This window comes from Camarhynchus parvulus, chromosome 7 (assembly GCF_901933205.1).
Source record: "Camarhynchus parvulus chromosome 7, STF_HiC, whole genome shotgun sequence".
In the NCBI taxonomy this organism is placed as follows: Eukaryota; Metazoa; Chordata; class Aves; order Passeriformes; family Thraupidae; genus Camarhynchus; species Camarhynchus parvulus.
This window is the reverse complement of record NC_044577.1, coordinates 1,750,221-1,894,399: the sequence shown is the minus strand read 5'-3', so window position 1 is coordinate 1,894,399 and position 144,179 is coordinate 1,750,221. Positions and strand designations below refer to the sequence as shown.

Below are 144,179 nucleotides of genomic sequence, written 5' to 3'. Positions count from 1 at the left end.
GGAAATCTGCATCAGCAGCAAGTGGCAGGCTGGGGACAGAGAGAAGAAAGCAAGGAGCTGGAATTAAGATGATGGGATCCCCCCCACCTTCACTTGCTTCCATGGGAAAGAGCCCTGTAGGTGTAAAACAGCTAAATGTTACAGGCCGGTAAGAAATAAAAAAATTCATTAAATCGTAAATCTTTTGGAAAGGGGATCTACTGGGGAGATTATATTCACTTCTCATGGACATATTAATTCAACAGTGGCATATCATATTGTTCTCTGCAGGGGAAAAAAGACATATTGTTTTAAAGTCTGATTTTTCGAGCAGTCCTTGAGGAAGGAAAGCAAATATAATCTTGGCAAGGAAAACCGAGCGCACGAGCACCGAGAAAGGGACATTAAACGCAGGGCCCAAGTCCCAGCTGCTGAAAGTCAGCGTGGTTTGACTGCAGTTCTTGGAGCTGAGCCCGTGCATGGGAGCTGAGAGTGAAGGTCACCTCCATTTAGCCACAACTCCTTGAAAATGTTAAGTAAGTGAACACAAAGGGTAATTTTTTACTGTGAGCAGTCACTGTTTGCCCACCAGCAAACAGGTGAGAAGACAAAGACATTGCAGCTGCTTTCATCTGACATTTGGTGGTTGGGAACTGTCTGGTCATCTCCTTCTAGATAAATTCTGGCTCAGCAGAAGTGGAAATTGCCAAGCTTCTCCTGGCTCTCAGTCCAGCCACACACTCAGGACTTCAGAACTCAGTAGCCACCTGCAGAACATGGGCTCTCGAAAGCCCTGCTCCAGCTGCTGCCCAGCCTAGGCTCCCTCCATGCCTGGTCTCCATTCTCCAGGAGGCTCCAGTGGCACGTGCCAGATGCTCCTGCTGCAGATCCAGCCCCGTCTCCTGCCTAAATTGCATCACATGGAGGCAGATAAAGCCCTTCCTCCCTGGAGAGACCTTTCCTGGCAGACACCTTGCACACAGCAAGTGGGGCTGGCTGCAGGCCCCTTTCCACAGGTATGGTCACACTCCACCTTTGGCTTCCCACCTGTCTCCTGGCCACACAAATTTTGTGTTGCTTTGAGAGAGGAGCATCCCTGCTCCCTTTTTTGCTCCCTGCCTGTCTCCTGGAGTGTATTTTTTCTTAGGGGAAACCTGTGGATTGTAGAAAAACACCTCAGGGAACAGCTACAGGAGGGTTTTCAGCAGACACACAACTCAGTGCACAGTAACTGCTCGTGCCCATGGCCTTCCCCTTGCCATCCAAGGGAGTTTTATTCCAGAGGAACAAGGGGAGAGCACAGCTTAAGCTCCCCACACAAGATAGTGGGGACCACAGAGCAGCTCTTGCGCCATAAAACAATCGATGGCTGTTTGACCCCGTCACACTCTCAGCCAGCTCAGGCACAGATAACCCAGCCTGAGCCATCAGAAAAGATGGGATTTGCTTATCACTCAGACTGCACAGGCCACTCTGCCCAGGAGAGCTCACACATACAAGCTCCTGCAGGATTTCTAGCTCTCCACCTTCCCTTTGCCTGGCTCTCACACTGACAGCTTCCCCAGCATTCATCCCAACGAGGTGTGAAATTTGAAGCATCACCAAAGTGCACACAGGGCTGTTCCTAGGTAATTACACGAGCAGATAAAGTAAAAAAGGGCTGATGAAACATTAACCACGAGCAGGCAGAACAACAAAGGCAGTGCACCCGAACCACAAAGACTCTTAATGCAGCATTAAGTCAGCTGGACCTTGGTTGTGTATTTGCCATGTGGATTCAATACCTCCTTGAGATGGAAAACGGGAATAAAGCCCTATTTTTTCCACACCTGGGCCAGGCTCCTAGTTGAAACATGCAGTTCATACCAGCCAAACACTTGGACATTTAATTTCTGTTGCTGAGGTCCTTAGCAATGGCTTTAGGTTCAAGGCACACAGGCAGCAGCTCATAGCCCAAAACCATAGGAAGCCAGAGAGGTTTTAAACTACTCCAATTATCCAATGTGAGCATGAGAAGGAGGCAATGTGGGCTTTAGCTTCTGTCCAGGGCCCCTGGAAACTTAATCCTAGCTGATTACACCATTTCTTTTCTTTTTTTTTTTCCATAGAAGAAATAAACAGTCTTTTGTACCAAACATAAGGCTGCCTTATTTTGAAGGAAGATTTATCACCCAGGCTAAATCCATGAGTTCATTCTGGTTTTGTCCCAAATCTTCAAAGCAGTGTTTTACACATCATGACACAGTATCAGCTGGTTCTGCCCCTGTGCCAGGCAGTCCCCAATAGACATCCCACTTTTCTTTATAAAAAATAATAAAAGAATGCAGACCATCTCATCAGTTGTTTAAAGCCTGCACAGCAAATTCCACACAGGCATGTCAGAGCCATGCAAACACATCCATAAGGACTGGCTTCCCTGCAGACCACAAACACCAGCAGTGTGTTGGGGCTTGGAGTGACCTGGGGGTGGAACAAGATGAGCTTTAAGGTCCCCTCCAATCCAAACCATCCTGGGGTTCCGTGGTGTGACACTGCTCAGTGGAGGGAAGTGACTGATGGGTGACAAAATCTGCTGAAATAAGGATTGCTCAGTGCCTTCCCTGCACCAACAGGGGCTCTGTTGTGCTGAGCTGAAACCTTGAACTCATTACAATGTCACTCTGTCTCTGGATCCCATATCCTGTGGGGGAATCTTCTGGGAATGTATTTTGGTTCAGACTTGGGTCAAGGAGAGTTGACTTGACCTGAAAATAAATCCAGGCGATCTCAAGCTGAAGAGCCATTGACTACTGTTTGCAATACAATAAAGTGAGCAGATCAAACTGGGCTCAAAGCCAGGCTTAACATAAATCCAGGCAAAAGGGGGAACAAGAAGATGCATTCACCACCACGACAAAGGGGACATTTTTTACATTGGCACAGCTCAGAGCAGCGACTGAAAAGCGCTTCCCAGGCAGCATTTCAGTGTCCCATATGGTGTGTGCTGCTTAGCTGTGCTGGTATCTCCAACAGACTGGCAGCCAGATAAGAGTTACACCACTTGGGTGTGTGTGAAAAAAAGAGGTTGTGGGATTTTAAATTTTTTTTTTTCTTCTCACCATTTTTAACGTCACTAGCAGGAGTTCCTCTGCTTGCACACAGGGCAGCTTTTGTGAGAGGTATTTTATATGGATCCCCAAGGAAGGGTCTCAGTGGCCGGGCTCTGAGCTATATTGTGTGCACGTGTGTGTAATAACTCTCTGCAGCTTTTGGTTTACAGTCCAGGTTGTAATAACTCACTGCAGCTCCAGGATGAAATCTTCTCCTGGCTCACTGTACCACTACCTTCACTGATGTTAGCCTTTCTCCTCTTCCAGGAGCTGTCAAAATGTTTGTTGGATAAAGCAAGTTTTGATCCAGCTGATAATTCCCAGATCCCTACCCACATCCTCAGAAAAAGTGGCCATCCCCCCAGCTCTCCTCCTTCCCAGGGCTCAGCTCCACAAGCAGCAGCTTGATCCACCAGCTCTTTGCCCACAACACAAACCCCACTGAGCACATTTTCCAGCTCCTCAACGAGGCTGGTTGTCCAGCAACCCCTCAGGAGGATCCTCTGCCCAGCCAGCAGATCAAGCACAGTAATTTGGCCATTTTCCCAAAGTTCCAACTTTACCAGCAAAGCTGTCCCACAAGGATCTAAGGAATGCATCCTCCAGGACAAGCTGTGGGTGATGACAACATCTAGTGATGCTTGGACATCACCTTTTCCTGTCCCTCAGAGCTCTCCTAGCACAAGCCTTTACACATTTCCAACCTAGAGCAGCTGGTTCATCTCTGGATAAATATTAAATGGAGTTTAGTCCTTCTGCTGGCATTCATTATCCACTGCATTTTACAATGAGGAGCTGGTCAAATCCCTGCAGCTTTCCCAGACAAAACCAGCCAGGGTTTCAGGAGATGCTTTCAGGAGATGAAGGCAGCCTCTGTGGGAAGACATGAGCGCCACATTCCTCATTTGAGTGCAACTATTTATAAACACAGCTCAGGGAAAGCTGCATATTTATTTTTTTTATTGCATTAAAACCCATTTTATTAACCAACCGGTACTTTAATGTGGATGATGCCTTTGTTTATAAAATAAATTATGCTGTTTCCTCGCATCTCCCACTGTGATTGCACGATTCCTGGTCAGATTGTATAATGTTTGATCTAAGAATGTATAAACTCCACTAAACAAAGCTGCAATAGAAAGTTGAATAATAAGTCGAGACTCCAGCCTCTCTCAGGTAAAAAAAAAAAAAAAAAAAGGTGAGTTTGACAAAGTAACATGCTGAGAGAGCCTGGGAATCTTTCTGATGGAATAAAGTATTTTAAGAGGGGCTGAATATTCCAACTCAGCATTTCCCATCTGCACCTTCTAAAAGTGACAGGGACTTCACCCCTGACTCAAGCAAAATCTTCACAAATTGGGATTTCTTTTACAACTGTGTGAAAATTAACACTTTCACTTGCAATTAGCAGCATCACAGCCCTGCTCACACTTTTGCTGCAGAAACAAGCTGCACATGAATATTCACAGGCAGGCAATGCCATCTCGAGGAAACCAGTGCTGGGGAGGGCTTTACCTGTCTCTCCTTCAGACACAGGAAGGGCACAGATCAGTCTCTGCACAGGGGTTCTGCAGGTGGTTGCCACTGCTCATCTTGGAGAGCTCTGGGACAATCATGGAATGGTTGGAAGGGACCTTAAAGCCCATCCCCTTCCACCCCTGCCATGTCAGGGACACCTTCCACTGTCCCAGGCTGCTCCAAGCCCTGTCCAACCTGGCCTTGGACACTTCCAGGGATCCAGAGGCAGCCACAGCTGCTCTGGGCACCCTGTGCCAGGGCCTGCCCACCCTCACAGGGAACAATTCCATCCCAATATCCCATCTAACCCTGCCCTCTGGCAGTGGGAAGCCATTCCTCCTTGTCCAAAATGTCCTTGTAAAATCACTTCTCACCTGAGAAGAATTTGCTCTGCTGAGGCAAGTCTAGGCATTATGCACGTGGAAACTTGAATATTTTTTAATGGACATAGCTTTCCTTCCCAGAAAATACTCATCATCACAGTAGCTGAACTTCTCAACCCCTCTGTGTTTGCAGGACCATCTTAACACTCCTTTATATAAGTCAGTTCCACTTAGAACAGCAAAAACATGAGCAAAACCAACCTGGAGATTTTCCAGCCACCAGGAGAGGTCCCAGCAAGGAGAAGACCTGCCCAGTCCTTATCCATGACCTGCCCCTTCCCTGCTCAGGTGCCAAGTGCACTGCAGCCACAGCATGAGAGTCCTTTGTGCACAGCTCACACCACTAAAACCAGCTGGAAAAGAGGGAGAATTATTGATTTTAATATCATAAGCTTGACATTGAGGGAGTTAAGCAGCTCTTTTCAATGCAGCAGTCTTCAAAGCAAAGCTGTGGCTATTTCAAATCCATCTTTCCTGGCCAGTGCAATAAAGGCTGAAGGAGCACAAGAAATGCAGGAAAGGGAAGGCTCTAAGGAGGAGGAGGAGGTGGGAAAAGCTCCAGTGCTGCCTCATGGATAGTCCCATTTCACTGCTTGTGGCCAAGCAGTGAAAGCCAAAATTATGAACTCAGTTACCAACCAGACCTGGAGCAGAAGCTGTGCCTAGAACTTTAAAAATCCAAGTGAAATGTCATTCCTTGGTGGTGTTCCATCCTTAAGCCAGGGTGAAGTCATCCCCAGGATCTGATGGGTGGTTCCATGACGTCCTGAAGAGCCAGAGGCCACCCTGCTCCACCCTTTCCAGGAAGGATGGGCCCATCCTCTCCTCTTTCTGCAGGACCTTCCCTTTCCAGGGCTTGCTCCAGCACCTTTCAGCTGCACCAAGGCACACAAGATTAAAAAAGTGCTGGTTTTCCACTGTCAAAGAGAAAAAGGAGGTTCCCTGAGGCTGCTTTCCATTCTCTAAACAGCCAAAAAAGTTGTTCTCCACTATAAAAGAAATCTGGAGCTGATCTGAAGCCCATCAGTGGAAATTTGTGGAGTCCTTGCTGTCCTCAAGGAAGCCAGGAGAGCGGAAAGCAGAGAGCCACACTCCTCAGAGCTTAAAATATTTACTTAAAACTGGATGCCAGGAAGGTGAACCAAAATGATGCTTGAAAAGACAGAGTGGCTATTTAAGGGATGGAAAGACAGGTTGTAATTATAGGGTCATGGGATAAATTTAACATGGCTCATCTGAAACATATTGAGAACTGATTAGGCACCCAAAATGAAACAAACACCTCTAAGTCCTTTATTAACTCTTGCTTGGAGTAGCAGAGGAAATTCAGTTTGAAAAGCAAATGCCTTCTCACTTTGCAGAGAATTTTATAGGGATGAATCAGGTACTAAGGTTCTTGCCAGCAGTTGTTTTGCTTGGCTGCCTTAAAAGCAAACAAATAAACAAACCAAAAACCCCCAAACAACTCCTTGATTGAAACTTCAGGCTAGTCCTGGAAAACTCCCAGCCCACCAGTAGAGCTGCTGGGGAGTGTTCCAACAGGCAGGCTTTGGGCAGAAGAAAGGTTTTCTGCCGAGAAAAAAAAAGTTGAGTTTCATGGACATATCGTCATGGAAATATTTTCAGTTTTCCAGCAGGATAAAAATTGAAGGAACAACATCTTAATTTTCAAGGTTAAGTCATCGTTTGGTCTAGATCAGCTGCTGTTCCCCACCCTTTGTGGGTGAAACTTTCTGCTGGAGTTCCCTTAACATGATTCATCCAACCCTCTCCCAGGAGAGACATTGCTTCCTTGGCATCCCTCCTGTATCCTGAGAAACACAGTCCAGCCAGAGGAGAATGGAGGCAGCTGCTCCAGGCTCTTGCACAGAAACAGGAGGACTTAATCATGCTCTTGACACGAAAAAGAAAAGGATACATTTGGTTTTGAACCAAGCTGCAATGACGAGTCAAGCCCAGCGCTGTAATCAGCACACGCCCACCGCTGCCTCCAGGAGCAAGGCAGGGTAATTTATGGGTTATTACAGGCAACCAGGGGACAGCAGGATTGCCACCAGGCCAGCTGCCACCTCTGCCAGTCCCTCTAAATCCTCTGGATCCCCCAACAAGCTATGGATGGCCAGATGGATGAAGGAGAGGGCAAAAGGCACTCCCAAACTGTTCTGCAAGACCTTCACTGCTGTTGAGCAAGAGGCCCACACATGATGATTGCTCTTGCAAAACAGACATTACACACACTTTTGGGGCTTTCCCAGGCTATCAAGACATTTTGGCTCATCCTTCAGGACTTGGCATGAAGTATTTATTAGCACAGACAGGTGTTTGGGTAGCAGGGATGGCCAGCCATGGTAGGGCAAACATCTGGTGCCCACGACCAGTCCCTCCAGAACAGCTCCTCGGGCCCTGGCCATGCTGGGAAGTCAGAGCAAACCAAAGATGGATTTAGGGCAGTCCCTGGCACTCAGCATTGGTCTCACAGTGTGTTTGCACAGAGCAAAAGGTGCTGCTCACTGTGTTTGGGCTGTAACCATCAGTAACTCCTGGGCAATCTCAGGAGTTCAGGGCAGGTCAACACGCCATGAACAATTCCTGTGCTCCAGAGATCAACATTCAGCAGTGACTGGTGTTTACTTCATACCCTGAGTCATACAACCACTGTTAGCTCTGCCTCAGCTAATTTAAGCAGACAGGGGTATGCTGATGCTATCTCAACACCTCAAGGCTTGTTTTGTCAGAGGACCCCCACGCCCTGCCTTACCTTCAAGGATTTGCTGGCATTCAGCCTGAAGGAGCAGTGAGCTAGAAATCGCAACGTGGAGCCAGAAATAACTATTCCTCTCTGTTTACTCACTGAGCTGCAGTCTCTTGGCCTTCCCACTCAAGGAAAACTTATCTTTGTAAGATTTCAACCAGCATTTACATCCCTATAACAAATCCACACAGAACTTGAATGAGCCAGATTAAATGGCTACGAGTGTTTTCGAGGTCATTGAAGTCAACAGAGCAAATTTCCTGTTGGGCTTCTCTCAAATAATGGAAAACAAAGCCATTTATTTACTCTCAAAAAGTATCTGGGATGACATAAGCCTGCTCTCACCAGCAAGAGGCAAGTGGGGCTTGTAATCCCTTGCATACGTTTGGTCATTGAGGTCTTCCCTGAGCTCCAAGTGGAACTTCACACTTTGGGACAGCTGCTTTTGGAATCCTTTAGGACATGATGCTACCAGCTCAACATCCAGCCTACCAAGTACTTAAACAGAAACAACACTGCTGAGAGTGAACAGGATTCAAGAAGCAAAATTACCATGTCTAAAACACCTTTTAGGTGTTTCAAACCCTCCACATGGGTTCAGGAAATTCTGAGGCTCATTCCTACCTTTTTTTTCTCCTTCCTGCAGGTGATGTGAGGGTTTTCATGTGAGCCTGGTACATGTCAATGCCATCTGTAAGGACCCTCATTCCTGGATATTCACCAGTGTTTTGCTGCACAGCTGAAAAATGTGAGAAGGAATAAATTATGAAGCATCTTGAGCAATCATGCACTCCTATGAGGCACTTAAGATTCTTTTAGGAAAAATGTACAACTACATTACAAAGCCCCTTGTTCTTCAAAGTGATGCTGATGCTGCAGAAAATGATAAATCAATACTGCAGAGGGCTTTCAAAACTGCTTGTTCCTTAGGGTTTATGAGGGGGCTCTGATGTCCAAGTTAAACGTAGGGGTTGCATGCCTCCAAACCTATGTTCTTCCCTTCTGTGGGCTTTAGGCTGCCAAATCAAATGCAGAAATAGCTTCAAAAAGGGTTCAGAAGATGTAGGCGCACCCCAAGAAGCTGAGACATTGTGCCTGCTCTTACAGACACAAAGCCATCTGAAGTACTGAGGGGCAGCAAAGCTTTGACACACGGAGAGTCACGAGCTGCTGGTGACACGGAGCTATTGGCAGCTGCCCAGCTCATTATGCCCAGCCATCCTTTGAAGGCTATCGTTCTGTGGAACAGAAATCAATACCCCACACACTGCTACGAGCTGAGCCTGAGGCTGGGACACTGGATCACCGGGAAAGCAAGGAAGGGGATAACACACAGGGAGCCAGCACAGCCTCGCCTGATCCTGAAATATGGAGTGAAGAGGGGCAGCCAGGAACACAAAACCTTCAGGTTCCTGCTGCAGGGAGCCTGGTTTGTGGTCCCTCCACACACAGGCAGGTGCTGCTGATGGGTCCTTGCCATCTCCCTGTGTGGCCAGGCTGATGTCATCAGCCCCGTGTCAGACTGAGGGCTTTTACAAACACTGCCTCCGCTCCAAACCCACCATCACTTGCTACAAAAGCACTCCTTTATCTTCACAACATCGTCCCAAATTGCACAGGAAACACACCTTCCAGAGGCGCATTTTCATATTGGTCACCCCTGGGGATCTGTGTCAGCAATGGATGAAGAAAGGCTCTAAGCACATCCGACAGGATCACTGTTGTCCAAGGCTTTGGATCTCTTTGTTGCCCTATCAAGACACGGCTCCGACCCGCTGGGCTCGTACCCCTCAATGCCAGGGGCTGGCTCCAGCTGCTTTTCATCGCTGTCTAAGAAATTATCACAGGAGACTTCATGCAATTAGGCCTCAAAAATGGGCATGTCAGTCCTCCAGGGGAACTAAGCCTGCTTCATGAAAGCCACTTCAGCCTTTGCTTTCGCTGCACAAGGTGATTTTTTTACCCTGAGGATTTCTATCAAAGCGAGACACTAGTCAAGACACAGCAAGCCACTGTAGTTTTCACCTCTTTGTAGCTTATCAAGGTGAATGTCAGTGGGAAAAAAAATTTAAAAATCTCAGAGGTGACCAGGCACAGAGATGGCCATCTAAAGTTACATACTTTGGTACAAGATAAATAAAAAAAACCCACCCCTCTGTTTTTAGTAAAAGCAAACCTGGTCTGTCTCAGCGCCAGGACTCTGTTCAGAAATCAGCGAGGGGAGCGTAATGAGCTGCACAAAGGCAGCCCTGTCACACCTCGCTGCTCCTCCCTGCAGACTGAAACCTCTCTCAGGATGCTCAGCCTGCCTGAAGGCACCTTCCAGCCCCCATTCCCAGTGTCCTGGTGCCTGGCCTGGCACCAGGGTGTGTTTCAAGGCCATGCTTCTCAGGGTGGCTCCGGCGTCCTGCAGGATTCAAGGCACAGGCTGCAAGCTGCAGGTCCTGCACACAAGGAATACCAGGGGAGGATGGATAGGGATAATATTTGTTCTGAATGTGTGTGCTGCAAGAGCGTGCTTCAAACCCAGCTGTGCAAACAGAGAAAGCAAGGAGAGGTATCTCTGGTGAAGGCCAGCTCTGTGTGGAAGGCTCTGGACAGCACAACTCCTTTTTCCTCCTCCATCCATTCCCAACCCTCCCTGATCTCTGCAGCCTCTCAGCTTCAAGACACACGTGGGGCATCCCCAGAATTAAAAGCCTGCCATGTTATGATTGCTTTAACGAATCCCTGCTGAAGCCAGGCTGCTGCATCTGGCATGTTCAGCCCACCTGGACTGGAGCTCCAAATCAAGGTGATGCTCTCGTCTCAGCAGCCCACGTTGAAATCCCAAGGCTGACAGGATTAAGGAGAGGGGACAGGAGTTGTCACTTCACCACTTCCCTTAGCATCTTCCTCTGAAGAGCTTAAGGCTTCTTACATGGCCAAAACGTCTCCTGCATTTTCTCTGCTCATGAAAAGCAGCAACAAATTGAGACAAGGTGAAGAACTGAAGATTTCAAAAGTTGCAGCTGACATTCCCACTGGAGAGATCCAAGCTATTCCCAGAGAATCCAAGCTATTCCCAAGAGGGAAACAGTTCCATCTTGAGAAAAACCCCTACATCTTGCATTTTGGCTGGGCTGGACTCCTATAACATTTATTTTCACTGGCAATTTTTGCCTATGCAGCACCTGCTCACCCAGACCATCCATCACTCTCCAGCTACCCAGGCATTCCAGAAAATAAATTGGATAAATGTGGTCCAATCCTTCTTTTTTTTTTTTCCTCCTGGAAATGACACTTAATTCCACACTGAAAACAAATAAAAGCTGAATATCTTTCAGTGTGAATGACTGCAGGATTTCACTGCAGATGTTTTAACCAAAATATTTTCTAAACATCTTCACTCAGCAAACAAGGACTGAGCCTGTAACTTCTTATTGTGCTTCACGTTTTTATTGTGTCTCTGAAATGAAGACATCATAAAACAAGTTAGTCTTGATCCCTTTTTTCCTTTAACTCTGTGTTCATGGGAAGCAACAGGATGAACTAAAATACAAATTTACAGATAAAATTCATATTTAGCTTTATGGAGAAATAAAGCTCTTTATTGCTGGACATTTTGACATAGATATTTCCTTACTGTGGCTGATCCAATCTGCAAAATTTCCTTTCATTTTCAGTCTGGATATAAAATGTCAGTGATCCAGGGGATAGAAATATTTGTAAAATGTCAAATTTTTTCCTGGCCCTCACCAACACACAGGAATTGCCAGAAAACAAGCTAGAAGATGAGGAATTGATTCTTGGCTGAACTACAATTAAGTTGTAGCTTTGCCTTCCCTTCCAGAGCTTTATTAGGCAGATTTTATTTGATGAAATCAATTATACGGCACGCTGGAGATAAGTTAGGGAATTAGCTTTGCTTATGCTAATGCCTATCACTCCGGGGTGGTTTTGCCTGGGAAGGAGGTGTGGAATTTAATGTGATTTATTTAGGAACAGGCCTGATGATTCCAGGAGGGGAAGATGGCTGCAGGGAGGAAAGGTGAGGGCAGAGCTCCTCAGGACCATCACCTGTGGCATCTGCCCATTCCCTAACATATTCTTCCCCCAGCACACAGAAGTCCTGTGGACATTTTGAACACTGGAAGGGGCAGGGAGATGTCAACTCCTTCTGGAGCTTTTGGTTGGGGTGGTTTCACCCCTTGCTGGACTAACTCTTGGCTTCCTTATTTCCAGTTCTGTTAATACAATACCAGCACTAGAATAATGCAAAAAGGGCCTGACAGAGCCTGTGCCAGTGGGGAGAAATTGCTTTCCTCTCTTCTAAAAATAGGGCACCCACCTTAAGCCAGCTCCAGGTGCTAAGGGCACAGATTTTCACTGTTGCTATTAACCTATCTCATCTTGAGATCCTTTGGAATTAAGCACCTCTGCAAAGGAGGGAAAGCCTTTCAGTACCCATTTGACACTGGACAAAATCAAAGGCAAGTCCAAAGGCTTCACCTGATTGCAGAAGGGGACAATTATCTGCTAATGATGGTGCCTGGAAGGCTTGATGACACAGAGCTGGACACAAAGCTTAGGAAGCACAACTGGTGTGAGTGCCACCTCTCCTTCCAACTGCACCACTCAGACTGGGAATAAACTGGAGACACTGGTGGTAAGAGGGCCTGACTGGATTTGACACAGAAATCTCTCAAAAATTGCTCAAGTGTCCTCTTGCAAACCAAGATTTCGCAGGCTTCCAGCACTTCTTGATAAAGCAGCACATTTCCAGAAAAGGCAAAACCAAGTGAGCAAAGTCAAACCCAAGGCTTTGTTTGCTTTAGAGCACAGGAACCAGCCCTGAGGAATGAAACCTTATCTGGTGCCTCTAACAGGCTGGATCCCTGTCTTTGCCTTGCTCCCAGGTTTCCTCCACACAGGCTGGCCTCTGAAGAGTCCTCCTGTGGCCACATGAAAGGCTTTTCACACCCCTGCATGGCACCAGCCTTTAATGCAGCCCAAAAATCAAACCCACTGCTAGATCCCTTCCTGCTGGATCAGAGCTCAGGCTGCTCAGCCTTGGGTCCCCAACATGCAGCCTAAATGTACCGTGAAAAAATCTGGAAGCGGAGGCACTTAGGCTTTTAATAAATGGAGATTTACTTAGTTTGAAGCTCAACATCAGATTTCTGCTGTACTTAAAGTAAATACCATCCATTAATGAAGAAAACATGGGATTTTTTTTTAAATAAAAATAAACACACAAGAAATTTAAAAGCTACAGCTTGTAGCTTTCTAAGGATTGCTTTTAATAAATTGTACATGTACCCACTCTCAGGCATGGAAATGCATTTGACTGGGGAAAAAAAATGCCTGTCCCAGAGCTTTTTCTCCAGTTTGATAGAAGTGCTGCCAAGTTCAGGCTGCCCAAAGTGAGACACATCAGGGATGTCCCTACAGCTTGGCACTGTGTGGGTCCCTGCTGGGGGCGCATGGAGCCACACAGACCAAGCACAGAGCAAGGAGCAAGGCTGAGAAGGTGATGGAAATCTTAAAAAAAGGGGAAAACAACAACCAAAGCTTTCTGATGATTTTCCCAGCTGATATCAAATACCAGCACCAGCTGGTTGCTGGTGGATAGAGTCCACACCAAAGTGAGGGGTCTGGTTTCTGTCAGCCACAGCAACAGGGAACGGGCTGAGCCCCACAGAAGGGCTGCAGCAGTTTTTGGGGAAAGCATTCCCAAGGAAAGCAGATTCTCCTTCCCACATGCCAGCCAGGGACACCTGCTTATCACCAGCACTTCTGTGGTGACCAAGGATGGCATGTGAGGGCACACAGTGCCAGGGGCTGGTGACCACAGAGAGGGAGCAGGCACTCCTGTGTCTCCCACAGCAGAAAGTAACACAAATCCCCACGGACTGAACCCATTTACAAGTGTTTTAACCTCATTTCCACCACTGCATTCCCCTTCCCAGGCTTCCCCAGCAAGCACAACAGCAATTCCCTGCTCCCATCTCCGTGACCTTTCTGTTGTCCTGCTCCCCCACCTCTACACATGAACGTCACCTGGAAAATCCAGTCCCAGTCAGCTCTCCCTGACCTCTGCACCACACAAAAATTCCTCCTGCTAACATCAGACATGCTTGAATTAGCAAGGAAATGAAAACAAGCCACAGGAAAGGAGCGGGCTGGGGGAAAGGTGGGGATGGAATGCTAAGCAATCATGTCAAGTCACGGCTGGCCACATCCCGATAGCCGTGTCTGAGGGCTCCTTGTGTCAAAACAGCCCAGGAGCAATCCTGCCCAGCCAATCCTGCAGCTCTTTGGGCTCTTTTTGGGACACAGCTCCTTCAAGGCATTGGCACCCAGTGGCTGCACATCCCAGAGCTGCCCTGCTTTACACCAGGAGAACCCAGAAAGCACCCAAGGCTCAGCCCTGGAAAATCACCACCACTTTAGGAGATGTTTTGCAAAGTTACTGTGCAGCTGGGAGAAAGGAGCTTGGAGAGGAATGAATGAATTTTACTTGGTATTAGAAATTTGCAAAGTTCTGATAAAAGTCATGAAAATTGAAAACAAAACCCACAACAAAAACATACCAGTGTTGTTTCCAAAACAAGCTTGTTTTCCCTATTGCTGGTTCTAACAAAAACACCAGGAAATATTCCAGCAGTGGCACAAGCCACTCCTAACCCACCTCATAAAAATGGCTAAAAGTGAGAAAATAAATTCATTTTATTTTCATCCAATATCTCCTCAGCCTCGTTTTTGCTCGAGCATCCCAGGAAACAGAGTAGAGGTGAAGACAACCCTTTCAAGGTTGACCAAACTGAGGCATTGAAGTTTCTTTAATTTACCCAAGCAGAACCATAATCCCAACATATCTGCATATGAAAAACTGTCTCCCAAATTAATCCAGCCATGACTCTGTGGAGGGTAGGGAGAGACTGTCATTATATTGATGCATCTTTATATTTTATAGTTCAAGGAGGTATAAAACTGTTTCCAACACTCATTTTGCCTTTTTCATTAGCGTATTTTTAATGCTGTGATGTATTTTTCTCGTTGATAATGCTCTTAGAAGCCCATTTCCTCCAAGCATCCCTTTGGAAGAACATGAGCTGCAGGAGCAGCAACCACAGCCAGAAGAGGTGGGATCCTGAACACTCAGGTTGGGCTGCAATAGCCAAAAAAAAAGAGAAAACCAGCAGTGTCTGGCTCTTGGTAGGTTGATTGAGAAATGAGGAGGATTTGCTTCCCAGGACAGACTATTTGCTCCCCACCACATAAACTAGAAATGTCTTTATATAAAGGAACATTTATCAGTTCTTCCTGAGCTCTCCAGATCTGATCACACTGCAGTACTCCGGTCTTCAATGTGATATGGAAAGAAATAAAGTTATATGGACAGAAATTAAGTGACCACCTTCAAAAGAGCTCCACAGGTTATAACCCTGGGAGAAGACAGCCCAGGAACATTAAAGATCAGACTTAAATCCAACGACTCTAATGAAATTGTGTAGCTGCAGATGTGACTCCCTCCTTAACACACTGGACCAAATTCAACTCTGCTCCAACACACCCATGGCTCCCATCTCCAGCCTTAATGAAAGCTTGTCCATGGTTTGAACCCAGCAACAATTAACCTTGACAGGGGGAGATAAGATTCAAGTTTCAAAGCACAGAGGGTTTGCTGGGGTTTTGTGCGCTTTCATGAGGCTCTGATTATTATTTTAATGCAGTTGTTTGTGGTTTAGTTTCCTTTCCTTTTCTTTCTTTTTTTTTTTAACTCCCCTTAATGGTAACATTGAAAAGATAAAAGTTTATGCACTCGTGGCAGGAGCCAAAGGATGGCCCATGTCCAACCTACCTCCACCCCACCGCACTCCTCAGATACGCTTCCAGACAACGGGAATCAGACAAAGAGGTGCTGTGGAGACTTCAGGACTGACTGGCCTCAGACTTTTTGGAAAAGGGAGAAGAACTCATTAGGTTAAAGGGAAAAGCCAAAAGTAGTTGGGAGAGTGCATTTTTTTAGGGGCCTAAAGTAAGAAGCCAACAGATCTCCACGTACTTCCCAGCAGGAAGCCTGCAGTCATCCCCAGCACTGCTGATAGCCCCCCGTGCTTGGCAAGGTTCCACCCAACCATCTGGAGCTCATCCACCAAGGTGCAGCTCTGGGGGAGGAGACAGAGGGCCTGGCAGAGGTGTTCAGGGAGGAGGAGGTCAGGAGGGGGACGAGGGCTTTGGCTCCTGAGCCTCAGTGTGGTTTCTCTGGACAGCAACTGAGGGTCAGCTTTTACCTCTTTGTAGCTTACCAAGCTGAATGTCAGTGGAAAAAAAATATAAAATACAGATTTTAAAAAATGAAAAAAAAAAACAGCTGCAGATGGTGCAGCTGCAACTGGCGTGGAGAATCTGAGGATAGCCAGCAGTCAGTGCTGGCAGCAGCATGGAAACCCTCCCAAGAGCTGGGCCTGCTGCACTTTCATCGGTGCCATCACCGCTCTCACCTGGCATGCCCAGGAGCCACAGCAGCTCCAGCCTCGTGCAGCAATTCCTGCATCCCTTCTGCTCTTCCCAGCTGATGTTTTGATCCTGCTGGTGCCTTCAGCAGAGCTCCATCCCACTGGGAGCCAGGAGCTGGCTCGGTGCCTTTGAAGGCAGCAGTGACGCTCAGCCTCACTGAGGGCTGCTAATGAGAGCCTGTTCTCTGCTGAGGTGGAAGTACAGCTCTGCAGCCTCCACCAGAGCTCTCCAGACAATGCAGCCACGGGAGGTCTTTCAGCAAGAGGAGAGAATCAAAGCTGGGGAGCGACCTGGTCAGAGCAGCTGGGGAAGGAGATGCAGGGGGGAGGTGGGAGAGAGTGGGCACACTGCAAGCGTTGCAGTTTTCATTTTCTTCCCGTGGCCATTGGGCAGCAAAGAGCAGTGGCAGGAGAGGTCAAAGGGGCTCTCACCATGGGCAGACATCACCTGGAAGGGTTTGCCACCTGTAGGGCTAGCAAATGTGCCAGCAGCATAAGAGAGAAGCAAACTAGAGTGCAATATATACTGTTTATGTCTAGTGTCTCCCGACACACCTATGCACACTTGTGTCCCCCCCAGCTCTGCATTCATGCTGCAGGCACTGAAACCACTCATTAAGTTGAATACATGAACTTCCCTTCTCTCACCCTAAGGCTGACCTAGAGCACACCTTGCTGGAGGTGAGGGGAGCAGAGAAAAGGAAAAGAAAGCAGAGGAAAGAGAATAGGACAGGACTTTTGCCATGAGACCACCAGTAGATCACATAACCACCTCCCACTGCAGCAAGGAAAAGACAGCCCAGGCTGAGCTTTTCCTTCCCAACACATACCTCCATGCTAAGGTGAAGCTGCCACATTCTCCCCATGGGAGTCCTTAAAGATGCAGCTCACTCACCTTTTCCCAAAAACAACTCCTCAAGCCCCATGCCAGTGTTCCCAGATATTTTGTTCTTTGCTGGCATGCTGTAAGCACACCCATCTGTCTCCTTAAAACTCCTGCAGCTCTCTGCCCTCGTGCTAGGAGTGACCACTAACTATCTGATGACCACCCCTTGAGCCAGACACCTGGGAAGCACTTTTTCCAAGGGCTGTTAGGAGCCCAGGAATGGCTTTTAAAGCATGTTGCTCTCACTGAAACTAGCCAAAGTTAGGGCACAGCCTTTTTTTAAAGAGCAGTCCCACAAGGCTCTGCCACGAGGATTTCAGTCGCTGGGGAGAGGAGATTGCAAGAGCCAGGGATGCTCCTAGCCAGGCCCTGCAGAAAAGATGCACCTGCAGGCAGAAGTCAGGCTCCTCCCAGAGCCCAAACCAGCACCAAACCCACAGCTGAATCACATGTCTTCTTTCAGATTTTCAGCCCCTAGATCAAAGGACAAAGCCACAAGGGCACAGTCATCTGTCTGACCTGTCCCAGATTTTTTGAACTACCCTAGAAAGCTACTTTAGGCTTTAGGGGAAAAAAATGCTCTTGATAACACAGAAAGCCAAGTTTTAATATTGTGTGCATCATGGTGTGGCTCACAGCAGGGCACCAACTTTGCACAAAACCTAGTTCAGGGGGAAAAGTCTTTCTAGTAGCCCAGGAGCCTCTAAAAAGGGGGAAAAATGGGGCATTACACCTCCAGAAAAACAAGACACACTGACACACTGACTGCTCACAGCTTCCAAGCAATAAACGAGCCATGGGCAGCCTTGATTTTTAACAAGACATCACTAATGGTGTATTCCAAACGCTCCTGGGGCCAAACCACCAATCCAGGACTGCTTAAAAATCCCGCAGCTTGTGAGACCTTGCAGAGCAGCGCTGCGAGGTGCTGCCGAGCACGGGATGGTTCAGCCTTTGCCACATCCTTCCCTGCACGGCTTTCAAGTGCCAGCCAAGCACGGCGTTTTTCCTGCTGCTGGGTGATTTCAGATCCTTGACCTGGCAATGGTATCACATCTGCTAACTATTATCAGAGGGGAGAGAAAGGCTTTCCCCTCCTCACTTCCCTGCTCCAACCCCGCGCAGCACCGTGTTGTGTCTGTGAGAGCTGAAAGCAGCCAAGCTGTAATTCAAACAAATCAGATCTAATCACCCTTATCAGAAGGGTGATAAAATCAGCGAGGCTGAGAGGCTGCAAAAACACGAGGCAAAGAGGTATTTCTTGATGGGCATGGAAAGCCAACACCTCTGAAGAGCTGTTTTCCCTGCAGACACATTGGATCACAGCGGGGCATTGCTGAAGAGAAGTGTCTGTGCCGGTTCCCTGCCATCTTTTGCAGACCTAAAAAATGTTATTTCCCAAACTCTGCTGATGAGGAGGGCCCTGAGACACAGAGGGCTGCACTCCACAGTCCCCCATAGCCCCTAAATTTTGGACAGAGCAGTCACAGTCACTACAGATGAACTGACACCGTGCAAGCCAGACGCTCAAAAGGTGCAGCGATGGTCCCAACAAAACTTGGAGACAGATCCAGGTGCTGTGGAGGTGACCACAAGTCCTACTTTGTTAGCACAGCTCCCCAGCCCAGAGCTGGAATCTGGCACAGGCCCAGAGCTGAAGATGAGGGTTTCCTGAGTGTCAGACCCCCTTCTGGAGGACAGCACAGCCCTGGATGCTCACAGAAGCACAGTGGGGCTCTAAGGGTCAATGTGCACACAGCAACATCCCACAGCTGGTTCTCTTTGCCTGGCCACAATCCCAAACTGACCATCTCAGTGGCCCTGTACCACAACAGGAACAGTCCTTGGCAGCTTTCCTGCCTTGGGCTGCCCAGGCTTTGTGAACTGGCCTATGATGAGATCCTTCTGGTTAAGCTCAGCTCCAGAGGAACCACCTGGAGCCCTTGGCCAGCTCCAGAAGAACCTCTGCCTTGCTCTGACTCACCTTCCCGTGGCTGAGGAGCCTGAGAAGCGTCCAGGAGAAGAGCCTTGTGCAGGATGAGGCATGCAGGGGTGTGCAGACAGACAGGGAACTTCCTGACACACAGCCCTGACCTCGCTCCAGCCAGTGTGATACAAAACAAAGCTCCACTTACCCACTAGCAGGGGATGTCACGCAGTGATGGAAAAATGAGGGCTGGCAGAGACCTCAGGGGGTCACCTAGTCCAGCTCTGTGCCACGTTGGAAGAGTTAGCACTGTATTATCCCCGTCAGGCACACATCTAACCTATTCTGAAAGGCCTCTGGTAACAAAAGCAACATATTCCTGGCTTTTGCTATTTATATCCTGATTTTGAGCACTGCTTGGAGAATGGAGGGCACAGAGGGGAATTGCTGCATAATAGCTGGGAATAGCTGCATAATAGCTGAACACTGCATTACTGAAATCTTGCAGGACCCCGGGGGAAGCTGCTGAATAGATAAGTACATCTCAGTGCAAAATGCAAGGGCAGGGCCACCAGCTAGGTGACAAGTGCACATTGGAGTGCCCCAATCGGCCTGGCCAGGCCACCTGGCAGGGTTGTGACACCTGGCACAGCTGCCCAGGGTGGTGGTGGAGTCTCATTCTCTGGAGACATCCAAACACACCTGGATGTGTTCCTGTGTCACTGCTCCAGGGGGTTGGACTGGAGAATTTCCAGAGGTCCCATCCAACCCCAATTATCCTGACCTTCCTTCAGTGTGCAAGGTGGTCTCAGAGCTGCCTGGGTCCTGCAACCTTTGCCTCCCACAGAAGCTGTCCTGACATCCTTCCCAGGGATTAAAAAGCCAGGCAAATAAAGAAATAAAGTGGTGTTCTCAGCTGCATGGGAGAGGGTGTCTCTGCAAGATGGGGGTCTGGGCATATTGACACAAACACGCAGACTTTTCAAAAGAAGAGTGGAAACGCTTAGCACAAAATCCCATTAGCAAATAACGGGATTTCTGGGAGCACCATCTGTGCACCACATTGAGCACCCGCCCCGGAGCACGGAGACCCAGGCACGTTGCATATGGAAAGCCAGACAAAAGAATACACAATAATACACAAAGGCAGGGAAAACACATATAGCACGGGGAAGAAGCCAGAAGAGACTTTTTCCTCCCCATCCTCACAACACCCAAAATCCCATTCCCTTCACAGCCTTCCCAGCGTGGCTCCTGAGGCACCTCACGTCCCTTTGTGCCCACTGTGAGGCCCCGTGATGCTGCCACAGAAGGGGAGAAAGAGCTTTGACCTGAATGGGAATCAGCTGACAAACCAAAGCTGTTGAGTGTGAGGTGACACAGAGGTTTAGCCTTAGAGATGTTTTTTTTTCCCCCCTCGGGTGTTTTCCAGGGAGGTCTCCAAGATTTCTAAGGCAAGAGATTACCTGGAAAAGGCTCTGTCTCATCCGTGAGCTTCTTCAGCTCCACTGCAGCGGAAAAGTCCAGAAGCAGCCATGCTGGGGTAACTGAAAAAAAAGCAAGAGAGGATTGATGTGAGTGGGTTTTGGAGAGCAAAACAAACCCAACTTTACAAGTTGGCAGCTTGAAGGAGACCTCTTGAATGACACTCGAGCACCCTTTCTCCTCTGCACTTCCAAACGTCTCTGTCCGCTCTCCCAAGGGCTCTTCAACAGCCTCCTCCAAAACAGCTATTACAGCAATTACTGCAATTAATTGATTTGCATATCCCCAAAGCCCCATCATTAGTGCAACACAGCCAAGCGTGTTAGTGTTTAATAATATCAATCAACAATTATTCATAACATCCCGCCCCGGCAGACCTAAATATAGAGACAAGCATTCATGCGAAAACAAAAAGGAGGGGAAAAAAAAACCCCAGCAGCTAAACAAAAGAATTAATTTAGAGCAGAATTAGGATCATAGAAACAAGACAGACAAGAGACAAGGTCAGATGTCTCGCTCCCAGCTGATGTGAGACTCTCCCAACCTGCCTGCTCTCAGTTACTGAGTGAGCTGCAAGTAAATGAAGTGATTTTCTCCTTGTAGTAAACAGCCAGAGAGCTGCAATGAGCATCAACACGGCGCGGTAGAGGCAACAAGAGGTGACTTCCACAGTCTGCTGGCCCTGTTCAGAACAGCACTTCAGCTAAAGCTCAAGAGGCTCCCCATTCAGGACAACACTTCAGCACATGCTGAAATTTAGGTACGTGCTTAAATCCTGCTCCTCCCTGGGCCAGACATGAGTTAAAGGGAAAGGCTGCTCGCCAGTTTTCCAGCCTTTTTTAGCAATGCAAGCTGCATCTCTTAGGGACTGTATGCTCTTTACCAGCCTCTGGATTAGGAGCCACATGGGGATGTGAGGCCAGTGTGAGACCAACACCACCAGGATATCAGAGAGCTGACCCATCTTTACCATCCAGCGTGGTGGATGTGCCCAGATACCCCAGCCACCCTCTGATCCCACATGTGCTGCTTTGCTGCTCACTTCAGGGATGGTTTCCACCATCTTCAGCAGCAGGAGGAGGTTTTTGCAGGAGCCCAGGGTCAGATTACCTTAATGTAATTAACAGATGTGTTGATCAAGCAAGGAGAACAGATATTGCCAAGAAAACTCAGGCACTCAGCTCCTCCGATGGTGTTGGCACCAAAAGCAACGAGTTTTTTATGCTGCTGGAGGAACTGGCAGGACCATGGTGGTACAAAGCCACAGCCTTGCTGCAAGCCCCAGCTTTTCACCCAGCTGGCGGAGTCCTGCTCTGGCAATACCCTATTTATTGAAGGAATTAGGCCAGGAGGGGTTCAGGAGGTGCTTCCTGCTCTTGTGGAGGCAGCCAGAGCTGGGCAGGAATGTCCTTAACCCTCATCACTGACAACATCCCAACCATGCAGCAGCATCAAAGCCATCCTAAGCTTCCTTCATCCTCACCCAGTGCATCCCAAGGTCCCTCAGACAGCTCTGCCAGCCCAATTTCAATGTGGCAAATGGTCCAGCTACCACAGAGGGTGGCAGGAATGATGGACCCGGCCATGAGGAGAAATGTGGCTGCAGGGAAGGAGCAACTCTACCCTTGCTTCCCACCCTTTGGCACTGAGACAAGCTCTCCAGAATGCTTTTCCCTCTGCTTTGGCTCTGTCAATCCCATAGTCAGATCCCAGCACTGTAAATCACATCAGCCTGAGAAGAGGACACACAACTTCCCAGCTCTGGGCCCAGGGCTCCTGCTAAAACTACTGACTGCAGACTAAACAAAGCTTTTTTTTTACCCTGCCCACAGTCTGGACTCCTAAGTGGAGACTCATCCAGCATGAAATGTATTCCCATTCCTTCCCCACCCCTCCCTGCCTCCACCGGTGCTGATGCTGGGGGACACATTGTGCCTCGATGGTAGGAAGGAATAAAATGCAACGTGTCATTGGCAGCACTCTAAATAGAAAAAGAAATAAGATTTTAGAGCCCCTTTGCCTTTTGTTGGCCTTCCAGCTTCCCCCAGTGCCTGTAGCCACACACAACGAGTTGGGAGGTGTGCCCAAAGCAGGAGCAGGAAGCAAAGCAAACTACAATTGCAGTAAACCACTTCAAAAAGGCTTCGGTTTCGCTCAGAATTGCTTGAATGGAAACTCGACGCCTCATCCTTCATCTTTCACACGTTTGAAAAGAAACATTAGTCTGATTGTCTGGGTTTTTCTTGGGAAAAAATGCATTTCTGGAAGTCAGAGTTTAAAAGCAAAACATAAATAGGAAATATAAATGCTTCCTTAAAGCCATATTCAGGTTGTTTGTGAAAATCCCCAGCAGCTTTCATTGCCTCCCAACAGCGACTGAGAGATTTCAGGGGAAAAGTAAGACATTAGAGGCCACACTGCTATTTTCCAGGAGAATGTGGAAGGGGAAATCCAAAACAACTCAGAGCACCACGCTGAGGACCTTAGAGAGAAGTTTGCCTGGGGCAAACATCTCCTAACTGCTGTAATTACCGTGAAAGGTCATCAAGGACACCTCGCTGTGCATGCTAGAAAATTTCATGTGAGCATTTCGCGTGGTCAGCGCAGAGTTCTGACACTGAGCCACACGAGATGACATCAGCAAACAGGCATTCCCCTCGGAAAGAGCTGAGGACATGGAGCACCTTCCAACTCCTTGCTCCCTTGGTTTGAAACACGACCATTAACAAGTCCGAAGCGACCAAAAAACTGGGATAAAAAGCGAAGGCTGCGCACGCACTGGCAGCAGCGAGGACAAAAGAGCTCAGTCTGCAGACATAATTGGATTTAAGAGCCAAATTTCTCCCAGGAGCTGGCTGCTGGGAGGTTCTCCTGTGTCCCATGATCCAGCAGGAGCTGGTTCCTGCCCACGGTGCCTATGGGGTGGCAGCCAGGTCCCGTCGCACGCCGACATCCACGCGCAGCTTTAGGGGAGCCTTAAGGAAAGGCAGATGCAGAGAGAGGTTTGCAGGGATGTTCATCCTGAGGTCTTCCCTCCCCAGGTCCCCACCAAGGAGGGATAGGCTGCTGAGGAGAGAGGTCCCTCCACAGCCCCATCCCACAGCTGGAGCGGTGTCCCCTCTCCTAGGACACCCCGAGCAAGGAATCCTTCAAACCCTGCCCTCCGCTCTGCACAACATCTGGGACTGGCCACATCTGGCCACCTGGTTTCACCTGTGTCAGGCAGAATGATCATTTTGGGGCTGGACTACTTCCTTCAGAGCCCCACATCTCACTTTCAGAGGTGGGGGAGAAAGCCTTTGACCCCTTGCAGGCCTTTGTGAGGACTTGCTGTTGGCATCTGCCTCTCTTGGCAGGGTGAGTGTACAGTCATTCATGCTGGAAGGGATCCTCACAGCCCCATCTGCTCCAAATCCCTGCTCAAAGCTGCAGGAAACAAATCCAGCACATCCCCTCTGCTCCTGCAGCCAAAGGCACAGGTGGGGGACACGTGAGGAGCAGGGAAGGATGCAAGAGATCTCAACACAAGAAAAATCCTGCTCTGAGCACGATGGAGAACAAATCTCCTGGGCGAGAAGAGGCTGCTGAAACACAAACAGTCCTGCCTGAACACCTCAGCTCTAACCTCTCGCTCCAGACACAAAAAGCCCTCCCCAAAAAAACAGATTTTAGCCCTCAAGCCCCATCCAAAGAAACAGGCAAAGAACTGACCTTTATCTGCAAAAACAAGTATCCTTGGTGCTTTTTTTCCTAAACTTTACCCCCCTCTTCCCAGACCTGGTGGCTCTGCTGTGCATGTCACAAAGCAGAGCTATCCCACCTGCTTCATTTACCCCACATAGCCAAACTAGGAAGAGCTGGAACTGCTGCCTCAGAGGTGTCCCACCACCACACACTCTAATAATAAAGAAAATAAAGAATATTCTGTCAAATAAAGAAAATTCTGCAAAGCCACTGTTTGACTGAGCAAACTCACCTGTTTCATACTTTGTGATACAGGAAAACCCCTTCTCCAACTCAGACCAAGCCTTTCCCTGTGCTCAATCCCAGTGACAACCCTGCAAGTTGTTTCTTCTCTGGCCTTTTTATTTCATTCCATAACACCAAAAGCAGAGCCAGGCCTGGAAATTAAACTGCACCCACTAGTTTCATTCATAAATTTGGCTGCACAACCACCAAGTCGGCTATTGTTGTTGTTTCTCACAGCTTACCACCTCCAAGCCAAGCAGCATTGTTTTTATTGCTATTGTGAGAACAAGAGCAGGGGAAAAAAGTAATCTTATGCTTCCCTTCCCCTCTCAATCAAATATAATAGAGAGAAAAAAAAAAAAACTCGACAGGGCGGATGTTGGATCCTCAAGGATTTTTTTTTTTTTTGGAGCTATCTACAGGAGCTCAGCCTGGTGCTGCAGGTTTCCGAGTCTGAATTTTTATCAATGGGCTGCACTGGGTCCATTTGAAAAGCCAGCAGGTGTTCGAACAATGAAGCAGAGCTGCCTCTACATCTGGGCCACAAAAAGTCATCGCCGTGTTTACAAGAAACAGGATAAGCAAGAAAACATCCTGCCACAGGCACCTAAAAAGCTGCAGCCCCTTGTTATTCTTTTTTTCTTTTTTTTTTTTTTTCTCACACTGGGCTGTTTATTTATAGCACGAGAAGCTGAACCAGGAGGAGGAAAAAAAGAAGTGAGAGGTTTCTCACTCGTTTCCACGCAGGAGTGACGCACGTGCGACGTGGCAGGCGCTGGCTTGTATTGTCCCCTCAGCTCTGGGATCTCATTAACCCCTCAGCTCTGGCTGCAATTAGTTAATGATCAGGGCACAACCTGCTGGGTTTGCTTCACCGATGTGACCAGTTAAGCCTGACTCATTCTGGGACACCCTGGAGGGAAACTGAGTCACCACGTACTGGAAATAACGTCCCAAAAGCCTAAGCTCACAGAGGGGGAGGGACGAGGGAAACTCCTCATCCTCAGCACTTAAGGTTGGATCCTGAGGGCAAACAGAGCAAGAGGCTCTTCCAGAGCTCAGAGAGGACACAGAGGAACTTCTTTCCTTGCACAGTGCACTAAGCACGTCTGCAGAACCAAGGTTTGTCACCAAATTTCAGCTGCTGATGGCTCGTGGTCCCCCACAGAACCACTGCTTCTGCGAGTTCTTTCTCAAGAACTTGTATTTTGCTCTGCTTCCTTTCAACTTTTATTTTTTAAACAAAGCAGGACACATGCAATTTAGTAACAAGATCAAGTTTTTTTAAATCAAATTCATTGAAGATGCACCAAAATGAAACCTCTAAAATGTTTCTCACCATCCTTAAAACAACTCAGGAAGCTCCAAGGCATCTCTGCCCTCCAGACTAACACTCTGCGACTCAAGCCATTCTTATGTCCAGCAAAATTAAGTGTTCCCTCACCTCACGTCCTCCCTTTAATAGTTTCACTTCTGGAAACCTTCAAAACACACCAGTTAGAGCCTCCCCCCTCAGAAACCTGGGGAAATGAGAGCTGAGCTGCTCAGCCTCTCATGGAGTTTGACTTCCTTGCTTTTGAGCTGAGTCAAAGAGGATTAACTCAACAGGTGTTTTACTGAAGAGTGGGAGGGAAAACAAAACAAAACAAAACACAATGAAACAACTGCCTACGTGCACGAGTAGCAGATGAATTCCTCCTCCCTTTCTGGAGAATGAACTGCTAAAGCAGATGGCAAACATCTCCTTCTCCTGCAGCCCTGAGTCACTCTTACTTCTGGCTTTAAACACTTCAAGTCCCAGAGCTCAAATGCTTCCCCTCAGTCAGGTCTGAAAGGGGATCTTGCTGATGCAGACTTGACCTCTGAAGGGTTGAGCTGCTTGCACTGCCCCTGACTCGTGGTCCTCTGCACCCTGGCCATGCTCAGAGACACCAGCCAGACTTCAAAGGACTTTCTGGCAGCCTCTGTGCCCTGTGCACAGAGTAGGACGGCTGAAGCCCAGACTACTACCCTGTAAATTCATGATAACTCCTCACAGTTCTTTTTTCATGAGCAGCAAGACCATCAAACAGCACAGGAATAAACAGAGACCAGCATCTTCCTCCACTTTGGGCCATGGAAAGCAAATTACAAATTGCTCTTCTGATTTCTCACCAACCCAGCTGGTCCCACCAAACCTCCTGTTGGCCACAGCATGGGACATGGGGGCTTGGGTCAGCTAAAATCCCACTGCAGCTGGAGGGAGCAGACAGCAGCTGAGGCTGTGTAGTGTTTGTGGAGAATTTCTTGAAGCTTGCAGAGATTAATGTGCACACAAGGCAGTGTTAACAGCCAAACTTTGTCATTTTTCCATCAAAATCATGAGAAAAGCACATGAAGCACTTCAGATTGCTGATGGTGAGCCTGTAAAGTGAGGAAGTGGTCAGAGGCTCTGTATATCTTAGCAGAACTGAAAGGGGTCTGTCTAGAAGTGTCATTCCACATGCCATACTGAATATATCTTTACAAGAAATGCTACTTATTTCCAATATTTGGGTTGCAGGATGATATAGAAGTGAACTTTGCCCCTATAAGTGACTAAAGCTTGACAGAGGGTTTGTGTGAATTTATTAAAAACTCCTGAGCCGAAGCCAAACATTCAAGCCAACCAATGTCCTAAAATGTCTGCTTACAAATTACTTGGATAATTGCCAGAAGCCCGAGTCTGGTCCCTTTTTCTGTTTCTTTCTCACCCAAAAAACATCTGGTGTGTGTTGCCAGTCTGTATTGACTGCTCTCTTGATGCTGTAGGCATCTTTAGGAACAGCATCCTATATAATTAAATAGCTGAGCGCTGACGAACTGTTGTCAAGACAGAATAAAATCAATCCACTCCCTGTTGTGTCATAATGATACAGAGCTGGCACTGTTTGAACCAGCTTCTTTGGAAAGCTTTAATTTTATCAAACAACACTCTTTCAGGAGAGATGATTTGGGGTTTTGCTTTTTAACAAAGAGAGAAGTGGAGTGCAGCACACGGCACTTAATATCTGGCTGAGATTTAAAACGCATGCTCCTTATGAAGTGTGACATTTTATCCCTGAAGCCACAGGAACATTTCCCACATTTAAGTGATAGAGGGAAAATTCTTCAAATTAGATTTGAACTTTATACCTTCTAATTCTGCTGCAATCCTCCTCCTCCATGTACCACGCTCGGGCCTGATGAACACACTGTTATATCAAAGTCTAACAGACCTGAGTGCTGACAAATCCCCTTCACTTAGCTTGGAAGTAAGCAGCAAACCTCCTGGAGATCCAGGAGTCAGTGTTAACTGGGGAAAAATAGCCTGGAAGAAGCAGCAAACCTGCTGGAGATCCAGAAGTCAGTGTTAACTGGGGAAAAATAGCCTGGAAGAAGTAGGAAACCTCCTGGAGATACAGGAGTCAATGTTAACCAGAAAAAATATCCTGGAAGTAAGCAGGAAACCCCCTGGAGATCCAGGAGTCAATGTTAACTGGAAAAATATCCTGGAAGCAAGCAGCAAACCTCCTGGAGATCCAGGAGTCAATGTTAACTGGGAAAAATAGCCTGAAAGTAGGCAGCAAACCTCCTGGAGATCCAGGAGTCAATGTTAACTGGAAAAATAGCCCAGTCACAAGGCTAAATGAAGTGGTCAGTGCAGCCCAGCTGGCAGAGCCACCCCTCATGGATGTCACCATGAGCTGGAAGCCAGCCCTTGAGGTCACAAGGGTGACCCCAGTCCCCAAGGTTTGCAAAGGGCCACCCAGAGCTCCTTTAAACACTTCCATCCAAGCCTAAAGGAAAACCAAACACCCACCTGCGAGGAAGTCATGGTCAGAGCGAGGGAGCAATCATCCTAAAAAGATGGGCTGGGTGAGCTGGGGGTGTTCACTTGGAGAAGAGAAAGTTCCAGGGAGACCTCAGAGTCCTAAAGAAGCTCCAAGAGATCTAAAGAGGGCCTTTGGACACGGGCCTAGAGCACCAGGGCATGGAGGATTGGTTTTAGACTGAAAAAGGGCAGGATTAGGTGTGATAGTGGGAAAGAATTGTTCCTGTGAGGGTGGGCAGGCCCTGGCACAGGGTGCCCAGAGAAGCTGTGGCTGCCCCTGGATCCCTGGAAGTGTCCAAGGACAGGTTGGACAGGGCTTGGAGCAGCCTGGGACAGTGGAAAGTGTCCCTGCCCATGGCAGGGGGTGGGATGGGATGACCTTTGACCTCCCTTCCAGCCCAAACCATTCTGGGATTCTGTGAAGCCCTGAGCAACAACTGCCCAGGCTTGCCCATCACAAGGTCCTACTTCTCATTTTCCAGACTCACAGGTTTGCTGTGCAACTCAGCTGCACCCAGGTCCCCATTTGGGGACAGCTGTCCTGCTGTAACTGCCATCCTTTAGGATGAGGGGAACCCACAAGGATCATCAGGTCCAACTCCTGGCCCTGGACACCCCAAAAATCCCACCCTGTGCCCAAGAGCCCCTTCAGAGGAAGCTGCAGACCCCGATGAGGTCTGACCTTTGTCTCCTCCAGGCTGAACAAGCCAAGTGCCCTCAACCTGCTCCTTCCCTATCTTCTGTCTCTCCTTTGAACACTCTCTAACAGCTTTAGATCTTATCTAAAGCTGCCCCAGCCCAGAGCAGACAGGACAATGCCCTCCCTGGCCTGGCTGGCACTGCTGGGGTGATCCCCCAGGGCAGGGATGTCCCTCCTGGCTCCAGGCATTGCTGACTCAGATCCAACTGGCCATCCACCAGGACTGCCAGATCCCTGCTGCTCTCTCACTCCCAGTGTGTCCCTGCCTCCAGGGCTGCCCCATTCCAGTGCAGAATCCAGCACTTTAAATTTCACACAGCTGGTGACTGCCCAGCCTCACAGAGCACATCCCACACTGCATCCCAGGCTGTCACACCTGTGTCACACCCTGTGTGACACACACAGCAAACAGAATGCTGGACTCCCAAGTGGCGGCCCAAAGCCTCAGCCCACCACGGATGGAGGAGGAAGCCCTGACCCACAGCTTCTCCCTTTGCACCTCTCTGGGCCAGCAACACTCAGGAAAAACCCCCTCCAAGTTCCACCCTGCTCCTCGAGGGACAGCCCAGACCTCTGGAAGTGCTTTGAAATACAAGTTGCAAAGGCAGAACATTATTCCCATTACGTTGCTTGCTTTCCCTAAGCCCTACTCAATAACAGACAGGTGCACTAAGCTCTTTGCCAGGGACCCACGTTGAGAGGAACAAGACCCTCCAGTTTTATGTTTTACCCCCTTTGTAAGCTCACAGTCACCTCTTAAGCTCGTAATAAAAGATTTTTTTTTTTTCAAAAATGATGGCACCTAGTTTCCAAGGCAGCAGGACTTTTAAGCCTGTGTTTGCAAGAGCCTAAGGAATTAGAGATGCCAAAAGGCACAGGCTCTACAAAACCCATCCCCTGTTCCTGCTGCATAGATCAAATAACACACTTGGAGTTTTTAATGCAACACGAGCTGCACGAGGAAGTGGCCAGTGATGCTGTACAAAAAATGTACAATGAGTGGGATAACAACTACAAATCCCTTTAATCTCTGGTCTTACCTCGACATCTCAGACTGTTTGGAGCCTGCAGGGATTATTGGAGAAGTGTGATTCCAGAATGGAAAGAGTGAGATGCTTCATGGTGTTCCCTGACCATGAGTGGTCTGCTGGACCTCAGCTGCAGTGAGCACAGAATCACAGGATCATTTTGGTTGGAAAACACCTCCAAGACCATCCAAGTCCAACCCATGACCGATCCCCACCTTGTCACCGAGCCCCAAGCATTGAGTGCCATGTCCAGGAGATCCTTGGACACCTCCAGGGATGGGGACCACACCACTGCCTGGGCAGCCCCTTCCAAGGCCTGGGCACCCTTTCCATGGAGAAATTCCTGCTGATGTCCAACCTAAACCTGCCCTGGCACAGCTTGAGCCCATTTCCCTCCATCCTGTCCCTGTTCCCTGGAGCACAGCCCGATCCCCCCAGCTGTCCCCTCTGTCAGGAGCTGTGCAGAGCCACAAGGGCCCCCCTGAGCCTCCTTTGCTCCAGGCTGAGCTGTGGGGACATCACAGCCCAGGCAGACCTGTGTCCTCTCACTTCAAATTACTGAAAAGCTCAAGGACTCAGCTGGAACCCTGTTGGAAACCAGAACATCTCCCACTCCCTGCTTTCTCCATTTATAAATGTCAATTTTCTTAGGCTAAACCAATTACTTAGTCATACACAGCTCCCATTTCAGCTCAAAAACAGGCTCCTTTCCCATGGAAGAAAAAATAAAAATCAACTCTACTCATTTCATAATTAATTTTTCTGCATGACTTTTCCCAGCAACACAACTCATTTTTTTCCCAAGTTCTCTATGAACTGATGAAAATGAAAATCCCCTCAGCCTCCCTGCACGCTCTCATGTACATCACTTCTTTGTAGCTTAATTTCCCATTTTTAAAAGGAAGACATTTGCTTTCCTCCAACTTTTTTTTATGGGGGGAGGGTGGAGAAGGCAGGTGGGAAAGTGAGCAATAAATATTATTTCATCATTAACACAATGACAATCTTGTGCACTGTGACACCGAGGGCAATAAATTCAGATTAATAATTAACATCCACATCATATCAAACCATCTTGGTGCTCTCATTTCAACTGCTTCAGAAATCTTCCTACTTCTTTATTGCAAACACATGTAATAGGTCGATCAGTCCTTCAAACCACACACGCTGATGGAGACAGCACTGCTGGGACTCTGCAGGTAAAACTTTTGGTTGAAAAAAAGCACAGTTTGGCATCAAAAGCGGTGTACAGATGCCAGCGTCAGTGGAAATAAAAATGCAAGGTTCCTATTTGGGTTGCAAAGACTGAAATATTTTATTAAAAAAGGAACAAAATACAAGTTACTTACTGCTTTCGAGACCCTCCTGACCTGCACGTGGATGAGGATCAGGCACTGGAAGGAAGCAGACAAATTTCCCATGTTAATTTCAGCGCGAAGAACCAGTTTGATATTAACATTGAAACTTACAAGCTGATTTTACAGCTTTTTCCAACCTCAGCACAGAGAAAATGCAACAAATTCTCCTAAACCCTCCCCCCACTGATCCCACACACTTAAAGAAATGATGTGGTGGGCATAGTCATCATATGGCTTGAAAAATAATATCCTTAGATGCTTTTATGATGGTCTTCAAGATTCATGTTTTCAAGCTTTTCCTCCAAAACCAGGGAGGGCTAGAAACTTTATTTCAAAAACTTGATAGCCAAGAGTCTCACCTAATTATGTGAGCTGGGGCTTCAATGGGAGAAAAAAAAAGGGGGAGGGAAACAAAGAAAAGGAATGCAGGCATACAGAAATTTGTGTAAAAAAATATGATCACTGGCAAAACTTTACTTATTGTCCCAAACTTCTTGTTTTTTTCCTTCTCATTAGTTTTGTGGATGAGTGCATTTCCCCCCCCAAAATCTGCGCTGTAATCCTGCCCTCTAAACTGGTTTTTTAAGTGTTAAGGGAATGAAAGACCACTAGAAAGTTGCTCCAATAGGGAAAGAAATAAGAAGAAAGAGGAAAAATGTGAATGCAACAGGGACAAGTCCTTGGTGGACAGGGAGGGGGGAAAGTAAAAAAAAAAACTAAGGAGGAAAGAGAAAAAATATAGGAAAGGGGAAGAAAAGGTGGGGGTGTGGAAGTACAGGAAAGGGGTAGGAACATATAGGAAAGGGGAGAAAAGGGGGGAAAGGGAAATATAGGAAAGGGGGGGGAAGGAAAAATACATGAAGCAGGGTGTAAGAAATCGAGGGGAAGGAAAATAAAGGAAAGGGTGAAAAGGGAGGGGAAGGAAGATATAAGAAAGGGAGAAAAAAGGAAAATAATAGGAGGCAAAGAAAGGGGAGTGAAACTAATGGAAGTAATGGGGGGCTGGGAATGAAACTCTCGGGGCAAAAAACAAAACTAAGGGAGTGTGCAGCGTGATACTGATAGCAACAAGGGACGGTTTTAAAGTAAAAAAGGAGAGATTTAGATCAGATTAACAGAAGAAATTCTTGACTTTGACGGTGCTGATACCCTGGCACAGCTGTGGCTGCCCCTGGATCCCTGGAAGTGTTCAAGGCCAGGTTGGTGGAGCTTGGGCAGCCTGGGATAGTGGAAGGTGTTCCTGCCCATGACAGGGGTGGCACTGGATGGTCTTTGAGGTCCTTTCCGACCCAAACCACCCCTTGATTCTGCGGGCAAAAAAAGGTTTAAAAAAGAAGGCGGAAAGCTCAAGGTACCTCCCTTGGCTCGGAGGAGAAGCCGCGGGCAGGGCTCGGCCCCCCCGGCCGTGTCCAAGGCAACGGTGCGGCCGCGGGCGGCTCGGCCGGGCCCGTGCCGCTGTCGGTGCCGGCCCAGCGGCATTCGGGCTCGGTATCCCGGGGCTCCAGGGACGTGTCAGTGCCGGCCCAGCGGGATTCGGGCTCGGTTCCCCTCGCTGAGGGCACCCCGGTGCGGCTCTCGGTGCTCAGCATGTCCCAGGCGTGAGTAGCCCGGGGCTGTAGCGGGGCTGAGGGCGAGAATCGCCTCAGAGGGGCGAGACACAGCCCGGGGAGGCGGGCGGGTGCACGCGCAAAGCGACCGCGTCCTCCCAGGAAAACCACTTAAATGTTCACATTATTCACTCAGACCTTAGTGCAAAAGGGTCCTCTCTCTTTACTGTTCGTGAAAATGCCCTCAGAGGGGTTGGACACAGGCCGGGGGGAGAGGGGTGCACGCACAAAGCGACCGCGTCCTCTCAGGAAAACCAGGCAAATGTTAGCATTATTTACTAAGACCCTTCGTGCAAAACGTTCCTCTCTCTTACAGCTCACTGTTTGCGAAAATCGCCTCAGAGGGGTGAAACGGCACCCGGGGGGAGGCAGGCCGGTGCACCCACAAAGTCACCGCGTTCCTCACAGGAAAACCGGGCAAATGCTAAAATTATTCACTCAGATCCTTTGTGCAAAAGGTTCTTCTCTCTTTATTGTTCGTGAAAATGCCCTCAGAGGAGTGAAACACAGCCTGGGGGGATGCGGGTGCACCCCACAAAGCGACCGCGTCCTCTCAGGAAAACCGGGCAAATACTGAAATTATTCACTCAGACCTTTTGCACAAAAAGTTCCACTCTCTTACAGCTCACTGTTTGCGAGAATCCCCTCAGAGGGGTGAGACACAGCCCAAGGGGAGGCAGGCACACCCCACAAAGCCGCCGCGTCCTAACAGGAAAACCAGGCAAATGTTAACATTATTCACTCGGACCCTTTGTGCAAAAGGTTCCTCTCTCTTACAGCCCACATCGTGCCTTGTTTCCCGCCAGTAATTTTAGCACAAAGCTTTACAAGTTTGTCTGCAATAAACAGACAACGACTGCATTGCATCAAAGTGCCTGCAAAGAGCTGTGCTCATTGCCCCAGAAACATCACTCCAAGCCCAGCAATTATTATTATCATTATTATTATTATTATTATTATTATTATTATTATTATTATTATTATTATTATTATTATTATTATTATTATTACTATTATTATTATTATGGTGGTGCAGTGCTGGGAGCTAAACTGTGAGCATCTTCCATAATATCATCCCTCAGTGTTGTGCTGTTTGCTGCTTCCAGCTCCAGCAGCACAGCCCAGTTTGTGGAGGCTCTTTTTCCCAGTTCCAAGCTGGGTATGGCTTATTTAAGCTCACTGAGTATTAGTGCATTAGGAAAAAAAAAATTAGAAAACCTTGGGGAGGTTTTGCTACCTCCTTCTGCTCCTCTCCTTCACACCCAAACCTGACCATATCCAAACTGCTGTCCCAGCAGGTTGTGAGCAAAGCTTTTCCTGGCATCTTTCCCATGGTCTCCCTCCTCTGATATCAGTAGTACCAACCTCAAAGCCCACTTCTTCTTTTGTCCAGTATCCCATTTCCAAACTCACAGCTTTTTGCCAGGGAAAATGCCCTCAGATTCTAAACCATCCTTCCAAATTCAGAACCAGAGCAGGTCTCCTTGTCACCAACACCTTGGGTTTCATAGAGCTATTAAGGTTGGACAAGACTTGCAAAATCACCAAGTGCAACCTTCAACCAAAACATATCATAAAATGCCACATCTGCTTCCAGGGATGGTGACTCCACTGTTCCCCTGGGCAGCCTGTTCCAATGCTTAACTACTCTTTTCAGTGAAAAACGTTTTCCTAGTAACCAATCTGAACCTTCTTGGCTTAACTTGAGGCCATTTCCTCTTATCCTAGTGCTTGTTGCCTGGGAAAAGAGGCTGAGCCCCAGCTGACCACAGGCAGCTGCAGAGAGCCATAAGGTTTCCCCTGAGATTGTTTTCTCCAGCCTTCTTTTCGCCTCTCCTGCCTCCACACATTGCCAGCCCCAGCCAGATACTTCTCCACTGCTTTCCAGCCAGGCAGCTCCTTGGTTCAGGAGAGGAAGGTGAGAGGAATGAAGGGCAGAGCAGAGAAGGTCTGGGGGCTGTGTCTAAGGACAGACCCATCTCAGCCTCCAGCTGGAGGAAAGTTTGGTTAGATCCCTGGTGGATCCAAGGCAGGGCTTGTATAAATCCTGCCTAACACTCTCATGGAATCAGTTAAGTGAAGTTCACAAGGTAGTGGAGAGTTGTCTGAATTGTGCTCTTTAAAAGAAAAAAAAAAAAAAAGAAAAAAGAGAGAGAGATAAAGGAAGAAAGGAAAAATCCCCACAAAAGCAGTGTTTGACCTCTTCTTCAGAGTTATCTCAGAATCTGTCATTCCTACCCAGTCTCTGAATCATGGCTGCTGTTATGTGAGCCAGATTAACACCAAAGGAGTCAAACTGAGCATAGCTGGAAAAATACTTGTGCTTCAACTGGTTTGGCTCAGTTTAATTTTAACAGAGACAGGGATTTTTAGCATTTCCTATGGCATTGCCAGCCCTGAACAGCAAATCCATATAAACAGGATCATATGCCCATACCACATGACAAAAACACACATCCACTCCTGTTTCTGAGCAAGGTGCTGCTCAGGGACTCCTGTTTGGTGTTGAAGCCCCTTGGCTCAGGTTGCTATAATGACCTTGTAGCTGTGCACAGCACAGGATTTACAGCTGGGCTAATCCAGCCCTTCCCAAACGCGAGCCAGAGTTGGATCTCAAAGGCTACTGTTAACATGGTTGGTTGTAGTGAGTTTATGCTGGCTGTGCACCATAAATCACAGTTGTTTAGGTTGGAAAAGCCCTCTGAGATCATCAAGTCCAAGCCTCAACCCAGCACTACCGAGGCCACCACTAATCCAAGTCCCCAGGTGTCACATCCAAAGGGCTTTTAAATCCATCCAGGGATGGGGACTCCACCATCTTCTTCTTTCCATCAAGAGATTTTTGCTGATATCCAGCCTATCCTGTATCCTCCCACTAGCTGATTCCCAGTGGGGTTGATTAGAAGGTTAGAGAGGGACTTTTCACACAGGTAATGAAGTAATAGGACAAGGAAGAATGGCCTTAAGCAGGAGGGCAGGTAAAGATGGGATATTGAGGAGAAATTCTCCCCTGTGAGGGTGCCCAGAGAAGCTATGGCTACTCTCAGATCCCTGGAAGTGTTCCAGGCCAGGTTGGACAGGGCTTGGAGCACCCTGGGAGAGTAGAAGGTGTCCCTGCTCATGGCAGGGTTTGGGATGGGATGATCTTTAAGCTCTCTTCCAACCCAAACCATTTTGGGATTCTGTTATTTTATAACCCTTCCCTGGTGCAACTCAAGGCCATGTCCAAGGTGTTTTAAATGCCACGTGACAAAAATGACTTACAACAGCCTGCCTTGCCTGAAGGCAGTGAGGCAAAGAGACAGTAATGAAAGGGGGTTATGAGAAAGAACTTTGGTTCTTCAGAAATAGAAATGCTACACAGCTTTCCTTGTTCTGAGGTTCTGAGGCACGTTCACCATCCTCCAGGTGCTGTGATTCTCAGAGGTGTGGGCTAAAGCAGTAAATTTAATTCCCCTGCCTCAGGAAGCTGTGTCAGGGCAGGGAGGATGCTCAGAGAGCAGCAATGCTCTCTTAGGGTCACTAAGTGCAGCAGGCAGCCAAGGGAGAAGTCAGCATGTCCAGGCATGCCTGGGATTTTCTAGGGACAGTCTCAGCCCTCTGGAGGGAACAGAGCCATCAAGTGCAGGGTGATTAAAAAGTGCTGGGGTATCTCACTTCCCAAGCACTCAGCCCCAGCATTTGCATGCAGATGTACCTTCTGTTCCAGACACTGGAGATTCACAGAGATGCTGCTGCATTTATGTTTCCCCGCTGTTTCCTCCTCTTTTATGGATTTGTTTACCCTCTCCTTGACCCCTGGGATCCTGACCAGTGATTTCTTACCTTGCCCCTGACAGCCCTAGCCCAGACACGTTCAAAGCCAAGCCTTGGCACTGCTACCACTCCTGCCAGGTTTTAATCAGCTACAAGACATTTGCCACTGCCACCAAGGAGCTTTAAACAATCAAAGCGCTTTAAAATTTAATCACGTGTCACAAATAGAATTTATATTAATTCACTGGTTAAATATTGATCTAAGACAAGATCCTGAGCATCTCCCTCCCTCTGCTTCCAACAGAAACAACCAAAGCAGAGCTCTCTGTTTTCCATCACATCCCCAAAGCTCGGCTGAAGAAAATTAAGGTTGCAACACCCAAATGTGAAAAAATGTCAGTGCAACTTCCAATCCCCTCTGCTGTCCCCCCTCACGTTCTGTGGCTGCATTACGATGCAGTTTCTGATGCTGTGGTCACATCCTATCCCCTTCCCACGGGGCCCCAGCCTCATTCAGCCATTGGCCCGTTGTTGAATATTTCTTTTTATCCCCTCATTCAGCGTCTGGCCCCAGGCCATATTCTTCAAATTCCAACCAAACGCCACAATTATTAGCTTCCTCCTGGGCATTCCTTGCATGTTCTCTCTCATACATCTCCCAGGCAGTCACAGATTCATCTTTGCCCCTCTTTCCACCCCTGGTGAGCATTAGCACATCATCTTGCTTATGTTAAAGCAGGAAATCAGAGACAGGATCAAATTGATCACAGCTAAGACTCAAAGCTACAACTCCCTCCTGTGCCTCCCTTCATCCTTAATGAGCAGGTAGGGAAAGATCTTGTGTATTACTCCTTCAGTGTCTCCTCTGGGAAAAGGCATTGTCAGTGGAAATATCCCAGCAGCACTTGTGCTGGAAAACAGGGAAAGAAAAGGCTCTAGTTTTCCAAGAAACTGAGTAGGTGGTGTCAGCTTTGAGCATAAAGCCTCCTGCTCCTGGCAGCATCCAGACACAGCCCTTTATGCATGGAATTGTAGGCAGCTGGATGGGTAACTGCCCCTTCCTTTTCTAAGGAAGAGAGGGGTAAAAAGAAGATGGCACAGGATGGTTAAAGCTGAAATAAACTTTGTTGTCAGTAGCAGTAAAGTGTGTTACAGGCAAATACTGCTTGGAAGGAAAAATTCTGCTTGCAAAGGAGAGGAGACTGCTGTTCATGTAACACGGAATAGTTTGGGGTGGGAAGGGACCTTAAAGCTCATCTCCTGCCATGGACAGGGACACCTTCCACTAGACAAGGTTGCTCCAGGTCCCATCCAGCCTGGCCTTGGACTCTTCCAGGGATCCAGGGGCAGCCACAGCTGCTCGGGGAAACCTGTGCCAGGGCCTGCCCACCCTCAGAGGGACAAATTTCTTCCCAATATCCCACCTATCCCTGCCCTCTGGCAGTGGGAAGACATTCCCCTTTTTCCTGGCACTCCAGGCCCTTGTCAATAGTCTCTCTCCATCTTTCTTGCAGGTTCCCTACTGGCAGGCCACAGTTAGGTCACCCCAAAGCTTCTCTTCTGCAGCATTCCCAATTCTCCCAACCTTTCCCCATGGAGCTGCCCCATCCCTCTGCTCATCCTGGTGCCTCCTCTGGACTCTCTCCAGCAGCTCTGCAGGTGGGGTCTCACCTGAGCAGGGCAGAGGGACAGAATTCCCCTTTTCCTGCTGCCCACACTGTGGGGTCAGCCCAGGGCACAGCCCAGGTAGGAGCTGAAGGACAGGAGGGCAGCCTCTGGAGCATTGGACAGCTTTTCCCACACCTTAATTGCTTTGCCATTTAGGAAAAAATTGTTGGTTTTTTTTTTTTTTTTAAAAACCCATGAAAGAAAACAGTTCTTTTTCCTGCCAGCCTTTGAGTTTGGCTGGAGCAGGTGCTTGAGAGCTGCTGAGGTGTGTTGCTGCTGCTGCTCCATGGAGCCGCTTCCTTGCCTTCCCTGCGGTTTCCCATTACATTTCTGCCACACAAATCTTTTATTCCCCCTTCACTTTCTGTCATAGTACCCAGGACTGAAATTGGAGATGACAGAAGCACAGAGCTGTTCACGTTAACAATGCCAGCAGGCTGTGTGTTTTCTGCTCTTGTCACAACCAAAGCCTACTGAGGTTTATCCTTTCTTTTCCCCCAAATGCTTCCAACTCTGTAAAACATCGTGGCTGGAGCAAGCCTGCTTAAAAAGTCATCTGGCAGAGTCACATTCACCACCAGCTGAGAAGTTTGGCATAATTGTGAGACTAATCTTATTTTAGAAGCAAGGCAGGCTTAAACAGGCTCATGAGCCTGAACTGCTCCAGACTGCAGGCTAAAGTCTTTGAAATCGCCAATTAATCCCGACAACATTTCAGGCAATTTGGTTCACAGGATCAGTGCTGAGTTGGAAGGGACCCACCAGGGCCATTGATCCAACTGCTGGGCCTGCAGTTGGATCCCACAGGACGCCCCCAAAACCCCACCCTGTGCCCGAGAGCATTGTCTAAACACTTCTTGAGCTCAGACACATTTTGTTGTAAGGCCACACTGGTCTCTGATTCTGCCTGCGCCTCTCCAACACAAAAAATGTTTGCCTATAACAGGGCAAAAGAGAAAAGGGGGGGCTACTCCTATAGTGTAATCACCCCCCAACACCTGTGAGGGAACAGGTAACTGCTGACCTGGATCAGCCAGCATCATCCTAAGCCTGGTGATTTTTAGAAAGAGAGAGGGAAAAAAAAGCAGCAGTATTAAAAACCCTTTTTCCTCTCAGGGCCTCACTTTCCCCTCCCAACCTTTGTCTCTTGTTTCTTTATTTTCCAGAGGCTGCAGGGCAGGGTTTCCCTCCCCCGTGTTTGCCCAGGGCTCAGCACAATGCCTGACCTGTCAGGCTCCCAGTGTGGCCAGGGGACCCTGAGCAGTGGCCCCTGCGTGCACTTCCTTGTCACCAGCCCTGCATCTCTGTCACAGCTGCCTGTGTGTCCTGTGCCAGGCTCCTCGAGCCCTGCTCCGCATCCCTGGAGCTGTCACAAACCCTGGGGCACTTTCTCCAGCACAGCCCAGCCTCGTGGCTGAGAAAGAAATACAAGGTGGGTTTGCAGTGGCAGCAGAGGTTCCTTCAGCAGCGTTTTAACACACACAATTTAGAGTTCCTTTAATCACACAGGAGTTCCCAAACGAGGTGAGGAAAGCTGGAGTCAGAGTCAAATGTTTTCCCTCCCACCTCCTTCCATCCATCAGGATAAGCCAGGGAGACCCAGGCACACTGCACTATTTCAGCTTTAGCATGGGAAAGCAGGAGATATTGCTGAGGGCAGCCCAGAAAAACCAGGCACCAAAGAAGCCAGGGTTCATTCAGCCCATGCACAAATCCAGAGACAAGCTGTGCCATGTCCTGGAATAACAGGGGTGGTGTTCCCTTTGGCAGTGAGTGAAACACAGAGACGCTCTGGGGGGAAGAAGAAAAGCCACACAAAGGTGACCCCACTGATGCCAGATTCTTGCCCGGGCTCAGGAGTGGCCTGAGGGACAGCTTGCATGCTCAGCACAAACCCTTCCAAGAAGAGCATGCTTCAACCTTAAAACCAGTCCAAAACCAGTGAGCAGGCTCACCTCAGCTGGACTCCAAACCAACAGGCTTTTCCAAGTGTTAGGAGAGATGGGTCAAGCAAACATGCAGACTTAGAGGGCCCTACAATACTAAAACAGGGCATGTAGAATTTGGCAGGATTTAAAACATCTCTTTGTAACTCCAGCAGGAGAAAAACCCTATGTTGTTAAGCTTCACTGTAAATAAGGAGAGCAGGCTTTATTTTGAGCAATAAAAGTGAGATTTGAACTGGCAATCAGGCTACGGGCAAAAGAAATTCTTAAGCCCATGTTTTAGTCTGTGTTTCTACTTTGTGGGAGGGAAGAGAAAGGACATCAGTGAGGAGTTAAAGCTGTGACCTTCCCTCCAAGCTGTGAGCTGCCAGAAATCACTCTGGGGACTCTGGAGTTCAGTCACTTGATGTGCTTCTTCCTCATCCCATTACAGCATTGCTTATTTCCCCTATAACAACCCTATTTGGGAGTTGCTATGACAATTTGTAGCATTACTTACAGTGCTGGATACACAGGGAGATCAAGAGACGGCTTTCTTTCCCAGGATTTTATTTTCTTAAGCCTTCAATAAGAAAGCTAGGCTCATTACCTGCACTAATAGGTGAGTTAGAGGCTCTAATCCAACCTAAATCTGATGGAATATCCTTGGGCACAGACACAGCTCAGAACAGAACTGAGCCTACAAGGTGGACCAGTCACAGTAAATAAAAATCCAGTGCATTCAAGGCTACATTGTCCTGCCCCTGCAGCGTGTGGAAGCAATTTTGAGGGAGTTCACAATTTAATGCAAAGGGACACTGAGCAAATAGGCAAAAATTCCAGTAGGGACTTAGGGAACACACAGTGTCTGATTCACAGGCAAGGAGAGGCAGTGCTCTCCTTTGCTTTTAAAGGCATAACCTTGAAGTTACTCCTCCTGACTACCCCGAGCACGTTTGTCTCTAAAGCTGAAGGGCTCCTCTGCTTCACAGCAGCTCGGCCAAGTCCCCCAAAAGGAGCTCTAAACACCAGGCACAGCTCATCCTTCAGACTAGTCCAGAAGGGCTTTCATTTGGACCTGGAATAACCATTTTAATCCCATTTTGGGGATGTGTCTTCTAGTTTTTAATCAAGGTCAAGCAGTGCAACACTCAAATCAGATTTCTGCTTGGCCTGTCCACTATATGATGTACCCATCCCGTGCCTAAGAAACTTGGGGGTCAGGTCCCCAGGGTGTCAGTGACCCTGAACACAGCAGGTACATAGGGTTATCAGCTGCAGATTTATCACTTTCACATCCACCTTTTCCTTCAGCACTTCATTTTCCAGCGGACCCATCCTTTCTTTTGCTCTCATGTTGCAAAAGCCACAATCACCCCATAATATCTATAGTCTTAACATCTGACCCCCAGCAACCGTGCCTGCAATCATCCCTGTGCTTATCTGATAAACTAATGCTTTATGGAAGCAATTATGTCCTATCTGCAGTGCCTCATGGTCACGTCCTCCAGCCCCCTCCTCTCCTCCCTCCACCAGCCATCCCCAATATAAAAAGAAACTGGATATGAGCTGGCTCAGCAGGAGGAACCACTTGACATTCCTCACTCGGAGAAGGCAGATTATTGTAAATCGGTCATTTCTCCGTGCACAGAGTAACCTGCACGGGAAAGGCTCCAGCCCCAGCATCCCCAGGGCTCATCAATCAGCGGGATGGCTGTGGGGACACCCCACAGGGCTGGGCTTCCTCCGATGCTGACAGGCTTTGCCCTATCCGTGAGAAATCGCACAAAGTATGCAGGACACCGCGCCGTTTCCTCCCGCGCTGGAAAACCCGCGTGCCTCACATCCTTCCGTGCCCTGGCTCCAGCTCTGCTGGCCTTGCTTGGCCCCATGTCCTCCCTTCTGCCGGGTTTGTTCTGGTTATCTCCTGCACCTGGGTTAATTGCTGCAATTGACTGATACGGGTGGTGCAGTGGGATGTAAATGAAGTAGGAAAAAAAGGGAAGGGGAAAGAGCTGGGTGGGCTGCACAAGCATTAGGAAAAGCAAGGCCAGCTGCATCCTGCAGAAAGCCAGGTCAGCTGAAGTGTATAATACGCCCTTTAAAACGTTAATGGTGCAAATTCAATAGCAGGGTTTGGGTTGTTGGTGTTTTTGCAGACTGCAGCAGGGAGTCCCACAGCCCTGTCACCACCCAGGGCACCCCAAGCTCTGGAGTTTGTCCTGTCCCACCCCACACGTCCCTCTTGCAGCACAAGCCTTGGGTCACTCTGACCTCCAGGACTGGGAATGATAAGATCAGCTCACAGAGCTCCAGCATTTATTGTCATGCACAAACAATGCTAACATCTGTCCAGCTTTCTGGTCGGGATAAATAAACCAACACTCCCCCAGTGCAAGGTCTGCTCTCAAAGCTCATCTAAGAAAGGCAGGGCCTTTTGCTGTTCTCATCCCTCTTTGAGAAGCTCTAGGAACAGCAACTTGGTTCAGCAAGGATGGGTCTAGATTGCACCATTGAAGCCTTCATTCCTAGGATTAAGGAGCAAAGTCAGCTGTCCCTGTTTCCATAGCCACTGTTTTCCCCTCAGCAGGACAGTGTGAATGAACTGGTTTTCTCCCAACACAACCAAGTCTCAGTGCAGAAGGAATTTCCTTGTTCTGTTCCTAGAGAGGCATTTTCGAAGATGTAGGATTTTTTAACACTTATCACTGCCAAGAGTCTCCATCTGGCAAAGGAGAACAGGATCTAAAAGTGTCTTCACTACCACAGGTGTTATTAACAGCTTTCCATGACAAACCTGCTGTTTGAGCCCTTCTCTGACTAAAAACCTCATGGCTCGTTTCTTGTTCCTTTGGGCTCATCCCCTGGACGTTCTGATCTGCTTTTCCCAGGAAAAGCCACTGACAGCCAGTGCATGCTCCCCTCAGAACTCCACCTATTCCTACAAAACCTACCAAGTGAGCAGCATTACTCCTCTTGGACATGGAGATGGCCTGAGGTGACAGCTTCCATGCCATATAATCCCACAGCCACCAGACCAGACATTTAGCAATTCCCTGGAGTGCAACAGTTGCTGCCATAGAAATAAATCAAATTATTTTCCTTACTTCACATTTGAATTAGGGCCCCCAGTTCCACTCCAGCATTGGCACCAACCCCACCCTTACCCTACAGTTAACTCCAAGCAACCACTTCAGAAAGGCAGAACAGCTTTAGAAACACGAATTGGTCCTCATCCCAAAAGTACAGAGCCTCAAATGGTCCTTCCCCTATTAAAAGGCATTGGAGGGAGACACCTTTTCAATTAAACCATCTTCTCAATTAGCACAGCTGAATAGAACTCCTGGCACTGTTGGGGGTTGTAACTTCAAGTACTTGAAGGATGCTTCAAGCCTTTTAGAATGAAGCTGGAAAGCTTTAAACTATTAAGCTTGTTTTAATAAAACAAACCCAGAAACTTCTGCTAATGGTTTTCAAAATACTTTGTAGTTAAAAACTGTCACAGGCACATTTTCTGAAAAATCCTTTGCTAGGATTTTTTCTCCTGAGAAGCTGAGAAGCCTCAGAGGAGAAGAAAAACAACAATTATCTGCTGCTGTGGAATGCAACAGGTGCATCTTTGATTGGTCCATGTGAGTTGTTTCTACTTGATGACCAATCACAGGTCCAGCTGTGTTGGGACTCTGGTCAGTCACAAGATTTTATCATCATTCCATTCCTTTCTTTTCTAGCCTTCTGATGAAATCCTTTCTTCTGTTCTTTTAGTATAGTTTTAATATCTCATTTTATTTTAATATAATAAATCAGAAAATAATAAATCAGCTTTTTGAAACATGGAGTCAGATTCTCATCTCTTCCTGAGATGAGAAACAGGGGGGAACCCTGTGAACACCATCACAAAAAACCTCCTTATAAATGTAATGGCTGACACTTCCAGGTTTGCTTTGAGAGAAATCCACACCCTCTGAGCCCTGGCTCTGTGTGCTCACTCCTGCTTTCATGTCAGGCTGACAGGAAATTCTCCTCTTCCCAACCAGCACTTGCTGCCAGATATGGACAGACACCCAGAGAGAGCTGGACGCCATGCTCCAGAGAGAGAGAGAGGAGTTCCTGCAGCCCCAGGAGGACCCTGAGCAGGTGATGAAGATGCTGGCCACTGCCTACGTGCAATACCTGGCGATCCTGAGGAAGCTGGACGAGGCCCACGCCCCCCTGATCCACCAGCAGAAGCGGGCGGCGGTGCGGCACGCGCTGGACGGCGTCATGGGCCGCATCCTGGAGATCAAGGGAGAGATGGTGGCCCTGGAGAAATCCGAGTGCCACTCCATGGCTGCCATCCTGATGGAGCTGCAGCGTGTCCCGGTAGGGCTGCCTCCACGGGGAGCTGGTTCATGGGAAAGATGGGTTCTCTTTGGAGGCCTTTTATTTGTAATCCTAGATTTATTTGCTGCCTCTCTGGGCTCACCAGGAAACTTCCAAGTTTTTCACACCCCACGCAAGTGATCTTCCATGCAGAGGGCAGGGGAAGGGTGACACATAGTCTGAGGGTGATCACAAATGATTTCAGGGTTCTGGGACATTTAGAAAGGGATTCTGGGGCACACTCCTGACATTTCCAGTCAAAAGCAGCAATATTGAAAGAAGCAGATGGCTCCCCAGCTGGTGTCACCACCATAATTTTCAGGGTTTTGACAGTGCAATGGCTTGTGCAGTGCCAGGAGTGCTGGCATCAGATGGCACCCACCTTTCTCAGAGGGAGGGGAGTCTTTGCCTGGGAGCATGGAGGTGGGAGCAGAAGACTCTTTGTGGTCCCTTTTAATTTGACCCATTCTATGATTCCATATTACAGCATGAATTTGTATTCATAGAATCCCAGAATGGTTTGGGATGGAAAGGACCTCAAAGCCCATCCAGTGCCACCCCCTGCCATGGGCAGAGACACCTTCCACTATCCCAGGTTGCTCCAAGCCCCATCCAGCCTGGCCTTGGACACTTCCAGGGATCCAGGGGCAGCCACAGCTGCTCTGAGCACCCTGTGCCAGGGCTTGCCCACCCTCCCAGGGAGGAATTCTTTCCAATATCCCATCTAAACCTACTCTCTGTCAGTAATAACTTCACAGCTTTGCTGTCAAGTGTCAGGAGCTTGACTCTGCCAGATTTTAATGTGGGGTGAGATAGAAAATGGGCCCCTGATAAGTAAAGTGGAGTCCACTGCAGCCTGCCCTTCGTGGCACTGAAATCAGCACCGTGAATATGACAATGAGGCCAAGTGCGGAAGCTGTGCTTTAAAAGCCGCAGGAAAAATGAGCTGGCAAAGAGGGTTACTTTTCTCGCAGACAGCTCCATCTATTGTCACATTCAGGTACCGCTGCTTTGCTAAAACCAGCTGAAATCCCTGCTTTTTGTGCTTTGAAATGCCTGCTTTTTGTAGGATGGCAGCTCCGAGATAAATCTCCCGGTATCATTATAGCATCACTCTGAGATCTGCATCGTGTTTCTGTTTGCACATCTGCAAATTTAGGGGAGGATTTGCCAGGAATTTCCAGCAGCCCTTTCCCTTCAGCATTAAGCGCTGTTTTAAGCTATTTTAAACACATCTCCAGGGAAAACAATCCTTCAAATCATATTTTGAAATCCTTAGCACTGCTGTTTTCATGACTCAGCAGTAAATCCATCTGCGGCAAAAAGTTGGCAAGTCTGAGGAGTCATGGCTGACATCTCCTCAAAAACAAGCATAAATTCAAATTCCTGCACCACACCTTAATTTTAAGAGGGCATAACATACCTACCTACCACAAAAGAAATCAATCACTGAGGAGATTTCAGGGTTTTTTCAAAGAGAACATTTTCCATACTAGATAAGAATATAGATTTATGAGGTGTTCTTTTTAATAAAATATTAAAATATTCTTGGTAACAGAACAAAATGACTGTTTCTCAAAGGATCTGCCCAGAAAGGATATCTCCTGTCATTCCTTTCCCTGTTATCTGTGCTAAAATCCTGCAGGATTGAAGGCAGAGGACACAACATTTTATATTTTCTGTGATGATATTGCCTGTTTTGTACTGTGTCACTGCAAGGCCAAGCTTTCCCATTTCCCCAGTTCTGTACCTTGTGTTTTTGTGCAGTTGCCTTCCAGCATCCAGTCACTCCATTTCCTGGGGTAATTGTGAAGGTATTTGGATCCATAAATCCCACATGGAGCTGGGAGTGGCTTAAAAAGCCACAAATTTGACTTGAGGTTAAACATCCCAAGCCTGACTTTTCAGTGCTGCTCTCCAAAAAGAGATTATGAAGAGAAGCAGGCTCCCCACCCCTTCCAGCCCTGGCACTGGGGCTTTGGTCTCCTTTTTCCAGTCAGTAAAAGTCACAATCCAGAATCACTTGGAATTAAAAGCCAGGTGAGACATCAGAGATGCTCCTACACTGACTCTGCTCCCTGGCAGCCTAAAAATCCTCTCACCCTCCAGGAGGGTGTCCAGACAAAACCTTGATTCCTTATACCTCCAGATTTTAATCCACACGGAGTGATTTGCACTCAGAGTACAGCATATAATCATTTCCATCAACTGCCAAGGGTTCTTGGAAGGTGCAAACAGGGAGCTTAGCAAGACAAATATTTAGAAACTTTTATCAGATCAGACCTCTGCACTGATAAAATCATCAGGGATCAGCACAGCCCAACTTGGAAGTTTTCTTGTGGTGTCATGGTAGGGATGTCCCTCAGTGTGCAGCTGAGGGAGTGGGGTATGAAATTGGGAGAAATGTAAATGAGTTACATCTTAATTACAGAAATTAGTAAAGACAGGCACTTCTGGTCATGTCTGATTTTAAGAAGTGTCTGAGATACCACAGTCACAGGCAGACAGTTTGTCTACAGCTCAAAATACCTATTAAAAACTCTAGGATTATGCTTTGGTTCCTTATAGTGGTAAAAAAAAATGGCAAGAGAACAGATCTATTTTTCATGTTGATTAAAACAAGAAGTGGGATGATCACACAACCAAAGGTATTCAGCTCGGTGGAAATCATGTTTAAATTTCTAGCAACCCTGCCAAATATTTTAGCAATTTGATAATATAATTGAGCCATTATAAGAAGAAAGATTTCTGGGCTCACACGGTTCACAAACTGGGTTGATTTATTTGTTTTTGTTGAATTAGGTCTAAAGTAATTGAAACATAACAGCAGCTGTTACAAAGGTCAAATTCCCCAATACTCAGAAAAATATTCACCAACCTCTGTCTTTATTTTATTGCTTTGTAGAGGTGTTCAATTAATCAGTAATGTGATTTAAATACAGTCCTAAAAAGCATCTTGTGACTTTCTTCCTCCAGGAAGACATAGAAATACCCATCCCAAAGTATTTCATTAAAGAAAACCTGGGAATCCTGCAGTACAGGGAGAAGTATCTGCATGAGATTTTGCTGAATGCTGGTTTGCTGGAACAGGTAAATGTACCTCATACCTACATACTGTGTTTGGTTTGTTTAGTTCACAGCCACATGTGTCTGAACATGAGACACTAAGTGAGAAGTGCTTTTACAGCAGTGAGGAAGTAAAAGTGTGTTTACAGATAAGGCACAAGCAGAGAGAAACCTTAGATTGCCCTGCCAAACAACATCCAGTCACATCTCAAGGCTGGGTAAGACTGGAATGATTCTACTCTGCTTTCTGTGTGTGAGAGTGTCAGAAAGAGCAGCACTTTGGCCAAGTCAGTGCTTTATTTGTCTAACTAACCTTCATCTTGTAATTAGTCCTACTGATGCCTCGAGAAGGCTGACCTAGAAGAGAGGCTAGATTGAGTTAAAGAATAAAGTAGGGATTTATTAAAAGGATCTCCTCAATGGATCCACCTTGGGCAGCACAAGAGCCCAGCCTGGGCTGCACCCAAGATCAACCCAAAATGGTCACAAAATGGACAGCTGGTCACAGGGTCTATAAATTTTGTAAGTTCTGCTCTATTTGCATATTGGACTTAATTGTCCCGTTACAGCTTTAGGTTATGAAGTCCCATTCTTCTTGTTTTCCTCTTCAGTCCATGTTGTTTGTGCTCTTGGGCCTGAGATTTGGATCATTTGTCCTTGGTCCCCAGCTAGAGCAGGAATTGTTTTGTCTCCTTGCTCTGTGAGGAGAGCTCACCATCCCCTAATATGAAGCTCAGAAGTACACACTAAAGCAGTACAGAATCTGAAAAATATAACAGCTCAATCCTGAGGCATCACTACTGAAACCAAGCTGTCCTGGCCCAGGATTCCTCCCTGGAGCAGGCAGAACTCAGAGTTCAGGTCAGCACGACTGCTGGCATTCGCTTGTTTATAACCTCTGGACAATGAGTGCAGTTTCTCCCGTGCAGCTACAGAGCTGCAGCTGCTGGGAGGAGCAGAAAACTGAGTTTTGGCAGAGCAAAAGTCATTACAGACAAATACATGAGCACTGCAGTGAAGGCTGCTCTGGGTTTGATATACTTTTGACCTTTTGGGAGTGGCATGTTGACCCCTGAAGTAAACAACTGTGCCTACATGCCTGGATAACTTGGATTCATGGATGGTGTAGCCATAAGAGACAGTGCTGATGGCCCACTTAGTCACACTGCTGCCCTGAATTGTCCAGCAGTGATTGTGCCTGTTGATCCCACAAAATAACAGAGGGAAAGTCCCCAGGGATGGAAGCAGCCCCAGGCAGACTGCAGAGACAGAGCACAGGCTTCCCTGCTGGAGAGAGGCTTTGCTGGGCAGCTGCAGAGCTCCCCTGTTTGAGTTCTCTGCTCTCCTGCTGTTGCTCTGGGGAGATCCTGTTTCAGCACAGTTTATCCTGGAGCCTTTCTGCTTCCCAGAGTTCTGCTCATGCCCCTTTCCAGCGTGGCGTCCATTAGGGATGAGGTTGTCTAGTGAGCAGCCAGCTCAGGCAGAGCACCAGGCTCTGGCAGGGTCCAGGGAGCCAGGGGATTCAATAAACAGCAATCAAATCACCTCAGCCAGTGCAAATCCAGTGTCCTGTGCTGCACTTCCAGCTCACTCACCACTGGGATTGCTGCAGGGCTGTCAGCACTTCTGCACCTCATCCTCTCAGGAAATCCTGGCTGCTGTGTAACCAACTGGAGCTCTCCATGTCCGTGGCACTGCTGTTAGGAGCACTCCAACATAAATCAAAACCAGCAGAGTTCATCTCAGGAATCTGCTCTGCACATGGTTTATGGGATTCTGCTCAGGAAATCTATTCTGTGTAATTGTGTCCCAGAAAGCCCTGCTGAAAGTAAGTGCCACGCAATATAAATATAAATAATTAAATATCAGCTGCCTCCAGTTGGGAGATGAACATCAAGAAACACTAATTCAGCCTTTCCACGGGGAGTATGAGGGTTGTCAGGAGTGAGAAGGGGGAGTCCCTTCTGTTCTGATCCATTTTTCCCCTCTGACTCAGAACAGCCCCTCCTTCCACTATCATTGAAAGAACTGTGATCCCAGCAGCACCTCCAGAAACCCTCCCTTCAGAAAAGGAAAGGAAAACATTCCACAGCCTAAGAAATTCTCCTTTTAGAAGGACAAAGCTCCATGGTTGTCTTTCTGCTCAAATGGATCAGGTTCAGCAGGACTGCACGAACCACTGTGGCTTCCACATCACACATCAACAGGAGTCTCTGCTCTTTGTTTCCTAAGATGTCATTTTCTAACTGAGGCAGGCAATTTACAAAACATAACTTTGCTTTGCTGATTCCTTTTTTTTTTTGGCTGTGCTGTTGAAGGAAGCTGTCAGAGCCATGACACTCGAGGAGGGCATTCGAGTGATCCAGGTGGCAGAACGGGCTCGCCAGGGCCGCGCTCGAGCAGCCTTCATGAGGAGAATTTACCTTGAAGAGAAAAGGCAAAGTAAAAAACAGGAGCAAACGATGGCTAAAAGTCCAGATGATGCTGCCACTTGCATTCAAAAGGTGAGTTTCTTGTGTAGCAGCAATTCTGGCAAAGCCAAATGACAGTGTTTTGGTCAGGAGAGTAGCTGTAGGCAGAAACACAGCTGACACGATGAGAAGCTTTCTGAAATGATCCTTTTTAGGGTGTCCAGCAAGGTGAAATACATCATTTAAACCACTTAAAAAATGAGACAGGACCCCCAGATGTAAGATCAGTGGAACCAGTCCTGCACTGGCAATGCAGGATGGCTTTGTAACTTACACGTTGTTTTTCCATTCTGATTTTTATGACCTCAGTTGCTCTTTCTGGCCTCCCCTTGGAATTCAGTGCATCTCTGAATTCATGCCTTTTTCTGTGATCTCCAGGGGAAGAGTTCATCCCATATCTGGAAAAAAGGACAGAGGGAGGTCAGTGCTAAATTCCACAAAGAGTTCTTGCACATGAATAATGCAGACAATTCAGCCTGATGAGAGCAGGAGCTCAGCCTAAATCTTATGTCTGAACTTCATGAAGCAGTGACAGTTTTTAGAAGCCACCCAGAGCAGCATGAGGGGATAACAAACCTCAAAATTTGTAAAAAAAAAAAAAAAGAATAGCAGATGGCAACCTGTTAAAAAGCAATAGTTTCAATGGTATATTGTGCCTTTCCTTCCTCTATTTGTTTTTTCCTGTGTCTGCCCCAGACAAGGAAGCTGTACCAAGGCCCATTTGTCTCATCAGAGTTTTGTTTACAATGCAGGTCTGGCGTGGGCACAGGCAGCGCAGGGAAACAGAGAGGCTGAGAGAGGAGGAGATGATATTTCTGGGCATGGTAAGTGGGGCTGTGCCTCCAGAACACAAAATGCCACTCTCTGTTTGTTCTTCAGGCTTTTATCATTCAGCCCAAGAGGAGAAATTAATTTCTATGATTTCTTCTATTTTAAAAAGAGTCTCCAAGGAATACAGAGCTCAGCTGAAATGATAAATGGCACAGGAGTAGCACAATTTGTCTTCTGCTGAATGGGTTTGTGCTGTCCATACATTCTCCAATGTGTGTGGCAGATGTGGAAACTGCCTGTGGAGAATTTGCCCTGGGTTCCAGGGAATTTGACCTAGGCATGATCAGCAAGGAAATTTTATTAATCAGCTTTTCAGTCCTGATTTCAAGACTGGTGAGCTGCCTTATGTCTGGAGTAGAACTCATGAAGGTTGGAAAAGCCCTCTAAAATTATCAAGTCCAAACATTAACCCAGCACTGCCAAGCCCACCCCTAACCATGTCCCCAAGTGCCACATCCACACATTTTTTGAACACTTCCAGGGATGGTGACTCTGCCACTTAACTGGGCAGCCTGTTCTAGTGCTTGACAGCCCTTACAGTGGGCTAAAATAATTAATTTTTCCTAAAATCTAATTAAACTAAAGAAGCAAAATCCTCTTCTCCCACCCCTTTGCAAACCACTGCCTGTGTATGTCAAGAGCAGGGAAGGGAAACCTAAGAACTGGCATGTTAATCCATCAATATTTCTCTAAGTCCATATAAAAATAATCAAAATCTTCCTTGCATCACACTGCAAAGGCACAGGGAAGGGAACAGCTGCCCATGGTCAGTTAAATTGCACAGGGGTGAAAGAAAAAAATCATAGTATCCTTTCCACAAGGAATCTGTTCCTCTCACCACCTTCCTTGCAACAAACACCCCAAAAATAGGATAAATTCTTTGCTCTTGACCTTCTTTTTGCCCCCCTCCAAGTTTTTGGAGGCACTAACAGGTGTCAAGCCTCACCCAAGTCCAGCTGCAGTAGCATTGTTGGATTAAGGGTTTTTTTATTTAGAGATGGAATAACTGAGAGGTGTTTAAAAACCTTTATTTTATTTTTAGTTTTATGTGAAGGCTGAGATAATGCAGATGTTATAATTTATGTTATTATTATTATTAGAAGCTAATTATTTCTTAATTATAATACATTACAAGTGTATTCTTCTATAAAATCTGAAACATTTTCTACAAATCCATTTTTCACATAGCACAGCCCTTGTACCAAGCTCTAGTTAAATTCTAGCAAAGCAGCAGCACATCACAAAAATATTCAGCACTGCTCTGCATTTAAGTTTGTTTATGCTTCCATGTTCTACAGTTCTTAAGTGATTAATTTATAAGCTAATAATTTAATTTTGATTTAAAACATACTTTCTGCTTTTCCCAGGCAGTTTGGGGGATTTTCTTGCCCAGCAATGGAATTGCCCTTAGCTGCTTTATAGGGTTCTGAAAACTGATTGTGCCTGGAGAATACATCTCACATCAGTTAAAAATACCATTAATACCTTACCTTTTGGAAGGAAAATGTACATTTAGCTAAGCTTTGCCATGTTAAATACAGGTAACACCTTAGGGATTACTGCCTTTAGTATCTGCTGGTCTCTAACAGCTAAACAGAACCTTGGGTGCCAATTCTGCCTCTGTTTAAAATTCTCAAAGATTTTAACCAGTGCAGACCTAAATTCTTGGGATGTACTGAAAATGAGTTAGAAAGGGCACCTTTTGCAGAACAAGGGATTGTTTCCTGTCAAATCCCGTGATGTTTCTGTCGAGTCCTTAGGAAGGAAATGTAAATCTGGCATCGGTTATCTGAGGGTTCACAGCCAAGCCCTCATTTCATGGTGGCCAGTGTGGGAGGAACTGGAAACGAGGATGTGAACAGCCTGGTTTATGGGGAGCATAATGTAATCTATATCATCAGAGGGATGAGGGGAATTAAAACCAAACACATCGAGTGCATTCAGTTCCTGACCTCCATTTAGAAACAAGAGAATTGATGTTTGCTCCTCTGCACTCTGACTCATTGCTCTTTATCAAGTTTATAATCAAAGCATGTTGAGAGGGAAAAAAATGATAAGTCTAAATAAAATTGTAAAAATCCTGTTCTTCTTTCCAGGGTTTTTATATTCCCTTTCCATGCTGCATTCCCTTCCCTGGTCTCCAAAGGAAGCAGACATTGGTTCCCACTGATAGATAGGCAGGGTGCTCCAAAGGTCAAGTCCCTTTGATCTATGATCACGTCAGCCCTCTAAAAAATGACCACGGATCTTCATGTGTAAATATGTTGAATTTGCTTTTCTAATGCTGCACGACTTAGATAAATTAGAAGACCCAACCATCCATTACTCCAAGTCCATCCCAAAGGAGACTTGACTTTTGTTGCAATAAATATAAATTCTCTTATAATTAGGGCTTTTTAAAAAAAAAGTCTGTGTTACTTTCAGACAAAGACTGCTTTGCACAAAGAGCTGATCCATCTGAAGTTCTGTGTAAAAGATTGCTGGGAAAATTCAGCTGTCATGGCCTAAAAAATAGGAAAATAAGTGTCAAACCCAAGAATTGTCCAGTCTTTTGCTTAATTCAGTGCTATTTTCTTTACTCTCTACTTGCTTCACAAAAAATTTATGTATCTTTTCTGGAATTCGATTCTATTTCATCTTTTGCTTGATGACAGAGAACAAGCCTATGGTAGGGAGATTTTTCTTGGCTCAAAAATAAAGCCTCATTATTATTATTATTATTTATTAAAGCCTAATTGCAGAAACAGCATGATCCCCTCAGCACACGCTCTCCATAGCCCCGATAAATCACACTTTGCAGTCCCAGTTTAATTTGTGAAGAGAAGCAAGCCTCTTAAGAGCACATATATCTTGATAACTGTATCCTGAGCTGCTTCCTGATCTTCCTCACATTCCTGCCACAGGGCTGTTTACTGCCAGCTCCAGCATGACCACCAGAACCACTGCTCCAGGCACGGGGTTGTGTTTAAACCACACTGATGTGGCAAGAAAACACATTGAGCTGTCTGAAAACACAGACGTGCTGTCTGGGCAAACCTGCTCTGTTTTACCCTCCCAGCTCAATTTAACACACCAGCTTTTTAAACTGGCCTGTTCTTCTGGCATTTATAGATTCCCTGTCACTAAAACGCCCCCCTTCAGAGGTTATGATTGTTGAATTTTGCTGCAGAGCTGTGTGACCTGGCTTTTGGCAACTGCTGTGTCTCAGGCTAGTGCAGACTGCTCCTGGATCCCCCCTCAGCACTCTCCTGCAGGAAGTTATACTTTTAATCTCAGAGCACAGGCTACTGGAAAGAGAAAAGGCTGGGTTTAACCTAAAACATTAGGATAAACAGTTTGCCATCAGACTGATTTATGGGAGGGTAGGAGGATGTTGGGGACTGGAGGAGCAGTTGGTTTAAAGCCATTAAATGGGAAGAACACGAAGCCAGCAAGTGCCCAGGTGGCCAAGGGCACTTTTGTGTACCTGCCCTGGGCTGGGCACTGGTCAAGCTGTTATTTTCTTTACTCTCTACTTGCTTCACAAAAAAATTATGTATCTTTTCTGGAATTTGATTCTATTTCATCTTTTGCTTGATGACAGAGAACAAGCTTATGCTGTGTCCAGTTCTACCTTCTTCTTCTCAAAATATTCTGGAAGTCAGGCCAAAAAATTCCAGTCACTGCTTTGGTAAATCCTCTGTTGTGTCTGGAGGAGTTAAAGTTTGCCACATGCTTTATTTTGTCAGGATGTTCCAACATTGACAAGTAAAAGTTGTTATTGGACCTCCTGAGAATTTTGTTGTTTCTGCACCACCCAGAGTAAATCACACTGCCTTCCCTAAACCTGCTGAGCAGGAATTAGAGGAGTCAGAAAAACAGAATACAGAAAGACAAGTCCCTCTCTCCACCTGCAGTGCTCTGTGATACATTTTCCCCCAAGCTTCTTCTCCCTGGCCTGAGCTGACTCAGAGCAGCCCCTCCTTCCATTTTCTCCAGAAGAGCTGCAAGCCCAGCAGCACATCCAGAGACCCATCCCTTCAGAAAAGTAAATAATATTCCATAGCTTAAGGAATTCTCCTTTTAGTGGCACAAAGCCTCATGGTTCTTTCTGCCTTTTTTTCTCAAATGGATGCAGTTCAGCAGGATGCATGAGCTGTGTGGAGCCACTGTGGTTCCCACTGGAGCATCAGGTTTTCCTCACCACACCAGATCCAGCTTCTCCTAAAGGTCCTCATGGAAACACATCTCCCAGGATGTCAGACTTCCAACACATTGCAGGACAAACCAAATCAAACCCCAGTTTAGGGTCTCACAGCTGTGAATTTACACTTACACAGCTCTATCCTGAAATTCCAGCCCTTCCCAAAGAGTTGGAGGTGCAACACCTGCTCCTCTGTGACTCTCTGACATGGTATTTCCAACATCCTTCCTTCCTCTGTATCCAAGGCCTGCCTGGATGGGGCTTGGAGCACCCTGGGCTAGTGGAAAGTGTCCCTGCCCTGGCAGGGCATGAAACAAGATGAGTTTTAAGATCCCTTTCAACCCAAACCAATCCATGATCCTTTTCACATGAAAGGATCTGTGTGGTGTTAAATAAAAAGCTGTTCTCTCCTTTTTACCTCTTTTAAACATACCCAAATTTAGGCATGTTGTCTTGGTTAACGCTTTATTTATATCTGAGAAAACAGTCTGCCAAACATTCCTGCTTCTCTGAATTCCTGATAAATATAATTCATTTCATCCAGTCAGAAAGAAAAAATAAAATCAGCATTTCCCAGAATAGCTTTCTGTGTAAACATTATAGACTATGGCTAAATAAATATTACAGAGGATTTAACAAAGTACAAACTCCATCAAGTGAAATTTAAAATATTTCATCAGCTCTTGAGAGTGGGCAGCTACAGCAGTGGTGCAGATCAGGCCTGGTTTTGCCAAGTTTAAGATTAAAATGAGTTTTGCTTGCTTGGGTGTCAGCACAAAGTCCTCTGTTCTCTCACATCTCAGCAGTGATAACTAATCTGTCCTGTTTTCAATAGAAATTTTAAGCCTGCTTATTTTTGAAACAGAAAGACTCTGGGAAGAAAGAATGCTAAATAATTTGGCTTTCATTGGCTGCAGTCATACTAACAATGAAATCACTGCCTTTCAGAGCCCAGAACATGCTTGCCATGTTTAGTCAAGTTTAACAGCTTGCCCAGGTATCATATGAGAAATAAACAAAACCCAAATTGTGTAAACTCATCTGGCCCTGCATGTAAACCTTCAAATTTTCTTTATCCTCCTAAAAGGTGTTGCATGTAAATATATTTCTAAATATGTATGATATGAATCTCTAAACCAGCCATTTTCAGTACTTTTTTAGCAAGGCTTCCTACTACAAATGCTTTGTTTGAATGCATATGACAATTACTTTAATTGGCAAAGCCATTGGAGTGAGTCAGAGAGTAGGGAAGCTTTAATGAATGCAATATATTTTGCTTACTTGTTCCTTTTTTTCTGTGCCTAATTTAGGAATTCAGCCATATAATTGATGTGGCTATCACCATTTGTGTACTGTGGAACCTCTATTAATACAATTTTCATTTGGGGGGTTGGAACTTGATGGGCTTTAAGGTGCTTCCAACCCAAACCATTCCATGATTTTATGATGCACAAGATAAGAGACCTCTTTAAAAATCTATTCTTCCCTCAGCCAGACAAATTATATTGAGGAAATAAAGCAAGGACATAGCTCAATCCTCTAGCAAACTTTTAAATGCAGTTTGGATCACAGTTCAAAATTCAGCAGAATTGTATCATAGAATCACAGAATGATGTGGGTTGGAAGAGACCTTATATATGATCTCATTCCACTCCTTGCCATGGGCAGGGACACCTTCCACCTGAAGAATAAGAGCTGTAAGTAAAGAACAAGATCCAAGCTGCTCTGACAGTAAATTATTTTAGTCTACATGCCCTGTGTAATCCAAATGTATAAAAAAAAGAATTTCCCTTTCACCGCTGGTTAAAATAAGTGACTATTACAACTACTTACTTTAAAAATATTTGGAAATTAAGCTTCTCCCCCAGAGAAGCAAACTGTAAATGTACTGAAAAAATGCTACATAACTGGTCCAAATTTTGAAATCTTACCATTGGGGGCGATGCTGGCTGTGACAGAACGTTTCCTGAAGCCCCATAAAACCACAGAGCATGTGCTTCAGCTCTGCTGTTCCAGGCCTACGACAAGAAGCTGTCCTAAATTAAGTACCCAGTAATAAAAGCTGCAGTAAATCTACCTCTCAGGCATAATAGGGACGTTGGCCTTCCAACGTGGAGGGAAATGAAATGTATTTATTTCACTGCCACCGAGCCTCTTGCCCTCCTAATGGAACAATTGAGGAGCGGTTAGTTCCACAGCAGGGCCTCCTCCTCCTCCTCCTCCTCTGTGAGGAAGAGCAGCCCCAAGCATGCTCAGGCAGCCTGCACACCTCGGAGTGTTTCACAATGGGCAGGAAAGGCTCTGCTGGGGAGCTGACTCAGCACCAAGGCACGGCTTTCCAGCCAGGAAAGGGATCTGAGCAAGCAAAGCCCTGAGGTGGGGAGGGAAAACAGGCACAGTTCTGTGGAACCATGGAGTGCTTTGGTTGAGCCTTAAAGCCCATCCAGTGCCACCCCTGCCATTCCAGGGACACCTTCCACTGTCCCAGGCTGCTCCAAGCCCTGTCCAACCTGGCCTTGGGCACTGCCAGGGATCCAGGGGCAGCCACAGCTGCTCTGGGCACCCTGTGCCAGGGCCTGCCCACTCTCACAGGGAGGAATTCCTTCCCAATATCCCATCGAAACCCACTCTCTGTCAGTTCCACCCTGTCTCCAGATTGGAGGTTCTCCAGTCCCATTATCACCCACAGAGTCCTTCATCCCACTGACTCACCTGGGAGCTGTAGGAAATGTCTGCTCCCTTCTGTTGGTGCATCATCCCCTTCCCTAAAACCTAAATTGTTTTGGGGAATGAGTAAAGAACAGAACAGAAGAATCTTAGCAGCACACTCGTGGCTGATGAGTTGGAATAAAATTCTCTTTTAGACAAATGTCCATTTTGCCTTATTAATTTAAACAAGGATTTTAAAGACAAAGCCCATCAAACATTAGATAAGCCTTTTAAGTTAATGGACCATGTAGTCCTATTTTCCCACAAACTCAGGAATCTTCCTAATATGTCCTATTTTTACAGCAACATCAATTATTAATATGTATACTTTTGCTGACAGAGGACCACACTAAAAATGTGAGTTTCGTTATCCAGTTCTGGGTCATTAACTGTGAAAAGCTTGTAAATATAATGGTTTATTCACATGGGAAGCCTTCATTAAGATGCATTATTCTACAACTGATGTGGCAGCATTGCATTATCAAGTTCACTGTCTCCATCTAATATTTGTAATTTGTTTCTAAATGAGTTGCTGTTTGTAGGGCAAGTTAACAAATTTGAATTTCACATGGCCAGAGAAATTTCTTAAAGATGGGAAAATGCTTCTTCCCCCAAGGAAAAGCTATTTATTAGCATCTTCCTGGAGAATGCCTCCCTTTGATTCAGAAGCAGGAACATTAGAGGCGCTGAGAGAAGGGATGTTAGAAATAAATTGGCTTTTGTCTTCCTTCCATGCACATTAGAGGGCTGTGGAAGCACACTCAGGATAACTTCAGAGCTCCACAAGAGCCATGTGGAGACGTGGAGAGCTCTTCCATGATGCTGCAAGGCACAGGTCACAGGTTGGCCAGCAGGGATTCCAGCATTCCTGCTGGAGCTGTTGGAATTCATCCTCTGTCTTGGCACTCTCCAGCCATTTCACTTCCTATTCCCTCCTGCATTCCCTCTTCAGATGGCCAAAGCTTTTTCAGACCTGTTTTATTCTGAGTTCTGCTGGTTGGCAAGAGAACAGAACCTCCAGCAGGGCTGTTGGAGAAATTCTGTCTCCTTTTCAAGGCCCAAGAGCACCTGGAGATGAACACAAGGCACACAGGTTGTGCAGTTGGCTCCTCATTCATGAAACAGGGTCAGGAATGTGTTTGATGCTGAAACCATAAAATCATGGAATGGTTTGGCTTGGAAGCACCTGAAAGCCCATCCAGTTCCAAACCCCCAAATGAAAACTGTTAACAGAGGTTCCATGGTAAACAGAATTCTGAAGGTGGTGAGGTTTAGGGTGACACATGCTTCTGTGATTAGGTCAAGAACACTGTGGACAAAATAAAGCAAGTTTAACAGAGCAGATTTCTTCAGCTGCAAAGCTGGAAGGTGTCACCTATGCTGTTCATAGTTTATTTTCCTTTTTTTTAAGTGTTTTAATAGTCTAAAACATTTTATATCATCATTTACTCGACAAAAGAAAAGCATTTTCTGTGAAAATTCCTGACAAATGGTAGAGAACTGACAGTTCCATCCTCTGGACATCTTGTTACATCTCTTCAGCAGCTCCCACTGCCCCAGTGTCTATATTTAGATTATATTGCTAAATTCCCTTCCACACTTAATTTTGTCTAGTTCCTCTTCTTATTCCCTCCCAACTTTATCAATTAATTCACCTCCTTTAGCATCCACACTCTTGAGTCAGTTCTTATGTTTTTAACACAGTCCCCATTTCACTTAGCCCACGTACACATAAATTCTTTTGATGTCTCCTCATCCTTGTTTTCCTCAAGTCCATTCATTTTTTGTTGACATGACTGCATTGATTTCAAAGTGACAGAACAGAGAGCCAAGCCAGCTGTCTGTTCACCTGTGCTGTTTTATTTAAAAGCCAAGTGCCCATGGCATGATGTCCTCACTGCCAGCCAGTGCTTTCCTCCTGGTTCTCCTCTGCCAGAACAGGAGCCAGCCTTGGGTTCCTGACCCCTCCTGCTCTTCCCTCATGGATGGGGCACTCTGTGTAAGTGCCACATCAGTCAGCCCTGAGTCCTTCAGGCCTCATTTCTCACAGCCAGCTGTGCTCCTCATGTCCTGTTCCCATCACAGCTGGAGTGTGTTACTGCCAAACAAGAAATCAAGAGGACTGGGGGAAAGAGGAGAATACAGCCTTATCAACTTCTGTTCTCTTTCATGCTTTTTCTTTAAGGAAACATTGAAGGGGAATGGCTGGGGTCTTGTTCTAGAAGTAATTCTCATTTCTTCTGTTTTCTTGTAGTAAAATAAAATAAAATAATAAAATAAAATAAAATAAAATAAAATAAAATAAAATAAAATAAAATAAAATAAAATAAAATAAAATAATTTCTTATAAGCTGTTCTGCAGGTTTGTGTCTGTACTCCAGCCTTGGTGCTGAGCACAGCTGATAAACTCCTGTTAGCAGATGTATTGATAACTGAATGGTGCTCAGACAGGGAACTGGACAAATATTTACCCAGGACTGAGCTGGGTTTTGCCAACCAGAACATTTCCCATGGCCTTGTTGTTATCAGCATCTGAGGCAGCTGGTTCAGAGCTACCTGGGCTGTGTCCACAGCAGCTTCTTGACATCAGATATGGGCTGTAGCAATTCTCTTTTTGAGAGAAGAATTTCCTAGTGCTGATCTCACATTGGCACCTCCGTGTTTGCCACTTCAAACAGCCCTTACCCCGTCTGGCTTTGGGGCTGCTGAAAGGGAGGCTGAATAAATTCACAGTGGGGCGAGCTGGTCACCCAAGGCTCCCTCAAGATGCAGTGGAGAGCAGCTCAGAGGAGCTGCAAAGCTTCTGGGATGGCAGGGAGGAGCTCTGCTGCCTGTGCTGCTGCTCCCCACCTTGCTCTGGTCCCACTGCCCTTGCTGTGGCACTGGCCCTCAGCTGCTCCTTGGCTGGCTGATCCACCTTGTTATGGTGGGAGACGAGTAACTTGAGGAGGTGGGAGGAGAGGAAAAGACAAAGGGGATTATTTTCCACCTTTTAGGGAGCTGAACTGGTTCACTGCAGGCTCAGGTGAGTGCCAGAGCCTGAGCAGAAGGGAGGGATCATGCACCCAGCAGTTAGGTGGTGCAGGATTCCTCCCTTCCCTGCTCACCTGGTGACATTTTCACCTTTCACTGTGCAGGCTGTGCTGGAGAGGAGCCTGTGTCTCTCCATCAGCCTCCCTAAAGCTGCAGGCATCCTCATGCCCATCTGCTGAGAATTTCTCAGGAATCCCCTGAGGATTGCTGTAGGGACACAAACAGAGGAGTTGGTTTTGGATCTCAGTCTGGAAAACAGGCATTGTGAGGGCTCCTCTGGTTTCCAAAGGAGCTCCTGAGAGAGCAGCATCACATCTGGCTGTCCTGGGCTTTGTTTAACATCAGCAAGGCAGGCAATGGTGAAATACAAATAAACACTGTCAATAGTAGCTGTGTTATACTCATAAATAGGTGCTGGTGAGGGGGAAGATTGGAAACACTCAACTTCCCTGAAAACTGGGAATTGAGCAGAGGTAACATCTCAGGGTAAGAGGCAGCGCTTGGGGTCACATATTCAGGGAGGGAACATGTGCAGCCACCTTTCAGAAGCACACTGCTGTTCTTATTTCCTCCTGAATATTTTCTCCCTGGTGGCCTTGACCCGTTCCTGGAGCACAGTGCGAGTCACACATCCCAGATGCAGTAAATTGCTTTCCTGAATGGGGCCTGTGTGCTTGCTTTGGACACTGGGGGATCCCTCTGGGTGCTCAGAAACCAAACTTGCTTGGCACTTATTAGTGATTTTTGGAACCTGGTGGAAGCACAGAAAACCAGGGAATAACAGATCTTAAATATGAGCTGGCCAAAGCTTTGACAGAGCTTTTTGTCTTCACGGGAGGCCTCAGGAACTGGGGCTTGGAGCTCACCAGAAAATACATCGCCAGAGCAAGAGGAATGCATTACTGAATCAGTCTGAGATGTGCCAGTTAAGGACAATTTCTGTATGCTCTAAAGTTGAAAGGCAGAGCAAAATTATATTGGTTTTTTTCATGCAAACCAAGCTTTTGCTCACATATGCTGCCACCTATGTCAGTCACTGACTTTGAAAAGAAATAAAATTATACTACAAAACCAGATTGTCATATTTTCTCCTCTTTTCCCTTCTTAAATTTGCCGTATACCATCAGACAATATCATTAATAATTCCCAAGTACATGAAAAAAACAATTTGTTCCAGAATTAAGAAAACCTAAAACCACAAAGCCAGTTCACAAGTTAATTTTTAAAATAGATTTTTGTCTACACTTACAAGGTAGCAGTAGCTTATAAAACACTGGGAACATCTTAATTTTATCAAAGATTGCAAGCTGAAAAATGCAAAGTTTCAGCCCACCCACACAGATGGGTTTTTTCATGCTTCTGTATTTGAATACCAGAAAGACTTTCATTTTTCTCCCTCACACTACATGTGTAAAATCAATCACAGAGCAGAAATTATTGTAAGACTTGAAACTGGCTGAGAAGCCCTTCTTTCCAAGGTTATCAAATCATGGGAAACTTGGGGAGCTGTGATTTTTGTTATAGTGTTTGGGGGGTGTTTATTCCTTTTTTGTTGTTGTTGTTGTTCCTCAAGGGAAGTTCATTTCCTAAAGGAGTCTGACCAGCTGCAACAAAATACCAGGAAACCACTGACCAAGCAGTGTGCATATAAAAATTTCAGTGCACAAATGAAAAACAATACTGGCTAATTAAAAAGCACCAATGGGAAGTCCAGACATTTGAAAATTCAATTAAAAAATTCCCTGGCACCCTTCTGACATGGATAAAGCTGGCATTTGCAGAACAGCAGCTTTCTCACCTGTCTCATTGAGATCCAGGATCCCACGCTGCAAAGGTTGTTTTTGTACATTGCAATGTTGTTAATTAATGCTGAAATACCAACAATAGCCCATTGTGTGCATCCAGGCACTTTTTATGAGCACAGGGTTGGTTTTTTTTCCTGGCTTCCTGCAAGTAAATTAAGGCTTAAGCTCAGATTCACTGTCAACCTGGCATTCCAGTAAATATTAAGTTTCTTTTCATTCATTCCTTTTATTTTTTCCTCTCATTTCCAGAGCCTGCCTCCTGAGTTGGAGGTAATGATCAGTTTGCAGAAAACAAATGTCCTGGAAGGTGAAGTCCAGGAAAGAGCAAACTTCTCCTTCAGGCATGAGCTGAGGGCAGCAGAGGGGCCCCACATCAAAGAAACCTTCCAGGACGAGATCACCCAGTGCTTCCTCGAGTGCAGGTGAGCAGAAACACTGACCCCTGAACCAGCCCACTTGCCCCAAAGAGCCTGATTTTGAGTTCCTGCAAACTGCAAAACCCATCTTTAAGGCAGTGGTGCCAGTCCCAGGTGAGGAGTTAGCTCTGCGCCCAGCTGCAAAGCCCAAATGCTGAGCTGGAGGGTTCCTGGCTGGGGAGACCAGAGCTCCTGGCAGGGGTCAGAGGTGCTCATTCAGTCACTGGCTGTGGATCAGGTCCACAAATATTCATGTGGGACAGCTTCACCTTGCACATTACCTTGGGCCCAGTCTTTGGAATTACAAGCAGCACACTCTAAACTTGAGGAGCAGTGACTTTTCTCCCTGAGGTTTAAAAGAGAGAACTCACTCTTCCATGAGATGGAAGGACCATTATTTGCCATAGCAAATCACATCACGTCACTGGCACTGCCATCCTGCTGCTGGTATTAGCCATGAATCTGAAGCACTTTTGCTCTTGAGGCCTGACCTTGGAGCCACTCCCCCAAATGGAACTTTACTCTGCTGATCTCAGGGAATCTTCACGTCTCAGTAGAGTTAAGCACATACTTACACTGTTTTAAACCCTCTGCTGACACCTCTGCTTCTCTCAGGAAGTTTACTTCAGCCAAAGAACTTTTGAGACTGGCAATTCTGACACTGGAAACTCTTGTCCTAGGGAATATGGGCTGGTTTTATAATTTTATGGGATTTACCCCATCCAGAGGATCAGTGTGTGAAAGTAAATTGGGAAGCAGCAACCAAAACTTCCAGGATTTGGCAGCAAGGCTTCATTTGCTCTGCATAAAGCTGCTCTGCAAACTGTTTTTGTGTCTTGAGCTGCTCAGGGATGTTACAGGGCTCATATTTGTCTTGTGGACCAGTGTCGTGCCCATTAATCACTGAGTGTTTGCTCGGGGTACTGGACTTGCCTTCAGCATGCAGTTTCCAGTTGGAAACACAAATGCATTCTGACAAAATCCTGCCCTGTTTGTTCCTTGACTCCTTCAGTCAGGTTTGGGCAGCTGTGCTCCGGTGAAGTGTTTGTTAAAAAAGAAAGAATGATCAAAACCAGCACTCTCACAGGTCTGCCACAACCTGTTTCTCTTCTTTCTTGCACTTTTGCCTCTTACAGACTCTCAAGACAGCGGTGTATTTTTACTCTCCTTTGGAAAGAGCTGCTGGTTTTACAAACCTCAGTTATTGCAAAGCACTTTCCCATTCCTTAAATCAGCCCTCTCCCAGGGCCTGCTCTGCACACTCCTTGAGCTGCCATTTCCTGCCATTCCCCACAGCTCCCAGCATGTTCTGAGCTACAGGAAGATCTTATTCCCTTTGCTTAATATTCCTCACCTAATAGTCATTCTCTACCATAGGTCAATTGTGTCCAATTAACTTGGCTGTGGAGCTGGGGGAGAACTCCCTGAAATACTGCAGGAACCAATGGCAATGTTTCTGTAGCAGATTAGCAGGGAACAGGCAATCTCCCAGAGAACCAGCCTGAGCCATAAACCTCTTTAAAGACATTATGAGACACTATTAAAAGTTAAATCTGGTCCACAGAGACCCTTAACAGCAGAGCCAACCAGCAGCCTAAGCCATCCAAAGGATCATTTGAGGGAGCTGAAGCCATGGTTCAGTGGAGGGAGGTGCAGAGGGGTGGCTGAGAGGGCACTTCATCAAAACTCCTGCTGCCTAATTCAGGGGAGCCCTCAGCCTCATGTCTAAGGTGGCACGTAAAGTGCTGAGCTTTCTTTTTGCAGCCCTTACAAGCAGGATGGGACTTGCTTGCTCCATTTATATCTCAGCTTCAGGTGAGACTCAAGGCTAGAGGCACAGCAGCAGCACAGCATATGAACATACCTGATTAAACAAGCTCCAAGGATTCCTTTTTTCTGGTCTGCCTAGTCAGGTTCAGTAGTCTTTCTGAATCTCATCTAGATTTGAAAATTAACAAAGATTAAAGCAGATGTTGGAATTTAAGCACCACATTAACTGTTCTTGGATGGTTTTATGGATAATCCCCTGAGCAGGGGATTATATTAGATGAGACTAAGATACACCCACAGGGTGCTTAGAGATAAGCCTCCAGTCAGGCTTGCTCTGCTGCATTTGATACAGGGTGAGAAAACAGCTCCCTTCCAACCTTGTACAATAACCCACCCATCTGAAACAATATCATATTTTAACAATTAACAGTTTCCTATCAAAATTGTCTGATTAGGCTTAAAACTGCTTTTTGGCTCAAGATGAGCAGTTCTGTGGCCTGCCTGAGAGCAGGGTCATTGCTGGTGGCAGAGGGACAGTGTCACACTTGTTGCAGTCAGTGTTTGATCAGAGAAGCCCAGAGTGGTTTGGGCTGGAAGAGACCTTAAAGCTCATCTCATTCCCCCCCCTGCCATGGGCAGGGACAGTTTCCACTAGGCCAGGCTGCTCCAAGCTCCATCACACTCCCTGTTATTCTCTCCTCTCAAATGAACTCTCTGTCATGACCCCTAAAAATCATTAGTGTACAGTTCAGCCAAGACCAGACAGCTCTCATTGATAAAAGCCCTTCTGGTGATTTAGCAGATGAAATTCTGCCCCTGGTGAAGGCAGTGGGAGAGCTGCCATCAGCTGCAGCACAGGCTGGCCATGGCCCAGTGCTGGAGCTCATTTGACTCTGGCTGAGTGAGGCAGTGATTTACAGAGCTGAGAGGAACCAGAGCGAGCTGCCTGAGCCCTGCTCTTCACAGCAGGCCTCTGTCTAAGTGACCACAATCACTTTCCCCTCAAACACATTTGCTGGCATCCAAAGGGGGTTAAAAACAACAAAAAAAATCAGCATATCTCTCCACAAGGGGAGTGTGTGTATCCTGCAGAGCCAGGCTTTCCTGCCAGAGAACTGGGAGCTGTGTCCTGCTCAGCAGAGGGCCAGGCCTGAAGTGTCAAGGTTTGCATTAATTATTACCTGCCAGGATATATTTTGGCTCTCCCCAAAGCCAGTCTGACAGATCAACAGCTAATTGTAGCTTATAAATTATTCTTCAACTAGGCTTTTTGACAGAGTTTACCATTTTTATAGTCTATTAAATAAATAGATAAAGGGGAACAAAGATTCTTTTGAATAAATGTTGCTGTGTGGAGTAGAAAATAAAGCCAAACTTCCACATTTTATCTTTGACTCTGAAAGGACTGTGATAGAAAATACAATTAGCAGGTATTGTCTTTCAGCACGGTTACTCTTAGATTACAAAAGGAATGAGCACATATTAAATTTCTCAACTTTTAAGAGCTGCTGTAAATATTTATCGCTTTCATTGCACAAGGGAACAGCTTCAGTCATTTCAAGTCCCAAAGCAGCTTCTTAGGAAGACAGGTTATAAAAAAGCCAAGGAAAGCAAAACCCAAAGGAATAGACTAAATGAAATTGTTCTGGTTGCTTATATCAATCCTACTGCAGAGAAGATAAAATAATTTTGATATAACATTGCGTTTTTCAGCCTTACCATTTGTCCTTCAATTTACCTGGGTTGACTTCTGTGGAGCTGCTCTTTTTTGGTTTGCAAATTATTCACATAAAGCCTTCCAGATTTCCATGTGGAAACCTGAGTGTCCAGCCACTCTAGAAAAGAAAGATAATTGTTTATGAAAGCTTTGTGAAGAAGGCATCATGCAGTTTACCTACAGACCTGCCCTTCTTTTATTTTTTTTCCAAGAGCAGGAGTACAAATGATGCAAAATTAGCAGTTGCTATGATTCTATAGATCTGAGTCTGGATGGTATTCACTTGAGTCCCACACATTCCATCCATGCAATTAATAACAGAGTTTCATATTAAGATACAGCAGAGCTGGGGTTTTAGCTTCCATTTCCTTTCCTGTTCCACACCAAACCCATTTTTCTGTAATTTCACATTTAGGGTTTTGTGCTGAATATGCAGAGCCAGTCATCTTCTCAACTCTTTACCCAGTGAATAAACCAGTTCTCAAATAACAAGTCTTGTTAAAGTCATCCCTAAAATGAATTTCAAAAAGGGATGGGCAGAAAAGGAGAGAGAGATCCCTTTATTATCCAGAGAAATACAGCAGTATCTTTGTCTAAGACAAGTCTTTTCTGACAGAAATCAATACAAAGGATGAGAAATCAAGATGAGGTTTTTATTACCAGAGATGGCCTCCAGAATCACAGGGGAGAGCCTCATGCACGGGCTCTGCTGTGCTGTGCCTCATGCCCTCGAGCTGTAACAAATTACTCCATGAATTTCTGGCAGGATTTATCCACCACTGCTCAGAGCTCTGGGGAGCATTTCATCAGTGCCATCACTGACCTAATAACAGGGGATCTAAGTAATAGCAACTTTTATGGAGGCTGTGTGTTATTCCCACAGATTTGGGGATTGGTTTTCGGGAGGGAGGAGGCAGTGAGGGGTAAATGTGCTTTCATAATAGGTTTACACTTTACTGATTAGCTTTGAATGATCTTCTTGCTCTGCCTGCTGACTCGAGTACTGTCAGAAAAGGAATTGGCCAAGCTTCATGGTGAGTGAATGAGACTCCTCCTGAAGCAGGGGGGGTTCCTGTGCTTTATTTATTCATTTTGAACATTCCTGACAGCCAGCCCAGGCTTTGATGCAGAGGGAAGAGAAAGAAATAGGAAGTGATGGTGTTTTGTTTCCCTTTTTTCCCCAGCCTGTTTTGTGGAGCTGAGTTTACTGCCAATACTCCTGTTCCTGGGGCTCCCTGGGCAGCAGGGGGTGGGGAAGGGGGAGGCAGAAGGGAGCTGAATGGAGAGAGAGGTTTTTGCACTGAAACCCCACAGAATAGGGAAAGTGTACATTTGTTTTGATGCCTTGTCAAGGCTGACCTAGAACAGAGACCAGACAGATCTAAAGAATAAAGCAGGGATTTATTAGGAGGCCTCAATGGATCCACCCTGGGCAGCACAAGAGCCCAGCCAGGGCTACACTCCAGATGAACCAAAATGGTCACAAAATGCATGACTGGTCATGAGGTCTCTAAATTTTGTAAGTTCTGCTATATTTGCATATTGGAGTTAATTGTCCACTTAAAGCTTTAGGTTATGAAGTCCCATCCTTCTTATTTTTCCTCTCTTCAGTCCACATTGTTTGTGCTCTTGGGCCTGAAATTTGGATCATTTGTCCTTGGTCCCCAGCTAGAGAAGGAATTGTTTTGTCTCCCTGCTCTGTGAGGAGAGCTTGCTGTCCCCTAATATGAAGCTCAGAAGTACACACTAAAGCAGTACAGAATGTGAAAAATATAAAAACTAAACCTGAGGCATCAGTGTCAGGCGCTGCCCATATGGCATTTCCCACTCCATGCACTCTGCTTTTTTGGAGTCAGTGGTGAAGCTGCCAGGCCATTCCTCAGCAGGGAAGCCTGGCCAACAGGGCAGAGAGGGATGGCACCCCAGCAGTGCCAACAGCAGCATCCCTTGTTCTGCTTCTGAGGAATCACGGCTCCGAACCATCCGGGCTCGCGGCGCTTTCCAGTCCCATCTGCCTCACCTCAACCTGCCAGCACTGCTTTCCAGCAGCCCAGAAACATGGGCTGCAGCCTCCACACAGCATGGAAGCCACTCCTGGAACAGCTGATGGGAAAATTGCTTAAAAACCAGGTTTGGTGGCACGAGGCACTCCAGCAGACAGTTGTCCAAGAGCAAGCGCCAGGCTGAAGATCTTCGCAACACAACCAGAGACATCCAACCCCTTGATCACAGGCCTCTTTCCATGCAATACCCTGTGAGTCTGGAAAAACCATTCTCTTTTTCTCTGCCACTCCTGCAGGGGCATTCCTGCTGTAGGAAGTCCTGCAGGAATTCCTGCTGTAATTTGTATTTACATACAAATATATACTATGTAAACCTTCTGTCAGACTTAAAAATTCCCTACAAATCTGTTTCCCACACTGCAGGGGCATTCCTGCTGTAGGAGCCTACCCAAAAAATGCCTCTTTGGTATTTGGCATTTGATACTCAGCACAGAGAGGAGTTGCTGCCACAAGAAGCTGTTTGTAGATGGCTGAAGAACCATTCTCTTTTCACCTAATGAAAATTCTCATTCCTTGCTTTCCCTGTCATCATTAAAGAATTCTCACATGCTCACAAACCACTTGCACGTGACATTCCACCCAGGAGCAGAAGTTACCAGCCAGGAGCAACTGTGAGGTCATGGTAAAAATCAGCATATGGGGATAAATAAGTGGTTGACTGCTAATTCCACCAGATGAGGATGAGCTGAACTAAATTAGAAAGAGATCTGTACCTCTACCATATTTTCTCCTGTCCTCACCTGGAGTTAAATACATCTTCACTTGCCCTCTTGTACTTCATGCAGTTTATACAAACCAAATTCTTCTGGAGAACAGCAAAAAACAAGGAGATTCTCCTTCTGATTTCCACTGCAGGGTTGTGTCTCTTATCCAAATCTTCTGGTTTTCCTCAGGAGAGTGAAGACAAGGTCTGAATTATGGAAATGAACCTCTGAAAGAGGATGGCACAGCCTGGGGTGTCCTCTGCCCAAACACTTGGTCTTCCTGCAGAAGTAAAGAAACATTATTAGAAGAGGCAGTGTCTGGAGGGGAGGGTTTCTATCACTAGTTTCACCTGTTGTATTACAGAGCCAGCAATCCCAGGTTTTGCCAAAGCAGCAATCCCTGTATCTCAACAATTAGTGCTGGTGCTCTCTGAGTGCCTCTCTCCCCTGCCAGGAGGCATTTCTGCAGGGACAGCTTCCACTCAGCATCCCTCTCCCTGAACACAGCTCAGCCTGCTCCCAGGTGCTGGGAGTTTCAAAATCCAGCAGGAAGCACCCAGGAAAGGCTGTCCAGGACCCAGCACACACATCCTGCTGAGCTCCTCGCTGCAAGCAGCCATGGCAGTGACTTAAAGAACATCTGTGGGAACTGAAATCCTGCCCCTGGGCTCCCGGCTCAGCCAGCCTCCAAGACTGATTAATTAACATAATTAGGAGCTGTAAACATTAATGGGTAATGTTCAAGCCTTTCCTAACACGTTCTTAAAAGCTTCCACTGTGTAGTTATCTGTTGACTAATTTTGGCAGGCATCTTTAGGGCTGGAGGGAGCAGGGGAATGGAATGCAAATGCACCACTGGCTCACGGGAGGAGTGAACCAAAGCAAATAACCCACTGGGTTCCTTTAATAGAGGGGAAATAAGTTATCAGAAACAAGAGAATTGTTTGTTTATGGCAGGGGAGAGTGGAGCCAACAGCTCTGCAACCTGTTTTCCCAGAGATTGGAATCAACTACCTAACCTGAAAGCCATTTGAAACAAAACAACAACAAAAAAACCCCTTCAGGCCTTTCTTGCTTATGGGATCATCTTTTTAGAAGTGTGAGCCCCTCTAATTCCAAAGGAGGGACAGCTGTTATGAAGTCCACCTGCAGTTAATCTACTTTACTGGGTGTCCATGGATTTACAGGAGGCAGGGGACACCTCTGGAAGCTTCTGTGCAGTGGCAGAAGTTGCCTCCTTCAGTGCAAGCTCAGAATTTACGAGTGTGCTGACATTAATGGAGGCAGCTCCATGGCTTTGGGGGGCACCAGCAGGAAGCCCCTGGATCCATCTATTTCCCACACACAGATAAATCTTGGCTGCAAGGTATCTGAAACAGCAGGGCCACTTGAACCCTGGTGTCACATCTCCAGAGAGGCATTGATAAGATCACCAATTCTGCTTTCTAAATCACCACAAACTCCAAGATAACGTTTTATTTCCAGTTTGACGCCTGGATTTATGATTGCCACCTCTGTGCAGGGATTGAAAACACATGCAAAGGGCTCTTTGCAACCCTGGATTTTGCTCATTCAACTATCCGAATTTCTGAGGAATGAAAAGAAGATTCTTAAAGCAGCACAGGTGCAAATTGAGCTCCCCAAGGGGCTTTCAACATAACAAGTCGTGCTCCTGAACTCTTATTTAATCACCAAGTGCACCAATGCTGCACATAAGCACATCTTCACCAGCTTTCCAAACACTGTGATTCCTTTCCAGATAGACACTCAGCTATCTGAGATCACAAAGCCCTTAGGGATCTTCCCTGACTGATCTCTCCTTTCCCTGAGAGGTTTTGCATTCACTGGGAAGAGGGTCAGGTCCTGATGTTATTTAATCGTCCTCATTCTAAGCAGACTCCCATTGACTTCCACAGGGATTCAGAGAATAAGACATTGTTGCTTTTGAGCCTTTTTCGAGGCTGCTTCAGCCAGGCAGAATCACAGTCTTGTTCTCCAAGCAGTTCACCAATGCAAAACCAGGGAAAAACACATTTCAGTGCCGTGGCACTTCGGGCTTTCTGCCTGTGATGGGGTTTTCCCTCAGCACCTTTTGCAGGAATGCTCAGAACTTCCAGCATTTGTGAGCTGATACCCAGCTCTCCATCAGGCAGGGTTTGCACTGCACACCTCTTGCCACACTTGCACACAAATTTATGCAGAAGCAACACGAAAAGCTCATTCAGATCTCAACAGCCTCCCATCAGCAAAGCCACAACAAGCACAGTTCTTCTACAGACCAGGCTCTCCTCAACCTGCTTGCTCCCAAATCACTTTGCCCAAAAAGTCTTTACCTTTTCCCCACCCAATTCCTGCCCTAGTTTCTGTCTCTGTAGTTTTCAGCTGTAGACCGAAGGCAAGATTGTCCTCAGCCTTTGTGAATTTTTACAGGCATAGCAGAGACATTTCTGTTCCAAAAGGCACGTGGACCAAAGAGAAAGGCAAAACTCCTGTGAACAGAAAGATGGGTCCAATTAAACATTTTCATTTATTTAGCATAATTATTATGCCTTTAACTATATTGATCCATTCTCACAGACCTGCCCATCCTGACCACTGCTCTGTAGGATAACTCCAGCCTTCCCAATTTTTGATTTGTAACTCTCTAGAAGTAAAATTCACCATTACAAAAAATTGAGTCTAGATTCCCTTTCCTACCTTCTTCAAATGGCTGCAAGTGACCCATGGATACCCACAGTCCACTGACCTTGAGGCTAAGCCTCCTGCTTAGAATTAAAGCTCCTAAAAATATTCCCTCCTTTGTACATCCAAAAGTCTGGAATCAGCTAAAGTAAATAGCATTAGTCTGAGCTGGCCCATTTGCACACAAGAAAAATAAAATCTGGTAACTAATTAGTTCATTTTCCTAAAGTACTTCATACTCATCTCCATAATACTTAGGAATTAAAAGTCTGAAAATGCAAAGTGTTCCCGACCTAATGCAGCAACCCCTCCGGTGAGATTCCCAAGGACACTTCCCAAACATTAGGTTTATTTGTTGTCATAGATACTCACACAGACACAAACATCAGTGGCACCCAGGGACTCACACTTGCCAGCAGCTTGTTGTAATAAAGCTCTACATGTCTGAAAGGCAGGATTGGGCTTTTTAAATTTTTTTTCCTGGAAGATCCTGCAGGCTGTGCCCGTTCAGTGGGTGTGTTAAGCTGCTGTCCTCCTCTGTTCCTTTCTCAAGCAGAGTCCTAACACAGCAGGCTGGGTTTCTGAAGGCAGGAACGGAGCAGTGGGGTGTTTCAAACTGATAACTGGGGCCTGATGTTCACCTTGGAGCTGGTTTCTCTTTCAGGAATCCAGCTAGATACCTACTAGGCTTGGCCCAGGGGAGCCTGCTCTGCCATCTGATCTGCTCTTGGTTTAACCAGCAGAGCCTGGTCCTAATCAATGAGAAAGAAAGAAAGGAAGAAGGGAATGAATCCCAAGGGGAAGGGAAGAGACCCAACCCAGCTATTATTTCACTCTACTGTGACAGGGAGAGGTGTCTTCTCCAGCAAGTTAATACAGAGCAGGAGGAAGAAGCAATTTTCCCCACTTCCCCATTTCCAACAAGCAAAGATCTGCTGGGATACAGAAACAAGAAACAGGCAAAGAAAAAAGAGCCAGGAGTCCCACTGGTGCCTGGCAGAAGCACTGAAGAGCCAGTGGCTGGCAGAGGAGAGGTGTTTAATGGATATTCTGGGAAGAGAAAGACTAAGGGAAAAGCTCAGAACTAGGGAGAATAAAAATGAGCGTGAAGCACAGAGCAGTGGCTCCCAAGCTCCAGCCCTTGCTCCACAGATGGATCTCTTTGGAGAAGCAAGCAGAGGAGCTGGAAAAGGCATTTTCAGCCTTGGCTCTGTAGAATGCAAAGAAGAAAGGAGGCAAGTGGGGTAAAAAAGAACCGTGGCATGGACTGACACAAGCAGAGCAAAGGGATAGCAGAAGCAGCCACGAGGAGCTGGAGAGGCAGAATCAGAAGAGAAGGGATGAAAGAGGCATAAAACTGGGGGAAAAAAGCCCCTATCAGTTACCATTTTGATAAATAGGCACAGTTAGGAGCAAAGACTGACAGAAAATAGGGAGTGTTTCCAAGGCAAAGACAAAAGAGCAGTTCCCAAATGTCTGTGGCAGGTGGATATATTAAAAAAGACTTGATTGCCAAGAGAACAGATTTGACTTGGAGAAGATGAAGGAATCAAGTCATGGCTGGGAATGTGGCTGTGGATGACAGCCTGTTATTCTTTCCCCCAAGAGAAGAAGGATGTGTTTAATTCTGAAATCCAGTTGTTTCCCTGTTTTCACTGGCAAGGGGCTTTTTCCCACTTTGCACCCTGGGGACCACAGCAGGGGAATGTCTGCTGGAACACGAGGCAGATTCAGGGCACTGTGGCTCCAGAGTGCCAGCAGGATTATTTAACAGGCTGCTGACAAGTTCCTGAAGTGCTGAATTCCTAGTGAATTCCACACCCAGCAGAGAAAATTCCAGGCTTACACTGCAAATCCAGCGAGGAGGAGCTGAGGGGGATGGAGGACACAGGCAACAGGAGCAGGTTATCCCCTAAACCTCAACATCTCCATGGTGGAATAGCTGGAACAGGCTCTAGGTGACAGCAGAACACTGGCTGCAATCCCAGGGCTGGGAAACATGGCAAGCACACTTGAGACAAAGCTTTTTTTAAAATTATTTGATAATTTCCCTCAAGAACTACTAGGCTGCTCCTTTGTTAGATGGGCAGTGAGGGTTGGTGAGCACCTAGGGAAGCTCTTCCCAGGGCAAAATTCACATTAAAGCCACTCTATCCAAATCCTGTACTCAGATTCAAGGCTGGAAAGGTTTGATGACAGTATTTCTGTGGGCAGAGCAAGAACTTGCCTGAAACCTGAGTCACATCCATTCCTTCCAGAGCCAATGTGTTTCAGTTTTACTGGGAATTTCAGCATGGGGGAGATTAGTCAGACTCCATCAAGCAGGTTGTTTTTATTATCCAGGTCAGAGTCCAGGGCTTTTAAGTCATGCTGCATTGCAGCCCTGTGCAGAGACAACAGAAATTCCAATTATTTATAGTCATTTACTCTAAAAACACCCAGCTCTTATGGTTTGTGTGCTGTGTCAGGCAGGCTTAGGATCATCCTAGGCTGAATAAAAGACATTTAAGAGCATATAAGGGAGTTTGGGTGGCTCTTCTTAGGCTCTGCTTGTACAAAATAGCTATATCAACAGTAATAATAACTAAATCAGTAAGATCTTGTGCTAAATACAAATGTGTTTGAATTTCCCCATCCCTGGAAGAGTTCAAGGCCAGGCTGGACAGGGCTTGGAACAACCTGGGACAGTGGAAGTTGTCCCTGCCTAGGGTATGGAATGAGATGAACTTTAAGGTCCCTCCAACCTAAAGTATCCGTTGATTCCATGACTTGAGCAAAGGGTGTAGAAGCATGAAAAAAGCTGGTTCAGTATTTCCTGAGACATTTATGGAATAGCAGGAAGCTTCCTGGCCCTGAAATCTGTTCAGATACTCCCCTGTCTCTTCCCAGAGCCCCTTACTGCCTCAGTAATCCTTTGGTGGCTTGGAAAGGAAATTCACTCTCCTGCTTTGTGTTCCTCATCACACAGGGAAAGCAGCTCTAAAACAGCTCTTCCCAGATTTTATTTTTTTTTTTCTGGAAAGCATCTCTAATCCAGCAACCAGTCCTGAAGCTGCTGGTTGAAAGCATGGCTGTGAGTTAAAGCCTGTGTAGCTGCAGGACTTCTCCAAGCATTCCAAGGCAAAGCACAGTTGTTCCAAAATTCCAGAGCCAGAGCTGTGCCATATGCTGAGATGTACTTCCATCAGAGGGTCAGCTCTCAGGGCTGCTGCACAGGGGGTAACTCCATCCCAGAACATCCTCCCACCTCCATCCCCTCCTGAAAAACCCCATCTGACACGTGGCTTTGTCCCTGTCCCTGTCCCAGGCTGGCATTTTGGGAAGACTGGCAGCGAAGGTGGGAGCGGCCGATTGCTGCCTCTCCCACGTGTGTGCCTGCATTCCCTTCTGCCCAAATCTCCCCATCCTTTGCCCCAGGGAGCTCTGCTATCCTGCAATGAGGCCATCCCAGACAACTGATCCTCTGCAGAGGCCTGGCAAGCAGCACAGTCACGTCTCCAGGCCTGGAGAACAGCACAGAAGATTGAGCAAAGCTGCCCTGCAGGGCTCACCTCCCAACTGCACGTCCCACCCCACCTTGCCTGTTCCACCACTTTGGGGAAATTCCCTGTGTTTGGGCTCTCTGCTGCTTCCCAGAGCAGGCTCCAGCTCCAAATTCCCAGAGAATATCCCTTATATCCCTGGTTTTCCAACCTCTTTGCCACATTGCCAGCAACTCTCAGCAGCACCGACTCCATCTAGCAAAGAAATTATTTAAAAGCACATTATTAAGCCATCATTTAAATTAACAACAATAAAAAAGCTGCACTTGTGCTTATTTTTGATTAAATCTGAGTGTATCCCTCATGCTGAGTAATGTGCAGAAGGAATCAGTCATTTGGAGAGGCAAAAGGTATTCAACTCTATCAGTCTGCACAATTCCAGCCAATTTTGAGAAACTATTGATCACACCAAAGAGCTACAGGATTAGAACATCCAAATTTTTCTCTCCCAAAACTAAAAAGGTGAGAGTTAAGGAACTTGGCACCTCCAGGCACTACAGTGTGTTTCTTGGACTGCAGAGATGACTGGGGTTTTGAGCTAAAACTCCTGATAAATGGCTGCTCTTAATACCATGCCTGGCTTAGAGCTGAGCTCATCTGGAATGTTTCTCCTGGTCTTTTCCCACACTTTTAAAATGCCAAAGTAGAGGTTCTAAATTATTTTTCTTTCTAGTGAGCTCTGTGGTTATTAGCATTGACCAGGAGTGTAAACATCTCTAATTTTATAGATGGACTTTGCAACATTCTCCCTTTTTCCCTGGTTTTACACTCTGTGTGCACCTGATGGGGGGATTTATTCCAATAAGGCTGCACAAGCCACTTGGGATGAACATGGAAAAATCAACCACTGAGACTGCTTTCATCTGCATGAAATTGCCTCAGAATTATCATTAAATAGCTCATTTATGCTTTCACATAAACCACAGAGAACCAGATCTCTTGCAGTGGACAAGGAGCTGTCCCTGAGCCATGAGTGTTCCCTAGGGGACAAGAAGGTCAATGGGATTCTGGGGTGCATCAGGAAGAGCATTCCCAGCAGGTCAGGGGGGGATCCTGCCCCTCTGGAAGCACCTGGAAGCCCTGGGAAGCACCTCTGGAGTGCTGAGTCCAGCTCTGGGCTCCTCAGGACAAGAAGCTCCTGGAGGGATCCAGCAGAAGCTGCAGAGGTGATGAAGGGATTGGAGCATCTCTGAAGAGGAAAGGATGAGCTTAAGAGTAGCCACAGCTGAGAGGGGACCTCTGTAATGTGTATAAATATCCAAAGGGTGGATATTTATATATCTGGATATTCCAGAGCATGGACCAGGCTCTGCTCCATGGGGCCCAGCAATGGGAACACAAGGAACAGGCAGATGCTGAGGCCCAGGAGTTCCACCTGAGCAGGAGGCAGAAATTGTTCCCTGGGCAGTGACTGAGCAGTGAACAGAGTGTCCAGGGAGGCTGTGGAGTCTCCCTCACTGGGAATATTCCAGAGCCATCCAGACACAATCGTGTACCCTGTGCTCTGGGATGACCCTGCTGGAGCAGGGAGGTTGGACCAGACCCTCACTGTGGTCCCGTCCAACCTGGCCCATTCTGGGCAGTGAAAGAGAAAGCAGTGTCTGGTTACATCCCTAAAAACCATTTTCAGCTTCTCTTTTCCCACTGACATTTTCCTGGTGCATCACAAGTGCTTCTCAAGGCAGTTCAGTCTTGGGTGCAAATAGTGATTCCAGTTTTAAATGAGTTCTCCAGCCACTCTCCCAAGTAGTGATGCAGTGCCTGATGCACCTGGTCACACTCTGTCCTTTGGAAACTCCTGAGGTTAAATCGTGGGCAGGCAGCAGGTCAGGGGCACAGTGGGACAGCCATGACACAGTGGCTGGAGAGCATTTTAATCCAGAGAGGCAAAAAAATAAGTTCTGTCAGCCTGGGCTGGATTTCTGCACTGATACCACAGCTATAAGGCAGAGATAGAAATACTGCAATGTGTCTGATGCCACCTCAGATCCATCCATTTTCATCACACTGCAAAAATTACATCAATGAAAATCACACCATTTACCCACAAGCAGGGTTGTCTAATCACCATAGCACTCCTACATGTCCTACTTGTTGGAATATTAGATACCTAGTATTGAAAAAAAAAGGGTGGATCAAAGTACAGAGCTTCTGTGCTCCTTCCAGGCTCCCAATCCCAGTTTTCCAGGCAGATACAAAGGGTGTCTCTTTGCACAGCATACACAGGGAGGCTGGCACACCCCAGCAGCACTGCATTGTCCTCAGTTTTAAGTGATGGGCCATGGCAAAGCAGTGTGGAGCAGCCAGGTTAGAGCCTTCTTCCCCTCCTGCAGAGATGCATTTTGGTCCACCTTGACTTCTGAGAAGCAAAAACATTTGCTCAAATTTCTCATAAACAAATCCCATAAAACAAAATGCTCTCTTATACTCCATTTCACTCCAAATCCCAAAGAAACTTGTGATGTTGGAGGGCAAGTTATTTCTTTTGGCTGGCCTTGCTAGAAAAAAAATGGCATGCTTTATTTTCCTCTTTACAGGATTCATATTGTGTTAATAAAGTACTCTTGATTCCCTCTGGCTGACTCTGCAGGAAAACTATTCTTACAAAGCTTCTAGTCTGGGTTAAAGTAATCTTGCTTAAAACTGCCCATAATTGTTTCAGTCTCTTAAGTTGAATGCTGAGCACTGGAAATTCTGCCAAATTTGAGCCAGGATTGGGTGTTCTACACTGGCAGGATAAGCTGACCAAGGGTAAGGAATTCAGTAAATGCAGAGGGAATTTGACCTGGTGTTTCTTTGAGCCAGCTTCTGTATTTCTGACCTTGCTCTGAAGAGAGTGGAAAGACATGAGAAAAATCAAACCAGATGAGAGTTTAATGGGAGCTATTCCATCAGGGAGGCCCCAGCCCTGGAGCAGCCCCTGGGGGCAGCTCTCCTGCTCACCAAGGGCTGGTCTCCTGCTCACCCAGGGCTGCTCATCCTGCTCTCCTGCTTACAAGGACTCCTTACCCTGCTCACCTTGCTCTCCTGCTCACCCTGCTCTCCTCCAAAGGCTGGAGACAGCCACCAGGAAGCTGACACTGGAAAGGAGCCTGGGGACAGCCAGACTGGGAAAGAAGGGGAGCAGCCCTTCATCCTTGGAGAAATCCCTGGAGGAATGCAGCTCTGGTAAACACAGGGTGATCAACAACTCCAAAAGAGTTTCCTTCTCCAAAGGAAACACACTCAAGGAACTTCAGAGCTAGAAAATCAAGCACTGAGGTAGTGCTGGATGTTTTCCCTCCAGGGGCAAGGATGGGACACCCAGGTGTCCTCAGATCCATCAGGAGATGCTTTCAATGTTATTCCACACCTTGCAGCTCTGCCCAGAAGTCAAGCCAAAAACTCTAAATAACCTTCCAGGGATCTGCTTTCCAGCCCCTTTTAATCTTCCCATTTCCATGCTTGGTGGGTACATTGAGTGTTCTCTAGGTTAGTCTGAGCCTTCAGCACAGCTTGGTTGGTACCAGCTCTTGCCAAGCAGTTCAGTTCTATCAGCCAGGATGTGATTTTTCCCAATCCTCAGTTAATTCAAATGGGAGCTCTGAGTAAACTTTGGGCAACATTTTTTGAGTGTATGGAGGAACATGCAAAATCAGAGCACCAGAACGTTTCATCAGTGTCAATATTACAAAGTTTCTCTTCTGATTGTAGCAGGTTTTCTTTTAACTTAAGCTAATATTGGAAGACTAAGTGGCTTTGGTTTTCCTTGGCATTATTCATGCCCAAGCTGCCTTTTATTCCCATTCAAAAACCTAGGAGCCATTTGCAGTGCTATCATCCATGTCTCCAATTATCTCAAGGAGAAAAACCTATTGCCATTTTAAACCAGCAATGATTTGTCAGAATTTTGAAGAGAAAAAAAAATGAAAAATCCTTTTCCCTCGTGATTTTTACAGCAGGAATCAGGATAACCAGGAGTCCTGGCAGAGAAAGCTCATGCCCCAGCCCACCTAAAGGGGAACAGAGATTCCCATTTTTCCATTACATTAATTACTTATTGCTATCCCAAAAAGACCAGAAGGATCCTTGGAAAGGTAATAACTTCATGACAAAGCAGAACAGACTCTTTTGCTGCAAGAACTCAAGCAGCTTATGAACAACTGCACTGGGTCAGCCAAAGGTCTACCTTTCCTGGCCAGTAACACCCCATGTAATAAAACTATCAGGGAGAATTACCACATTCCTCATTTAGGTCTGTCCCCTCCAACAACTGTTCCCAACTATTACTTGCCTTTGAAGTTCCCTTCTCCCATTTCAGATCTAAGGCAGGCACTGGGGACCCAAAAGACCATTCTAATTATGATAGTTACTATAATAAAGGATATCACCTTTCCCCACAAACCTTGCCTCCTCATTCCTCCATGGGAATGCTTTCCCTTGCACATTGTTGGCCTCACTACACTTGATCTTCAATTTTCAAAGCTGAATATTTATGCAGAACAATAAAGTTTCTGATCCTCCAATTACCCTGCACTGAAATGCTTCCATGCATAACAAGCACACGTACAAGCAAACAGTGGGAGGATCAGGACCTGAGATAAAACATCAGTTGTAATGTTGTCTGTGTCCAAACTCATTAAAGATGATAAGAAGCCCGTGGAAATCAATCTCACTTTATAAGTAATTCTGTATTTGCCCATTGGTTATTTTTTCTGGAAGTGATTTTCAAAGAGCTAAAGAGAGCACAAATACAAAAGGGAAAAAAAGCACCACAGCAAAGACACCCAAAATAAACCAGCACTGCTATTTAAGCAGTCTGAGAGAATCCATATCAGGTGGGATTACAGAAACAGGCAAGAGCTACACAACTGAGGAGGATTTTATTTCTTTAAAGAGCTCCCCCCTCTTAGTCTGTGTCCCATTTCTGCACAGAACACCCCTGTGTCCCTCCACTCAGAGCCTTCACCATCATTCATGCCTCCTCTTCTGCACACAGCCCACATCTTTTCTTCCCCTGAGAAGACTTAAACACTGTTGTTGCTCCAAAGAACAATTTATTTTTCCTGACAAGGCCTTTTATGCAATTAGCTGGAGAAACCATAGCCAAAAAGAAAGAATAACACATGTAAAACCACGCCAGAGAACAGAGTAGGTAGGAACTTGTTGAGTCTATTACCAGACAAAATGTTTAAATCAATGGTGTGCTCTCATAAATCAAAAGCCACATTTAGTCCTAACTATAACCATCCCCAAGCAATGAGGAATAGAGAGAAAACACTTTAGAAAAAATTTGAAGCTCCTCAATGAGGAAGGGGGGAAGCAGCAGATGAGACAAGCACAATGCAGGGTCATCTCCCAGACAAAGGATTTATTGTACAGGTGAGAATGGAGGTGCCACAGCACTGAGGGCTGAGCAGAGCCTGCCAATCACCCCGACTTGTCCCAGTCTGGTGGTGATTTGGAGACATTACAGAACCATTTGAACCTAGTTAAAACTTGGACATTTATGTGGGGTTTGTGCTGTACAAATATTGAGCCCAGAAGAGCCAGAACTCTTTGCTACAGATCACAGACAAAAGGATTTGCACTGCAGACCATAAAAGATCATTCTTTTTCAATTACACTTGACAGGTCTGAGTTATTGTAAGAGGAATAGGTTTGGAGCAGTAACAGTGAACCAGAGAACATAATGTAATTTGAGAAACAGCACAAAAACCTCATCACATCCTTTTCCTTTTCAGCTGGGAGTGCAAGATCGTATCTTTTCACCCCTCCATCCTTGTTCATCCCTTTACTCTTCCACTTGAGCTGCTTTGATTCAGATTTAGGGCTCCCATTCATCCCAATTAGATGGCTTTTCTGTAAAGCTGCTTTCCAACCCCTGCTCTGCTTCCGTTGACAGGATTTCACTGCTTTCCAGAAAAGTGATGGATTTCTCACATACCACAATTTCTAAAGGTCCCTTCTTCAACAGCATCCTCCTCAGCACAGAAACCTTGAGCAGTTGTGCTAAAGCAGTGGCTCTGACCCAAAGAAGGATCTTTTTGCCTGCTGTGAGCTCCAGCACTCCTCATTTTTATTTGCAGCAGTGCAAGCAGAGGCTGCTGCTCGGTGCCTGGGAACAGAAAACGAGGAGCAGGTCACCCCCAGGAGCCATCCTCAGCTCCCTGCCTGCAGGCTTTGGGCTCCTGAGGGCCTCCCCAAGCTGCTGCTGGGGTTTGTCTCACAAGGAGGAGGTTTCTTCCTAGCCCTGTCCTTCCATCTCCCCTTCTTCACTCTGTTCAGCCACCGAGCCCAGTCCCACCAAACAAACTTCATTTGTTCCTTCGGGCAATTGGTTTTACTGGAACTGCATCCTCCCTAAGAAATCCAGGACAATTTGCTTCTGCTTTTGCTTGCAGCGCTTAGCACGTTGTCAGCACTCCCACTGAAGCAATCACACTGAAAACAAGAGTTGCTTCTTCCAGTTCTGGCATTTACACATTTTTATGAGACGCTGGAAAAGTACAGTTGGATATTTCTCCCCCTTGCAAATGCTGAGACAGTAATAAGTAACAGATTCACAGAGTTCTGACTCGGATCTAGGTGTCTCTGACATGTACCATGGCTTTCAAATATATTACACACTCTAATGCTCCTGTTATCAAGAGCTTAAGCTTTTTACATCCTCCTCTCCCCATCAGCAGTGGAACCAGGGAGGATTCTCATCACAAAGCTCCCCTGCACACTTCCCACAAAACAAAGCAGCCTGCTGGGGCTCCAGTTGGGAGCGACTTCTTGCATCATCTGGGATCATTTTCTTACCCTGTTATTACCTCTAATCACCAATACTTCAGTGTTTCTAGGAAGTTTCAAAAGGGGAAGGCAGTTAAAAATTATTTGAACAAATAATATTGTGAAGCAAGCTCAGAATCCCTCCACAGTGTTTGGGACCTCCTCCTAATTCAAAAGCTGTTCATGGGACACAGCTGGTGGGACCCTCTTCAGCCCTGGATGAAGTGCAGCTCATCTGATGGTACAAAGATATAAAAATTTAAAATTATAGAGTGGTGTGGGTAAGAAGGGACTTTGAACACTATTTAGTCCCACTCCACACCTTCCACTGTCCCAGGTTGCTCCAAGCCCCATCCAGCCTGGCCTGGAACACTTCCAGGGATGGGGGGCAGCCACAGCTTCTCTGGCTGTTCATTTTATCCTGGTGTTTCCAACTGCAAACCAAGGAATTTAGATCCAGTTGAATCTAAATGAACATCCTAAGATAAATGCCTGAGACAACCCATTGCGATGGCTCTGAGTAGAACGCTGCCAGAAAGTGAAGGGGGAATGAAAATTGAGATTCATTATGTTTAAAGTGGACTTTTGACCAGGGAGATGAATGGCTGCATTTTTCTGGGCAGATTTACAGGCCAAATGAATCCCTGGTTTAACCTCTGAACTCGGAGGGTTTCATAATGGGAGGAATTTGCCTATTGGGGGTCATGCATGTGAATTCCCAGGCATTACAAGATTGAAGTTGTGGTCATTTCAACATAGAAGAGAAAGAGGAAAACCCACAAGAGGGTGGGTAGGGAAATAAGATTTAAGAGTGCTGTTTCCCAGACCATCAGACAGCAATGGATATACTCAAGAACAAAACAGATGCCCTGGAAGAATTAGAACATCAAAATGTTTGGTACTCTCTGCTCTGAGGTCACTGATGACCATGGAAAATCACATCCTGCAGTGCCCTCAACCAGAAAATCCCAGTTATCCCTGACTGCTCAGTAAATTCCTGACCCTCTTTCCATGGAAAGATGGACATTGTCTTCTCCTCACCTATTTTTTGGCATAAGCACCTGCTGAAGTTGCTACCAAAAAAAAGGTGAGAGGAGCCACATCACCCCAAACAAGTGCACCAGCTCAGAGGAGGAGAATCACCCAGAAAATACAGATTATAAACCAGAAAACCCTTCCCAATTTCAGAATATGGTAGAATTTCTACAGCACTCAGATATACTCAGCATACATCCCCAGAGGTAAATATCACAGAATGGTTTGGGTTGGAGGGAACCTTAAAAAGAATTTAATTCCAACCCCCCACCATCTCCAAGAGCTGCGAATGATTTAAAAGCGAAAAAGGGAGTACAAATACCAAATGTAACATGAATAAATATTGGCAGCTGGCCCTGGTATCATGTTCAGTGGGCTCCCAGCTGATTCTTCACCCACAGTGCATTTGCCTTTCCTTCCTCCCAGCTGGCACTGAGGTAGCAACAACCTCAATTACAAATTTTGGGAAGTCTTTTACTGTTACCAGACTTGTAGCAGCATTTCAGGCTGCACTTAACATAAAACTGAGCTATTTTCTGGCTGTCTGTAAAAAATGGAACACGAGCTAACATTAAATAATAGAACAGGCAGGGTTTTGAGGCCAAAATCCCGTTCTTAATGGATTTTTAAAAAACACACTGACAAGCACAGCCCTTTGTTGATGCAGGCTGGTTTCTGGGAATGCAGTGACCAAGAATTAGAAGGATTTGCATGTAGAACTTGTAACTGTTGAACAAGCCAGAGCTCCCAAGCACAGATGAATGTTTGTTGATTCTGCCCTAATTGGTGTTGCATTAATACCAGCAAGAGATCCCAACCCTACACGTGGTGCTACAGAAACAGAACAGATGCTCTGTTCCAATGATCTCAGCTTAAAACTGAGCCTGCAGCTTAACACCAGACTAGCAATATCCCTCAAGGTACCAGTTGTTTAAAAAAAAAAAAAAGAAAACATTTTTAGGAATAGTGTTGACCTTTCTGAGCTCTTTTCTTCTCCAGGGAAATTTCATTTCATTTAGAGGAAATATAACCATGCTGTTTGAAAGTATCACAAGGGTTTTTCTGCACTGTCAGAATTTTCTTTGGAACAGAAAAAATCTTCCTGATATTACCAAATAAACAGAAAATCTTACAAATATATTTCACCAAGCAACAAAAGGGAAAGAAGTTAAAGGGTCTTATCAGTATAAATGGCCTTGGGGCTGGAGTTATTTTCTGTATCTTTTAATCCCTTTCTGAAAGGTCTGGAAGCTCCCTGTGTTACCCATGAAACCTTCCCACAGTCACCAACTGCCCCTTCCCAGCTTCCATCACCACCAAGTCCACTGGAAATTTAGGAGTGGTAATCCTGACATTTAGAGATTAAATCCTGATTTAAGCAAAATAACTCTTCTTTTAAAAAAAACATACAAACTGGATGTTGAAAGGAGAGAGTTGGGCTATGAATGTTAAATAATGTAAAATAACATAATAACCATTCCCAGAATGGTTTGGGTTGGAAGACCCCTTAAAGTTCATCCCATTCCCCCCCTGCCATGGGCAGGGACATCTCCCACTAACCCAGGGTGCTCCCAGCCCTGTCCAACCTGGCCTTGGACACTGCCAGGTACAAACACTTCAATCTCCATCTCTCAGCTAGGCAGGAATCTGCAGTTTTAGGAATTTCCCTGAGAATCTGCAGTTTTTGTTGGGCCATGGGATAAGAGACATGGATTGGTAACTGTCTTAATGAACTTACAGGACAGAAACCACTGCCATAAGAAGCTTTTCTGCTATCTAACATCTTTATCAACCAGGTGAAAAATGATGAACTCTAATTCCTCTTCCACTTTTGTTTCTCCCACAGGCATATCACAGGCAGGTTTCCTGACTATCCCCCTGAGAAGACAGGCGGTTCCAAGGCTTTAATTATGGAAAAACATCCAGAGGAGGTACTGTCCCTCTTTTAATGAAAAAAAATTCATGGTGTTGGAGAAGGATTTGCTACAGAACATGCTAGTTTATTTAAGCAACAATTTTCCCTAACAGTGGCTCCAGTTCTCCAAGAACCTTATGGTTAAAAGCTTTTTGTTGCAAATAAAAGAATGAGGTTTTTTCCCAGGGTGTTTTCATCAGGTGCTGAAATCTGTTCCCTTTTGGGCTGTGCAGCCACTGAATCACGACTGAAGGTGCTCAGGTGAATGGGAAAGAAGTGGAGAACAACAGCAGAGGAGATTTTCCAGTGCAGGCAGGGCTAAGCCTTGATTTACTGCCAAGGCTCATTAAGCAAATTGAACATCCCAGCTAAGGAAGTATCTCAGTTTGTGTGTGCTGTAGGTTGTTTTTCCTGGTAAATCCCTCTCCTGATGTCTCTGGCTAATGGAAGTGGCTGATAATCTCTTCCTCTGATCACAGAGTGTCACACAGGGAAAGTGATTAAGCCCAGCTGAAGGCAGTGCTGAGCACTTGGAGCCTTTCCCACCCATCCCGAGGAGCCAAGGGGGTCATGGGTCTGGTGGGGGAGAACAGGAAGCAGGATTTGGCCCCTGAGTCAACCACTGTGCTGGGCTAGCAAAACTTAAGAGGTCAAAACCCAAATTCTGTGGTCCTGAAAGCCCCACCCCTGAGGCGGGTGGGGTGCACTAACCGGTGCTCTCACACAGGCATGGCAAAAGAGGATTTTTATAGAATCACAGAATGGTTTGGGTTGGAAGGGAGGTAAAAATCATCTCATTGCAGCCACCCTGACACCTTCCACTAGCCCAGGTTGCTCAGAGCCCCATCCAGGCTGGCCTTAAATGCTTCCAGGATGGGGAATTTTGGATCCAGTCCTCCCTGGGATCCCAGGGAGGAGCCTGGGGCACACAGCAGTCTCTGTGTGGTTTGGGGGGATGTAAGGACAGCACAGATCACAGCACTAACCATCAGCTAGCTTTGCTAAAAACACAGGAAAGCTGCTGCAAACTGCTCCCTGTGCCCCACTAAAACTGAGTTTGGGGCATGCTCCTGCTTTCAGCCAGGTTCAGGGGCTAAATCCTGCTAGGCTTTGCTCTGCTGTGTGGAGTTTGTGAGGTCCCCAGGACAAGGTGAGAGATGAGAATCTGACTCCATGTTCTCAGAAAGCTGATTTATTATTTTATGATATTATATTAAAGAATGCTATACTAAAACTATACTAAAAAAAGAGGATACATCAGGAGGCTTAACAAGAATGAATAATAAAAACTCGTGACTGACTCCTCAGAGTCCAACACAGATGGACAGTGATTGGTGATTAATTAATAACAATTCACATGGAACCAATCAAACATGCATCTGTTGGATAAACAATCTCCAGACCACATTCCAAAGCAGCAAAACACAGGAGAAGCAATCAGGTAATTATTGTTTTCATTCCTCTCTGAGGCTTCTCAGCTTCCCAGGAGAAGAAATCCTGGCAAAGGGATTTTTCAGAAAATGTGACAGTGACACTGCTGTTCAGGCAGGCAGGGGAAGGAGATCCTCAGTGAAGTTTTCAGTCTCCAAAGCAGAAAGTCCTGCCAGAGGCCAGAAGGCTTTGTTGGGAGCCACCCAGCAAGTGGGGCTGACTGCTGGGGAAGGGTTTGGGGGATGTGGTGCCAAATAGAGCTGCCAGCATCAAGGATTAACACAGCTGGGGAAGAAAACACAGCAAGGAATTATTCTGAGCAGCACTGGATATGGAGGTAGATTCTGGAGAAATGGGTTTAACCTTCCTGTCATGCTCCCAGCTTTCAATTCTCACCTTCAGCTGTTTTGTTGCCTTTCCTGAGCATCTGCTTTTTCTTTGCATGGAAAAATGGAAGCCAAAAGTCTGGAGAGGTTGTTTTACTGCTTATTTTCCCTGCATTCTGGAAAAAAAAAAAACCTTCCTCTATTTTCCTAACAAATTTTCACTAGCAATTATCTGATTTTCACCAATTCTGGGGCCTGTTTTTTTCTCCCTTTTTAGCCAGCAGAATGTGTGTCACAGTCTCAACAGATCTCCCCAATGCAGCTGGCCAGAGAAAATTCAGTGCAATCATGATTTTACCTGAATGTCAGACAAGTAAAACAATTTTTGTTCCACTGAGTCAGCTGCATAGTAAAAAATATCCCTGAGGCCACTGGGTTTGTTCCACACACTGGTCTACTGGGCAACATAGGGAAGGAAATCCTGGCCCCATGGAAACTGATGGGAGTTTTGTCCTTGACTCCAGGGGGGACAGGAGTTCACCTCTTGTCTCTATGAGCTCCTGTATGAGCAGGGGTTGGTTACTCCCAAGTCAAACTCCATGAAAAATCAAGCCTGAGCTGTATTTAAAAAGGGAGCATTTTATAAGGCTTCAGTAAAGACACTTTGGGGAAAATAAAATACAAATTAATCACTTCACGAACCATTGCTGCATTATTATACATTCTATATTTCTTGATCCTTTGACAACCCTGACCTTACTTGACTTTGTGATGTAGCTGGCCTTCTGCACAAACTGCTTCCATGACATTTTACAAATACCTTCCCAAAGACATCCCAGTGCCCAGCACTTGGTGCTTCAGTCAGAAAAAGAAGTGCTGTCCCTTGAAAAGAAGCATTTTCTCTACTTTACTTGCTCTTCAAGAGAAATTTAACATTCCAGGACATTGGTGTAATCTCCCTGTATCTGTTCCAGATTTCTATCCCTAATGGTTTTTTGTGTTTTGCTCCACAGATAATCATCGGTTGTGACAATTTTTAGCTTTGCCCTTATCCTGCTGCCAACAAAATTATGATCTTTCCCTGTAGTTCATTAAGTCTCATCACCATGAAAATAAGCCAAGAGAGTTGCCATTTCACAGGCACTTCCCCCTCTCCCAGCTCCTCATTTCCAATATTAACTAACATTAAAAAAAAAAAGGAAAAAGGTATCAGAGAAGGACTAAAAGCCTTCAAATATTCTGAATATTTCTAGTTAACCATGCAGGAGGGAAACTCTACTTGGCCTCTGTTAAATTACACAACACTTAAAATACTCACCTACAGACAGCAATCTACCTAACCCAAAAAACACACCAAAAATCCTCCATAAAGAAGAAATATTTCCTAGATTCCAACCAAACTTCTTTCTGTAGAGTTAATATTCCAAGAGAGGAATTTTCCCTCCAGGAATACTGGGCTGTGTCCCTGTGAAGTGTTAGAGCCAGGCTCTGAGGCTGCTCTCACCTGCACGGCTGGAGATCCAGCATTCCCAAACTCACTCTAGCCCTGCTTTTCTTTTGTGCCCACAACTCTAAAAGGCAAGAAGTTCAAGTAAGGTTTTCTTTCAAGGAATAAGGGAAGGTTTTATTCCTGAAGAAGAACTTTTACCTGAGCCAACACCAAAACTTCCTGAGTCTGAGGACAGCAGAACAAGTGGGTCCTTCTGGCAGCTGGAAGTTTTCTTATTCTTGGCTCATATAAACCAGCATTAGACATTTTCATTCACAGGCTACACTCTGGTTTAGTGCCCAGTTCTTCCCCTGCCTCCAAAAAAAAGGAAATTTGCACTGCAAGACTTTAGAAACTGATATTGGAATACAAAAGTCAATTCAACTTTTATGAAGCATCAGTTTTAAAGGAAAATGTCTTTTCAGCCACTGAAGAAATATTACTGGAGAAGAATCATGACTGGCAGTAGGAGTTCTAGGAAAGACTGGGAAAAATACAAAGAGGCTAAAACTCATCTGCTCCTACTGAAACACAGTCTCTTCCTCAGTATTAAGAGTTTGCTAACTACTTTCTGTATCATTTCAAAACCAGACAACCTAGCAAAGAAAAGGGGAGTCTAAAACAACTTAAGAAGACATCTACTTCTCTTTCCACCATGAAGTTTTTTCCAGGGCAAAAAAACCCAAAAACCCTACACTAAAATGTGGGTGAATTGCCTACTGATCTCAAACTAACCTTTGCTTGCCATTCCCTTTCTTCCCTCCTGTTTTGTCAGATGGTTCAGGCATCTCCTTGCTGTGGTATTTTCTGGGTCCCCAGGATGAAGGAGGAATTGAGAATCTGACTCCATGTTCTCAGAAGGCTGATATATTATATATATTAATATTATATTATATTATATTATATTATATTATATTATATTATATTATATTATATTATATTATATTATATTATATTATATTATATTATATTATATTATATTATATTATATTATATTATATTATATTATATTAGGAATGCTATACTAAAGAGAAAGGACACAGACAGAAGGCTTAACAAGAATGAAATAATAGAAACTCGTGACTGACTCCTCAGAGTCTGACACAGCTGATGGTGATTGGTCATTAAGTAATAACAATTCACATGAAACCAATCAAACATTCACCTGTTGGATAAACAATGTCCAGACCACGTTCCAAAGCAGCAAACACAGGGAGAAGCAATCAGATAATTATTGTTTTCATTTCTCTCTGAGGCTTCTCAGCTTCCCAGCAGAAGAAATCGTGGCAAAGGGATTTTTCAGAAAATATGACAGTGACACCTTGCAGCTGGAGGGGAAGTGGTTCTGTATAAAAGAGCAGAAGCCACTCAAGGTTAGACACACAGCCTCCCCCAGGTCTGCAATGCTGGAGCTGCTTGGAGCAGAGCTGGAGGAGCTGCAGCAAGGCCAGGCAGAGGCACAAGGACACTTGAGCTGCTCAGTGCCATCCCAGCAGGTTCATGAGAACACAAACTCTGGCTCACCCCTTCCAGCATCACCCCTCTGTGCAGAAACACGAAAGCAGAATGTGAATGCACTGAAGTACTGCTGCAGAATGGCCCTGGTGCAAATTTGGGACCTTTTGTCAATCCCATGTGTGTGTGCAGGTATCCTGCTGGACAGAGATGCTGGGGATGGTTCTGGTTCCCCTTTGCAGGCAGAGCAGAGGTGACAGGGTTGGGTTCTGGCTGCGTAGGAGCACTGCAGTAAAGGATACACTCGGAGTAGCTGTGTTGGTTTTGGATCCAGCAGGCCTGCTGGGACACTAAAAACCTATTCTGAACTCCAGTCAATCTGTTAATCTATCCCAGGGAATGAAATGCTTCGCTGCTTATCAGCACAAGATGTGACTGAGCAGTGCTCAGGGCTTGAATTACCATATTTAATTAAATGTAAGGTACTGAAAGGTTTGGGGAGAGCCACTAATGGAACTGCCCTGGCTGCAAAGCACAGCCCTTGTCATTGTCCCCCCCAGCATCCAGTGCTCAGTACATTAAAAGGTATACTTGAGAAAACAAATATTTTCACTGTTACAGGAAGCACATCTTACAGCTGGAAATGTTTTATTTTCTGCTCTTTCACAGTACTGCCAGTGTTAGTGGTCCATTAATAAACTTCAATGGGTTTTGTGGTTTAGACTCATTAGTAAGTGATCTTAGAATTCCTCTCAGGGACAAGAAAGCTGCCTAGAAACAAGAGAACGGTGGAAGCAGCAAATTTTCCCTGCCTTTTTCAGATAATAAAGTATAATTGCCCAGGAACTAAAGATATGAGAATTGATGGAGCTGTACCCAGTTATCAGCTGCTATTTGCTTGCAGGGATAAAGATGCTGAGCTATCCCTGTGTATCTGTCAGGGTTTGTCACAATATCTCCATCCAATCTCCCTCAGCCACTAGAACAATTTCAGTCTTTAGCCATATATTGAAATTAGACACACCTCAGGGCAGCCTCACAAAATCCATCCCTGTAAAAATCAATCTGCCTTACAAACACCAGGACAAATTCATCATCTGGGTCTGAGATAATTCATTATGAATTCATCATCTGGGTCTGAGTCCAGAGGGAACTTGGAGTTGTGTGTCATTAGAATATTCTGCTTCTGGACAGCTTCAGGAACTGGTTTTACTCCATAAAAGCTCCCATGATTTGGGACAGAGAAATCAGCCTTTCCCTAATGATAAATTGGGATATTCAGCACCTGTGCTGGAGTTAATCAGCACAAAAAGTCTTCTCTGGGATGGTCTGGAATTCAGAGAGTGCTGCCTGTTGGATATTTTGTTTTCCCAATCCCATTCATCCCTGCCTCTTTCAGATCGTTGAGGAGCTGGCTGCCAAAAAGGCAAAGGCAGAGGCAGAGAAAAATGAAAAGGATAAGAAGGTAAAAGAAGCCAAGGAACCTGCCCCAGAGAAAAAGCCACAAAAAGTTGAAAAGCAGGTAAGGAATGAAAGCAGATTGTGAAACCTCAGGTGTGGGCAGGGGCTGTAAAGTGACATTAAAGTGGTCACCAAAGCTCCAGGCTCAGGTTCAGGACACCAAGAACTGGCTGAGGTTGATCTCTCTCAGCCATCCCATGACCTGAGGGATTCTGGGGAACTTTTTACCTCTCGTATTTTAGGAATGGCCACGACTGAGCTCAGTGGCAAGAGCTGATGCAGGTGCAGACTGGCAGGGACATCAATGAGAGCAAAAATTCCCCTTTAGGGCTTTGAGATCATTGCCAGGACACAAAGTGGTAACCAAGCATTCCCTGACCCTCTTTCCATGGAAAATCCCAGCTATCCTTGACTGCTCAGTAAATGCCTGACCCTCTTTCCATGGAAAGATGGACATTGTCTTCTCTTCCCCTCATTTTTTGACATAAGCACCTGCTGAAGCTGCTACCAAAAAAAGGTGAGAGGAGCCACATCACCCCAAACAAGTGCACCAGCTCAGAGGAGGGGAATCACCCAGAAAATACAGATTGTAAACCAGAAAACCCTTCCCAATCTCAGAATATGGTAGAATTTCTACAGCACTCAGATATACTCAGCATAGATATCCAAAGGTAAATATCACAGAATGGTTTGGGTTGGAGGGAACCTTAAAAAGAATTTAATGGTGCAGAAGAGTTCATCACTGCCACCTCTTGCAAAATTAGGAATTAAAAGCCTCAGAGCTTGTGTGGATTCCAAACCAACTTTTAAACCCCATCAGCCATGCATAAATAAAGCCATGAATTTTCCATGTTCTCGGGGTAGGAACTCATTTTGTTTCAAATATCAATAGACACCACTTAATGTACAATATACCCCCTAAAATCTTTGAGATAAAGGGCTGCTTTCACAAAAGACACTTCCAAATTATTTCAGCAGCTTTACAGAGCAAACCACCTGTGGGACAGAGCAGTGACCAAAGGGCATCTTCAAAAGCTGTGCAGCAAAAATTGTCAGCTTTTGCTGAAGCAGCAGCTTTTGTTTCTCATTTACTTCCGCAGTATAAACAAAAGTTTAAAGAATATATATTTTTTTAATAAGGGTCATTAATCTCTCACTAAATATGTGGAGGAGAAGGGTGAGTTTTCTCGGGCAAAGCTTACTCTTCACTGCAAGTTTTACACAAATTAATTTGAAGGCCTAACCCTAGAACAAATATATTTCAAAAAAATGATGCTTTTCTTGGACAACATCCATTAATCTGGCCAAAGCTCTCAGAACATCTAGCCAGGAACCTAAATTACATGAATTTAGGAAGCATCAGTCAATTTAATTGGAAGGTAGATACCTAAATGTTAACTTGTAAATGAGCATCTTGAAAACACTGTTTGGGGGTTTGGGGTGGAGGGTTTTTTTTCCCTTAAATAAAAATGTAAATGAAAATACAAAAATGTAAATGCAAATACACAGCAGGCTGAAGGAGCAAATACATGAAAGTTTTTCAAGGTCTTTAAGCCTGATTGCTTAACTTTGGTAGCTAGGAAGGGTTGTGGCTGCTCTTGTGCAAACCAAATTTTTAAGTTCTGGTCCCACATGTCTTCAGTCAGTCCCTTGTTACTGTGACCAGTTTGCTGGGTGACGCTGTCACAGCCCGGGTGAAGCTCCTGAAACGGGATGGCATCTCACCCATCTGCTTAAAAACCTGACTTTCCCAGGATAAAACTGGATTCCTTCTTGGTTTTGCACATTTCTGAAGGTAAAACCGACAAGAGCAGAAATGTGTCTCGATCCCCTGGCAGCCTCTGCAAGGCTGTTTTGAATTGGGGTGAAATAACAGCGTGGAGCTCTGGGGTTTCATAACTTCATGTCATTCCCATCTCCTCAGCCATCACAACTCCTGTCAAGTAAAATTCTGAGCCATTATATCAGGTTCTCTATGGTTCATTGAGAAACAACAAAGGGAACATTCTCTCCAAGGTTATAGCACTGACAGGGGAAAAAAAAGAGTATCTTAGACCAGTTGAGAAGTATTTGGAAAAGTTCTAACAGCAGGACTCTTATTAAAATAAGTGTAGGCTATAAGTCATAGGGATGCAGGCAGAAAAAAGCTCTGCTCCCAACTTCAGCTCTTAAAGAAAACAAAAGTTGGATCCCAGAAGGAAATTTAAGTATTTCTGAAAAGCCCGATAGCAATCTTTACAAAGAGTATTTGATATCAAAGGAACTTGATTTTTTCTTTTCTCTGCAAGGTGCTGATTTGATTTCCCGAAGGAAAAAAACAACCCATGGCTCCATCCCGCCCAAAAAAACCCTTTTTCCAAAAGCAGCAGCAGTCTGGGCTGCCTCACCCAGCAACCTGCTGGAGCTTGTCCCACTGAGTGAGAGCAAGGCTGTGCATCCCTGAATTTCACCAGAAATGCCAAACATGAGGCACATCCCTGTCCCTGGTGAAACCTCTGAGGGAAATCTCCAAAGGAAATGTGCACAGTGAAACTAATTCAGTTTTCCCTGCTGTCCAGTGGGAATCACCTGGTGTGGAGCTGGCTTTGGAAAGCCTCAGAAGTAGATTGAGGCTCTTATTTCCACATTTCTTAATTAATTCAAATTATATTGCTTAAATTCAAACATATATTGCTGGTTTAAGGGGCCTTAACTCATTTAAAACAGAACAAGCATGGACTCAATGCACTGAAAATGAAAAACTCTATGAACTGGTTTCAAAGGAAAAGTTCTTTTTATTATGTTGACTCTTAGGCTGTTAATTGAGGCAAGAGAAAACAGAGCAGCAACTGTCCTTAAGACACAAGAGAGTGGGTTTGATTAAAATCAATTAAATTGACACAATGATATCATTGACATCAGTGTACAAAACCACTGAAGCAAATAACTAAAACAATTCATTGGGTTATTTATAACAATAAAATGTTGATGTGTCCTGTGGTATTGAGAGGCTAAAAATGAAAAACCCATTTTTAGGCTGGTTTGGGGGGAATTTGTTTGTTGGGTTTTTTAATAGTTGACACATTTCCTCTCAGAACATCATGGTTGAATCATTTTCTATAAAATACCATGGAAAAATGGTAAAAGAAGGATTCTGCCCACTGCAAATGACCCAAGGATGAACCTCAAAATGTCACACCCTGTGAAACTGGGAATGCATTGAAGTAACTGGGGATTTGAGCTCAAATCTTCCAACTTTTTGTTACCCTTTAAACAAAGTTCTAAACCAAAACAATTCTTGATGTTCAGTCAAGAACCTCCCAAGTCTCTTTCAAATGCATCTATAGGGTAGAAGTGATAAATGTATTATTTTCTTGTCCTTCTGGGCCCAAACTGGAATTACTGTAATGATACTTTAATTAAAACCAGATATTTGATAACTCCCATAATGGGGCTGCAGCTGTACCTGCAGGTAGCAGATATTTCCCTAATTACAGGGCTTATTTAAGGGTTTTTTAGTTTTAATCATCCCAGGAGCTGCTGATATTTTATCTTGCTGATAAGAAGTGATTTGCAGGTTATTTAGCAAAATCTTGATCCTGTTTGGTATAAATCCACATTCACCTCCTCCCCAAACAGTGATCTAATCTCTCTTTTTCAACTACCACCTTGCTCACATCTTGAGGCTTACAACTGATACAAGATGAAGAAACTTTGATAATTTTCTGGGGATTTTTTCCAATGAAATACTGCTTCAATGAAATGAAACTGTTTCAGGAATGTGCCACTGGCAGCAAAAGTAACAGAAAAAATGGCATTTAAATGAAATTCCATTTCAATATTGCCAGTCTTCTGCCTAAATTACATTTTCAAACAAGCTGGAGCTTAATTCTTGTTTAATTTGGTGACTTCAGCTGATAAAATGACTAGTGGGAGGTGTCACTGCTCATGGCAAGGGTGGAATTGGATCTTTCAGGCCTTTTTCAACCCATTCCATAATTGTGTGAAACAATGCTGTCAGCAATTCCTCTCTTCACTTTCCCCCCCAATCTAGGTAGTGGATGAAGGCTGGAAAATGGGTCCAAGCAATTTCCTTTCGATGCTGGAGGAAGGAAGCTCTCAGTACCAAGGTCAGTAGCAAAAGATAACAATTCCAGCTGGAATGTTCTCCCAGAGCAGCTTAATGGCAGTGTCACTCCTATAAGGTCAAGTGGGCAGCTGCCCAAACTATGGAATGTTATAAAAATTAGGGTGTTAGATTAAGAAATGGTATTTAGGAAGGGAGGCTCTCAGGACCTCAATTCTTCCAAGGAATCTGTCAAAACCATTGAGCTGTTCATGCAGGAAGGGACATTTCTGTGGGTGAAAGTGAACAAACTCAAAGCAAAGGGCTCCAAGAAGCAAAAAAAAGGCATTTTAGGATTTTCTGAGGGCAACAAGGATGACATCAGAATAGCCAATAATTCAAAAGCACCACACTGTAGATCAATTTTCAGCATCAATGTTTTCATAGTCCTGTAGTTCTACCTGTCCTTTTTCCTCCAAGAGTGAAAACTCTTGGAAGACTCCATAGATTCCTTCACAGCTGCTCAAATTATTTTTTATTGTATCTTCTCAAGCAGAGGCACAAAACTCTGAATGCACTTGCTTCATGCAAAGTGTGTCAAAATAAAATATAACACACTTTCAGCAAGGGGCCTGGCTGGTTTTTCACCTGGAGAAAGCACCAAAAAGCAGGGATTTCTTAATAAAAATCATGAAAGGGCATTTGGTTCTTTTCCAGATCTCTTCTCTCCTCTGCTTTTGATATTTCTGTTTATCTCTTCAGCACTTGTTCTCAATGCTCAGCCTGATCCACAAGTGAATTAGGAAGTCTTGCACTTATCTAAAGTGGAAAATGGGATTATTTTTGCTCTGTCTCTGCAGATTCTGTTCTGATACAATGTGGAAAAATGTATTTTCTGCTCTCCACTCTTCAGAGCCAGTGCCTTGCTAAAATTCCTCGTATGAAAAGCCTCCATTATTCCCTCCTGCTGACAAATTACTGGTGTCAAGTTTTCTGCCTGATTTCAGCTGGCTGGAGAGAAAGAAGTGAACTTAAACTTGCTAAATGTGCATCAGTAGTTTGGCCTGACCTCTTGACTCGTAACAATTAGGATTTTCTTACACCTTATAAATCACAGAGCAGCTTTCTGGCTAAAAAAAACCAGGAGCTTTGCATCCCATCTGCTCTCAACTACCATGTCAGAACCCTGCTGAAGGCAGCAGGAGCTTTAGATTAGCATCAAATCCATCCAAACTCCTTTCCTGAGAAAGGATGGAAGTCAAAGGCAGCCTTGGCAAGAGTGGGGCTCCCAGCCAGGCAGTGCCCAGGGCAGAGGGCAGGGCAGGAGGGGTTTGCCTTGGAGGGAACATGCTTGGCTGTGAGCTCAGCTCAGCTGTGGCTACCAGAGTTGTGAGAACCCAGGACATTCCTCTGGCTGCCCTGGAGGACTCCAGACCCTGGCAGGGGCTCAGAGACCTTGGCATGGAGTCACAAACACCTCTGCCTTTGATTTTAGCCCATGGCAACAATTACCAACTTTGTGTGAAGGTTTACAAGCCACAAGAGTTTGAGTAGAATGATAGTGAATTTGTCACAGGGTGAAAATGTAGAATTTTGGGGATTTAGAATGGGGGTTCAGGAGGCAAGATGGAGGAATCTGGGTGTGTCCTGTCCTTCTTCTTCTTCTTGTCCTCCATCTTCTGCTGTGATGGGGACACTTTTGGATTGGTTTAGAGACAGACTGCCTAACATAGGTGATAGTATTGAAATCTCTGCTGCTCACAGTGAACCCAAGATGCATTAGAAAGTTTCTTTTCCCAGCCCAGCAGTCAAAGAAGGAGTCAGGATTCTTCTGTTCTCGTTCTCAAGGTTGTTTATTATTTCTTATCTATAACATTCTTTTCCTGACCTGCTAAGGTCTGTTCAGCAGGTCAGGCAGAGGCACTCTGGGCACCCTTGGGGCAGTGTTATCTTTTTATACTAAAAACTACATGTACACTATTTACCATAACTTCCCAATACCTATCACCTATGTTAGACAGTGAGCTTCTACCTTAAACCAATCCAAAAGTGCCATCATCACCCAGAAGACGGAGACTTGGAAGAAGAAGGAAGAAGGACAGGGCACGCCCAAATTCCTCCTCGGAACTCCGAGCCCCCATTCTAATAACCTCAAAAATCTATTTTTCACCCCATGACAAACTAACTATTATTCTGCTTAAACTCTCTTGACTTGTAATTCCTCATATAAAGTTGGTAATTTGCTCCATTTTAAGTCACAGGGATCCTGGGCTCTGTGCCAAGGTCTCTGAGCCCCCCGGCAGGGGCTTGAGCCATACAGGACAGCCAGAGGGATGTCCTGGGTTCTGACAGATAGGTTGGAAAATGATTGTAAATAAAGTACTCGTAGTTCTTAGTATAAAAAGCTAACTCCACCCCAAGGATAATCACTGTGTCACAACCCAACCTGCTGGACAGATCTCAGCAGGTCAGAGAAAGAATAGACTAGATAAGAGAAAATAAATAACCTTGAGAAGCAGAGCTGAGGAACCTCGACTTCTTCTTTGGTCATGGGGCTGGGAGAAAAGAGACTTTCTAATACCTTGGGGGTCATCTCAACCACAGAAACCTAAGAGGAGTGAGGAATAAAAACACCACAGGAGAAGCAGTGGAGACCCCCAAATTTCACAACTATCCTGTGTGAGAAGCCAGGAGGGTTACAAAGGGATGGGGGATTTGTCACCAGACTGTATCTGAACACCAGGACCTGCTCTGAGCCCTGCACACACAGAACTTTGTGGGGTTATCCTCACAGTGTGAGTGCCTCTATGATTCCCATTTCCAAACACAGAACTTTGGGAGTGATTCCCATTCCCAAACACAGAATTTTTGGGGGTTATCCCCATAATGTGAGTGCCTCTGTGATTCCCATTCCCAAACACAGAACTTTGTGGGGTTATCCCCACAGTGTGAGTGCCTCTGTGATTCCCATTCCCAAACACAGAATTTATGGGGTTATCCCCACAGTGTGAGTGCCTCTGTGATTCCCATTTCCAAGCACAGAATTTTTGGGGGTTATCCCCACAGTGTGAGTGCCTCTGTGATTCCCATTCCCAAACACAGAATTTCTGGGGGTTATCCCCACAGTGTGAGTGCCTCTGTGGTTCCCATTCCCAAACACAGAATTTTTGGGGGTTATCCCCACAGTGTGAGTGCCTCTGTGGTTCCCATTTCCCAGTTACACAGCCCACACCTCCAGCCCATCCTGCTGGAGCTGCCAGCTGCCCCCCAGCTCTCAAGGCACATGAGAAGGAGCCCTTTTCTGCAGAGAGCACAAGCAGGAACCCTCAGAGTGGAGAAGCTCTCTTGCAGGCTTCAAAGGATACCTGCAGTTCCGGCTTAGGCACAGGAGGAGTCTGTAGCTGTGCAGTTCAACTTCAGGTGGGGTTTCTTCTTCTTCCTTTTCTCCTGGTGAACCAGGTCTGTTTGACAGCACACTTATTTTTACTAATTAGCTGTTTTATCTGTTAATTCCTCCTTGCAGCACAATCCTCCTGCAGCACTTTGGGCTTTTCATTGCAGGGCACTCACACAATACTACCTGGGGGTTGTCCAAAGTGATTTTTTTTAAACTAACCATGGATTCTTTGAATCACATTCTTTCATCAGAATCAAATCTACAACAACATCCACCCAGAACAACACAGTCTCTTGTATTTTTAATTTTTAGGCTGCTTTCCTCTCCGTAGCAGAATTATGCAGGAAAAAATAGTTCTGAGTTTGGACTTTCAACTGAGAACTTTTTTTTTCCCTAATCTTATGCAGAAATAGGTCACTTGCTATCAGCATTTGCACAGAAGTTCAGATTTAGTAGTGCAGAAACCTTGAGGACATGATTGAAGCAACAGAGGTTGATTAAGAAATGTTTGTACCAGGAGTAATTCAAAGCCCCTGTTTGTATCAGGAGTAATTCAAAGTGTGTCTAAAGTTCACCTAAATGACAGCTGACCAAACAACAAACATCTTTGTTTTGTCACAGCCCCCAACACTTAATTTGAAGGAAGTGTTCCCATCCCATGAAACTGGTGCTTTATACCTAGCTTACTTAAATATTTTTTAAAATGTAGATCAGTTTTGACAAAAACCTAAATGTTTCACTTACAGACTTTTTCACTCTGTGTTTTTAACTCCTCTACCAAGCTAGAGCTGCTGCCTAAACTCCACTGGAAGCCTTTTATCCTCTTAGAACTGTATCTGACCATTTTTCTAGTGGCTGAACTCCACTTGCCAAGCCCTAAAATGCTTATTTTAAATGATGTGGTTGGAAACAGCCTCTTTGTGTGGCATCTCCTGTCACACTGGAATAGCCAGAGTTTACATGGGGCAAATGTAAGGCTGAGCCTTTTCCTCCCTCTCTATTTTTGCAGTGTATTTTTGCAGTGTGAGGCAGCAATGTGCTATTTTCCCCGTCCTACAGATTATATTTATGACTTGCTCATTGTCACAGAGGATATTTGAGTTCAAATACTCCGTGGTCTGCCCAAATATTCCTTGAAGGCGTGGTGATACTCTGTATTTTTAACCAGCCTTCAAAAGATTCAAATCCTTTTGCCAGGGGGTTCAAAGTGGCCATTTCAAGAGAAGCTTCATGATTCAAATAAATATTTTAGAATTGTTAGTCACAGGCTGTTCTGTGAAATTCTGGGATATTGGAGTTCCCTACTGGCCTGCAGAGCTGGGATGCAGATTTAGGAGCGCTCTGGGCTGCCTTTGAGCCCTGAGCTAGCTCTGCATATAAAACAATCCCAAAATAAGCATGCACTATTTTAGAAAAGGTGACATAAATTTCACTGCACACACACAGGCACAGAAATAGCTCCTGAAGCTGGCTGACCCTGCCTGTAACAGAATACCAGACTCTGCTGACCAGCCAGTGAAAACATAACATCCTTAGCCTCCTGACCCCCCTTTAAAATTAACTTTGAAACATTTTGTTGATCTATAAAAGAATAACAGAGCATCTAGCACCTATGAGTTATTGATCTCCCTACTAAAATTAGGCCCCTCTAACCCAGTGGTTAATATAACACTCAGATAACTCATTGCCAGGTAATCCCAGGGTCTGGGGGGACCCTCCCTGATCTGCCTGCAGTGGGTATTAACCACTAATCAATCTACAAAATGACAATAAACAATTATGGGGAAAAAAACCGAGAATAGAAAAACCTACAGATCCCTCTATGAAAAATAAATCTCTAAAGCCTGGTACTCCTGTGAAAACATAGCACTGGCAACCTGCTGACCCAGTCAGGAAAGTGTTTAAAAATTCACATAACTCCTGTGTGATGTCCCCTTTCCCCAAGGCTGGAATTCCAGGCTGGAAGAGCTACCTCATCACTTGGGCAAATCAGCTTTTCCTGCTGAAATATTACATGACATCTGTCATGCCCTCTGATGACCCACAAGTAATTTAAAGAAATGAAATGTCTGTACTTTGGAGTTTCTTCCATGACCAAAATATCCCCTGTCCTCCTCCATCACCACCATTCTCAGTGCTGAAATTAAGATTACTCACCTGCAAGAACTACTTCTTCCATAAACTTTGTAAAACTACAAATCCTCTGCCTGGAATTGGGCCCTGAAAAAAATTTTGGGGGGAATGGAAAGAGCAGCCAGTCTTGGATTAATTAAAACTTGGATGTTAAAACCCTTCTGAATTTGCATGGTGCCTTCAGCAGGCCAGGGGTGCAGGGGAGAATATCAAACAAAATATCTGTACAAATAGAATGTCTGTACAAATAGAATATCTGTGCAAATAGAATGTCTGTACAAATAGAATGTCTGTACAGAACTGATTCGTACAGGAGCCAACGTCTGAAAGTGGAAAACTGTCGTTTCAAATCATCAGGAAATTGAATTAGCACACAGCTGGAGATTAGCTGTCATTTAGGAAGATACAATCAGGGCTTGAAAGGCAAGATATGCATTGTCTTCCTTCAAATTATGTCAAGGAGTGTAGGAAAAAAAGAGGTGTTTCCATTAAAACCAGGCACTTGGAGAACTCAGATATGCACTGAGCTCGTCAGACTTCATTTAGTTTTCTTTCTAAAGAGCAAATTGCACTTTGCCTCAACAAAAATAACGAGCTGCACCTCAGGATCATTAGGTACTTTATCATAAACAGCTTTTTTTTCATCTCCAGTTCTACAAATTCACTGTGACTGCGTGTTAGGTCTCCTTATTTCCTCTCCTTTGCACAGCACTTCAAAACAGAGGGGCTGGATCAGGTGGGTCTTGTCTCTGTTGGGCTGAACTGCCTTTTAATTTCTGAATTAGCTTAAAATCCCCTTAAAAAGTGAAGCCTCTGTGTGGCCATGCATCCCTTGTGGTGAGCTGCAGGTTATTGCTCTGTCACCCTGCTGTCCCCTCCCTCTCCCCCACCTCCACGTGCTGGTTTTATTCCCATTCCAGTGCCCCTATTCCCGTATTTGAGCCTCCTGGGAATGACTACAGGGGCCAGCTCCCCAGGATGCAGCAGCTTTAGCTGAGCCATGGGGAGAACAGGGAAATTTGGGGGTTGAATTAACCCCCTTCCTTTGGTCCCCAAGCCAAGTGACACTGGTGGAGAGCACGTCCTTCAGGGCAGGAGCCACTCCTGTGCCTTCTTCATGGAAAAGATTGAAGCCTTGTGCTGTGAAATGAAATTAAATGAAGTGAAATAAAAAATAAAATAATACTAAAATAAAAATGAAATAAAAAAATAAAAATAAAATAAAAAATAAATAAATTAAAAATAAAAATAAAAATAATAAAATTAAATTAAAATAAAATATAAAATTAAATTAAATTTTAAAAAATTAAAATAAAATATAAAATTAAATTAAATTTTAAAAAATTAAAATAATAAAAAATTAAAATAATAAAATAAAATAAAATATAAAATAAGATAAAATTAAAATTAAAAAATAAAAATAAAAGAGAAAAATTAAAAATTAAAATTTAAAATTTAAAAAAATTTAAATATAAAAAATAAAAAATAAAAAATAAAAAAAAAAAATAAAAACAAAAATAATGAAAAAAAATAATAAAATAAAAAAAATAAAAAATAGAAAATAAAATAAAGTAAAATAAAATAAAATAATGCCAAAATCAGCCACAGGACAGGGCTCATGGAGATTGAGCACGCTCCAGGCTCTCAGCTTTACAACCTCCAAATGACAGCCTCACTATCCCATTATCCTCCTGAATTCTGATCCCATTCTGCAACTCAAGGCAAAAGCAGAAATCCCTTAACCTCAACGTTTGCAGATCCTAACACAACGGGGTGTTGCTGGGTTGTGAGGGTCCCCAGGACGAGGTAAGAGATGAGAATTTGATTCCAGGTTCTTAGAAGGCTGATTGTTATGTTGTTATGTTATGTTATGTTATGTTATGTTATGTTATGTTATGTTATGTTATGTTATGTTATGTTATGTTATGTTATGTTATGTTATGTTATGTTATGTTATGCACTAAAACTATACTAAAGAAGGAGAAAGGAGACATCAGAAGGTCACAAAAGAATGAATAATAAAAACCTGTGATAGACTCAGAGAGTCCGACACAGCTGGACTGTGATTGGTCATTAATTAAAAACAATTAATATGTTTGGATAAACAATCTCCAGGCCACATTCTAGAGGAGTAAAACATGGAGAAGCTGAAGCTTCCCAGCTTCTCAGGAGAAAAATCCTCACAGAGGGATTCTTCAGAAAATCTCATGGTGACAACAGGGCTCTGAACTTGGTGAGGGTCCCTAGAGCCTGCTGCTTTCCTGCAGCTCATCATTTAATAAAAGCTGCCTACAACCACCCTTTCTTTTGCCTGCAGAAGCAGCTGGAGAAACCAATGGCTTCTGTAACTTTTGCCCCTTTTTTTTTCTTTCTTTTGGCTAACAGTGTTTTGGGAGAACAGAGAACACAAATCAGATTTTCTCCAGGACCATGACCCAGAGCTGATCAAAGCAGGGGAACGGGAAGAAGTGGAGGAGGAGATCAGAGTGCAGGTGAGCTTACAATAGCAAGAGGACACTGCTCACGTGCATTACCTGGGGAGATTTTTCTCCAGCTGTAAGAACTGGCCCTGGCACAGCCCTTCCCTCTTTCCAGAGTCCCTGCTGCCTGTTCTGTGCTTGTTCAGCTGAACAATTGTGGCAGAACAGAAAACTGAGGAAGGTTCCTCTGTGTTTGTCTTGGGCAGGTCGATGAAGTGATGGAGGAGAAGCTGCTGAGGGTCAAAGAGGTTGTGGATGGAGAGACAGGTCCAGGTCAGGTCAAAGCTGTTAAAGAGAAGGTAAGAGCAGCAAGGTGGGAGAATTGAGGGGCAGCCCCAATTCCATCAGTGCAAACCTCAGGGACAATCACCAAAATGTCCCCCCATAAGATTTACTGAATCTCAAGTCAGGAACATCTGAAAATCTCTTCACCTGTGGCTATTTTCAGGGCCTTCTCCATTAGCTCTTGCTCTTTAACTTGTATAAATACTGCTTAGGGCAAGCTGAGCTATTCCAGAGATAGATCACTACAAGATATTTCAGATTTTCACCTTCCTGAAATCCTTGGATGCAGTCAAACAGCAAAATGGAAGCAATCCCTCTCTTTAGTCTGACCAGTTCAGATTAATAGTTTTCCAAGGAAAACAGGGATCTGGAGGCCAGTGAGTTTTCCAGCTGCTGGCTGTTTTCCTCCTGAATAAGGAGTGGTTATTATGTTTCAAGACCATACACCAAAAAAAAATTCCCTCTGAATGTTTTGATGTAACCTTTCATTTGTCTGTAACACCACATAGATCACACACAGCCAGGTACTCATTATGTTACTACATCCTATTGAAGGGTTTGGGAATTTGCAATTAAGCCAAGTTTATTTGGGCATAAAAAATAGGTTAAACCCTCCCCAAAACATAGCACATGTCATGTTCACATCTAGTTTTACGGCATTATCATATGAAAAATTCCACAGCTTGTGGTTCTCTAAAATTCCTTAGCAAAGCATTTAAATTAGAGATCATGTCAGTGCAAAATCACTCAAAGCTTACAGCCCACCACTCAATCAGCAGAGCCACTTAAAACCCTCAGGGCAAATAGCCAGCCCTAATCTCATGCTGTATTTCATTTCTGTAATACCTTTTAGCATGCAAATACTTGCTGTTGCTCTACTTCTACTCAAATTATCTTTAAAAATGCTCTTTCACCTGACAAACCTCCAGGGACAATCTAATAAGAAAAGACTGGGGCAGCTCTGAAAGCTGATCCCAACTGGATTCCTAAATCTGCTTCAAAAATAGTGGGGGCTTGAGACAGACAGACAAAATATTGCAACAATCTCCCCCAAGTTTTCATGGGCAGACACATTTAGATCAGCTAGTCAGTGCCCTGCTGCAAAATGTCACACTGGAATTACAGAGCTTTATCTTAGGGGCTGGGTTGTGGGGGTTTTTTTCCCTTCAATGTACTGTTGGAATGGCTTAGGGTGGAGGGAGATTATTTAACTTTTATCTTCCCAAGTTGTGCCAGTCACCTGAGAGAATGAGGCAGGGGAAGAAGCACTAATTAGATAATAGAAATTCCTTAAAGATTTCATCTGAAAAACCCCACCCAAGCCAAAACAGTTCTATTTAAGGAATGGGGAACACATCTTCCCTGTGCAAAGCCATTTAAAATGTCCATTCAGCATTGGCAAAGGCTTTTTCCAATTAGTATTTGCATAAACATCTCAGCCATAAACCAAACCAATGCATACCTGTGCACACAGACTGCAGATCTGCTTCAGGATAACCTGCTCTAGATAATAAGAATCATATGAGCTGGAAAGTTTTGGAAATAGCTCATTAATTTATTATTCAGCAAAACAAATCTCTAGTTTTTCAAGCAATATCTGAGGTTGCATATGTCTCCCCTCAGCTATGCAGCACAAAATAACAGGTTCAGGTTCTCACTGTAGCCAGGAGTGTGTCTGAGTTCAGTGTGAAACTTCCCCCTGCCAAAAAATAAAGGAGAATTCAACATTCTTCAGAGGAATCAGACCTTCCCCTGCACTCTGGCAATGGACAAGGGGCAATGAGAGGGTAATTTCTTCAGGAGAGCTTTTACAGGTGGAATTCTGGGGCCATCATCCCAAATTCCTGATGCCACATTTGGCCATTCTCTCTTTTTTAGGGAGGGATTTCTTCTGCTCTCTTTGTCAGGGAATAATCCCTCCCAGAGGTAGGTGTTCTGTGCCTTCCCAAGCCGTAAGATGAGTAGTTCACAACTCAGAAAATTTCTGTCAAATTCATATTAAAAACAAAACATCTGCCTGACCCACAGGAACCAATCTGACTTTTTAAGTCCCTTTTGTGGGGAATACAGTGAGGAAATTTTGGAACTGGAATCTAAAGGGAAATTTCTCCCCTCCAGTCAGCGTTCCAGACATCTCAGGTCTTAGATTTAAGAAAAACAATATATAACATCTCCTGGCCTAGCCAGAGCCACTCCTTTATTTCCATAACTTCTTTATCACTGATTCCCAAACCTTCAAATACCACTTACTGCTAAAAGCTGACACTTAGCCCTACCAAGAGCTGCTCTTAGAGCTCCTGAAGATAAGAGGAGTTTCTTTGGAGTGTCTTCCATTACCAAAATACCCCATCCTCCTCCATCCCCACCATTCTCAGTGATGCAAGAACTATTCTCTCTATAAACTTTGTAAAACTACAAATCCTCCATTTGGCAGCTTTGTGGAAGAACAAACTTGGGTGAAAAAAAAATTGTTCTTCTCATGACAAGTGGGTCTCCAGAGCAGCAGACTGATGTGGAAATAGCAACATTAATTAGATTGCAGCTAATAGTCAATAAAGCACAGTGCTGTTACTGGAGTCACAGATCCTGTGTGTAGTGGTGTTCACAGGGGTCCTAGGATGAGGAAGAGAAGAGAATCTTGACTCCATGTTTCAGAAGGCTGATTTATTATTTTATTATATATATTATATCAAAAGAAAATGATACATTAAAACTATACTAAAGAATACAAGAAAGGATTTCATCAGAAGGCTAGAAAAGAAAGGAATGGAATGATGATAAAATCTTGTGACTGACTAGAGTCCCAACACAGCTGGACCTGTGATTGGTCATCAAGTAGAAACAACTCACATGGACCAATCAAAGATGCACCTTTTGCATTCCACAGCAGCAGATAATTGTTGTTTTTCTTTTCCTCTGAGGCTTCTCAGGAGAAAAAATCCTAGTAAAGGATTTTTCATAAAATATGTCTGTGACACCTGTGCCTGTTTCCAAGCTTCCCACACCCAGGGATGGAGCAGAGTGTCCTGTTTGAGACACACTTTGCTTTCCTCTGATTCTTCCAGAGAGCCCCTGGTCCCATGACTGTCACAGGAAAGGGGATGGGGACACAACAGGAACAGAGGAATTTGGGTCAGCTGTGCTCTAAACTGCATTTTCCTTCTCTTGGCACAGTGGCAGCTCATCCCCTGCCCAGGCAGGGATCACCAGGCTGGGACTGGGAGCACTGGGAAAGGCCAGGCTGAGGAAGGGCTGGCAGGGAGATGTCCTCTGAGGGAGGAACATGGCAGTCACTGATCTGGAAGTTACATTTAAGAGCTTATCAGAGCCCTTTCTCCCAAGCCCATTGTGCTGCTTTTCCTGCTCTGCTCCCCCAAGGATTTATTGCTGATCCCCACTGCAGGTAAAGCAATGCATTGGAAATGAACACACCCACACATACACAAAGGCATGGCCAGAATTCAGGGGAAAAAAAAGGAAAAAATACACAGAAAACCCAGGAAAGGGGGACATGAGAACCTAAGTGTGGAAAACTTGCTTCTGGGCTAGGCCTCAACACAGCTTTGGAGGTCCCTTTTTGGTGAAACTGGGCAGAAGCAAGAAAACCACAAATGGCTGTGACAGAAATACTGACAAGATATATAAATATATCTATACATATAAACGTATCTATACATATATCTATAGATATAAATATATAATTATAAAATATAAATATGAATACTGTATTTATATAGATATAAATGAAATTCATTTCTACTAATTATTATAAAATTTAATTAATATATAATAATTATATATAGTTAAAATATAGCTATATGTGTACATATAAAATTTTATATAATATGTAATATATACATATAAATATTATATATAAAATATATATATAGGTATAGATATAAATGCCAGGAGAGAAGCTGGGTGAGAACTGAGGAAAGGCTTGGTTTGATTCCCAAGCCCTGCTGGATTTCCTGTAACTGCTGCACCCAGAGCCCTCAGCCAGCTGTGGGAGCTGTCACCTCTTTGGATCCTAAATCCAACAGGGATGGCAGATTCCCAGATTCCCTCATTCAGCAAGTTTATGAATCACTGGGAGCATCCTTGTCTGAGCTTTTTCAGTGCAAGTGTCAGAAGCTGCTTGTTTTATCTCAGCACTGCCAGAACAGACTTCCCAACCCAAGCCCAGTGCAAAGCTTCACTTGCTCAGCCTCCCATCTTAAACATCTCACATGATCCAAGGAATCCCCTAAAAAACCTGCATCATCTGCTGCTGGTTTCCCTTAAACCACAGGAGCACTTCCCTCCTGTCCCTGTTCCCCAAGGGAACCTACGGGAGCCACGGAGAGGGACTTGTTACAACAAGGGACAAGTGTCACCATGATATTTTCTGAAAAGTCCTCATTGCCTGGGATTTTCTCCTGGGAAGCTGAGAAGCCTCAAAGAAGAATGAAAACAACGATTATCTGATTGCTGCTCCTGTGTTTGCTGCTTTGGAATGTGGCTTGGGCATTGTTTACCAACGGGTGAATGTTTGATTGGTTGAATGTGAATTGTTATTAATTAATGACCAATCACGGTCCAGCTGTGTCAGACTCTGAGTCAGTCACGAGTTTTTATTATTTCATTCTTGTTAAGCCTCCTGATGTATCCTTTCTCTTTCTTTAGTATAGTTTAGTATAGAATTCTTTAATATAAGATAATATCATAAAATAATAAATCAGCCTTCACATGGAGTCAGATTCTCATCTCTCACCTCATCCTGGGGACCTCACAAACACCACAGACAAGGAGGAATGGCTTCCAACTGAGAGTGGGTTGTTTAGTGGGATATTGGGAAGGAATTCTTCCCTGTGAGGGTGGGGAGGCCCTGCATAGGTTACTCAGAGCAGCTGTGGTTGCCCTTGGATCCCTGGAAGTGTCCCAGGCCAGGTTGGATGGGGTTGGAGCAATCTGGGATGGTGGAAGGTGTCCCTGCCATGGCAGGGGTGGCACTGGATGATTTTTCAAACCAGCCATTCCATGACTCCTGTGGTGGCCACAGCTGCAGCCAGGACTGTGAGATCCTCCAGATCTTCCAGTTTCAACCATTCCCCTCAGGGAGACATTTGGACAGCCCCTCCCTCCTGCTGCCATCCTAGCAGCAGCCAGGGCTCTGGAATGGGGTCTGAAATCAGGTTCTTGCCTGCTCCAACCTCTGAGCTGCCCAAAACGTTTTGCTGGGTGGGAGAAGCCACCCCCTGGGCACAGGACAGAGCCCAGTGACCCTGGCAGCTGCCGCCTGATTCAGCTCACTCTGTGGGGGTCAGCAAAGCAGGAAATCACCCAGCCAGGGCATGGCTGCACAGGAGCTCAGCTGGCACTTCAGACAGAGCAGCCAGGAGATTTCCATTCTAAATGAGCAGCGTGTTCACATCCATTAAACATTATCATTTCCTAAATAAAAGCAGTTCCCAGTAAGACATTTTGGAGACAAGCCATTGTCTACAATTCATATTTGCCCTTATCACATCTCAGCCTGTGCCAAATTCCCCACAAGTGCTGTTGTTAATTAGGAAATCACATTTTTCCTCCACACAGTTCATTTTTGTTTTGCTCTGGAGTTACTTTATTGGTGAAGCTGCCTTGAGGACAATACCAGTTGGCCAATAAATTCAACATATGCTTCGTGTCTTTACATAGGTTGAAACGAGCTTTTCTTCCCAGTCAGACACAAATATATGTGATTTCTGGCTTGTTGGAAGAGAAGTTAAAAAGACAAAACAGGAGGAACAGCAAAAATAAACCAGTGACAGCCTCAATATTTCCACAGTTGTTAAAACAGCATGGCATGTGCTTTCTTCTTCCCATTCCTTTTCTTCAAAACAAATTCCCCCTGGCACATTTGGATGAATATTTGCTGCCAAACTTATTTATGGAAAGAAACCTGAGGTTTAGTTCTCCAAATACAGAGTTGTTTGCTTTATCCTAACCCAAACCATCTCCTTTTCTCAGTAGCTGATCCATGTAGTGCTGGGTTTAGGCTGCATTTTCATCTGCATTATCTTTGTGGCATCACAAACAGGAACAGGTGATTGAACCACAGGTTCCTCACATTGTGTCTGTCCCTGAAAAACCTGAAACTGATGTATTCCTGAAGGCTGCTGATCTATTCTGTGAAAAAGCCCAGCATTTTCCAGATAATTGGATAGGATTTTTTTTTTAACTCAACAACACAGCCTCCAGAGCTCTGCAGAAGTATTCACTCTTATTAAAAAAAAGCAAAGTAAATGACTGTATTCCCAGGAAAGTGAACATAAACTTTTGGAAAGAATAAGCTGTCTTGTTCAACTAAGCATTTAAGCACGTGCTTAAATTTAAGCTGTTGGAGAAATCCCCTGGTGCACCAAGGTTTCTGTGTAAACAGCTCCACTGGAGCAATGCTGAGGTGGTTTAAGGAGCTCAGACACCAGTGGTGGGCACTAACATGGATTAATGATGCCCTCTCCACACTACTAATTATCCCTAACCATATTTATGGCTCCTGAGCTGTAATTAATGGAGGGGCTTGACAAGCCTGAGTCACATCTTCCTTATTTATGTTCGCCAGGAGTTGTTTTTTTGTTTTGTAAGGTGTCAAGAAATGAGGCACGCGAGTCAAAATCTTTCTGTGGTGAAATTGTGGTGAAAAGATGAAAAGAGCAGGTTGAGTTTTTCTGGCCTCTTCCAGCTTCTTCCCTGAGGCATTAGGGAGGAGAAGGATGTCCAGTAGTTACGAGGGTAACCAGAGTCTCAGGAGCTTTTCTCCTCTGGGAAGCTGCTTAGATATTTTACTTCAATATATATATATTTTTTTTTTTTTATTTTCATTCTTTATATTTTTATATTTATATTTTTTATATTTTTATTTTTTATATTTTTATATTTATTAAAATATATCTATTTTTTTAAAAAGGTATAAACAGTCTCTACAGCAGCTACTTAGACCCCACACCCTTTTCCTTCCTGCTTCCTTCTTGAGCAAGGGCTATATCCCCCCTCACCCACAGAAGTTGGTTCCAGAAAAATAATGGAATAAGAATCACACAACTGGAAAAAGTCTCTGAGAGATCATCGATTCCAGCCCTTAACCTGCCCTGCCAAGGCCACCACTAAACCATGTCCCCAATACCACATCCACACAGCTTTTAAAGCCCTTCAGGGCTGGGGATTCCACCTCTGTCCTGGACAACTGTGCCTATTAAAAAAAAAAGTTTAATATCCAAGCAAAAGGAAGGAGAGCAGCTTCTTCCCTTGGAGCAAAATGACCCAGGGATTCTTTTCCCATGTAGCAGTGGCACTGCTGGTTAAGGATATGGCTTTTCCCTTTGGGCTACATTCAAACACTGAAACATTGGCTGTTCTGGCCCTCACTTTGCTTCAGTACATCCAAAAATATTTATCTGTTCCAAAGTCACTAATTCCTGCTTGCTTGTGTGGTCCTCAGACAAGCAAAACACCTGTGAAGAAGAAGATATCCGAGCTGGAGAAAGATCTGACACCTGACAGGTAAGGAGAACCTTTCTGCATTAGATCTCCAATATCTGCTTTGGTTTTCCTCACCTTCACCACCAACACAAATTCAAATCCCCATTTTGCTGTCACACACCAGCAGGAGCAGTCCCATCCCCTGCAGGCAGGTGAATTGCAGTGGGCAGAGCTCAGCACATGCAGCATTCAGCAGGAGATGGGCCCTGTGTGCCTCTCTCCCCCCTCTGCAGGTGCAGAAACACCTGGCTGGTTTGTTGGCTCTCAGATTTTCCTGTCCCAGTAAGGGAGGCTGCAGACACTCCTCAAATCCCCTTGATGGCTGAGCTGTGGTGTACATGCCATAAATCAGTCTCATGGATCAGTAAGAGTCCTGGCAGACCTGGCCACTTCTTGTGGACCCTTGCTCTTTAGAGCGTTCTTATTTTATTTGGAGGATTTGAGAGGATTTCTTCTGCCCTGCCATTTTCAATGAGAGTGATGTGCTCCCTGAAAATCCATCCATTTTTCACCTGTGCACATCTCCACAGGGAGCAGCTGATCCAGGAGCAGGGCTGGAGAACAGGACAGTGCCAAACACAATCAGTGAAATTCACCCACAAACCCATTCGTGCAAGAGCAGCCAGACCTGGACTCCATTGTTTGGGTGCTGGCACCACACAATCAGCCAATGATCTCTTTACCTGCTTTAAAATATATTTTAAAAAATTAAAATTTAAAATTTAAAATCCATGTCTCATGGATTCTAACAGAGCAGGACTCTAACTCTCCTACAGAACAGTGCCAAAATCTGATATATTCCCTGCTTTTAAAACTGCTCTTGCACAAATCTGCTTCTTTAGATATAAACTTACCATGCAGCCAGCTGAAAACATGAGCTCTTTAGTAGCTGGCTTTTTATCTGGCTTTATTTTGGCTCGCTGCTTTGCTCTTCCCTGCTGAGCATTTCAGAAATAACCCAGAGAGGGGCTGAATAACAGATTCAAAATCTCCCTTTTTGCCCAGTGAAGGGGCACAGGGGGCTCCAGTCAGCACAGACTGGTCACATCACCCTCCCCTTGGAGAGGACATGCATCATTTAACTGGCACAGTAAAAATAATAAACCAGGAAAAGTAGAAGTTCTGCTCCCACCAGAGCTGCCAGGTTAGTCCCATTCCACTCTCTGCCTGGTTTATGATGCATTTTCTCAACATAAAACCACTGAGGATGAAAGCAAGAGTCAGAGCAGCAAAATCAACCTTGTTGAAGGTGCATTAAATTTTGGATTTGCTTATCGCTGCTCCTACATTAATTGTGCCACTAAGACTGCATAAACATAAAACTCCTCAGCTGAAATGGAAAAAAAGGCTGCAGACCTCAAATTATACCTGGAGGTTTATTAGCCAGCTGAGAGGCACTATTAAATATATTTATTGTAGCCAGACCAGGACATCCCAATTAAGGTAGGTGAGAAAGACAGAATAATTGAAGGCAAAGAATGTGAAAAGTGTGGAAAAACACTGAGAGATCTAAAAAGACTAAAATCAATATTGTTTCTGCTGTCAATACACTGAGAATTTCCGACAGGTTTATTCAGTTTTCATCATCCTGGAAGCAGTATTACTCTATAAAACCAAGTGCCGGAAATGTCCTTGAAATTAATACTTAGAATTCCAAAAGAGAGTGTAGAGAAGATCCACATCAATAGAAAACCACACACAAATTTAAGTGTTTTAACTCCTTCATTATTGGGATCTACTTCCAGCCACTAATGGAGATAGGGAGAATCTTCCAGTGGGGAACTTTTGCCCATTTGATGGAATCCCAAACTGGTTTGGGTTGGAGGAGGCCCCAAAACTCATCCAGCTCCACCCATGCCATGGGCAGGGATACCTCCCACTGTCCCAGGTTGCTCCAAGCCCTGTCCAGCCTGGCCCTGGGCACTTCCAGGGATGGGACAACACTTCCCACTGGACATTTCTGCCCCAATCCCCCTCTGACCACAACCCTGCAGGTGGTAGATCTGAGTGAGGCATTCCCAGTGTGTTCCCAGAGAGATGAGGCTGTCTGTTGCCAACACAATAAATTCCAAGAAGAATTAATGAATTAGTACTAATTGGAGAGCTGGGTGAACAGGTATAGTAGTGTTAGGATTGCCATTATTGTGTAATTTAAAAATAATTTCCCAGTAATTGATATTAATGAATGAGTCCATTACACAAGTCATAACTGATCTGGCATCACCTGAAATGGGTAAATGGAGTCAGCCGGAGAGGGAGACCCAGCCTGTGAGGGAGGGAAAACATTGCTGAGCACAAGACAGAGACTGTGCTTATTGATTTCACACTGATGGCACTAATCATGCTACCTCTGAGCCACAGAGGGCATTTATAAAGCTGGGCAAAGAAATAACCCCCAGGCTGGCTCAGTTCTGAGAGCACTGAGCTTTTCCTGACCATTTCTGAGTGATGTCTCTTGCCTGCAGGACCATTGATTCCCTGTACCAGCAACTTGCAGAAGAAAGATTGCTCATCCAAGTCAAGAATGTGAATCTCTCTGACTACATGGGTAAAGTACCCCTTTTAGAGCAAATGTGGTGTATGAGCAAACCTCCAGCCATTCCACCTTCACTAACCACTATTTTCAGTCAGGACTGAGTTCAGGTCACTGCACTTTGAATATCTAAAGCCAGGTATGCAAATCAAGGCTGCTCAGGAGCTTTCACTTCTGCTACTGAAGGCAGGACCTGTTGGCAGAGCTGGTGTTTGACTCCAGGCAGCAACAGCAGCAGCCTTGAAGGGTTGTGGATGTCACAGCCACTTGGAGCTGGAACCACAACACCCTTTAAGGAGCCCTTGCCAGGCAGTGGCAAGACAGTGCCAGTCTAACAGAGTCATAATCCATAATGCAGAATATTTCCCAGAGGGCAGCAAAAATTGTACCTCCAGCTTTTGTTGCCTTTTGTAAAGGCTCAGCCCCTTCCCTGCACCTCCCTGACTGCCCGTGAACTTTGAGCAGTGCTTTGAGGCATATCTGGCCCTTCATGTGAGTAAGATGTGTCTCTGCCTAGTTCTGCATTTCACACTCCTCCTGTCTGGTTTCTGTTACTGCAACTGCAGCCAGACCTGCTTATCTATGCTCTACAGAGAAAAAAAGGGGTGAGAAAAACTCCAAACCCCACATTTGCAGACTTCAGAGGGGTCTAAACCATGCCCACAAACATTTGGTGACACACAGTGAAATCACAGCATCTTAACAGCAAAAAAACCCCAAATTCAGGTATTTCAAAGGCCATGGTTTGAATTTGCAGCTATCCAGAAGCAGAAGTGCTACGGGCTGATAGTACAAGGCCAAGGCAGAAAAGACAAATTCTCTTCTGTCACCCCCAGGTGCCATGTTTATATAAACTCTTAGAAGCACCAGTTCAGCCTGCAGAGCCTCTGCCCATTGCTCTGAAGAGCTGTTAATTCTCTCAATTAAATGTCCCATCCATTTCGTGCTCATTAGAGACCAGCAAGTAAAGGAAGATTTTCATTCTTCCTTTGTTCTCCCAACCTGTCAAGGTCACTTTTGTCCAACAAACATTCCCCCAGCACAAATGCTTTTAAAACAGCACATCTCCAACCATTTTTTGAAATCCAGAAAAACTCTCTTGGAGGCTCCAAGGACACAGTCAAAGCCTGCAGAGAAAGAAGCCTTCATCTGCTCAGCTTTCCATGGCTGGAGCCCAAGGAAGGTCACTTCCAGTTCCTGGGGAAAGGACAAAGAGTGGAACTGTGCTACACAGCCACTAAAGGCACTGAAATGTCCCCCCTCTATGACAAACTGACATCACTGAACTAATTTTCTTGGTGACCTTATCTAAATTAGTCAGAGAATATCCACTGTGATTTATGTGCAGTTGCAATTAAACCCTTTGATGCCTTCTAATTAAATCTGTGAAGATTAATTCCTATCCCGTTCTTTTGATTTCTCCTTAAATAAAAGATAAAACCTGAAATTAATTTTATTCTTCAGAGGGGAGGGGGCAGTTGCACCAGGCCTTCTCTGCCTTTTTGCCCCCAAATTATACCTCCACTTTTGCTCTTAACCATTGCTAATTTGCCTCTGCTCCAGAGGCCTCTTGCCCTCTGCCTTTTTATCTCCAGTAAAACATAATATATTATTATTTTTCAATAATAATCACCATAATGACATGTAATTTATGCTAAAAATAATCGCTGACTGCATCACAACTGGTTTTCCTGCTTGTGGCCCATCCTGCTGTATCTTTGTTCTCCAACATGGCTTGGATATGGGCTTTGACAGGGCAAGCAATGTGATTATAGCTCTGCAACCAGAGCCAAGGCAGGATTAAATCCTTTCAGCTCATGTCGGGGATTTTTAGTTTCCGTTGGGTTGTTTTGTGGAGGTTTTTTTGAACAAAAGGGAGGAAAAAAAAGAAGAGGTGAACTGCAAAGCAGAGGGCCCCACCAAATGAGGTGACACACACAGTGAGGAGCTGAGATGGGACCCAGCCAGGGAAAAGCTTGTTAAACTAGCTTTTCCCCCTTTTTGAAATCCTTCTGAGAGCTCATGGTTCACTGGGATTCTAGCCCTGCAAAATCCCAAATCCAGGAATGCTTTGCCAGCAGCGTGATTTATGGCACTGCTAATGATTCTTCTCCACAAAGTTCCTTTCAAAGGTTACTGGAAACCGTCTGCTCTCTGCTGAACAATTTCCACAGCCTGCTCAGCTCCAATTTCCCTCTGCACTTCACCTTTCTCAGGGCCACATTCCTCCAGAAGATTGCCCAGCTTGAGTCCCTGAGCCTGGCTCTGCTGGGTGTGCGTTCCAGCCCCGCGCTGTGGCAGCTCCTCATTGCCTGAGTGATGCTTTCTGCAGCAACACTGGCACGTTTGCTGAGCTCCTGCTTCCTCCTCACAGGCTACGACGACTGTGTGAGGAGCCTCCTTCGTGAGACAGGGGCCCAGCCCCTGCCCTCCATCCCAGAAGTCAGGCAGCTCGTGGCACTCTATGGAATACTGCCCTTGGGTAAGAGCACACCAGAGAGCAAAACGCTCTGAGGCTTTGCTTCCTGCCAGAAAGTGCATTTTACTGGCTTTGACAGGGTTGATTAGTGGCAATCTGAAGCATTTTGCAGTCTAATTGTTTTTCAATGAAGCCTTCAGAGTGAGGGCTGTGCACTTGAACAGTGCAGAGAGGCAGGCGTCCCCTCCCCAGCCCATCTCTGCTTGCCTGGCAACAGTTTGTGAATGGCAGCACATCAAGGGAAACCACTTGGGAAAGATAATAGCTAAAACAAGCTCCAGTGATCAAAATTAATCAAGTTAAGGGAAGGGCTAAGGTTGCAATTTACCTTTTACAAGCTGGCTAATGTTACTGGTGCTGCACAGTGCAATCGTTGGAGGAATTAGTCTGGATACATTTTGAACATCGCAGAGAACACTTGTAAATGCCCTTGCCGTTTTAATGCTAGGCTTAGCCAATATCTAGCAAGGCTTTGCTGGGTCAGGTTGTTTGCTTTTAATGTAAAATCTACCCCATTTTTCACTTGGCAATGGCATTGTGCCAAACTCCAGTGATTGCAAGAAGTGCCTGTCTCGGGGGCCTGTATCAAAACCTCGTTTGAGCCCCTTTCCACTCCTGATTGGATTTTGCAGCCTCAATACTTCACTTGCATCCTTTTCCATTCCTGAGTGGATCTCAGGGAGATTTTAACTCCTCCAGGTTGTGTCAGTGTCTGCTCATCCCCCTTAGAGGGCAAAATCACCAACATCTGCCTGCCTCCCACCCTGGAACACAGAGCAAACACAGAATTTCTGTTTTCCCCTCCTTCCAAAGTGCTCAGGTTATTCTCTCCTCAGCCTGAATGGGGCTCTTCCCACCTGGGACAGCACCCTCAGCTGGTTTGGGGTAAGGCTGAAGGTCTGACTGCAATCAGCTGAGAGAGTTCAGCAGTTATCCCTGCCTGCACAATGTATTTCACATGTCCCCAGGCTCCTCCAAAGCTGTGTTTTGACACCATCTGATCTAGGGAAATCAAGCCCTGAGACACCCCTTAATCAAGAGAACCCATAAATTTTCTGCCATTTATACAATTGGCAAAAATTCTAGGGAGAGGAGACCCTGGACTACTTAAACAAACAAAAGGTGCTTGGAAGAGCAGTTTGAAAAATGCCTTTGAGTAACAAAAGCTATTACGTGAGCCAAAAAAAAAATAGGTACAGGAATGGTTTCACCTATGGGGTGATCTGTTACAGATGACATTTCACTTAATTGGTCTCCAAACTAGTTCATCATGAGATAATTGTGTATCACAGAAGTGAAAGTTTTTCTCAAAATAGCCACCTGATGGCAAGGAAAGCCCCAGCTTAAATGGCATTAAGAAAATTACAAGCAGCTGAAAGGAGAAAGAATAGTAGAAGCTATACTTCATTTTTAACACAGAGGAGCCTGCTGCTCCCCTCCTAATAAATCTTTGTGCAATAGTAATGGATTGCTGTGGAATGACCAAATATTAATAAAGCCTGGGTGGCTGACAACTTCCTACACCCTGCACTGTGCTGGAATAATGGCATTTGTCTCTGTGCTCAGTTCCCTGCCATTTATTTGGGATGTTAAACCATTAGGACACAGATAACCACCCTGATTGGAATTGTTTTAAATAGCAGCCATCCCCATTAAGCCAGAGGGCTTCTCCAGGCTAAGGCAAAGGCTCCCTCTGCAGCCCATCAGTTCTGGGGCCAGTTTCACTCCCACAATCTGATGGACACCAGGCTGAGAGACCTCTAGATGCAGTGGATGCTCCCAGAGATTTTCAAACACATTTAGACAGCCCCACTATTGACACAGAACATCTTTAGGCATCGAGGCAAAGTGGGCATGGACAAAACATTTGATATTTCCTGCTACTTCCACCTCTGGAGGTTCCCCTGTCCCCAGTTCATGTGGTGGCAGCTGCAGGGAAGACAGTTCCATCCCCACCAACCACCTAAATCTGCCTGTGCTTGTGTTTTCCCAAGGTGAGGCTTTCCCAGGTGATGGATCATATTTGTCACAGCCAGAGTGAATTTACCTGGAGCAGCCATGGAGTGGGAATGCTGAGCAGGCACAGCAACCCTGGCACTCACATTTCCTCTGCTCTCAAAATCATTCTTTTAGCTCACATGGGTTTAAAAGTGAAGTTTCCCCACCAAGAGGTACAAATAAGGGTGGGTGAGTCTTGTTCTAAAGAGAGATGTTAAATCTGCTGGGCTCTCAGCTCAGGTTATACAGAATTGAACTCAAGAGCACTCATGCCATAGGAAGGAAACAATTAATTCATGTTATCAATTATTTATGGTGAATAAAAAAGGAGGAATCACTCCATTACCTTTATGGCAGATTTAAATGAAAGCAATAATAGTGCCTTATGACTTTTTACAGGTTCCCAAACTGTCCATGAGAATGCTCCTCTGGTGAAATCCCTGTTGCTGGCAGGACCTGCAGGTGTTGGAAAGAAAATGTTGGTCCATGCCATCTGCACAGAAGCAGGAGCCAACCTCTTCAGCCTCACTCCTTCCAACACTGGGAAGTATCCAGGCAAGGATGGCCTCATCATGGTGCTTCACATGATTCTCAAGGTGGGCAATTCTCCACAAAGGTGATCCAGTTCTTTTGTGGGACAAACAGAGAATTGCAATTCCTCCATAACAAGGAATACACAGCTTGGGCAAAGCTGCTCAGCCCAATTTGGAGTTCCTTCCTTGCCTTCGAGTGTTCCAGGAGGAATTTCTTTGTGGAAAGGGCTGCCCAGGGAATGGGGAGTCCAAGGAACAGCTGGACATGGCACTCAGTGCTCTGGACTAATTGAGAGGTGGTGATAAGTCAAAGGTTGGACTTGATTTTAGAGGTCTTTTCCAACCAAAATGGGTCTGTGATTCTGTGAAACCACTTGTTGACAGCCAGTGTGTGCAGCTCTGCAGAGGATTTAATGCCCCAGGAGAAATCACTGGGAGCAGCCATATTTTTCACATTAAGATTTATGGGAGCTTTGTGTTACCTTGAATATGAAAAGCAGCACAGATAAAGAAAATTCTGTTCTCTGTTTATGTGCACATCAGCCAGGAATGCTTGCCATGCAGCATTTAATCAAATGCTAGGCTGGGGGTGGTCAGAAATTTCCTCTCTGGGGCTGTTGCTGGACAAGAGCTCTCTCCCCTGTATTGCTCTCTGTTTACCTATCAGCAAGTTCTTCAAAAGAAGGAATCCTGGTTCAGGATTACAGGAACAGAAATGTATGGGAAGTCTGGAAATGAAAGCAGGCGTATGAACTGTGAAGAACACAGCCCAAACCCTCCTCCTAAAAAAAAATAATTAAAAAATAACACTATCCTGGCAAGATTTCTTCCAGATTCTAAGTCCTTAGCATTTCTGCTCTGGATGAGAGCTGGTAAACATTTCCAGACAAATAAAAAAATTAGGAAAAAGCCAAAGGGAATGTTTTTCCAGTGCCAGTGGTCTACTAAAATTGGCTTTGCTGGGGATCTATCAGCTGTATTTTATGGAATCCAGTGTTGGAGCAGGTTTTGTGACAGGTGAGCAAAGCCACCCCTGAGGAGGTGGTGCCAAGGGAGGGGTGGCAGTGCTGTGATCACACACCTGTGATGCTGTGGCACTGGCACTGGGCCTGGCACGATTCAGAGCCATTATCCTTAGCTAGCAGTCCCTCTTCTCTGCACATTTCACCTTTCTGCCCTCCATTTCTCTGCCCTCACCCATGGCAGAGCTCAGCTCTGGCTGCAGGCCAGTCCCTGCCAGAGCACAAGGGCTTGGGGCACAGGAGAAATCAGGGAAGCCTTTGTACTCCTGGACAAGGTTCCAGCTGAAGATAGCAAGGAGGTTTTGTATACTTGCATATAAACAATATGAACAACAAGAGGAGCATGCATAAAATGTATATTTATACACATTAATAAGAATACACACACATCATGTATATTTATACACATTAATAAGAATATACACACACATCATGCCTACAGGTACATTCAAACCCTTAGATTTTTCCACATTAATTAAAAATAACTGGAAACACTTCTCCAGCTCCTTCCTCAACATCGTGGGGAGCAGTCCAAGCTTATTTCTCTCTTGCAAAGGACAGTGACACTTCAGTGAGCCCCTGTGAGTTCCTGGGATGGAGTTGCTCACAATCTCATGGAATTAAGGCTCTCCAGGGCTGTTTTCCCAGTGTGAGGCTTTCCCAGGTAATGGATCATATTTGTCACAGCCCAGGATGAATTTACCTGGAGCAGCCATGGAGACAGAGTGGGAATGTGTTGTTGGTTGGGGTTTATGTAAAAATCACAAACAAGATGGGATTGCTAGGAACATGTCTTGAGTTGTTTTGTTTTTTAGCAGCAGTTTTATTATATGGTTATGACAATGGGAAGATGCTATCAGCTTACATTTTAGGCAGTAGGCTAAGAACTTAATGTTACAACTTCTTTTAAAAGTTTTTTGACTAATCACATAAAGTAAAAGCGTATTAACAGTAGTTTTATCCAATCACTATAAGCACAACTTTCACAGCTTTCCCAAAACCCTCTAATTTTATAAATTCCCACAGGAATGCTGAGCAGGCACAGGAAAGGAGGCGCAGCATCCCTGGCACCCTTGCTTGCCAAAAGGTGACTTGTTCCCACTGCAGCAAACCCTGCTGCTTCAACAGCACAGGGTTGCTCTCTCCTGGGCATTCAATCCTTCCCTGTGAGGGTGGGCAGGCCCAGGCACAGGGTGCCCAGAGCAGCTGTGGCTGCCCCTGGATCCATGGAAGTGTCCAAGGCCAGGTTGGATGGAGCTTGGAGTGTTGTCATTACATTGCAAGAGTTCCATATTGCTAGAATTTTGTACCTCCTTGATGTTTCTTGTAAGCAGCTCCTCTAGGCGCTGACTCTTCCTTGTCCTCACAGTAGCCAAATGACTCCAATTCCCTCTCAACCAACCAATCCACTCTTTTATAACACTCTTATTATTGGCTACAGGCGTGGCCTGTTAAAATCAGGCCCGATCCTAATCTTTAATAATTAACCCAGCTGCAACTCTTTGGGGGGTAAGATTACTTTCTCTAGTACCTTTATTTACTTATGTTCTATCCCCCTACAATCCCAAATCACGTCGGGGTCACCATTTCTTGTCATTACATTGCAAGAGTTCTATTTCTGTACCAGCAAGAATGTAGCAAATATCTTAAAATAATCAATTATTGCCTGTTATTGGGCATTTGTGAGACCACAACTGGACGTTGTGTGCAGTATTGGGCTGCCCTGATAAAACAGGCCTTGACAAGCAGCTCTAGGGGAGAGCAGGAATGTGAGACACATCTGGACAAATCCAGCTGTTTGGGGCTAAAATAAAGCTGGAGGGAGAGGGAGTTTAGCTGCTGTTTTCAGGGTTTTCATGGGATAACAGAGTCAGACTTTGCCCAGATGTGTGCAGATATTGGACAAAAAGAAATGGGCACAAGTAGCAACAAGGAAAAGTGTTTGTGTATTAAGGAGAGAGTTTTATGAGGAACCAGAGGACAAGGAATCCCCTGTATCCTGCAGGAATTTACTGCTACCCAAGCTGAAGAAAACAACACACATTCAAAACAAATTCCTTGACAAGAGAAAGCTGAGCACCGGTAACTGCCCTGCCCAAAAAGTTTATTTTTCATCATGGTACAAAAATGTGGTTATTATAGTGTAAGACCACACTGGACAGTGGCACATGTGGCAGGCAAACCATGGAAGTAGTTGGCATCTTGCAGCTGATATTTTATATTTAATATTCCCAGCTCTCAGTCTTACCTGACCCAGCACAGTCCCCCCCACCTGAGGGTCCTGTATGCAGAGATCACTAAAAATTCCCCAAATCTCCATAACCAGACACTTCTGGGCAGCTTTTTTTTTGGAAACAGCAACTGTTGTCAAGGCAGCTTTGTACTCCAGCTTCCCAGAAGTGCCTTTATGGAGAGTTAGTCAAGCAAAATACAGACCTGGCACTGCAAGTTGTGAGTGAAGGACAGGAAACATGACAGCTCTTTGCCTCTTAAATTCTGATCCACACAACCAGGATTTAGTAAATAAGGATTTATGGTGCTCTGTGAGAAAGGGGAAGTCACCTCACACTTTTGATTACCTGTCTTATGTGCAAACAAAAGAATTTCTGTAATGAAAGGAAACTCTGGAGAGCATAAAATGACCATGAGGAAACTTTCCTTCCATGACTGAAGTGTTGGCTGCTGGCACTTGTTTGGTGGGAGACACCCTAAACAAGTGAATAGGATTGGGGAAAAAATGAAACTTTAATTTGTTTCAGATGCAAAAGCCAAATTCTTTTTTCTCCCCCTCCCCTTCTCAGGGAGGGGACTCAAAGGAGACAGAGCAGCCCTGATCCAAGAGAGGCTTGAGTGGGACCCCAGGCAGGCATTTTAATGTCATCCAGAGGAAATGACTTCTCATACCAGAGCAGAAACAGCAACATTTCAATCTGCCTGTTCAGAGATGTAAGGGAGATGGATATTGAATAGGGAAACTGTTGAAAGAGGCTGCAAACACCAAGCTTGAGCAAATCCTGCCAGGTCAGCTCTGCTCCAGAGCAAAAAGGGGAGGATCTGTCTCCAGCAGAGAAGCACTTCCCAGAAATCCTCCCCAAAACAAAACTCACCCTTGAAGCGTGAAGCAGAATATTCCACATTGAAATCTCATTTATTTCAATAAAATATATTGATATCTTTTATTATAAAGTAAATATTGATATCTTATTTATAAAATAATAATATTGAAACCTTATTTATTTCAATGTAATACCATGTAACAATTTCAATGTAATGAAATATTATTTATTTAATATTTCAATAGTAAATATTATTTATTTCTAATGTGTAATATGACAATATAATAATATGGATAATATTATATATTATACATATTATATGATATTATCTATTATGATAATTCTATATTATACATTGTAATACAATAATAATGTAATAATACATAACAATGTAATGAAATATTATTTATTTAATATTTCAATAGTAAATATTATTTATTTCTAATGTGTAATATAATAATACAATAATATGCATAATATTTCTATATTATGAAATATTATATATTATAATAATTATGTATTATACATTATAATATAATGCAATAATTATGTAATATGTAGCGATTTGATGAAAGAGTATTTCTTTAATATTTCAATATTAATTTTTTAAATTTCAATGTAATATTATACAACAATTTAATGAAATATTATTTATTTGATATTTCAATTATAATTGAAATATTCCATACTGAAATATTTCAGTTAAGCCCCATTTCCGAGCCTGAGCTGCCAGCTTGTGCCAATTGGCTCTCCTATGTCCCCATAAAATCCAGCAAAGATGCAAGGAAGGGCAGGGAAGGAGGCATGGAATCAAAATCAGACCCAGAAAGGAGCAAGGGGAGAGGGGAGAATGCACAACTCAGTGACACAAAAGCCCAGGTGGTTCAGAGGTTTAGCTGCAGGCAATAAAAATGCCAAGCAGGGGGTTAACCACTAGCAGAGGGACACAGCCCCTCCCGGGGTCCATCCCCTCTCCAGGGCACAGAGCGCACCCAAGCTCTTTGTGCCCCAAGCCACACCTGGGGAAACCTCCTCAGAGCAGCTCTGGCCAGGCTGAAAGGCTGGGGGAGAGGTGGCCAGGAGGAAATGCCAGCAGGGGAGCTCTGTGTGTGTGTGTCAGCAGCGCGGTGTGTGCTGTGCAGGGCCACAGACATTCATATTGTCCAGAAATATTTCAGCACCATCAGTGCTGGGGGACTCTTATCAGCCTCTTTGGGACTGCTCTTTAGCAACTCACAGGTGACTGAACAAGTGTTACACCCAAAAAAGGGATGTGATGGAGTTTATTTAGATTAAATGATACAACCTCAGCATTTAGAGGCAACAGGAATTTGAAGTCTGACATTAATTTAATTTTTTCCCACTGATTCATGTTCATAACCACTGCTGTGTTGTCCTTTCAGCCAGACCATTGTTCTGGCAGGTTGAGCAGCTTGCCCTGGTACACTGACAGAATTCAGTGTGTGATTAGCATTTCCATGCCACAAGACTCTCCCACCACAGCTAAAATTTGGGAAGAGTACAGTGAGCCATTCTTCCAGCATCCAAAACAATTCTGCTCTTGGTGCAGCTCAGCCTGCTGGAATTCTTAGATCCTTGAAGTGTTAAGTATCAACAGTGCTCAAATATGCAATTATTTCTGTGAGAAAGCAGCTTGAACTTGTGTCACCCTAAGGTTAAAAATTAAATTTATCCTGCTGCAAGTCATTTTCTGCCTCACAAACCAGAATACAGTGACATCATCACTGTAGCACAGGAATATTTACCTGGTGATGCTCCCACTGACAAGGTCTAATCACAGCTTTCAGTGCGGCATTTCTGGGTGTATAAACTACAGAGCACTAAGTTTTCAGCAATAACTTGAGCTTCCAAAAATTCTTGGGCCTTAAAAAAAAAAATTCCATCAAATCCTTCAAGTTTGGAGGAGCCTCATGCAACATGTGCTGGGCAAGAATCAAATTCCTGCATTTTCAAGTGTAACAATTTAACAGTTAAACTCTGGCTTCCAGGTTTGAAAAGTTGAACCCAAGGCTTTCAAAAGTGCTGTTTGATCTTTCGTGACTCTTGACAGCAGGATGAGAGGGATTTTTATTTTTTTTTTCCCCCATAATGATTTTCTCAAAAAGCAAATCTCACTCAGTGTGGGATTAGAAGGGTTAAGGGGCCATCTGCTGGCAGCTCCAACAAATTGTGGAATTGCAGCAAAGCTAATAAAATTTCAATTACAAATTAATTATGTACAGTGCATTTAATTATCCATGGATTCAAACTGTCCGTGGATAATTCAAATGGAGCATTTCACAGGGGGATATACAGGCAGCTACAGATCTGCCAACAATTTAAATTAGATGCCAGTGGATTCTGGGGGTCTCATCTGGATTTCCAAGAAGAGCAGCCAGGCTCAAACACAGTGTGTTGAATTGGGTTGTATGAATGTCTATTAACACCTGAAAAATCATGGAATGGTTTGGTTGGAAGGGATTTAAAGCTCATCCAGTGCCACCCTGCCATGGCAGGGACACCTCCCACTCTCCCAGGGTGCTCCAAGCCCCAATGTCCAACCTGACCTTGGACACTTCCAGGATGGAACATCCACAGCTTTTCTGAGCAATAAATAAATTCAGGCCATTTTCTACATTTAGCTCTTTGCCTCAAAACAGAAAACACGGGAATTTCTCTCTTTAGGGGCCAAAACTGAAGTTATTCATTCTATTTCCACTTAGTGTGGAAACAAAGGGGGCAAAGAAGATGAAAGGTGTGACCACAGTGAGCGTTGTCCTGTAAAAATGAAGGTATGATCTGGTTTCAGACCTCAGGCTGCATTTCAGGGGGGCTGCTCAGCACAGAAGCCACCTCCAAGCCAGACAAGGAATATCTGCCCCTCCCAGCCTGTGGTAACCCCACCAGAAGGACAAAGAGAGACACCAGCAGTGTCCAACCTCTGCCAACAGCTTTTGTAGCCTCTGTAACCTTCCCCCACCCTTATTTCCCACTGCAGCAGCAGGCACTGAACAGGCTCCCCAGGGATGTGAAATCTTTTCTAATAAGTTGGTTTTAGTTTTTTCCATCTTCACTATTAACACTGAATATTTGAGTTCTTGCCATCCACCAAAGGAAAAAGCTCAGGAAGGACATTGACCTGTTAGAGTGAGCCCAGAGGAGGCCACCAATCTGATCAGAGGGATGGAGCACCTCTCCTACAAGGAGCACCTTCTCCTAGAGAAGAGAAGGTTTTGGGGTCACCTTAGAGCCCCTCCTGATGCCTTGTGAAGGCTGACCTAGAACAGAGACTAGACAGCTAAAGAATAAAGCAGGGATTTATTAAAAGGCCTCAATGGATCCATCTTGGGCAGCACAAGAGCTCAGCCAGGGCTGCACCCAATATGAACCAAAATGGTCATGAGGTCACAGGTTCTCTCATGTTTATCAGTTCTGCTCCATTTGCATATTGGAGTTCATTGTCCAATTCCATCTTTAGCCCATGCAGTCCCATCCTTCTTGTTTTTCTCTCTTCAGCCCACATTGTTTATGGGCTCTTGGGCCTGAGATTTGGATCATTTGTCCTTGGTCCCCAGCTGGAGAAGGAATTGTTTTGTCTCCCTGCTCTGTGCAGAGAGCTCACCATCCCCTAATGTGAAGCCCAGACCCACACACTAAAGCAGCACAGAATCTGAAAAATATAAAAGCTCAAACCTGAGGCATCACTTCCAGTGCCTGAAAGGACTAAGAGAAAGATGGAGAAAGGCTATTTACAAGGGCCTGCAGGGACAGGACAAGGGGGAATGGGTTTAAACTGACAGAGAGTGGGTTTAGATGGGATATTGGGAAGGAATTCCTCCCTGGGAGGATGGGCAGGCCCTGGCACAGGGTGCCCAGAGAAGCTGTGGCTGTTCCTGGATCCCTGGAAGTGTCCAAGGCCAGGTTGGATGGGGCTTGGAGCAGCCTGGGCTAGTGCCAAAGGGGTGGGATGGGATGAGCTTTAAGGTCCCTTCCAGCCCCAACCATTCCAGGATTCTACAATCCAACTGGACTTGGAGGTATCACCTGACATATTCTAGGACTGACCAGCTGCCACCCATCAAAGGGTCACACACTGAAGGTGGCATTGCTCCCACTTCACCCCATCAGCAGCACAGCACACAAAGTGACCAGCCCTTGTTTCCTGTGCTCTTCCCCCATCCCCAGCCCACCCCTCCTGCGCTCCCACACTCACTCTTTGAAACACAGCCACAAAAATCAGCTGCAGTGCTGCTCACAACTTCATTCCTCCTGCCTGGCTGCCAATCAGCCAGCAGCCTGTGATGTACACAGCCCCTGGGTTTTGTCAGCTGCCTTCCTGGAAGCAGCAGCTTCAACTAGGGGGAATTAAAGGAAAAAAATAATAAAAAAAGAAAAAGGCAGCATAGAAGGAAGCTGTGCCTGTCTCTCTCTCTCTCGTTACCGCTGACTCCTCAAGCCGTCACTTTTTGTTGCTGAGCAAACTCTGAGAGCCACTGGAAAGTGATTAAAATTTGGCAGCAGAGTGTCTAAACCTCTGGAATGGCTCAACCTCTGGCGTTTCTATAGCAATGGGGAAGAGTGCAGGATGTGGAAAAAGCCTGTAGCATTGCTGCCATCCTGCTGTGAACCAGGGGTATCGTGCCTCCGACTTTGGAGCAGGAAAAAACCAGTTTTGGACAATGACCCCCCCCCTCCTTCCTTCAAATTTAGTTCTTGGGCTCGCTGCAAATTAAATGTTTCAGCCAGAAGATTGACAAAGTGTTTTGCTTAATGATGAGTGCCCTCCCTCTCATGCAGCAGCCATGCCTTGCATGTGTCCTCATCCAGAAAAGCAGGGTGGGATCCCAGCCTCAGCCTAAAGCTGTGCTTGGACCATGATTTTCCATTGAACGCCAAATCCTTTTGCAGGAACACAATGAATTTGTGCTGAGAAATTAAAGATAAGCATAGCAGACAAAATGATCCAGTCTGGAGTAGGCTCTTAATGCTCCATTCCTAACTAGAAGGAGTTGGATTTGCCAAGCACTGCTGAACATTCCCAGGGATAAAAAAGAAGCCAGGCTAATTGAGCTGCTGAAATCTGGATACAAAAGCACAGTGACAGGCTCCCAGGTATGCAATTGCAGCTGTTTTAATCAACTCCTTGCCTTTTCTCCCCCATTTTCTCCTAGGTGGGCAAGGAATTGCAGCCTTCAGTGGTGTGGATTGGAGACACTGAGAGAATATATTCCAAAGGGGCAACGAAGGGAGAAGAAGAGGTGAATTCTTCTTTATTTCAGTGCAGATAATTTCTCCTGTTGCACTACAGCCCACACAAAGCACATACCACTATGAGCAGACCTGCCAAAGCTTGCTTGATAATAGCTTGTCTCACTAACTTTTTTTTTTTTTTAGCTTTTAAGAGAGTCTTGTGACTTCTTAAGAGCCCCCAAGAGGTCACATTTCTCTCTTCCACCTATCCTTGCTTTATTTAAAAATAGTCCAGTCACTGCTCATCAGTGCACTGGAAAGTAAAAGGGAATAATGGAGAATTTCAAAATATGAGGCAAGAAGCTAAAAGTTGAGATGAGCTTAAATTGTTCAGCTCTATTAATTTGAGAAATTGGATGGAGCCAAAGTGAACAATAAAGTAACAAGGATAGATTTCCACTGCAAAAACAATGAGGCTGTGTTAAACAGTTACAATTACAGATTATTTTCTTTGGGTTCCCAGGAGTCCTAATGCCACTGCATCCATTCCTTCCTCTCCTGTGTGGCTTTCCCATTGGAAAGAAAACTAAAATTCTGCCCCATATTCACAGCAACACCACCACCCCAGTTCCTGTTGCCTGCAAAATATTTTGCTTTTAGAGCTTTATGTGAAAAATTAAACCATTTTTTCTTAGAGTGTCTGTGGGGTGGTCACAAGCCTGTATTTTGGAAAGGCAACAGGAGGCAACCCAACCTTGGCTGGGGCTGTTCCTTCTGCCTGGGCCGGGTGAGGTGATGGCTGTGCAGGGATCCTTAGAGGTGACGCCTCAGGTTTGAGCTTTTCTATTTTTCAGATTCTGTGCTGCTTTAGTGTGTGGGTCTGGGTTTCTGTTAAAGGATGGCGAGCTCCCTTCACACCAGCTGGGGACCAAGGACAACTGATCCAAATCTCAGGCCCAAGAGCACAAACAACATGGGCTGGAGAGAGAAAAACAAGAAGGATGGGACTTCATGGGCTAAAGCTGTAATTGGACAATGAACTCCAATATGCAAGTGGAGCAGAACTTAGAAAAGTGAGAGACCCTGTGACCAGTTGTCCATTTTGTGACCATTTTGGGTCCATCTTGGGTGTAGCCCTGGCTGGGCTCTTGTGCTGCCCAAGGTGGATCCATTGAGGCCTTTTAATAAATTCCTACTTTATTCTTTATCTCTCTCCAGCCTCTGTTCTGGGTCAGCCTCTCAAGGCATCAGAGGGACCCTTAGTGATCCCCACAGCGAGAAGGAACCTTTCTTTTGGGCTCAAACCCTGACAGTAAATGCAGATGGGGATTAAAATTAAGATTAGGGGCCCAAAATGGCCTGGATTACTCATGATCCTTGCTTGCTTTGCCATCTGTGTGGAAAATTTTCTTGTCCTGCCCACTTCAGAGCCCAGGGTGTCCCCTCTGGCCCTTGTACCCATCCCAAGACCTTCCCTTGGTGGGACTCTGTTGGCTCCAGGCTTGGAATCCCAGAATTTAATCCTTGGAATTGTGAACATCCCAAACTGTTCACAGCACATCCAACACTTAGAGGAGAGAGCATGAACCTGGAAGGACAGGCAGAGGTCCCTTGGGAGTGCTGGAATTTTGGAGAATGGTTTGGGTTGAAAGGGACCTTAAAAGTCACCTGGTTCCACCTCCTGCAGGGCAGGGACATCTTCCACCAGACCAGGCCCATCCTAAAAATGAGCTAAGCTCAGCCTTCAGAAGTCAAAGCAAGTATCAGTCATGCTATGCATGGCCATGAGAATAAAAGGAATGACCCACCAGATGTATTGTGTTAAGACAAGCTTATTTAGGGGGAAAAAAAAGTGCTACTCTACCCCAAAACTTGTGGGAAAGCTTATTGATTAACACTAATGACACCACAACTTCTCCAGCCAATATTCACTTGAACATTATCAAATATAAATGATATTTCTATTTTATATAAAAGGTTCTCAAATAAAAGGTTCTGCTCAGTGCTCCTCTGTTCTGTAAGCAGCAGTTAAATATGTGTTACAAAGTCAAGCAGTAAATTATGGCAAAGAAATGAACCCTGAGCTCCCAGAACCTTTGTTCTCAGAGCCTCAGCAAAGTTAGAAAGCACTGCAAAAAATAGGGAGTGTATTTTTCACACTTAGAAGTCAGAAAATCATAACCTCCAAAAGCTGGGAGGATTCCAAACCAGGTTACAATTTTCCACCTGTTGAGGTTCACCAGGTGTGCAGGTCCCTGCAATATTTCTCCTTGAGCTGGAAATAAGGATTTCCTTCTTTAAATTAATTGTTTCCTGCCTGCCTTTGAATAACCAGACCATAAATTCAGTAGTGAAAGGCACTGGCACAAACCCACAAAACCAGAAGCAGAAATCAAGTGTTAACCTGAATCTGAAGAGGCAGAATCTTCCTACTTGTGTTGATATCTCACCAGCTCATACCAAATACAACCAGAGCATTAAAAAAACCCCAAAATCCTGTTGCAGGCAGCAGGTCCAGCTCCAGCTCATTAACTCTGAGCTGTCAGCATCCTTAACAACTCTTTCCTTCTCCTGTTTCCACGTGCTGCAGGTGAACTTCAAACGCCTGGCCAGGCTCCTGCCCCAGTTCCTGAGGGCTCTGAAACCCAAGGACAGGGTTCTGCTTGTGGGCACCACCAGGAGACCCTTTGATGCCAATCCGGGACCTTTCTGCAAAGTCTACCAGAAAATCATTCTCGTCCCAAAGCCTGACTACCTGACAAGATTTGGCAAGTATTTCAGTCATCCTCGGGGTTAATCCTACTGTTTCAAATTCCTGCTTGTTGCCTGGTCATCCTCAGAACTGCCCTTCAGCTCAAGTCATGCCCCTGGTGTGTCTCAAGTCCTGGAAATGTAGGTTAAATCAATACAGGCTACTCCAAAGGCCAAATAATAAAAGTGGAAGCTGGGAAAAGAGTTTAAAATACTCTTCACCACCAATTCACATTTTTCCATGAGTTCAGTGTGCACCAAGCTGAGCTGGTTTCCCCCCCCCATTTCAGCACACATTTTATATTTTAATTAATTTTTAACATATTTTTTCTGTATTTCTGGTTCCAGTTTGCAGATCTGAATTTCCAGTCTCCATACTCTGAACAACACAATTTCTCAGCCTCTCCAAAACCAAACCATGTCAGGAGGACTAAATTTTCTCTCTCACAAACTCCACTTCTTGTGCTTACAGATCACGAGAGAAATTGTACAGGCATCCAGGATTTTGCATGTCTGGTCTAGCAAATGTTTACAGTGACAGACCCTCCCAAATTCTGACAAAATCATTGAGTATTCCATGTATTGAGATCAAAGCTTGTACGGAAAACGGGGTTCTTTTCTAATAAAAACAAACCTCCAATGTTTTGAGGTTTTAAGCACCCTGAAATCTGCAACAAACAGCAACAAAAGAAAACCCATTTGGCTCAGGGACCTTGCCACACAGGCACTCTTTGCCCTGTCCAGTGTCACCTTGTTACAAAACTCAGACAAACACATTGTGCAGTCCGGTTTCATCCTGCATCCCTCAGGGGCAGCCCAGGTACCCAGGTGATGCACATCTGGGTGAGCCCAGGACAGAGTTGGGCTGCCCAGCATATTGCAAACCTCTCCCAGGTTCCATCATTTTCCTGCTGTGGATGGGAAATGGTCACCAAGCAAGGGAACAAGTGTTTCATGTTGGGTGACGGCTCTGAGGAATTGCTGAGAGATAAGGAGATACAAGTAAAACCCAGAGAAAGGAGGTGACAACAGCTGAATTTAGCTGTGCTCACTTCTGGGGGTTGAACTGTCACATTCTGGGACTCTCACCACTAAACTGGAGTCCAAAAAAATGGCCAGCTCAAGGGATTTCAACTGCACACTTCAGAATGCCCAAAAAAGTTAAATCGTGGCATTTTAAAGCAGAATAAACTTGTAGCTTTAATTCTTTGATGTTGCCCCATTTCAGACAGTGCCTGGCTTATTCTTCAGCCCCAACCTTCCCTGAAGTTCTATGGAAATAGGATCTTCAGCTCCCAATGCTGTCAGTTTTCAGTGCCTGACACCCCCTTTGAGAAGGAAAGAAACTTGTTTTGACAGAAAAATAATGACATAACAAATACTTGTAACACACAGTGCACAGCTACCTGTGTGCTGCAGCCCTCCCTCTGGTTACAGAGCAGAGTATTCCAATCTGTGCTCAGTGGGAGCAGTAAATATACAATGGAAATCATTAAACTGGAAGATTCACAATCCCATACTGATTTCTTGCCATTAGTCACCCAGCAAGGCAGTGCCTTGTGTTACACACCTGCACCAGGAGCTGCAGCACACAATATCTGCCTGTGTGCATCAATTCCCCTTTTATGAATTAGTGATTCAGCCAATATTTATTGAGCCCAAGCACGAGTCAAGTGGGAGACCACAAATTGCTGGAGTGAGAAATGCAGAGCAGAGCTGTCAATAGTTATGGGCTCCAGTCCATGGAATTGATGTCCAGGGGAGAACAAGGCAGCTTTTCCAGCAGCACCAGCCTCCACCCAACATCTTCATGCTACATCTGAGCATTCAGGCACAGCAGACTCAAAATGTCTCGTTCAAGAAACTTTTTAACCTCTTATCCATAATCCTCCTAATCTTTTCCAAATATTTCTGTGTAATGCTTTAAAGCAAAGCCTGAGGAGGCCACATCAAAGTTCTCCTAAATTTCTCTGAAATACAGCTTTACTTAACATAAAACAAAGCAAAAAATTGGTATTATTCCTATTCTTTGGGAGCAAAATCTCAGCCGCTTCACAACCCCAAAGAAATCAATCAGGTCACAGAAGTTCACAGCTAAAAGATACAACCAAGTTCACCTTTCAAGTAACCAGCAAAACCCCAATCACAGAAAATTTGCACCTTTAAACATGTGCCTGATAGCTGGAAGCCTTTGGGACATGGAGCCCCTCAGCTCAGCAGGAATAAGCTGTGATGAGGGTCAGAGAAATAAAAACAGGCTGGTGGTAAAGGTATTTAACTCTGCACATCCAGATGGGAGCACTGCACAGGTTCTGTGTGCACACACAAGTGGTTCTTTCCATTCTTACACACACACCCACCCCACTCTGTGTGCCCTTAATGACTTGCTGAGAAGCACTGACTGGTGGCTACAAATTATCACTAAGGGTTTAAAAGCACAAAACCTGCAAATCTGAAAAGAGAGCACACCAAAAAAAAAAAAAAACTTGAATTTTGGCTTTCCTGATCGATAGTCCTTATTTTCTTGTTCCAGTATCAAAATAAATAATAATAAAATATTATTATATTTGAGTTGGAAATAAGGACTTGTTCTGGAAATAAGGATTTCTTCCAGAAATAGGTATTTCCTTCTTTAAATTAATTGTTTCCTGCCTACCTTTGAATAACTAGATCATAAATTCAGTAGTGAAAGGCATTGGCACAAACCAAAAATTCTCAGTAAGGGTTTAAAAGCACACATGCCGAAAGGCCCCTATGCTGCAAATCTGAAGGGGAAACAGAGCACACACAAAAAAAAAAGTGAATTTTGGCTTTCCTGATCAACAGTCCTTATTTTCTTGTTCCAGTATCAAAATAAATAATTATAAAATATCTTTCTCCTTCTTTCCTTGAATTTCTGTCTTTGCATTGTCTCTTTTGCATGTCCTGGTGCTCAGCCCTGTGGAAGCACTACATCCTGCAGTGTGGTGGGGTCCTCACCAAGCTGCTGAACCTCAACTGCCTGGCCCAGGTGTCAGATGGCTTCACCCAGGGCCACGTTGTGGACGTGGTGCACACTGTGCTGACTGAGCTGAGGCTGCTGCAGATGGCCAGGAAGCCCCTGAGGACTGCTGAGTTTGTCACTTCTCTGGCCAGACACGACCCAGTGTACAACGAGGAGGAAGAAGCGTTCCAGGTGAATTCTCTGTTTCCTGTCTTTTGTCATTTGCCTTGGTTTGGAAAGACAGGAGTCTGCTAAGGAAGGCAGGAGCCTCCCCTGAAATGGAGAATGTAAACCCTCCCCACCCCTCTGAATTGCTATAAGTTTGAAATTAAGGGGCTCTCAGGCAAAAAATATGGGAGCAGGAAATAACAGTTCTTTAATAGGGAAGAAAATTAAAGGGTAAAATAAACAATGCAGTAAATTAAACACTGACAGAGTCAGAACACAACCTGACACCCTGTGGGTCAGGGTGCTGGTAGCAGTCCCATTGGAATTGTGGCTGCAGCCCTGCTGGAGTGGTGGTTCTGTCGGAGCAGGGATCCTGTAGAAAGGTGTAGTCTTCCTCTGAAGATCCAGTGGAAGAAGAGACAGCTGCTGCTCCTCTGGGAAATCCAGTGGAGAAGCCGTGCTGATGTTCCAGAATCCCCAGATTATATCCAGGTAGGAATGGTTGGCTCCTCCCTCTGGGCTCACATCTCCCAGTGGGATGCTGTAGTTCTTATCAGCCATGCTATGACATTCAATAGCCTCTTATCAGCAGATGTCTCTCCAGAGGGAGGAATGGGTGTGGAAGAGATAAGGCAAACTGCCCACTTGACAAAAGACAGCTGCCATACAGATGGTAATGGAATACATCTTGCCTTGCAGTCTGGGACACGTTCCCTGCCATGTCCAGCCACACTTGGTGTAGGCACCTGCTCACTGTGCTGGTGGGTTGGCACCTCACTATTTGAATGGTGATTTAGGGCTCAACAGCACCAAAACCCATCTCCCCCAAGCTAGGATGTGCCAAACCAGTCCTTATTTTGGCAGCACAGCTGGCAGAGTGCTTTGATGAACCTGCTGCTGCTCAACTTGAGCAGTGGCCTCCATTTGCATGGATAAAATACGCAGGGGTCATCAATTCCATGTATTTGTCCTTTTCCTTCCAGAGCTGAGGTGTTCAGCAACCTGGATACATCACCTTGAGAAGGCAAAACACCTGGCCATTCAATGTCCAAGATCTAAGCCCTTCTCTTAAATTATTTCAAAAATAATTTCTTTTGAAGTTTTCCTTCCAGGCTTTAAAATAAATAAGTTTCTGCCTCAAGCTCCATCCCTCAGGGCTATAAAATCCTGAAGGCAAAACTGAGAGAGTTTGAGGTGTATTTTTTTCACTGGCACAGGGTGCTCAGAAAAGCTGTTGCTGCTCCCTGGAAGTGTCCCAAGCCAGGTTGGATGGGGCTTGGAGCAACCTGGGACAGTGGAAGGCGCCCCTGCCCATGGCAGGGGGTGGAATGGGATGAGCTTTAAGGTCCCTCCCAGCCCAAACCAGTCTGGGATTCTGTGATTCCACACATGCCTCAAATACCATGGATCACCTTCCAGCCTGATAAATGCTACAAAGTCCTTGGGCACTGGGCAGAGAGCTCTGCTGTGCCCCAGGGCCTCCCAATGAGGTGAGACCTCTGGACTGCTCTAGGAGACCTCAAAAGAGCTTTCTCCATCCCATAGCCCTGATAATTCCTACTGCTTATAGGAATTATTTGGAATAATTCCTATAATCTAATGTCAGCCTTTCCTGTCTGGAAGGTTTCCTTGTTGTCCTGCTCCTTGAACCCTCCTCCCACCACAATCAGGACGCTGATTCCCACAGTGTTCTCCAAGGCTTCTCCCACTGCTGACCTAATGACAGTGCACATTTCTCCCAGCCCTGCTGAGTACTTCCCAATTTCCATTTAGAGCCATTTGGCTCACTCAACACATGCAGAATTTGTGATATTTGGCAAATTACCCTTTTTTTTTCCCTCATGCTTGCTCACTAAACCAATATCTCTCCTCAGGGAAAGGCTAATGGTTCAGTGTTACAGCAAAGAGAAAAAAAAAATACTCCATCATTCCCAGCTCCAAGTAGTACTCCATTTGTACCCTGAAACATGAGAGCAAGTATTTAGTGTGAGTTGAACTTGAAAATATCCCAGTCACTATAAAATGTTCCTGTTTTGTACAGCACAAAGTGTCCAGGAAGCCTTTCATTTGGAGCACAGCTCAAATGATCCTGTCCTCAGCATCCCATGGCAATCATCTCCTTGCATTAATTACGGCCCTTAAGAAAGTATTTCCTTTTATCTGGTGGAATTTTGTTTCCCTTAAATGTCATGGAGCCTTGCTGCAGTACCTGTGATACGGCACAGGGGAGGAGGATTGTCCAAATAGCCTTGTGCATTAATTAACTCCAGTAATTCCCATCTCTCCTCACACAGAAGCCCCTCTTCCCAAGCTTCCAATCACTGCCATTTCTGGACCTTTCTCCTTTGCTTTGCTGTGTCCCCTGTGGAAGTGGGGCAGCTAAAACACTGTGTTCCAAGTGAAGATTAGCCCTGTGATGAATCTTGGGTTTGTCTTCCCTGAAAGCATGAATCTCCCAGTCTGACATTTATATTCTGCCAGTGTTCCAAAATGGATATAAATAATGCAAAATTTGGTGACAATGTGATTTCTGCCTTCCATTTACTCAAGTTTCTGCCCCAATTACACAGCCACATTTTTTTTTGAAATTATAAATTAGTGCACCAGGGTGGTTGATATAAATCCTTACACAGAAAGGATTTCTGGAGAGGCAAAGCCAGCTCACCACACCAGTTCTGCCTGGTAGTGACTGGACCAAAATCACGGAATGGTTTGGGTTGGAAGGGACTTTAAATCTCACCTTGTTCCATCTCATTCCATGGGCAGGGACACCTTCCACTATCCCAGGTTGCTCCAAACCCCATCCAGCCTGGCCTTGAGCATTTCCAGGGATATGGCAGCCACAGAAATACCTAAGAAAACCCATTCCAAAGCCTGTGGACATCATTCCTCCAAATCCAAATATTTTAACACTGATCAGTCACTTCTGCCAGTAACTTCCATCCCCAGTTCAGCTGCTGGTGATAAATGGACTTTAATTTTAGCTGTGTCTGAGGAGCTGATTTCATGGAACAGCTATACCAGTTAAAGAGACAAAAAGTTACTGTTGTGCACTGAAATATTTGCACAAAGAATTGGGAAGAGAACACAAAGAGACATCCCAGGTCTCTTGGCTTCTCCTGCCAAATGCCTCGAGTCCTTTGCCAGTGACCCAGAGCTGGCAGGGAGATGATCAAACAGCTCTTTCCACCCCACCAAGCTCCCAGAAAGCTCTTGGCAAGGTTTTCCCACCCTCTCCACCGCCCACTGACGGTCTGGGGGGTGTTACACCCAGGAGACAAAAGTGAGGGGGAAATAAAATCTCTGTGGCCTCATGGAGTCTCATCCAGGTTCAGAGACATCACTGGGCTCTCCTGGCTTCCCTCAGCTACTGCCAGGGAGCCCAAACTCACAATCCCCACCTCATCCCTCTCATGGGAAGGGCCAAAACCAGCAACACAGGCCAGCTCTGTGGTTCTCCCAAAACCTGGAATAGTTTGGCCTGGGACTAAGGCAGCAAAATTCAACTTCACTGAGAGCCAAAAATTTTGGCTGAAAACTCAGCTCAAAATTCAACTTCACTGGGCTTCCTGCCCACCACCATCCATGTCCTGTCTGGATATGGACACCCAGGAGGCTGGAGGATGTTTTTATCAGGGTTTTGAAGGTGAGGAGCTCAGCTAATTCAGATAATTAAAGCAGAACTGCAGTGTCCAGCAGGCAGCTGGATGTTTGACCCCGTCTTGAAAAGGTGGCACCAAGAAGGACCATCTGGGGTCAGGAGAGGGACATGTTGAGTTTTCCTTCCCTGTTCCCTTCCAGTACCTCTTCTCCCAGCTTCTCTTCCTGTAACACACACTGGGCAAGTGGGGAAGGCAAATTCTTCAGGGATGCCTGAACAGGCTCAAGCTGGGAGTGGAAATGACCTGGGCAGAGATGTGGCATTAAATAGCAGCCCATGGTCAGGAAGGAAGGCATTTTATCCATGCCTGGCACAATCTGAATCTCTGGTTGAGGCAGGACTTTGTTGAGTGAGGTTCTTGTAGGGAAGAAGGAGTAAGGAAGGAGTAATTCCCACCCAGGGCTGACTTCAAAGCCTCCCCTTCTCCTTCACTTCCCATCACTCTGACACAGCCTAGAGCTGCCTCCCTGACACCAGGAGCTGGGCAAGTGTGCAGAGCAGCTCCAGCAGAATCATTTACAAGTCACAGGCCTGTGAGCAGGCATCTGAAAGCAATAAACAGGTTCTTAATGCTGGGGGTTTGTTTGGCTTCCTGAGCTCCCTCATGGAAATCAAAGCTGTCTGCATCGATTTGCAGAGGCACGAGGAGGGGATGATTTGTCTGTTGCCAAGTCTGGAGCAGAGGGAGCTCTGACAAGAGCTATATTCTCTGGAAATGGGGTTGATCGTGGAATTTAACATTTCCATAACTATAGCAACACAAATGGCCCAGCTAAGTATTGCTGTTAATGAGACTCAGCTCGATCAATTGCTGCACTTCTTGGGATAATAATGTTCTCAAGAGATCTGAGGGTTTCATTTTGGCTTCTCCACCAGCCAGCCTGGGTTTTAAGAGGTTTGGGTTTTTAAGGAATGCTCTGTTATAGTAGTAAAATGTTTAAGTAGTCTGACTTGCCCTGGGTTTTTTTGTTTTTTGTTGTTTTTTTTTAATTTTATTAAATGCTTTTTTGGTTCTCCAGGCCTGGTATGCCAAGACCCCGCTGGGGAAAGCGTGGAATGCAGCACGGGAAACAGATGAAGACGGAAAAGGAAAAAGAAAGAAAAAGAAAGGGAAAGGAAAAAAGAAAGGCAAAAAGTAACTTCCTCAAGGATTTTTCTCCTGGCCATACCAGTCACAACTCTATTTCTCTGTGAAGGCATGGCAAATTAATGTTATAGGTATTCCAGGGAAGAGAATTCCTCTCCGAATGATTTTTTTAAAGTTAAAAAAAAAAGAAAAAAAAAATCAGATGAGATGTAACATGTAGCTCTCAGAGGATAAAGAGTTAATGACCACTGACTTGCTCAAGCATTATTTATTCTAAGAGATTTTAGGGGGCAGAAGGGTTCATTACTCAGGCCTGTAACATGCCATCAACTTTTAGGCCATACTCATTTATTTCAGCAAGTAACTCTCCTTAAAAATTGATGTCACTTTAATGTCTTTCATTACTTTAATATCCTATATGCTTTATAAAACTAACTGCTTTATATATCTGTGGGTCTAAAGCATTACAGTCCTCAATAAAACCATTACAGCTCTAAAGACTGCTTTTTAATTGGGATGGATTAGGAGGCACTTGGTGCAATCTACCACAAGCTGGATATTTACACAGCTGCAGGAGGAGCAGCACTTGCACCTTTTGAGGCCTTAGCACAGACAAATTCATATATGTGGGTGTCACAGAAAAAAGCCAAGCAGCCAGCTGGTAATTTGGGTGGATGGCCACCAAAATCTGGGTTTAATCTATTTTGCCATAGAAAATAATGCCTGATTAGTTTGTTTGCATAAACAGCAATGTGTTTATTGCTTAATGCACCTTGTTTACTTACAAATCAGCAGTTTTGAGGGCAAAAGATTTAAAAGGACACTCTAAAGCTTGGGGACACCCTACAGGACACTGATGGAGGCAGCACCACCTTCATGTCAGGATCACATTCACCAGGATCTCTAAGTAAGAGCCACAAACACCTGTTTTTCCCTCTGATGACAGAATTCCTGTGTGGATTTGACAACAGGTACCTGAAAATACCCAGCCCACATCCCCAGGGGGCTGAAGAACCTCTCTGTGCCTGCATCAGCAGCCTGGGAGGTGCAAGCTGGGCAGCACTGCTGGAAAAAGCTGCTGGGAAGGGGATGGTGTTGAGCCCCTCCTGCTCCTAAGAAGGAACCAAAAGGAAAAAAGCACTCCTGGGAACAGGAATACCTGAGAAAAAAGGCCTGGGAGGATTCCTGGGTGTAACAGACTGCACAGAAAAGGATTCAAGCAGTTGTGTCACTGTGCACAGTGGAGGGAACTGGATGGGTCTGGTTAAGAAAGGGAATTTCCTCCCTGTAGGCTGTTCCAGCACACAGGATGGAGCCACCCCAGTTTGGGATTTCTCTGGTCCTTCCTAGCTGTATTTCACAGTCTAGTTCAGGGCTCCCCATCATCTCACCCTTCCAACCTCGAGGCTGCACCTCCGGCCCCACCAAGGAGATCCAAGCAACAACAGAGGGAATTCTTGTTCCACTTCCCCTGTGCTACCCCCTCAGGACATTCCTGGTGGACACCAGCCTTTCCCCCAGCAGTAACCCAGCTGCTGGAATCTCCACAAGAGGGATATAGTGTGGGATAACCCACCCTAGGAGCTGCCAGCCCCTGGCTTCAACCCATTGCACCATGCACCTGCAAACATCAGCTTCCCATCCGTTATTCTGTGTGGGTGCCCCAAACTCAGCAGCACACCCCAGATTTATCAAGTGAAGCGCTTCTAACTTCATCCTTGGGCAGAAAAGCTCCAAAGAGCTGACAGGGTTGGTGTTTAAAACCCCCTCATCTCTGCTCTCACGCGCAGGGAAACTAATTTGGGTAATTCTGCCCTCAATCTTGGCGACAGCAGAGCCCTCCTCTGCACGCCAGGGCTGACAGCAGGGCTGGGGTGATGGAAGGAGCACATTTCAGGAGGATGTAAGCAAGCCCATTAACTCATATTTCAGCAGCCTCACTGCAATCTCAATAGCAGAGCAAGAGCAGCTGACTGGCAGCATCCATCTCCAGGGCACAGGGAGGGTGCTGAGCTTCCACAGACCTGCAGGTTTTGCCAAAAAGGCACCAGTTTGTGGGGAAAAAATTAAAAAAAAAACTAACCAAACAAAAACTAAGCAAACAAAAAACAAAGAAACCCAAAACAACAACCGGAAAAAAAAAACCAAAAAAACCACAAGAAACCACCCCAAAAAACCTCTAAAAAACCCCCAAAAAAAAAAAAAAAAAATAAAAAAGAAAAACACAACACAAAAACCAAAAAACCCCCCCAAAAACAAAACAAAAAAAAAAACAAGCAAAACAAGCAAAAAAACCCAACCCCCCAAAAAACTCCCCCCAAACCCCCCCCAAGAAATAAAAAAAACCAAAAAAACACCAAAAAAACCTCCACAAAACCCAAAAAAACCCCACCGAAAAACCCACAAAAAAATCCACAAAAACCCACAAAAAAAACACCAAAAAAAAACCCACAAAAAAAACACCAAAAAAAAAATCCACCAAAAAACCAGGAAAAAAAAAAAAAAAAAACCCAAAAAACCTACAAAAAACTCTCCCAACCTCCCCCCCAAAAAACGTAACTTCCTCCAAAAAAACCTCAGAAAAAACCAAGCCCCCCAAAAAAATCCCCCCAACCTTCTCCCTCCCCCCCCCCACAAAAAAAACCACCAAAGCACAAAAAACCCAAATAAAACCAAGAAATGGAAAAGGGAATTTCTCCTCTAGGCACAGCTTGCCCCGGTGGCTGCTTGCATTTCTTTCTCTCTGTGAGGATGCAGAAGCCCCAGCTGGTTCAACAAAGAGCTCCAGGGCTGCAGGAGGTGACAAAGGGACGGGGAAATGTCCCAGGCCAGGCTGGACAGGGCTGGGAACAACGTGGGACACTGGAAGGTGTCCTCCCTGCCCATGGCACAGGGTGGAACTGGATGAGATTTAGGGTCCCCTCAACTCAAACCACCCCATAAAGCAGAAAAGCTCTGCCCTGTGGGGCTGCCAAGCCCTTGCTCTCCCCTCTGTCACTGTCACATTTTCTGAAAAATCCCTTGGCCAGGATTTCTTCTCCTGGGAAGCTGAGAAGCCTTGGAGAAAAAGGAAAACAATATTATCGCATTTGCTTCTCCTGTGTTTTGCTGCTTTGGAATGTGGTTGAAGATTGTTTACCCAACAGGTGATTGTTTCATTGGTTCCATGTGAATTGTTTTTACTCAATGACCAATCATGGTCCAGCTGTGTCACAAAACTTGGAGAGTCACAAGTTTTTCATTATCATCTTGTTAAGCCTTCTGTCTGTATCCTTTCTCTATTCTTTACTGTAGTTTAGTACAGCAATATAATATAGTAAATAAAATAAAGAAAAAAGAAAAATAAAATAAAATTTAAAAAAATAATATAAAATTTAAAAAATAATAAAATAAAATAAATTTAATGAAATAAATAATGCAATAAAATAAATAAAAATGAAATAAAAATAAAATTAAATAAAAATAAAACAAAATAATAAAACAAAAAATAACAATAAAAATAACAAAATAAAAATAACAAAATAAAAATAACAAAAAATTAAAAATAATAAAATAAAAAATAATAAAATAAAATAAATTTTATTGTATTTTATTATATAAAATTAATATCATATCATATTCTTCTAAGAACATGGAGTCAGATTCATTCCTTCCTGCCACGAGAAACCCCAGAAAATACCACAAAAAGGGGAGCTCTGGGGGACAGCAAAGAGGGGCCCAGGCTGCTGTGCCTGCTGGTGTGGAGGTGGCAGCAATCCAGCAGCAGCAAAGCTCAGAGAAGAAGCTGTCATGCTCATTTATATATGGAAGTGATCTAGAGAATGATCAGCTAAATTATTTAAATGTCCCATTACTATTAAATTACTGGGCATTCATTGTAAGAACAGTCATAATACAGTCACTAATTTGGTATTAATGTGAATGTCAGCATTTCATTGCAGTTATTTTGTACTTCATCATCAGATAATTTACCAATAAATTAATTGCCTTAATTGCTTCCTGCAAACCTAGGAGAACTACATATGACATGACTTTTCCAAAAGTCTTCATGATCTCTCCCTCACCCTCCAATTTTAACCACACCAAGCAGGAACCCCTCTTTGGGACACCTGGAAGGGGGAACAGAAGAGAAATAAAGTCTTGGCATTTCCCTGCCCTGTGGATTTTAATGTGCTTTAAATACAGACCCCAAGGCTTTGCTTGGAGTAGGACAGGACACAGGGAATGGCTTCCACTGCCAGAGGGCAGGGATAGGTGGGATATTGGGAAGGAATTGTTCCCTGGGAGGGTGGGGAGGCCCTGGAATGGAATTCCCAAAGAAGCTGTGACTGCCCCATCCCTGGAAGTGTCCAAGGCCAGGTTGGGGCTTGGAGCAGCCTGGGACAGTGGAAGGTGTCCCTGGCCATGGAAAGGGCTGGAAATAGATGAGCAGGAGCTGCTCTACCTCCTCTCCTCACCTGTACCAGCCCAGGGACGGGATCATTGGGATTGCCCCTGCCTGCCTGACAGCTCCAGCCCTGGGGTTTTGTTCCTAGAATATTTTCTGAAAAATCTCTTCGCCAAGATTTTCCTCCTGAAAAGCTGAGAAGCCTCAGAAAAGAAATGTAAACAATAATTATCTGATTGCTTGGAATGTGGTCTAGAAGTCACTTACCAACAGGTGCATCTTTAATTGGTTCCATGTGAATTGTTTTTACTTAATGCCCAATCCCAGTCCAGCTGTGTCAGACTCTCTGGTCAGTCGCGGGTTTTTATTATTCGTTCCTTTCTAGCCTTCTGATGTCTCCTTTCTCTTTTTTCAGTATAGTTTTAGAATAGAATATGATATTATAAAAATATAAATATAATGTAAATATAATGTAATAATATAATATAATAATATAATGTAGTAATATAATATGATGTGAATAAATATAATAATATACTATCATATAATAATATAATAATATACTATCATATACTATACTATAATATATCAACATTCTGAGAACTTGGAGTGAGATTCTCATCTCTCACCTCGTCCCCTCACAACAGGGTTTCACCAGCAGCACTAAAACTCTGTTTTAACAGAGCTCCTGCCCTCCTTCCCCCAAGAGCTCACAAAAAATTTTCTGCAGTTTTCTTCTCCAGGAGATGAGGGGGAAAGACTGCACTGGGAGCACAATGGGGAAGGACAGCTCCTTCCTTCCCCCTGTTTCTGGCTGTAAATGTTTTAAAATGAGTTCTCCGGTCTCTTTTGCAGAGTGCAGCAGGCTCAGAGCCCCTGCACCACCAGGGATGGATCAAA

The 144,179-nt window shown here is 45.1% G+C and overlaps 1 protein-coding gene across 1 annotated transcript; it reads left to right on the top strand.

The window, feature by feature from the left end:
* Positions 1–32,909: 32,909 nt before the first annotated feature.
* On the top strand, positions 32,910–138,887 carry IQCA1 (IQ motif containing with AAA domain 1; the record flags this gene model as incomplete). The annotated part of the gene is made up of 20 exons (XM_030951921.1): positions 32,910–33,008; positions 44,404–44,728; positions 47,705–47,818; positions 50,113–50,298; positions 51,018–51,089; positions 63,076–63,248; positions 85,358–85,418; positions 88,850–88,876; positions 91,527–91,649; positions 95,622–95,697; positions 103,549–103,655; positions 103,850–103,942; positions 111,391–111,452; positions 113,897–113,979; positions 116,339–116,446; positions 118,841–119,037; positions 128,224–128,310; positions 130,833–131,010; positions 133,930–134,168; positions 138,825–138,887. Coding segments are annotated over exons 1-20 (2,385 nt in total), but the record flags the coding sequence as incomplete, so codon positions are not given.
* Positions 138,888–144,179: the final 5,292 nt, after the last annotated feature.